At 44.1% G+C, this 144179-nt stretch overlaps 2 protein-coding genes across 4 annotated transcripts; one reads left to right on the forward strand and one right to left on the reverse strand.

Annotated features, from left to right (window-relative positions):
- Positions 1-40664: 40664 nt before the first annotated feature.
- Impbeta11 (importin beta11) lies at positions 40665-90032 on the reverse strand. Of its 2 annotated transcripts, none has more exons than XM_084594046.1 (26): positions 89807-90032; positions 88406-88506; positions 86857-86929; positions 86333-86536; positions 85844-85973; positions 82817-82924; positions 82367-82440; positions 82171-82270; positions 81652-81744; positions 81094-81249; positions 80059-80099; positions 79450-79588; positions 70420-70525; positions 70158-70321; positions 69417-69457; positions 68414-68479; positions 65338-65493; positions 64251-64452; positions 58061-58140; positions 55955-56035; positions 51998-52093; positions 48000-48110; positions 47763-47884; positions 44635-44727; positions 43048-43123; positions 40665-42703 (listed from the first exon to the last, which is right to left on the reverse strand). In XM_084594046.1, exons 1-26 carry the CDS (start codon positions 89939-89941, stop codon positions 42446-42448), a joined length of 3006 nt encoding a protein of 1001 aa, XP_084450172.1. In that variant the 5' UTR covers positions 89942-90032; the 3' UTR covers positions 40665-42445. The 2 variants fall into 2 exon arrangements, with proteins under 2 accessions (XP_084450172.1, XP_084450171.1); XM_084594045.1 differs by having other exon boundaries at positions 48000-48113; positions 89807-90031.
- A 33-nt stretch (positions 90033-90065) lies between these two features.
- Positions 90066-111483, forward strand: LOC146198544 (proton-coupled zinc antiporter SLC30A5-like). 2 transcript variants are annotated; one of them, XM_084594047.1, is made up of 16 exons: positions 90066-90139; positions 90567-90667; positions 90753-90875; positions 91484-91550; positions 93212-93382; positions 97425-97512; positions 98136-98212; positions 98338-98511; positions 98984-99263; positions 101413-101624; positions 103288-103445; positions 104296-104425; positions 107112-107262; positions 108320-108549; positions 109379-109507; positions 111171-111483. In XM_084594047.1, the coding sequence occupies exons 2-16, from the start codon at positions 90597-90599 to the stop codon at positions 111354-111356; spliced, it is 2247 nt and encodes a 748-aa protein (XP_084450173.1). In that variant the 5' UTR covers positions 90066-90139; positions 90567-90596; the 3' UTR covers positions 111357-111483. The 2 variants fall into 2 exon arrangements, with proteins under 2 accessions (XP_084450173.1, XP_084450174.1); XM_084594048.1 differs by having other exon boundaries at positions 90071-90205.
- The last annotated feature ends 32696 nt before the right edge of the window (positions 111484-144179 follow it).

Genomic DNA, 144179 nt, shown 5'->3' on the forward strand with positions numbered 1-144179 from the left:
TTTCGCGTAAATGCACTTTGCTACTCGCTTTGTGTTCTAAAAAATTAATTTGTGCCTCCCTATATTATCTCCCATGTACTCATTAGCACGAAGTCATAAGCTATCACATTTTGTCAGAGACCACCGGAAACAGATACAAAGCCCTCTAAAATCAAGCCGTACAAACCTTCCGGCGTGTCTAACTCGGGATCCGAAGGTTCTTAAGGGTCCGACTCCAATCTCACCCTCCCATCACAAAGGCGAAATCGTCCATGTCATGCGACCTCACGACGTCACACAACCTGACGGCAACGTCACTCGTTCAACCACCAGTTGACTGAACGCCGTGAACGCACAGGCAGGATTTTTTGGAGAATAGGGTCTTTCATTCTATCACGTGAAAATGTGGAGTCAATGTTGTCTACGCAGTCTGCTGCCCGGCACCCACCCGCTTCCATTTCCTTCCTCAACAATGCGAGGCGAATATAGATGCTTGTGAGAGTCCGGTTCGGCAGCCTAGTCATTAAATCATCACCAGTAATCATCACCATCATCATCAGCCTGATTATACCCACTGCAGGGCGAAGGCCTCTCCCATATTTCTCCAATTAACCCGGTTCTGTGCTACCTGCATCCACTTGACCCCTGCGAACTTCTTAATCTCATCCGCCCACCAAACTTTCTGCCGCCCCCTGCTACGCTTTCCTTCCCTTGGAATCCAGTTTGTTACCCTCAACGACCATCGTTTATCCTCTCTTCGCACTACGTGTCCCGCTCATGCCCATTTCTTCTTTTTAATTTTTACTAGAATGTCGGCAACTTGAGTTATTTTGCTGACCCACTCTGAACGCTTTCTATCTCTTAATGTTACCCCTACCATTTTTCGTTCCATAGCCCTCTGGGTTGTCCTCAACTTAAGTAGAACCCTCTTGGTTAGCCTCCACGTTTCAGCCCCATAGGTGAGTACAGGCAAGATGCAACTGTTCTATACTTTCCTCTTGAGCGATACCGGTAAGCTGGTAGTCATAATCTGCGAGTGCTTGTCAAATGCGCTTCATCCCAATCTTATTCTTGTTATTTCCTTCTCATGGTCCGTATCTGCGGTTACTACCTGTCCTAAGTAGACATACTCGCCTACTACTTCCAGTATTTCGCTATCACCAGTAATATATCAAACCAAATAAGCATCATATCTTCGCGATCACCTTGAGGAAGGCTATAAAGACGCTCTCTGATAATTGAAAAGGATGAAGATGAACTCTGGTAATAGAACAAATTCCTGGTAGATGCCCCTTTTTATGCACCATTTAATGTTGAGACAATAAGAACGGCCGTCGCTGAAATATTATGGTCCAGCAAGAATGCCCTGCTGGGCGACGTCCGCATGGTCTACTGATGAAAGAGCATTTACCAGCACTCACTGTGAATACAAATCTATCACCTGCCAGCCCAGGACTCACGCCCAGGACGCACAACCAAATCTGTTCCTTTGGGCACCCCACCCCGATAAAAATAAAAATATAGCTCTGAAATACGACAGCTGCATGTTCGATCTAGCATAACCTGGATACGGTATCGATGCTCTAACCACAAGGCTACCATTTCAAATAAATATTGGAGGCATTCACTCTAATAAATCGACTTTTGGTGTCACTTCACCTCAATCAAACGCCAGCTAACTCTGGGTTTTTCATGTTACAAACTCTTAATAGCAATGTGATGTATTTTTTTTCTTAGTCATACCACTACTTTCCTTATATCTGTTCTTGATAGGCGACTAAACGATCATCAGTCTTTTCTGTCTCCACTGATTTCCCCTTTTCGTGACAGCTTTGCAGGGTTTCGAAAAATATTACTGATGCATTTATTTCCTCGCTGTTTGTTATCCTTTTTGTTACCTGCAAGACCTCTCTAAGAGGTAGATGACAAAGGTTGTGATAGAGCCTTTGTCCACTGTATCCATATACCGACAGTCTGCGTGGTAAGGCGAGTTCAAAGGAAGTAAACGACTAAAAAAACTATATCGCATTCCACGTGTCGAACTTGCCCATAAACAAACTGTTGTGCTTCAAGGTGACGTTCGTGAAGTGGTCAACGATTCGCCGTCGGTCTCACCTATCAGACCTTATTGGTCTTTGTTTTGTGTTGTGATGCTGCATTCTTTCGAGAAGTACTTCAACGGACTCTTATATGGGATCCTGACATCACGAATGTCTATAACGGTAAGTCTCAATGTTCCCTGTGATATCTTTGTGCAGTGGTCTTATATATGCCGTAACCTAAAAAGTCCTTCAATTAAAGACCAAAATTCTTATAGCAAAAGTGCACGCACGCACGCACGCACGCACGCACGCCCATGCGTGCGTGCGCCCGCGAGAAAGGTCAAAATTCGCGAGATTTCGCGGGGTTCTATTTTCTTTTAAGGCTGTCAGTGAAAAACTTTAAGGTGGTAGATTGTAAACGATAATGATAGTTAGTGGTAGTTAGCGATAGTGGCAGTTAGTGATGATGATGATAGTGACAGTAATTATGGCAGTGATAGTGACGTCACCACTGATGATCGACTGTGACGCCATCATCTGGTGACTTCATTAGCCATGACCGGACTTGATATGTCCCATCTGGTCATGTATAATACCGAACCTGACGCCATTATGGCGTCACATCCAGTCATGACCGATTACTTCACCAGACAATTTACACATATATGAAGCTAACCCCGCCAGGCATCCGATCCAGGCGTCCGTACTGCGCCTTTCATTTAGCGCTTCCTCGAACGCCGCACCACTTGGCATACATGAGCGGACTCAGAAAAGCAGGAATCAGTAGCGTTTCAAACAAAGATTTCGCTTCATCGCATTTTAGTGGTGCAATAATAATAATAATAATAATAATAATAATAATAATAATAATAATAATAATAATAATAATAATAATAATAATAATAATAATAATAATAATAATAATAATAATAATAATAATAATAATAATAATATAATAATAATAATAATAATAATAATAATAATAATAATAATAATAATAATAATAATAATAATAATAATAATAATAATAATAATAACAACAATAATAATAATAATAATAATAGGATCACAGGAAATAAAAGGCGCAGTATCTGTCACATATATTCTGTGGATTCGTTTAAAGGAAGGGAAGGGCGCGGTAACTGTCTCACTTGTTTTCTGCGGACACCTCAACCGCGTCGTTGGGGAAGGGAGGAAGGTGGGAGTGAAAGTACAAAGAGAGAAAGAGAAGCCGTAGTGGAGGGCTACGGAGTAATTTCGACCACCTGGGGATCTTTACCGTGCGCTGACATCCCCAGGTGGTCGAAATTCTCCGTAGCCCTCCTGGGGATCTTTCCCATGTGCTGACATCGGAGCTCTCCCCTGATGGGGCTGGGACAGATTGGTCACAGCCGCTTGCGGCGGGGGCTAGCCTGGCACCGAATTTTTATCTGCTGTAGGCCGTCATTGCACACGCCACCGCTGGTGGTGGACGACGGCTGTTGTTGCAGCGCGCGTCTTTCTTTCCCTCTTCTTTTTATTTCTTCTTTTTTATCTTCTGTCTGCACGAGGCAGCGGAGGTGGCTCAGCTACAGGGCCAGTAGCAGGCCCGTGCATTTTCTTTTCCTTCTTCCTACAGCCACAACAACAACGCTGACATCGCACAGCACACGACGCCTCTTCGTTTCGCCTACGCATTCTGTGGACATCTGCACTGCGCCGTAAGTGAGGGAGAGAGACGGGAGTAAAAGCAGAAAGAGGTGCCGTAGTGGAGAGCTACGGAGAACGTTTGACAACCTGGGGATTTTTAACGTGCACTGGCATCGCACAGCACATGGACGCCTCTCCGTCTCGCTTCCATCGAAACGCAGCCGCTGGCGGTCGGGATCGAACTCGGGTGCTCCGCCACAATAGTCGAACATTTTAACCACTGCACCACAGCGGCGGGGAAGGTCCAAAGTGCCCCTAGATATTTTTGTTTCTGGTCATTGTTTCCTGAATCATTGCCAATTTCTAAAAAAGAGAAAACCTTCGCGCTTATTCTTTAAAATCTGTGCAAATATTTCCGGATTGCCATATTTTACTCCTCAAAGTCTCTAAAGAACTGAAAATTCTCCCACAGCAACGTTAATATTTTTCTGCTAATTTGACTTTGTTAAGCCTGTGGTAAAGTAGCGTCGTGGATATACACGTAAAACCGCCACATCCATAGAGGTTTCTCTTCAGAAAGCAGTGAGCTCGACTGGCTACTTGATTGTGGGCTACCCTGACTGCGCTTTTTTGACGCATGCTTGTAACCCAGATGTGCTGGCGGAGTGATAGCGTGATGACGGCGTGTATGACCTGAAAGCCAAATGCGACTGAGTTAAGTCAGGCATGCAGCATTAGTGAAGCAAATATTAATGCGAAAACACGCATATGATCGTCAGAGCCGAGTAACGATCTTGCTATATGCCTGACTCCTGACTGGGACGACAGGTTATGACGTCACAGTCCACCTATCCTGGCGCAGATAACTAAGCAGTGCTTTTATGCGCCATCAGCGGTTTAACGATGTGAAATCCCGGACAGAGCCTCGCAAAATCGTTCAACGCTTGTATGTCCACCTGTAGGGCCTTCGTTAAACACCTAAATAAAAAATAAACACCGGCACAAACCGATGGAAAACAATTTCGTGAAGTACCGAATGGTCTGGGGACAATGGCACATGGGAATTAATATCGGGAAACGAAGCTGCCCTATCTGTGCTGGCAATGTTCGCAATCCTAGCCTCATTCAGTCAAAGACAATGTTTCGAATCTTAACCACATACGGTCGAATATTCTTTTTTTTTTTTTTTTTTTTTTGCTGGATATCAGTTCGGAAGCATTCATCCTCAGGTTCACCGCATTTTCTAGATGGTATTCGCCTGACTTCACTAAGAACGAGAAGCACTGGTGCGCCTGGAGCGGTGCAGTATACATGAGAACGACGAGCAACAAAGGACGTCACAATAAACACTAAAAGCGATGCTCCTCTCATTGCGGCGCCTGACGTTAACGGCTGCATGGTGCTTCGGAGATGCATGCCAGGATTCCAGCCCTCATATTTAGTTTACATAGTTAAAAAGTAATGAATGGCCCCTGAAGGTCCGTTGCGGCTGAGCCAGCTGTCTCGTTTTGGTCGCACACGTTGGTTCAGCAGTGCAACCAGTCTTTCGGCTGGTTCCCCTATTTTGGGAGTAAATAAAGAGGTTATCATCATCATCACAAAGCCGAATGGACGCCTTCATAGTGGTCATAAGACAGTTCACAGCAGTCACACTGTGAACGGCGACCAGGAGTATCACCACTCCGGGCGAAAGCATACAAAACACACGTTTTGTTTTGCAAGTGTTGCACCTATGCCTTAGGGCAAGCCCTCCCTCGTATCGGCTTATCTGCGCGGTCGTCGCACTTTTGACATGAAGGCTCACGTAGAGGCTCCGTGTGTCGATAGGGGCGCGATCGCCATCTTGTCGCCGCTAGCGCGCGCGAGCGGTCATTAGCTTTCATCAGGCATTCCGTCGTGCGGGCGGGCTTCGAGGTGCAAGGGCGTTGCTGCAAGCAGTCGGGGCGCCGGTGCTCGCTGAATAGAAAAGCGGCTCGCACAGACAGCCACCGGGTGCCCAACGGTGAGCAACCTCTACCGGAGTTACGGCGGACACTGTGACGTGCTCGAGAACCAGCCGGAGAGGAGAAGGGATAAGAGGGCAGGGAGGGACCGAAACTGGATGAAAAGCTAGTGCAAAAATCAGCCGCGGGTTGAATTCCTAATATGTAGCGACGAGCCGACGACATAAAAGCTCGATTAGTATGCGCCGTGGCAGTGACTGCGCTTCCAACGTCGAACCGGGTCCGAAGTCACCGGCCGATCCACTATCTGGCGGCGGTTACCGTTTTCCCCCTCGCTCTGTTCGTCGTCGTAATGCGTTGTTCGCATAGAGCAGTTAGCCGGTCTCCACAGTCTCTCGCAGGCAAATGTACTCCGTCGCTGCCGCCGCAACCAAGCAGAGAGTCGAAATTTGTGCAAGCTTCGGTCCCACGCCCAAAAACCAAATCCCGCTCACATCCAGCAGCCACGCCTGATTATTTGCGGCGCGTTGCAAGGGGGTGGCGGTGAGCTATCTTGAATATATCGCAAGTGGCGCCCGCGGCGAGTGACTAAATTCTAACCCAGCGTGAGAGGTAACTGGTACGTCCGACAGGGAAGCCAAAACTGCTGTTAGATCAGGTTTCCCCCTTTTTTTTTTAATTCTTAGTACCACTGGTTGGTGTCGTACTGTTTTGCCTACCACAGCTTGGTTAAGTACTGTCATTGCCATCTGGTGACAGCAAATGTAACGCGTGCAAGAGCGAACTGTATCCACCTTATTCGAAGTCAGACCCAACAGCCAGGATATACTGTGCACGAATATGTGCTTACTTATTTGTTCCGAAGGCAAGCTAAGGAACACACCAGTGAAAATGAAACAGTAAAGAAAATAAAGCAGTCTCATAGCAATACTGCAATTTACATGAACGCTTAAAAAGAAACAGTCTAAGTTCTAACGCTTTAAGAAATTTGCGACAAACTTTCAGCAGGAGCCGCGATTGATCAAAATCGCTGGTCAGCCGTACATAGTCTGCGCTAATCTTGACTGCACGACTTCAAGGCATAAAGGGTAAAGGAATGAGAACGCAGATAGTCTGTACCCTAGGAGCTCTTTGTCTATACACATACGCGCAATCAGATTAAAAAATAAAAACAGAAGGTTAGATCTCATGGCACACTAATTTGACACCATCATAGTCGTCATCATCATGAGCAGAACCATAAACATTGTAGAGCGGAGGTCGCTCCCATTTTCCTCCAATTAACCCTGTACTGTGTTAGCTGCATCCAAGTGACCCTTGAGAATTCCTTTACCTCATCCCCCCACCCAATTTTCTACCGCTCCCTGCTACGCAGATTCGGATCCCAAAAGGGAAACAACTAGGAGAGTAAGACAGAAGGAGCGCAGTTGGAACGTACTCGCACATTACGGCTAGCAGCTTACCGGTGTCGCTCAAGAGGAAAGTATATAACAGTTGCATATTACTGATGCGTATCTGTGGGGCTGAAATGTGGAGGCTAACTAACGAAAAGGTCTGCTTAAGTTGAGGACACTTCAGAGGGCTATGGAATGAAAAATGGTAGGTGTAACGTTAAAAGATAGGAAGCGTGCAGAGTGAATCAGAGAAATAAATCAAGTTAATGATATTGTAATGGAAACCAGTAAGAAGAAATGAGCATGGGCGGGACATATAGTGTGAAGAGAGAACAACCGTTTGTCGATAAGCGTAACCAATTGGATTCCAAGAGACGGAATTTCACACATGTATGGCCAATTATCACAGTTTGCCACTAGAAGCACACGGTTGGAGGAATCAAATTGTAGCTCGGTGCCTGTGCATTACTGCGGGCGGAATGCAGAAACGTGAATGCGTTGTACTGCTGCAACGCGCGTTAAAAGGCCCCAGATGGCACGTAACTAATCCGGTGCTTACCGCTACGAGTTTCCTCGTAACCGACGAGCACTCTCGAGATGTTAAACTCACATGCAATACCAATCTATCTAGTTCTAGTTCAGGCGTTCAGTCGTGTCCGACTCTTCGTGACCCTATGGACCATGTCACGCCACGCTTTCCGGTCTCTCACTATCTTCTTAACATCACATAGCTTCATCTGCAATGCCTCGAGAATGCCATCTAACCATCGCGTTCGCTGCCTACCCCTTCTCCGGCGACCCTCAACCTTTCCCAACAATCTATACCTCACTCAAGTTCATGCGTTTAATTTGCAGAGCACCTTGCTCGCGTGAGGCTTACGTGCGTAATGCCAACATGTACATACTTGTAGCGCTATATTTCTGCCCCACATAGACTCTATACAAAAAAAAAAAAAAACTTGGCGCAAGAATGAAGAATGACTAAGTCTACCTAAGCGATTTTGACGTGAGCGTCACTGTTATAGTCGAAGTGACGAGCGTTTTTCGGCTAATCTAACATCTATGGCCTTCAGCACAGCGGATTTAAGAAAAAAAGAGGCGTGTTTGGGCCCACTAGATTTTAGCGAGCGAAGTCAAGCTGGTGCAAATGTGCAAAAGCTGACGCTCAGAGATGTCGCCATTAAGTTTGACACAGACACCGCAGAAACACACTGGGGAAAAACTTTTGTTTGGACACTTGGAGCCGGCACAGCATCTTTGCTCTCTGTTATCTCTGTATCTCTAGAAACGCTACCATCAGACCTCACCACCGCGGCTCCAATCCTTCTCGGCTCCCGCGACACCGAGCTTAATAATGCAGCGAGAACACAGAAGGCGACATGAGGGGGCAGCAGAACCCGCAAAGTGATTAATAAATAATCAATTGCCAACGCAGCCGTTACCTCCTCCACTTTCCCTCACCCCGATTCCAGCGGCGCTCGCCTTCTTGTAGACATAGCGCGCGCTGGCGCCGGTGGCGACCAGTGGAAGTAGGGCTCCGTCGGGGTCACACCGAGATGACCTCTGCCGAAGCTCCCGGGAAATGCGACGCGGTAACGACCACGGGAAGAGCTGCCGGCGTTAAGTGACTTGGCTGCCTTTGCGTTCGGGAGACAATGACCACGCTCTTCCGGCAGCCACCGCACACTCAGCAGCCTCGTGGCGCTTTCGCGTTCGGGGAATGGACAACACGGGCGTGCTTCGACTAGGGCCACTAACTTGTTACGGTGTGTCGGCAAGCAGTGCTGCCGTGTTCCTCCACTCATGTCCATTGTGAATGAACATCGTTCTTCTAGTAATCTCTTTCATAAAGTCTATTAGTCCTGACGCTTATCGTAGAGTAAGTTGAACACTAATTTCGAATTACAGTAAGGGCAGAAATTACGCTGCTAAAAGCAAAATATACCACCTTCTTGTTCATTATCTTTGATTTAAAACGAAAGACCTAAACGTAATATTCCTTGCGTTATCTTCGCCCCATGAATATTGTATTGATTTTTATTTTTAATGCGAAGGATAGCCAATATACATATGCCTGCTTCAAAAGTGCCCCGAAAGCGCACGAAAAAAAAAAAAGAAAAAAAAGACGAAAAGCCGAAGAATCAGCATTTGCTGACAATTACGGGAAGTTAAACGTTAGTTTGCTCGCCGAGGCATAATACGCAATAACCGGCTTTTTTTTTTTTTTTTTTACTAAACTCCGTTCCTTTCTTGCACATGGGAAAAAGACTACTGCAGGTGTTATCACTGATGTTACCCCTGAGATAAGTGAAAACGACCTCTGCACGCTGATCAAACCTACGACGCGCATTGTGGATGTTCATCGTTTCGGCCGCTCGAAGTGTGTTAAATTAGTCTTTAAAACTGAATTCCTCCCATTCCACGTTAAAGTGAGCTATGTGAGACATCCAGTTCGGACGTATGTTCTAAGGCATGTTCAGTGTCACAAATGCAACAAGATTGGACGTGTGAGTGCCGTTTGTCGAAACGAGGTATCCTTACGTCGATGCGGCGGTACGCACCCTCATAACACATGCCAGACGGAGACTGTCAAGTGTGCTAACTGCTCGGGTGCCCATGCAACGACAGCTATACACTGTCCGAAAATTCAGAACGAAATACATACTAAAGAAGATGGTGCGAGATAATTCGACTCATCAAGAAGCGGCTGCGTCTATTCGTCGCCGCAAGCAACGTTCCCGACGCCGACACAAAGAATCAGAAGGCAAGCCTAGCCTGGATAAGTCAACTTTACAGTTAACGTCAGCTCAGGTGCTACAGCATATTGAGCCCAATCCCGCTAAGAAAACTCTGGTTGCAATGTCACAGGCAAAGGATCAGTCAGAAGCTGTCGTATTGACTGCCTCCTCTGATGTTGAGTGGCCTGCTCTACCATCAAAGGCCATCGCCATGCCTCATCCCAGTTTGATTGCCACACGTGCTGAAAATACCGACAACTCCGACCGCCAGCCGGTGAAAGAAATGCTTAAACAGCTTGTTCGGTCAATGCGGGTGCTGCTGTCTAGTATCAACACGCTATCACCAAAGTTTGCTTTTCAGTTTTTGGATGCATTTGAGCCGCTCTTGGTGGAATTGCAATAATTCACAATGGCGCAACAAACTAACGCCCCCTCTGCGACGATGCACTTGCGTCGCAGTGTAATGATGCAATGGAATGCCCGAGGCCTGCGTGGTCGTCTGGGTGATTTCCGACAGCGGATACAGGCTTACCGCTTTCCTGTGATTGTGATCTGTGAGCCCAACATGCCGCCTGCTTTCCACCTTTCTGGATATATTCTGTTATTGTCTAGAGAAGCAGACGAAACAAGCAATGTGCTGGTGTGTGTACGCCAAGACATCGCGCACGTCCGCCATGCTCTACAGCCCCACAACACTAATCACTACATTTGTTCGACGTTAACCCTGAAAAGACGAGTCTTTTCTGTAATTGGCGCTTATATTCCACCGAGATCTGGCTTGGACTAGTCATCTATTTTCAACAATCCAGTGTTGTGCAGCTCCTCGTATTATCGCGGGTGACTTCAATTCTCACCACCCTCAGTGGGGTAGTGCCATAATGAGCAATCGAGGAAGAGACCTAGCAAATTATATGCATACGCAAAATCTCGTCAATATAAACGACGACTCACCGACGTTTCTACGCAGAACAACCTCAGCAGCTGCTTGGATGTGGCGTTTGTTTCCAGAAGCCTCCATCCCTCTGTTTCTTGGTGTAGTGATGTGGAAACACATGGGAATGATGTACGTATGCATCAAGTGATTCGCACCTACCAATTAGCCTCGTGTGCAATACACAGACTGGCCCGCCTTAGGGCATCTGTGGAGATTTCAAGCGGAGACCTCCAGTCACCATCTCAAATAGAGGGCCTCATTACTCCCTCTCTCAGTGAGAACGCTTTCTATGTTTGTGTGCCGGCGTCAGTGTCCAACATTGACGTGGAATTCGAGTGGCTTCGCACGATCCGTCGGCGGGCTGAAAGGAAGTACAGAAGAACAAAATCCGCGTACGATCTCGCACTTTCTCGCCGAGCTAAACGACAAGTTTTGCGCCACCTGGAGAGGTTATGACGGCAACGTTGGAGACACTTCTGCTCATCACTGGATCCCCGTAAGCCCCTGTCGCGTATCTGGCATGTAGCGAGAAGCTTGCGCACACCTCCTCAAGAAAGGCACCCTTTTCGTGCCCTGACCCTTTATCACCGCCGCAATGAAGTTGACGTAGCTGAATATTTTTGTAAAACGGTTGCGGGCACAAACCAGGCACAGTCACCATATTCAGAGGTTTTTCCGCCTCCTTCGCCGAATGATCAATACGGCTTGCCCTTTTTAATACCTGAATTAGACGCCACTCTTGCTTTTGTCGGCACTTATCTGCACCTGGTCCTGACGGGATTATTTATTCTACCATATCAAACCTAGGGAAGGATGGTTGAACTGCGCTTCTTAATTACTTCAATGATATATGGGCTTGTAGTACTGTTCCTGAATACTGGAAGATTAGCCGCCTGGTTGCTCTTTTGAAGCCTTGAAAGCCCCCTCTGGAACTTGCCTCATACCGGCCAGTTGCCCAAGCAAGCTGTGTTGGAATTTTATGGAACGAATGGTGCTGGCAAGACTGAAGTGGTTTCTAGAAAGTAATGATCTTTATTCGAATATAATGACTGGATTTCACCGAGGACGCTCTTCTATCAACAGCGTCGTGGACCTTATAGCGACAGTACAACATGAAAAGCATCTCCGTCGACTTGTCGCTACTGTCTTTTTAGATATAAAGGGGGCTTACGACAACATCCTCCATGATGCTACTCTTGATGGACTTGACGACGTGGGAGTTGATTGCCGGCTGTAATTGTGGATTGTGAACTATCTCAACGGCCGCTCTGTTTACATGACTACGCCTGATAGAGATACTACCCACTATCAGGTCGGTCGTGGAGTTCCACAGGGAGGAGTCCTCAGCCCAGCTTTATTTAACGTTGCGCTAATTGGCCTGGTGAGTGAACTGCCAACTAACATCCACATCGGTGCATATGCTGACGACATCTGCATCTGGGCTTCTGGCTCGACGCGCCCACAACTACGTGCGAGATTGCAACGAGCTGTGTCATCGACATCGATGTACTTACGGCGTCAAGGTTTGCTTTAAGCAGCAGAAAAGTGTGCAGTAATCGCATTTATGGAAAAATGTGTGAGCCGCTACCTGATTACTCTTCATGGAATCGTAATACCGTATGTCTCTAGGCACAGATTTTTAGGAGCAGTTATTGACCACAGACTATCTTGGTCGAAAAATATTAATATAGTGAAGAAAAGGCTAATCAATTTTCGCCATGTACTTTGTTTCATAGCTGGCATCAAATGGAGTCCAACTGAGAGCTCCTTACTACGGCTTTACGAGACTCTGTTTGTTGGCTACATCCGGTACAGTCTCCCAGTACTCTCTAATATGAACCTTTCCTGCTTGCGGACATTAGAGAGGGTGCAAGCGCAGGCACTGAAAATATGCCTTGGACTGCCCAGATGCCCCTCTAACAAAGGCACAACTGAAGAGGCACATACTTGTCACACGAACCATTTCGTGTGTATTTACGAGCACTTACACAACTCTGTTTTACCCAATAAGCAAGATCCTGGACGAGCGGGCGGACTGCAGTTTTACAAGTGCACTCCACTGCCATCAGTCGCAGATACCAACAGGATATGCCCTACCCTATCGTCCTACCCAACCATCATGGGTGTTGGATAAACCTTTGATGCACATTCGTGTTCCCGGGATACTAAAGAAATCCATTGTGCCACTTAGTGGTCTCAAACAACTTACTCTGGCACATATCTAGTGAGAATATCCTTCTTATATCCACGTATACACCGACGGATCTGTGTCAGCACAGGCATTCGCTGCAGCTGTGGGTATACCAGCTCAGAAAATGACTCTACATTTCCTGTTGCGACATACTTCTACATCAACCGCTGCTGAACTTGTAGCCCTTCGGGAATCTATTAGCTACATATGGGGGAAACCACCTCAAAAATGGTGTATATTCACGGACTCAAAGACTGCATTGCAAATTTTGTAAAATTCCTTACACCCCACTGCCTACCAGTCTCTGGCACTAAACATTATGGAGCTCCTCACACCTGCCGGACTGCAAGGCCACAGGATAATATTTCAATGGATCCCTGTCCACTGCGAGCTCCATGGAAATGAACAGGCCGATGCTGAGGCAAAACGTCCATTCGGCAATGGCCTTCAAACAGCTGTACGTTTTTCAAGAGCAGATACGACGCGTCTTCTTACTAACTTTATGAAGAATGCTACGGCAGTTTACTGGGCCCTGCCAGACTCCCGACATATTCTTCTAAAAAGGCTCGATCGAACATTGAAGTTTTATGTTCCGCGCGGTATTCCGCGTCATCATGCATGCTTACTACATAAACTTCGTTTAAACGCGCTTGCATGCGTAGGTACTTACGTTTAATTGGGCCAGGAGGACTCCCCGGATTGTTCAACTAATGGCATAGCGGAGACTGTGGATCATATATTATTGGTGTGCCCAGTGTATACGGGTGAAATAAATGCGCTAGCCGCTTGCTTGAAGCGTTTGGAAAAGAGGCCTCTGTCGGAGGAACTGCTGCTGGGCGCTTGGCAGGACAAGGAGAAGGCTGCCCAGGCAATGCGGGCTCTTTTCCGTTTTTTTTTTTTTTGTGCACCACTGGACTTGATTCGCGCTTGTAAAGCAAGCTGCCGTGCCTGTATATATATTTAATGTGCCTTCTCTCACTACGTCCCCCATCATGATCTTTCTTCTTCCTTTCGCCTTCCCCAGTGCAGAGCAGCAGGCCAGATTTTAATCATTCCGACCAACCTCTCAGCCTTTCCTTTCAATAAATCCCATCTATCTATCTAACTCACTTTTGCACATTCCACAATTAGTGCTTTTGATCAAAAACAATGGACTACTGGCTGCGGATATAAGACCTACTTGTCGGATTATAAGCGGAAGTATGAAAATTTTGTGATTACACCTCTGTTAAGAGGCGAAATTATTAGCAGAAAAAGAAAGTGAAATATAAGGAAAAAGTACAAAACAAAGTGGAGGGAGAAAGTAGAACTAATCAATCTGCATGTTGCTCTACACAGAACTTTACGTTACTTATTTCAACCATTCGTTCCGCAAACCTGCATCCCGCGACTTCGGGCGTTACGCCGAGCCAGCAGACTACCGACAGCGACGACGTTCCGGGCATGTAGAGACTCGCACACATAGCGCCTGAACGTTCTTCATTGCGCTGTCCACTCCAATTTTCACGCGCGTCTGTCGAGAGATACGAAAGAACAAAGACGTGACAGGAGTTCGCACAAAAAAAAAAAAAAAAAAAAAAACGTACCCTTGGTTACACCGAGGACTGTGTAGACATCCAGACGATTCGGAGGGAACAAACGCCGAAGTTTATATCACCAAGAGAAAGAAAGGAGTGTGTGGCCCCCGAAATGAAGAAAGGAACAAGTAGGGAATGCCTTCTCGCTCGTAACCATAAATATTAAATCCGCAATCTATGACGACGACTGAGTGGTAAAGATCACAATGCAACCGCAGTTCTGAGAGACAGAGACAGAGAGAGGAGAGAATGGTAGAAGCATGAAACCCTTAAAAGAAGAAAAAAGAAGCACGTGTCGTCTTTTCTTCGCCACCACGCCGGCGAAACGCCCAGTCGCGTTATCCTACGCAGCGCGAAACGACAGGAGCCGTCGGCAGCGCTTTCTCTTAGATGCGACTGGGCAGGCTGTCATGCATAAAACACGTGAGCGTTGTGTGCACCACGGGGCAGTGGAAATCAGGTCTGCCCTAATAGGAACAGAAGATCAGATCATAAATACTATTTCGGGATGTGTATTATGGCCTGTGTTCAAATGACAGGGCAGAATTTCTGGTAACCAAGAGTGATTGCGCAGGTTGTCAGCTGGTTAACGTAGCCAAGCCATCTAGATGGCGTGAATTAAAGAGGAGTAAATCGTCCCGTTCAAAAGATACGAGAGATTTGGGCCTTCATTCATCAAACCCACTCGGAAATAAGCGTATAACATTACTTAGCGTGAACAAGACGTTTAATGAGGACCACAAGTGATGTGTCTTCAACGCTACAAAATAGTTCAAAAATTACGATACGCCCAGAGGCGTTGAAGAACAATAAAGAAAGGGATCTAGATGTCCGGCGCTCGTTAATGTAGTCACATCGTCCAGACGTATAAAGCGGCCTATATAGCACGAGTTCATGCGCAGAAAAAGACAAAAAGACTTTGCGTTGCATCCGTAGCAAAAGAGTGAACGCGTGTTTGTAAATGCGGTTGGTTATCTCTGCCGTGTTCTAAGTTTGTTATATTTCTTTTCCACCCTGTGATGGGTTTGGTCCAAATGGGCTGAGTATCCACTGGAAATATGAGTACAAGCTTTCCATATTGCCTAAATACTTTATGCTGTGTCTGCCCTTTCTGCATAAACAAGTCATCACCATAACCTTTTTCATAGTGCACAACAAAGCATTTTGTCACGCATTCACCTCATTCACGTCATTTGCAGTATCTTTTAGTGCTTCATCTCTGGCGTGTCACATGAACGATTGCCGCTACCTTACTTATCAGCTCACTCCGCTTTCGCACCTTGCACGACACTCCTGAGGAGGGCTGACATATTGGACACGAAGAGCTGTTTGCAATAACGACGTATGACCCTAAATCCGCAAAATTTTTATTGTTCTTCAAACTGTGCCCGTGTATAGTTCGTCCAATGCTGTGGTAGTGCTTCTACGTTAAACTAAAGTACAGTCTTTGTCAAAAGTATACGGCCCAAAAGGTTCGCTTCCAAGTAAACGAACGCGGCTGCTAGCAGCAATACTGAAATATGGATGGAAGCTAGAGGAGAATAAGGGCGAGATTTGTCATCTACAAGATTTCTGACGCTAGAGGTGCTTTACGAGCCTAGTTACTGGGGCTTAGAACAAAAATCTTTGGGCCGTACACCTTTGACAAAGACTGTACTTATTTTAAAGACGTCTCCCTATCGATATCCATTCAGTCATCGAGACCTATCTTTTCATGAGTGGAGCTCGTCTTGAACGTACTGCTGTAGCCACTGTTCGAGCTTTTTTTTTTTTTTTCAATTGACCTGTTAAGCCTTTCGGCATAAGCGGGTTATGAGTACATATGCAGATTTGAGACAGCTGTATAACTGCTAACAAGGCCTGAAGATGGGGCCCATTTGCACAAGCTTTTTGTGTATGGTGGCAGGTTACGGCGATAACCCAAGGTGCCGAGGTTTAGCTCAGTCAAAAGTTTAGTTCTCCTAAACTTTTGGCCCAATTCGTTCCCACTTCGAGTTATTGACCAATTCACTCTCACCTTGTTTCCTGTAGCTTGCTCTGCTGGCAGTCCTGGTTAGCTCCGTTGGTAGAGCGACTTCCCCAGACAGGCGGTAGTCTCGAGTCCGAACCCCGAATCAGGAAAACGTTTCCTTTAAGTACGAAGTTTGCGAGGAATCTGCACAGCTTTCCTTTGTTACCATATGGCTGAGCATGTAGGTGGATGAATGAGTAATTACTTCCTGTCTACAAAGTGTAGTTTGCATGTCACCAGAAGTCGGCGGCTAGTTTTCAAAAAAAAAAAAAAAGGTTTATCACCGCCTGCATATCGGGAGCGGGGCAGAAAGGGCACGTCAGAGAAGAGGTCTGCGATGTCCAGATGGCCTTAATAATTTTGTTTTCAACTTTTGTCGCCTGCTTTGTGAAATTAGTGTATTAATTTAGATAAAACCAGACAGATAATTAAGCAATCCAGTATATTTTCATTCCGTTTCATTTCATTTTTGTTTTCTAAAATACCTATTTACATCTCTGGACCCCGTCGTGGTGGCTCAGTGTCGTTAGTGGGGTCGGACTGGGGCTCGGCCCGGCCGCGGCAGCTCAGGTTCGAGGGATGTGAAACGCAAGGCGCCTATGTACTGTGCAATGTGAGAGCACGTTAAATAACCCCTCTGTGGTCGAAATAAATATGAACCCTATGCCATCCCTAACAACCGTTGTCGCTTTCGGATGTTAAACTAGATACAATACATGATATACAATGTAGCATACCATATTTTAAGCTCACGGTGAAACTTTTTGTGCACTCGTACGGTGCCGCCCGTTTGGCTGGCCGCATCTCGTGAGGTCCCATAATCTTAGTTCAGGGATGGGCGCTATGCGTGTGTCAAGCGGCACAAACAATGGAGTACAGCGTCATTACGTCGTGCAACGCGCACTAGCAGATGCAGTGAGCAGAAGATTCTGATAACGCAACAAAATTTCGCTATGCAGTTGCCGAAAACTAGGAAAAAAATCGAGGAATCGTGTCAATATTTTTGCCCTACTTTGGCCTACGCAGTGTAGAGGGCGGGTGAGAGATGCTCAAAGTATATGCTACATAGTCCTCTTTTGCTCATTTGCTGAAAACGGGCACGCTCATGAAGGGATATCAATAAAGTGGTGGCATGGCGGGGTGAGATTCTATCGATAATCAAGAACAGATCATTTGGACACTTAATAAAGCTGAAACTGCAGTGTATTTTTTCAAAACCGTTAAGAATAGCACCGCAATTCCTTTCCTGACAATCCGGTGCCACCAGATTAGTACCAGATCGCGATTATGCGCTTGTGCACATTTGCCCACCTTTGCTGAGAGCGTATGAATTTTTCCATGATTCCATGTGATCTGTGCTTTGAATAACACTTGAAGATTTATCCAGTTCTCATTACCCACGTATTACTAATTGTACAAATCATTAACCGCACTCGTCAGCAGCGCCGGCTAAAAAGGGGAGCCCCAAACACCTCCGTCCCTATAGGAGGCCACTGTCAAACATTGGCACAAAACTGATAACCACCGCAATGGCTCAGTGGTTAGGGCACTCGACTGATGAACCAAAGTACGCAGGATAGAATCGCGGCTTCGGTGGCCGGTTTTCGGTGAACACGAAAAGCCAAGAACCTGTGCGCTGTGCGACGTCGGTGCACGTTAAAAAACACAAGGTGGTCGGTATTTCCGGAGCCCCCCACCATGACATCTCTGATTGTCCGATTCGCTTTGGAACTTTGAACCCTATAAACCAAACCAAACAAAAAACTGGCGGTACTCTTGGAGTGTTTCTCACCTTCAGCTGAAGATCACAGGTAATGTTGCTACTCATGTCGTGTTTGACGTCACTTCCTGTGCACCGGTGCAGAGGCAGGTCATCTAAGCCGAAGACATCCCACAATATATTTAGTATCTCACTAATTGTAATGAGAAGACGAAGGCGCCAACAATGAAAAAGAAAATAAGAAGAAGAAGAACAGACCATAGATCATGATTCAGGCTGCTCTTCTTGGTCATGCGATATTTAAAAAAAAGAATATACAGCGCACAATTTGATATCTACTGTTCACGGGTAATTTAGTCGAGCATAGTGGCAGGGTAGTTGGTGGGACATTGAAGAGAGTAAAAAGCACAAAATGAATGGGAACAGACACAGGGGACGCCACTGTACGGTACTTAAAGCTAACATTTACTAAAGGAACACCGTGCTTTATATGGATCAGTCGTAGGTATAATTTGGTAAACAAGCACAGAGTGAGGGTGAAGACATGCGAAAAATTACTCCATGGCTGAAGTGACAACATTCAGCTCATGAAAGGTGTGACAAAAATATCCGGACAAAGATGACATAATCCGTATGCGCAAAAGCGAAAAAAGGAAAAAAAACTGATTAGTCTCGCGCTCTGTACTAATTCCCTGCCTCTGTCCCATTCTTTTTGCTGTTTTCGATCTTCATAATGTTCACGTGTACCCTATTATATATTCTTCAAGAATATATTTTTTCTCATTTGCCAAAAATAAGAGTCTTTGCTGCTTAATATAAAACTTCTTCATATTTGACAGGTATTTTGAGTTAGGGCGGCAGCTGAAACTCGATGTGCAAACAATATTCCCATATACTGGGCAAGGCGGTCTTCATGACCCTCGGCAGAAGTGCAAAACGAGATCGTGTGGCTTTGAAATAAATAAAAATGGCAATGTGTATGGGCTCCAAATTGCACTCAGTGGTCTGAAAGTTGTGAAAAAGGTTAGTAAAAGAGCGCGCACCTTTTAGTTAACCTTCCTAACACCGCGAAGTAAGATTATGAACGCGGTGACTTCGTCAGTTTCGTTCGTGCCGAATGAATAACTTGCATGATTATAAGCTTCATCCCTGTGCGTCTGCAGTGGGGAGTCTAAGACAAATCGAGCATCACGTGCACTATCGAAACTTAAATGAACTTCAGCACGTGGCGGTGGACATAGCTTCTGCGCTGCGACCTTCGCCACACTGAAAAGAAAAAAAAATGGTTTCTTGGAACTTAAGCTAAGGCTAATAAGAAACGGAGAAGGTTATAGGGAATATGTCCTGACGTCAGCACCAATAATAGGTTCTACGAACTTTTAACTCGATAGCGTTTAGGGCTCTGTTCTCCAGCATATCCGGCCACGGCGTTGTCGCTGCTGTGGGCGAAAAATCACTAGCCTGCATCTGGCAAGCGTTAGCTGTCAAGCGACAAGGCCAAGCACTGGATGGTCCCTGGGAAGCGTGAAGTTACGAGACCTGATGACATGGCAGAATTGGCAGGAGCTGCCAACTCGAGCCGCTCCTTTGAGACCGGCGAGTGAGATGCGAAGGGAGTCCAGGACTCTTAGATCCCGCGTCTGGCCAAACTACCCAAGGCCAAGCAGGCACATTCATTCATACAACTTAGTTAAAGTGGAGCTTTATACCAATGCCGGGTAGTATTTCATATAACGTGGCAGCTGACGACTGTATGATAATGAATATGTGTGATATAATAGATGCACAAATCAAGGGGCCAGTGAATAAGTTGAGCAGTACAGTGCATCTATGCGAAAGAGAACCCGGAAGGAAAGCCTTCAAACGGAGCCATTGACCATGTAGCCTAATGCGCTTAAGTGCCCCCAAATTATTTTTCAGCTCATGAGACTGTGGGGATTTTAAACCAAATGATGCAAAACGTTTATCATTACTACGAAAATATGGCAGCGCATGGCCTCGAATACTATCAGCGCATTCAAACGGATGGATCAGAAACCAGTAGGTAGGTGCATTGTGGTTTGACAAGAGCTGCGCATACCTGCCTATTCCTCGCGGCTCCTTTAGAATGCGATGCCAGCGTGCGAGACCACGCGCTTCCATTTCACGTTACTAAAGATCAAAGGTAGCAAAGAAGCGATCATAGATTAAGCAGCTGAGGACCTCAGCTGCCCTGCGTCCGCATTCACCTTGACTGCACTTTTTATTGTTTCAACTTAGGTGCATGCGCTCTCGGCAAGTGCTCTCTCTCTCTCTTCTCTTTTCTTTTTCTATCCTTCTCCTCCTTTTCCTGTGATGGCCGTGATGTTGCGAAAAAAACACTCCGCACAAGCTTTCGTTTCTTGAGCAGCGCCGAGCTGTTCTGTTTTTGCGTCGAAACTTGCATCCGACAAGCTCCCCGGAGGGCACTGTAAAGGCGCGTATGCAGACGCTTGGTCGCAAATATCCCTCTGTAGATGATTTTTGGCTATTTATTTAAACCAGCGCAAAATTGAAATTCAGTCATTAAGCCTCTTGATTACTAAAGCAACCACTGTATGTAATTAGTCACCAATGGTACCCAGCTAAGTGTAAACATACGCCCGCGTGCTGTGCGAAGTAAGAGCATGTCAAAAGATCCCGCAGCCCTCTATTACGGCGCCTCTCTACATCCTTACTTCATCCCTTTTCTCACAGAACAGTTCAGGAGTCAATCAGTCAACGAAACAGTCATGCGACAAAACAAGCATTTGTATTTTTGAAGGACTTCTTTTTTCTCCGTTTAACCATATCGTTTGCCATTGTTGTAATTATTGAAGCATCTATCAGAACGCTGTTTGAAGTGATCACGTGACCTAATTTTAGCCACTTGACGGCAGCCACAACTGGGTGATGTCGATCACCAAAGTGGGCGTACAAAAGCGTTTTCTTAGCATCCATCTCGTTTCCCTAAAGGTTTTCCTGAAAATGTAGCTTCACCTTTAACTTGCTGGCAAACAACAGAGCACGCTTTACAGGCGACGATTTTACTGATGTAAAGGAAAGCAGGGCGAAAAAATAAAAGGGAGGGGAGAAGCAAGGCAAAAGCAGCACATATATCTCGAAATTTCACAAATATGAAGCTTCCGGCAGGGCTCCTGCAATTAAGCACCGGTCAAAGTGGCTGTAATCAGTAATAAATGGACTTCGGACCTAACTGCTGCTTATTATTGATTCAAGAACCCGACGAATAACCAAATTGCGAGAAAAGGTTTGAGTGCTTCCATGAAACAGTAGGACCGCACCGATGTTCACACCCCTGCTGAACTAAATTGTGACCGCGGTACCTGTCAGCTATTCAGAACTGTATGATTTAATCAATCTGCCGTATCAGGATCGTCTCGTGTCCTGTGCGTGACCCGTTGGTTGGAGGTATGTTTCACTGGTGAAATGTACCACTAGCGTTGCAGATTAGAATACCTCTATTGCTCCAGTAGCTAGACGAAATTGTCACACAGCATTATCTTCAATCAAATGGTTACAACATCATAGCATAGATGTAAAACAAAACAAAAAAAAAGACTGAAACAAAACGTTATAGCCGGCAAAGTAAAAATGAATTTTAGGATCGCGTGATGAAAAATACAGAGTGTTTACGAACGCTGTCAAAACTTTCTAGGAGTAGGAGACGCAGAGTAGAAAAACGATTTCAAAAACAAACTGAGTCGTGGCGGAGTAGGTTACTGCAAAGCTCCTGCAATTACAAAGCTAAATAACTTAAACTCAGAGGATAACTAACACAGCTCGCTAGAAACAGCACGTTCGTAAATGACGCGCTGAAATAAATGAGGGGCGTAATCGAGCTGACTGCTATACAATACTAATTAATGACTTCTCCCCCCCCCCCCACACACACACATTTTTTTTTTTTTTTTTGTCTGCGCGTCACTCCCTAAAAGTAACCACCGCGCATTTCGCAATGGTTATTTTTTTACTTGCACTGAGCGGGGAAGCAAAATATTGTACATGATGTGGCACAGTAAAGCTGCGTCACGCAATAGTCTTGTCAACCGACATCAGGCAGCATATATTATGATATCAATGCGGGAGACACACGCAGCGCATTGCCCGTGACGTCACCACTAGGTTGTATAAATATGACGCACGTGAAATAAAAACTACTCTTCCGGTTTTTTACTCGAAATAAAAAGTTGCAGCGAGGCACGAAATCAAGTAAATATAATTCCATAAATTTTCATAACTTTTTGAAAGTGCTCGCTGAAATAATTGGTATATGCGCTAGCGTGCGAAAGGGATCTTTGGGACGCGCGAAAATCGATCAAGTCGAATAGGTGCCCTGTCCGCCAATTACCGCCTTATCTCACTGCCGCATGTTTCAGCTCTGACTTTCATCTCCATAAGTGAGCTTTCGAGCCGCTGGTTAACGAAAACGATATCGGCATTAGTTGCTGCTGACGAGAACTGGAGACTTTTGTCCTCGGCAGTACAATTCAGTGGCTACAAAATATTTTTTGCACGTTGTCTGTCTAATTTGCACGTCCTGTCACGATCGACGTACAAACGGTGTTTCACACACAAAAAAAGAACTTAACATTTTGATAAGGCATTATTAGTTATATTACCGCTTTCTTCGGCATAGCATTGTAAGCGGTGCTGTCCATCAAACTACAGTTGAGACGTGTTAACTAACAAAGTGGCTAAATAATATTAAAATAGCTATATTCTGAAGGCCATGTCTTCTAGAGTTGGGTTCGTGCGAAATGAAATCTCCAAACGAAAAAAAAAAAAACGACACAAGCACTGGGAATAAAACAGCTGATTTATTCCAGGGCAACACAAACTAATCGAAGGTGCTACATTGTCATTGTAACGAAAGAACTTAATTTCGAGACAATGCGCTCAACTGCGCCTACAGGGCGCATAAAAAGAAGCCTTACAATACGTAGTGCGTCACACTCACAAGCTGTGGGCGAGGAAGCAGGCACTCACGCCGGGTACCGCGACAGGCTCCGTCTCGAGGCTGGCCGCCGGTGCACCTTCGCTGCACAGCCAGGAAGGACGGCAGGGCCCCGACGAGGCTCGCAAACTTCATGATGAACTGCTACGCGCCATCACAACAACAGTTCCCGCCAAAAGCGTGACCGAGTGGCAGCAGCACTCCAATAGAAATCCCCCTGTTATCAGCTTGCTCTGTGTTTATCAAGCTTCGCCGCCGGGATCCATCATATACCACCTGGTCGCTCACTGGACAGGCATGCCCTGCTGTGTCGCATCCGAGTGTACTCGGAAAAAGGAACGGTAACGTGCACGAGAGCGCATAGGCTTGTGTACCGAGGCGTCAATGGGCAGGCCGGGAGGCCCCAGACTTCTTTACTACTAACTACATCCTGTTTTTCTCAGGCTCAGGCTGTAAATAATATTTATATCTGCGTTTCAATTCCTGAAAATTCCATTTTATTCTTCGTTGCAGCATGCGGAAGTTAGCAATAGCACAATGACAAAAAGTGAGACAATGACAAAAGTGAGACACAATGACAAAAGGTCCGTCGTGGAATACAAAGGCAATGGTCTCAACAGGGTACTTCACCACCGATTCAGACATTCAACAGATTCGAGGCTCTCCAATTAGATGACGATGAATGGCCACAGCTATCTGAGACAGAGCCACCGGCAATCTGTGCACCACATGCTTACAGCGCTAATGTGAGTGCACAACGTCGTCACAGAGTACAAACGGGAAGGACATGCCGGAACCTCCGCAGGACGATGTGACAGCAGTTGACGACCAAATTGAAAGGCTTTTAGCGGAGGTCTATAAGCTCCGCAAACATCGTGAACTGCTTGCTCGTCGTAGGCGAGCAACGGAATCTCAGACCGCGAATATCAAGGCTGCCTCGCCAACGATTATGTCCCACACTCCCATGCCGTTCAATGTTTCCCAAAAGTCTTCTGCTGCCCTGCCTGATAACTCTTCGAAATCGTTACTGAGGTTTATGGTCACTCAATTATCTAACCTGACATCTGTGCTTTTGCGACATCTGGACTCATAATCAAGATGGCGACTATAAGATATCGCGGTGTGCTTCAGTGGAACTGTAGAGGGCTCTCCACAAAGGTTGGAGAGCTCAAATCCCGTCTTCGCATGAACAAACTTCATGTATGGGCCATGCTACTGCAGGAGACGAACGCGTTGCCACCCATTCCTGGTTTCAGTGGATACGTGTCTCCTTCCATGCCCGACCGACGTGTGCACACGGATACTCCTCCGGGAAAGGTGGCTGTGTATGTTGACACACGGTTTCCTCAGGTACGCCTTGCTCTGGAAAATTGGTGTACTTCATATCAGGAGGTTGTTGCAGTGGCAGTCAAATTTGGTAAGGCAACTGTTGTAGTTGTGTCAGTCTATGTAAGACCTGGTGGTGGCTCTCCCTCCCGCATAAACCTGGGATGGTTACTGAATGTTAGGCAACAATACCCGGGATGTCCAGTTTTAGTTGGGGGTGACTTCAATGCGCCTCACCCGGACTGGGGATACCCCACCTTAAGTCCTCGCGGCAGGCGAGTGCGAGACGCCTTTACGGATGCGCTGTTTATTCTCCTGAACCATCCAGATACACCAACAAGGACTGTGCTTCATACTAGGAGTGGAACATACGCTCCAGATCTTACGTGGTGGTCAGGAACCGGCACCCCCTCGTGGCACTTAGAGCCGGACTGCTGGGGCAGTGACCATCATCCTATTGTCATCGGTCTCTATCCATCACAGGCCCGACGATTACGCCGCAAGTGTACAGTTGTTCATTGGGACAATTTCCGCGCCATTCTTCAAAACCACTCTGTGGAGTCGGCACCATCGCTTCTAGACCGCATAAAAAGAGGGCAAAGTTTGGTCGACCAACACCGGATGTGCCTCTGCTCAACTTGTGGGCTGCTCGTCGACAAGCGGAATTGACTGCAACCAGAGACCCAACTTCTGCGTATGCACGTACAAGACTAAATTACATTACTGCTAAGGCTCGAAGGTATGAGCGTGATCTCTCACGACGACAATGGTACCTGTGGTGCGAGCAGTTCTCCACACAGTCATCGAATGCCCATCTTTGGCGAACTTTCCATGCCATGGAGCACGGTTGTCGTCGTCCTGATGCAGCGGCCACAGCATGCTTTGCAGCAAACTTGTCTCCGAATGATTTCGCAAGACAAGCAGCACGCAAGTTTTTCCCCAAGTACGACGTGTTGCCTGCGCCAGTTACAAGACCTCACTTGTGGGGCATGCCAGCCCATGTCGATAAGCTGCCATCTGCTGCCGACACCGAGGGAATCGCGAGCCCATTCTCCATGCCCGAATTGCTTGCAGCTATAGATGAAGCCAACCGAAAGACAGCGCCCGGTCCGGACTCCATTACGTACGAGGTTTACAAGAACCTCAGTGGTGATGCACTTCCTCAACTCCTTGACACCATTAACAAGGTATGGCTAGACGGCGATGTACCAGACAGCTGGAAATCGGCTATTGTGATCCCTATTCCAAAGCCGGGGAAAGCCCCAACAGACCTAAGCAACTTTCGACCTATTTCCTTAACGGTAACAATTTGCAAGATTGCTGAGAAAATGCTCGCCACACGAATCTCGTGGTGGCTTGAACATCACGGTTTCTACCACCCGGCCCAGATTGGCTTTCGACCATCTATAGGCACAGAAGACGGATTGGCTGTGTTGGCGTCATCCGTATTATCATCAACACGCAGCCACAATGTACGCACCGTCCTCGCCATGGATGTAGAAAAGGCTTACGATAATATCAGTCATGCTGCCATTCTGGATTCAATTGACATGCTTCATTTACCACTTAGAGTACGCAATTTTGTAAAATCTTTCCTTGAAAGTAGACAATTTGCAATACGCCTCAATAACGAGGCCATAGGATCATTTGTCCCTCTTCGCGGCGTGCCCCAGGGATCGGTGTTGTCACCAACATTATTTAATATTGCCTTTATCTCACTTGCATGGCGGTTACATGAAATTTCTGATGTTAAATTCTTAATATACGCTGATGACATCACGGTGTGGAGCACACACAACGACCTACTGACTCAATCATCGGCCTTGCAATCAGCTTTAGATATTACGTGCACATATGCATCTTCCATTGGCCTTGAACTTTCCGCCAGTAAAACTACGTTCATATCAGTCGCCAACCGCTGGGGCCGCCGTAAACTATCGGCAACTCCTATTCGTCTACATCTATCCGGAACCCCACTTCAGGAAAGTCCAACAGTAAAAATATTGGGCTTAACAATTCATGAGTCAGGAACTGGAACTACATGGCTGTGTGGCGCTAAAAAACAGGCGTTACAGACACTGGGTTTAATTAGACGCATTGCTCCAAAAATGGGCGGCGCTCGCTCAGATGTTGCGAGACAGTTGGTGAGGGCAGTTGTGCAACCGCGCCTTGTTTATCAAGCCCAATTTCAGCATTTGACAAGGGCACAATGGGATCGACTTGAGGCTATAAATCGAGAGGCAATGAGGGTCATCACCTGCCTCCCTCGCATAACACCAGTCGTGGCGCTCCAAGAAAACGCACAACTAAACACAATAGATGAACTGGTGCAACAACGACGTGATGCACGCAAGCTTAAGGCCACACTCTCTCACGCAACGTGCGCTCTGAAGGCTTATGCTTCGAAACATTCAATACTACCACCGCCACTGCCAGTTCTTCCTCCTTGGCGTTTTGTACAGCTGAGCAATAACAAGCCAACTGATTTACGCCGACCAAGAACACAGGAAACGGCGTCGTCACTTCGCGACCGAATTATGGAACAAGACGCCCGCTTGCCGCATGGTTCCATTATAATTTACGTCGACGCAAGCATCAAAGCCTGTGAAGTGATAACAGCAGTTTACTGTCCTAGCAAATCTTCATTGAACAAGACGTCAACATTTCAATTACCGGAACCTCCATCTTCTTTTTGTGCGGAACTGCTTGCAGTGCAAGAGGCGCTTCGCTCTGTGACCGCCATTCCCATGCTTCCCACGGCCCATATTATCATACGTACAGATGCTCTCCAGGTGACAAAGCTACTTAGACGAGTTAGTAGTAGCCCGGAAATCTACCAGAACATACACAGTCTAGCGGCTCGCATACCAAATCCAATTCGTATTGAATGGACCCCAAGTGACCTTTTAAGTGCTCAAAGCCAAGTAGATTCTGCTACCCGCCTTTCAAATTCAACATCGACATCGCCAAACCTGATAAAATTGGACAATGCCACCCTGCTTTTAGCAAGAAAGGAGCACCTCCGGCGCCGTACACGTGCTCTTATACCTCCGTGTACGGTAAGCCTCCCCCGCGGTCTAACCCGTGCAGAGGAGGTGGCGCTTCGGAGGATTCGAGTTGGGGTGGCCCTAACACCAGCAGTGATCCGAAAGTGGCCACAATTTCGGTATTTATATCCACGCCCTGGGTGCCCCATCTGCAAGTTAAGAAATATAGAAGCTGACATCCATCACCTACTGTGTGATTGTCCAGCGTTGAAGCCAACGCGGATCCGGCACCTGGTGGCAGCTGGCCTCTCCCCCCATAATCCGCAGTCATATGCTGTTTGGACACTGGGACCGCATCATCGTTCACTCCTCGATTTCATTGCATCAGCCAACCTTTTTTCATTTATTTGACCACACCCTTCATCCATCATAACATTCCTTTTATGCCCTGAGGCAATAAACTTCGCAAAAAAAAAAAAGTGAGAGGTAATAGTTGGCGTTAAATTTTGTTTTATGCTACAGTTTGGATCGGGTGCTTTCTGAATCCCTGAGATGTGGTTTGTTTAGCGTGTTCTTCACGTTCCAAAGGGACTCAGGCCGTGAAAAACGCCGTAGTAGAGGGCTTCATAAATTTCGACCACCTGGGGTTCTTTAACGTGCACTGACATTGCATGGTACACGGGCGCCTTGCTTTTCGCCTCCATCGAAAAGCAGCCGCCGAGGTCAGGGTTCGATCTCGCTTCCTTGGGCACAGTAGTCGAGAGCTTTAACCACTGCACCATCACGGCGGGACGAACCCACGTGAATTCATCACAAGCATACCTCGTATGCGACGATGTTTAAAACAAAAATGGTTTCACTACATCTGCACCAGCAGCGCCCTCTCTCAGCCACGAAAAGTGGGGGTCTCGTCTCGCTTCATCTCCTTTTGTCATTCTGCCAACAACAACAGTTGTCGCTGTTAGTACATCTGCTGTGAAACCGTTTTAATGATCCGGGATCACGGTGCGGATGGTCAATCAATTTTTTCCGATTGAGGCAAATATCCAACGGAGACTTAGTACAAAAAGAAATTTCCACTAAATACCATCACGGCAAAATTTGAGCTCAATATGGCGTTTTAGCCCTCACTTATTAGATTTTTCTTTTTTCCTAGATACTTCTTCGAATATTTCTTGCATTTTCTCTGTGCGCAGTGACACTAAGTATTTAAGCATCATTCAGCACACATGTCTATAGTACGGCGCGCAATCGAGAACAGCTCAGAGCGCAGAAAGAAAAACGATGATTAATGAGCAGAAGTCGGACATTTCTACAAAACCAACAAGAACAATTTTCACGTTGGTTTCGTTCTTTCAAAAAAAAAAATCATTCAATTAAAAGTACAAATAGTTATCCCCTTGGCAAAATGCTCCACTGAGTTGCTCTCCATCGTCACACTTATTCCTCTTATCTCTTCACCAGAATAGCGAAAACGCACGCACTGAAAACGGCGTGAAAAAAAAAAAAATTCTAATAAAACTAATAAAGAAACTACATGAATAAGCAAGCGTCCGCATCACTGTTGATTATGCGTTATGAATATTAACCGGCTTGTTAACCGAGAAGAGAGAAACGACGAAGACCAGGGCCCAACTTTTTTGTAAAATTGAATTAGCGGTAAACCGGCCTAATGCTGAAGCATCGCGCGTGATTTGCATCGAAGAACTGAGAAGAAAAAAAAAACGAAGTAACAAAAAGAAAGGCAGGGGAGAGGGAGGTGACTGTGCTTGCACAGAGAACCACAAAGACTGTGAAAAGCTCGAAATTGGATTTAGAGAATCAGCAAGTTTTCAGACACGCTGACTGCGAGCAATGGAGCGGCTGCTCAGCATCTTCCCACTAAAGCCGCATATCTGAAGCATCGGCACGAGCCTAAAGAAATTGCCAGGGCATTATCGAAGTTGTTTACATCGTCATTAAAGCGGCGACCCGTGACTCCTATTATAAATCCGAGATACGGTAATCGTGAGCTTATTGAGGGAGGCGGGAATTGTTAGCACGCTTTTCACTGCCCCTGAAAAGGCATCCGACGACGTCGAGCGCGAAGGATTTGTACGTTTTCTCCGCAGAATGCGATGTAGTGACGTCGACAAAGCCGTATCTCGGAGTGTCGAAGGCAGCTCATAGTTTGGAATATTTGTGAAAGCGCACGACGAGGAATATAATAAGCGAGCATTGAAATGATGCTATAGTGCAGGATTTTGTCAGCATAGCATGGGCCGTTTGGTCGTACTGCGGGCGCTACATCACAGAGGTCGTTTACTTTCCACTGCGTCCATTAGACGCTGAGTTTACGTAATAAGCATATGTTCGGCGTTGATACAAATACTATCAATATTTATCGTTTCCCGATAAATCCCTGCGGACACGCAGAGGCCAAGAAGGGCTGAAAACAGCGTACTACGTGGCATACATTATGTAATGAAGTCGAGCAGAACAATGCGTCACTTTCCATTTAATCAAGAAAAACAGCGTGAAGTCACATTCGGCGGGACTTATATGAGGGCGGATTCTCCTCCACAAATCAGTAGGAGTGCGACGGGAGCATCAAGATGCATTAGATTTATATATCAGGTAATACTTAAACGTTCAAAGAAATGCGAAAGCTTTTCTTGATTCATGGATTGCGTAGACAGGATGTGCGACCACAGGATGTGTACATTAGATAACGACGTTAAGAACGACGATAACTAAGAATAACCAGGTAACTGCCAGAAGCCTATTAATGATAATGAGATGTCATTACGACGTTGAGTAAAGATTACAATTTAGTTATTATAGACATTTTATGAAATAAGACAAATAAAACTGATAACGCACCTCATGGAAACTTAGTCACCATTAACAGCAAACATACGACGTCGTCAAACTAGATAGTGATAGTTAATGATGTCATTGGCCAATCATGTGATCGATTCAACTAGTCACACGATTGAGATAGTTGTGATATAGACGATGTCACACTAGCATCGGGCAAACATGCCTACACAAGGAATTGTTATATCAAAGGAGTAGCGCGCACAAGCGACGGACGAGGAAAGGACAGACTCCAAGACGCTTCCATTTTGCACCACACAAAGGTGGAGCAATACGGGAACCGTGAGAACAGAGAGATAGAAAAAATAGAATAGAAAGGATAATCAGCCGATGCCCAGTAGGTTACCCTACACGTGAGGAGGGAAACAAAGGGAGAAAAGGGAAAGAAAGAGCACCAAAGAAAGGAGACTGTCCCATGTCCAGAGATCTATAGTACAAGGGGGTAGATAGCCTACACTAAAAGTCTAGATCTCAACCCCATTCCTTTAAAAACTTAAGAAGCCCTTTCACTGCTTTCCTTTGTGATGAAGGTGTCGTACAAGGGCCTAAAATCTTAGCTTGTGTGAGAGGGCGAGAGTCCAAGCGGCGGGGTGTAGCAGCCATGAAGGCGCGCTCACGCTCAAACTGAGGACATCACAAAGTATATGCGCAATAGTTTCAACACACCCGCACTGCCCACACGTTGGAGATTCTGCCATTCCGATATGATGGGAACAGGCGTTTGTAAACGCCACTCCTATATCCACAGGCGACACAACATTGTAGCATAACACCAGGGGAAGCCGAATGGTACCTGCAGTTAAAGCAATGGGTCAAATTGGTGCGAGAGGGAAGTCCAGCCTCCAGGCGTAGACCATGTTTGTCTAGTCACGTTTCCGGGCGAGCAGTTGAAGATTCCTTGCTGCGTCGGTTCTTGTCAATGATATCTCGACAATGTTGGTTGTATCGTGAGCCGATCGAGCAGCATCGTCACTTAAGTTGTTGCCAATAATTACACTATAGCCTGGTATCCACAGGTAGATTCCTTCATGACCCTCTTGTAATGCTTGGTGGTGTAGATGTCTAACCTTCGCAACAAGTTGCTCATCGTCGCCATGGCTCAAGACCGATTGAAGAAGCCATTTTAGGGCAGGTTTGGAATCACAGAACACAGCCTATTTTCGAGGAGCACGAATTGCGGCCAGATCTGTTCCAGCAGAGGTAGTATTTATGCGAAATTAGATGGTAAATGTTTGCTTGTCTAGCAGGAACGACGAATGCGCATGCAAAACTAGTAGATGTTACAGAGCCGTCTGTATAAACGTGAATATGGTCCCAATATTCATTGTGTAGCACGAACAGTGTCAGTTGCTGAAGAGCTGGCGTTGATAAGTTCGAATGCTTCGATATCCCCGAATAGCAAGGCGCACAAATGGGAGCTGCAGACATCGCAGTGGAGACGGAGGTCGTGCTGCAGGAGTGAATCGTTTTGTGATGGAAGAATGGTGCGTTGCTATGATTTTTGCAAGTGCAGGATGTGGTCTCTGCAGAGACATCTGCGCAAGGCGATGATGTGGAACCCTTTAAATATATTGTATGTGCATTCGCAGAGTCTAGAGCAATATACGTTGAAAGCGGGTTCTTTGGTGAGTGGAATACTTCCCAGTGTTGATGCTCTCCTCAGCTCCTCTAAACCTCTCTGTGATCCCCTTTCCGGTCTGCGTACAGTCGGTTCTCCGGTTGGGACCCAAGTTCGACGTCAAGCCGTCTCTCGGCAGTGGCCGCTAGAAGACCTGTGTTTAGAAAGGCAAAGCAGGACGAGCGTACGAGATGTGTCTCGAAGTGTGTAGATTCGTTCACTGGCCCAGTGAAAAAGAAACAGTCTGTATGTAAGCCGGAACCTGTCGCGTTCCTTTCATCCAAATGCTTGCGACCGGTGGTTGGGTACAAGGAGGGCTTTTTGTGCGTGCGTGCGTGCGTGCGTGCGCGTGTGTGTGTGTGTGTGTGTGTGTGTGTGTGTGTGTGTGTGTGTGTGTGTGTGTGTGTGTGTGTGTGTGTGTGTGTGTGTGTGTGTGTGTGTGTGTGTGTGTGTGTGTGTGTGTGTGTGTGTGTGTGTGTGTGTGTGTGTGTGTGTGTGTGTGTGTGTGTGTGTGTGTGTGTGTGTGTGTGTGTGCGTGCGTGCGTGCGTGCGTGCGTGCGTGAGCGTGTGTGTGCGTGCGTGCGCGCGCGCGCACGCGAGCGTGCATATGCGTGCGTCTTTTTATGCAATAACATTACAAGTCTCATTAAGCAAAAATATGTCCTTAAATAAATCATGAGCGTGCCTCTGGCAGGTGACGTATGGCCAGGTGCCGACTGGCTGGCGGTTTGTATGACGTCACGAGACCACATGCCATGGCCAAATTTGGAGGTACTGCTAGCATGAGCAGCACATTTCAGATAGGAAGTGAACTCACAGGGATTTTGAATACGAAGTCAGCCATGCTGCTGCTCTTGCAGCTTTGTGGTTGGGTTGTACCCTTGCAAAAAGCGCGCAAGCTCACCAGTAGTGCACAAGGATTAAAGGACAATGAATGCAATTAACAAGCGGTGTAATTCATATTCCTTCAAAGAAGTGCAATTTGGAGTTTGAATTCTGGCCCCGGTACGTGAGATTTGTTTAGACTGCTCGTTACAATATATTCGTACATGTTTTTATTTATTTACTGTTCCTCAAAAGCCTATATCGCTTTGAGACGTTACATCCCCATAAAACCAAACCAAACAAATGACCACAATTGGGATAGGCTTACAAGTATTAATGCAGATACAGATGATCGTCGGTGGCAGATTTGAAGTGACTGGTGATGGTGGTCACTTCGGATAGAAGGTCATTGCTGTCATTGGCTGTTCTGATAAAAGGACTGCTGACCTAGCTGTTACAGCGCGAGATTGCTCTGGGTAGACGGCATTAGGATGGGAGTTGCGGGATGTTCGATGAGCGCGTGTGATATTTACGACTTGACAGATATACGACAGTTATGACGTACGTATTACGACATAAACATATATAGCAACATTTCGAATACATCAGAAAGAAAACGTTCAGTTTTAAAGTTCGTAATTATTGACGTATATTAATGCACACAATGCAAAAGTCATTTGTCACAACATTCAGAACACAGCATTAGCAAGTGTACTTTAAACGATAAGCTCATAGCTAGGAGGAAGTCGAACACCATTGCTGTGTGGCTCCCGAGTTTGTCTGCAAACACTTGTGTATTTCAGTAACAAGCGAAGACTCGGTGCCGATCCAGATTTATCTTGTTGATGGTTCTGACCTACAACGCTGTATTGTCTACAAAGTAGACGTTGAGGAAGACCAGGCTGCACTTCAGCGTGAGCTCTACTGCCCTACCTATCGTGTGGTCCAAGCTCGTCGCATGGGAAAGGGACACTCTTGCATCGTCACTTTGCAAGGCCCTCTGACTCCCCCAACTCGCCTATTCCATTATGGCTGCATTCTACGCCCTCGACCATATAAACCGAGTGTTCTTTACTGTTATAGCTGTTTCCGACTTGGCCATACGCATAGGTCCTGCCCTTTTACAACACCGGATGAAGCTACGCGAGAATCCTACCGGTGCGGACTTTGCAAGGCTAATGACCATGAGATTATCTCTCCAACTTGCCCAACAAAACAGCAAGCAACTAAAAAGGTCCGTCGTGTGATACAGAGGCAACGGTCTCAACATGTTAGTTCCCCACCGCTTCAGACATCCAACAGATTCGAGGCTCTGCAGTTGGACGACGATGAACGGCCACAACTATCTGAGACCTAGCCCCCGGCAATCTCTACGCCACATGCTTACAGCGCTTAAGTGAGCACACAACGTCGTCACAGAGTACAAACGTGAAGAACATGACGGAACCTCCGCATGACGATGTAACTGCAGTTGACGATCAAATTGAACGGCTTTTAGCGGAGGTCTATAAGCTTCGCAAGCATCGTGAACTGCTTGCTCGTCGTAGGAGAGCAACGGAATTCCAGACCACCAATAGAAATTCTGCCTCGCCTACGATTAAGTCCCATACTCCTCTGTCGTTCAATGATTCCCACAAGTCTTCTGCTGCCCTGCCTGATAGCTCTTCGACATCATTACTGAGGTTTATGGTCACTCAGTTATCTAACTTGACATCCGTGCTTTTGCGACACTTGGACTTATAATCAAGATGGTGACTACAAGTTATCGCGGTGTGCTTCAGTGGAACTTTAGAGGGCTCTCCACAAAGGTCGGAGGGCTCAAATCCCGTCTCCGCAAGAACAAGGTTCATGTATGGGCCCTGTTACTGCGGGAGACCTACGCGTTGCCAGCCATTCCCGGTTTCAGTGGATACATGTCTCCTTCCATGAGCAACCGACGTGTGCACACGGATACTTCTCCGGAAAAGGTGGCTGCGTATGTTGACACACGGTTTCCTCAGGCCCGCCCTGCTCTGAAAAACTGGTGCTCCATATCAGAAGGTAGTTGCAGTGGCAGTCAAGTTTAGTAAGGCAGCTGTTGTAGTTGTGCCAGTCTATGTCAGATCAGGCGGTGGCTCTCCCTCCCGCATAAACATGGGATGGTTACTGAAGGTTAGACAACAGAGCCCGTGGATGTCCAGTTTTCGTTGGTGTGGTGACTAATGTACCTCACCCTGACTGGGGGTCCTCCATTTTAAGTCCTCGCGGCAGGCGAGTGCGGGACGCCTTTACGGATGCGTTGTTTATTCTCCTGAGCCACCCCACGATGTACGCACCGTCCTCGCCATGGATGTCGAAAAGGCTTATGGTATTATCAGTCATGCTGCCTTTCTGGATTCAATTGACAAGTTCCATTTACCACATATAGTACGCAACTTTGTAAAATCTTTCCTTAAAGGTAGACAATTTGCAATACACCTGAGTGGTGGTGCAATAGGATCATTTGTCCCTCTTCGCGGCGTATCCCGGTGATCAGTGTTGTCACCAACATCATTTATTATTGCATTTATCTCCCTTGCATGGCGGTTACATGAAATTTCTTATGGTAAATTCTTATCCGCTGATGACATTACGGTGTGGAGCACGCACAACGACCTACTGACTCAATCAGCTTTAGATATTGCGTACACATATGCATCGTCCATTGGCCTCGAGCTTTCCGCCAGCAAACCTACGTTCATATCAGTCGCCAACCGCTGGGGGCGCTGTATAGCGGCAAAAAGCGTTGACTCACAATCGAGGAAAAGAACTAGGAAACTAACCAGTAAGTATGCTGGTCACAAGGACGAAGAAATAAAGAGCGTTAAGCAACAAGTGAAAAACACAGAAGGTAAAAATTGGATAAATTCGTTGGAAAAGAAACAGAGTGTGGAATTATACCGAAAGTGGAAAAGGCAGATCAGGAAGGAAGTTTTCTTTGATAACTCAAGAAGCAATGCCCTACTTTTTGAAGCTAGATCAGGGTGCTTTAGAACACGCAGCTACAAAAAGAAATTCAACAATGAAGATGACGCATAAGCAGCATGTGTTAACTGCACTGAAACAATTGACCATATTATACTCGAGTGTAATGGTATCCATCCGGAAGTCGATGCAGGCGCTGTCTCTCTTCCAGAAGCTCTGGGGTTTAAAGATACCAGTGGCCCGGGTGAATAAACCTGCGGTGGAAGCTAGCAAAAAACGACTAGAAGATTGGTGGCTTAAAAAAAGTTACAATGTTTGTAATGTAGAAAAAAAATTCAATAAATAGAATGATGGTATAGTTAAGCAATATAAAATAATAAGTAAGATATAGGGAGGAAAATGAGCATGATAGCAACCCGTTTCAAAGGGGATGCTCCAATAGTCCGTCCGTCCGTCCGTCCGTCCGTCCGTCCGTCCATCCGTCCGTCCGTCCGTCCGTCCGTCCATCCGTCCGTCCGTCCAAGACCTATTCGTCTACATCTGTCCGGAACCCCGCTTCAGGAAAGTTCAACAGTAAACATATTGGGTTTAACTATTCATGAGTCAGGAAGTGGAACTTCATGGCTGTCTCAGGCTAAAGAGCAGGCGTCTGATAGACTCTGGGTCTGATCAGACGCATTGCTCCAAAAACGGGTGGCGCTCGCCCAGATGTTGCAGACAGTTGGTGCGGGCAGTTGTGCAACCGCGCCTTGTTTATCAAGCCAAATTCCAGCATTTGACAAGGGCACAATGGGATCGCCTTGAAGCTATAAACCGAGAGGCAATGAGGGTCATCACCTGCCTCCCTCGCATCACATCAATCGTGGTACTCCAAGAAAACGCGCAGCTAAACACAACAGATGAACTGGTGCAGCAACGAAGTGACACGCAGGCTTAAGGGCACCCTCTCTCACGCAACGCGCGCTCCGAGGGCTTATGTTTCATCACATTCACTTCTACCACCGCCACTGCCAGTTCTTCCTCCTTGGCGTTTTGTACAGCTGAGCGATAAAGCCAACTGATTTACGGCGGCCTAGAACGCAGGAAACGGCGTCGTCACATCGCGAGCGAATTATGGAACAAGACGCCCGCTTACCACAAGGATCCATTATAATTTACGTTGACGCAAGCATCCAAGCCTGCGAAGCGACAGCTGCAGTTCACTGCCCTAGTAAGTCTTCACTGTACAGGACATCAAAGTTTTAATTACCGGAACCTCCATCTTCTTTTTGTGCGGAACTGCTTGCAGTGCAAGAGGCGATTCGATCTGTGACCGTCATTCCAATGCCTCTCACGGCCCGTATTGTCATACGCACTGATGCCCTCCAGGTGACAAAGCTACTTAGGCGCGTTAGGGGTAGCACAGAAATCTGCCAAAACATACACAGTCTAGCGGCGCGCATACCCCAGCCAATTCGTATTGAACGGCCTCCACGTGATCTTTTAAGTGCTCAAAGCCAGGCGGATTCTGCGACCCGCCTTCACCCTCAACCACGCCGAACTTCATAAAATTGGACAATGCTCTACTTCTGACAAAAAAAGGTACACCTCCGACGGTAAGCCTCCCCCCGCGGTCTAACCTGTGAAGAGGAGGTGGTGCTTTGGGGGATTAGAGAACCTAACACCGGCAGTGATCAGAAAGTGGCCTCAATTTCGACATTGGTACCCACACCCTGGGTGCCCCGTTTCCAAATCTAAAAACAGAGAAGCTGACATCCGTCACTTGCTGTGGGAATGTCCAGCGCTGAATCCAACGCGGATCCGGCATCTGCTGGCAGCTGGCCTCTCCCCCCCCCCCCCATAATCCGCAGTCATATGCGGCTTGGACGCAGGGACCACATCATCGTTCACTCCTCGACTTCATTGCATCAGCCAACCTTTATTCATTTATTTAACCACACCCTTCATCGTTCATAGCATTTTTATACCCTGACGCAATAAACATCGCAAAAAAATATATGCATTTAACATTCCATTTTTAGTGTTAACACAAAGTGCCAGTATAACAAGAAATGCTAGTGTAAATTATACAATTTTACTGAATTAGATCTGCTTGGTCTACCTCGGATGAATCGCATTATATGGTCCCTCGCCGGAGCTTTGCAGGTTTACTGATGTGCGCCAGCTGAAAATTTCTACTGCTGAAATTCTAAAAAAATTGCTGAAAATTTCTACTTCTGTCTTCAGAGTTGTACAATTGATTGCTATCTACTTGCATTCTTTGCGTAGACTACAAGTGGCGTGCGCCTTGTTGCGGTGATGCAGGGGTTAGGGCGCTCAACTGCTGAACTTGACGACGCGGGATGGAATCCTGGCCGCGGCGGCCGCTTTTCGATGGAGGCGAAAAACAAGCCGCCCGTGTGCGACGTAGGGTGCCTCGATGCGCGAGCTCTCCGCGCGCATCGAGGTACGCTAGTACGGTGTCAGTGCACACATGAGAAGAGGCAATGGTGCACATTAAAGAACCGCAGGTGGTTGAAATTTCCGGAGTCCTCCACTACGGCGTCTCTCATAGCCCGAATTGCTTTCGGACGTTAAACCCCAGAAACCAAACTAAACAATTGACGTGCTTAATTTTAGCGTGGACTGTTCGCAGATATTCGGGCAAATAGGTTCCATAGCACAACGCACGCTGTGCGCCTTCTGAAGTATGACAGAACTAGCACGCGACCAGCCACGGCGAATCAGTGCTTAGGACGCTCGACTATTGAACCCAAGTACGCGGAATCGAATCCCGACCGCGGTGGCCGCAAGCGCCTCAGGTGGTTGAAATTTCCGGAGCCCTCCACTACGGCATAGCCCGTCGCTTCGGGAAGTTAAACCCTACAGGCACACCATAACAACCACGCGGTGACAGCGTCACTCGAGACCTTGCCCGAGCAGATTTAACGCAATTTTCCCTGAGGCATGATAGATTCTTTTTTTTTTTTCTTCATTCACGGAAAACTTGTCTGCCCACTACACAGCTTCAAGAACGTGGCGTAGCCGAAGCGAAGCGGCTGCAGGATCGCACGCTGCGCGAAACAAGGTGTGCAGCACCGGTTTGACCAGTTAGCATAGCCTGATGATTTGCCCGAGGTAAGTAAGACCTCAGAGGAAGCCGTTCGGTCAGATCTTCAGCCTGCCAGCAAACCGTGCGAGATAAATGTGAGGAGCTCTCCATATTGCTGCCTGCGGTACTCGCGGATGAACGGACTCCCGAATGCCGAGCTACGACCAGAGATCGCACTCGTTCAAACGCCAACACAGACACAACGTGGCTTGGAAAGGAAAGCGCCAGCGCAGCAGCCGTCTGCGGCGCGCTGGGTTCGGGCCACAGCGGAGCCGAGGCCACATGGGAAATAAGGCAAGCTCTCGACAGCGGCCTCCTCTTTCCCGCTTTCTCCTCCTTCACTCGCCCCAGCAGCAGCGAACGGAGGCGTTGAATACAGACTAAGTTTCCTTGACTCAGTTTTCCATCCAGCCTGTGTGTGCGTGCGCGGGGCCGGGAGCAGCAATTGCGGAGGCAGCACACAGCAGCAGACCAGCAGCGGCGGCGGATCATAATACGCCCGGCCTCGACCACTTCTTTGGACGCGAGGGCACAGCAGGGCCCGCCGCGCTGCGAACAAGAGCGGCGGCAAAAATACAATCAGCGGAATAACCCTCTTACTTTGACCCGCCCGCCGCACCGCCCGTTCTGTTCGCAAGACGAAGAGGCCGGAGGCGACGGAAAGAAAAAGGAACCGGCGAACGAGGGCTATCGGCACTCTGTCTCGAGCGGTGTTCGTCTGTGTACGCACTTACCCGCGCGGGTGCTCACTGCGCTGCAGGCGGAAGATTGCGATATTCCTGCAAATGACTGCAAATTTCATTTCCCGCAGAACAAGTGAAGGATCAGAGGGCATGCCCGTGAGTGCGTTTGCCGTTGTTACGATCGAGGCAGTAGAACAGCCCTCACAAGCCACACACCACCTTCAGCCCACCAGGCCTTCCGCATTTACGCGCCTCTTACCTCCCTCCTCGCACCGACCTTGAGAGAGAAGGTGTGTGGATGCCGCCTTCTTTGGCCAGCGCTGCGGAAAAAAAACTAAACACGCAGAAGGTGATGAACAAGCTGGCGTCTGTGCTTTGCTGACGTCATCAAAACAGTGAGCCACACCACGGAAACGATTGAATCAGTCACTTATGTGGCACTAGGCAATTACGGCATCCTGTTATCGAGCCGGAGGTCGCGAACTTGTACCAACCTTGCGAGCTTGTACCCAGGCAAAATGAGTGAAACCATAATGCGCTTCTACTACCTCAAGGAGCATATGTCTTCAGCCTCAGTGTGGTTGAAATAAGGCTTTAAGGGGTGAATGAGAGCATATAAATACTCACAAAGTCAGGTTTCATGGCAGTGGACAAACAGAATGGTATCGCTAGACACCACAGCTGTTGTGGGGAGGAGGAGCTGCTAGAAAATGCTGCTAATAACAATCACTGCTCAACTAGCATCACTATCCTCCCCACAACAGCTGTGGTGTCTAGCGATACCATTGTTTGTCCACTGCCATGAAACCAGACTTTGTGAGTATTTATATGCACTCATTCACCCTTTACACCCCTTAAAGCCTTATTTCAACCACACTGAGGCTGAAGACATGCACTGTCGAAACCACCAATGCCTCTTGCTGTAAACACGGTCACTTTAGCTATGCTTGTGACAGTGTAACGGGGATAAAATCACAACTCAAGGCACTTACACCGCTGCTAGAAAATGCTGCTAATAACAATCACTGCTCAACTAGCATCACTATCACTACCCTGCTGGCTGATATACTCTGATTTATTCCATTTCAGAATGTTTCATAGTCCAGCTGCAGCATCGCTGGTGCTTACACAACAGGCAGAGCTTGCTGTTCAAAGTCACTGGCATTGGGTTCAGAGCCAACGTTAGCAACAGGCAGGTAGCATTGGCATGGGAAACATTTATTAACAGCCTCTGCTTTTATGTAACAAAAACAAGCATCTTTAGCAATATAAACAAGAGCACAAATTAAAAAAAAAGGGAAGGTGCAAGCCTCACTCAGCCACACTAAGGAAAACGTGTTGTAAATGATGAAGACACAATTAAACCAGGGCTAGCAAGTTCATTCTTCACATGAAGCAAAATGTGTCAATTCTGGCTAGTTCTTTTGCAAATGAAGCAGGCTGACAAACAAAGTAAAGTATGAGACATCGCACACCAGTGTAGAATGGCTGCAAGACATGAGATGTAAAACAGGATTTCGAAATGTTCAATTTATATACTTCACATGCTACATATTATAATTCCTGTTTTTTTTTTTTACTACTCTTCACCACATAGAACGGGATGACCCTTCTGCTAAGTCAATCATTTTCAGATCAGACCATTTGCATTCACCCAGGACCAAGTTTAAAAAGAGCTAAAATTTTAGTCACATGCTGGCATTGGATACATTGGTTGCCTCGTAGTACTACAACCAAATTTCATGAAGTACATGTATAATACAATTATGTGCATCTAAAAAAAAAAAAAAAAAAAAAAAGAAACAGCAAAAACTTTTAAACTGGCCTTAAGCCATGCGTTCAACACACATACTATCTTGCACATACATATTTCTGTTCAAGCATCAAGTGTAAACATGCGCACATCCCAAATTTCTACGTATAGCACAGAGAGCATGCCAAGTGTTTTATACAATTAATTAGTTAAACCAGTGCACACCAGCCCGCACCCAAAAAACAAAAAGGAGCAACAGTCAATCATTGATGCAAGCAATGTCTAGAAACGGCATCATTTATGCACATCGCTGGTATCGATTATTGATAACTGCTGACAGCAGCTTGGCAAATTCATGATTTGAAAAATCTGCCAGGTAAACCAAATTCATAGACTTGGTTTTCATCTATTTTCTAGAAAAATGTTCCTGAGCAAAAAAATCATTTTAGAAAAAAAGTGGATTTTGATTTGCAGTGTACTAGGAAGTATTCCCTTCGTCAAAACATGCTAATTTCAAGGCAAGAAAAAATAAAAAGGCCACAATCACGAGAGAGAAGAAGGCCATTTCAGAATTATTACACAAGGGAGTACATCAACAGCATCTCAAACATGAGCAAAAAATTTCGTTTAAGCCGTGCAACTCAATTATATGCCAGAAAGTGCGAGATATGCTTTTGTGTAAAGTGATTACAGTCCCAACACTTGGTCAAGCAACAAAATGACAGCCCCTGGGGTATTATTTACGCAAACGCTCTCGTCAGAGTTGCTGAGAGGGTTGAACCTACCATTTTCAAGCCAACTCAGAAAATAGGCAATCAACTTAAGCTCATTCCGATTATCAGCTAAGAGCAGATAAAAAGAAAAACACATCGAATCAAGTTCTCGACAATGACAAATTCCAGCAAACAACATCAGGATATTGCATGGCCTACGAAAGCACAGCACTTCACAGATGTTGCCGTTTGTTAATAATGTGCCGCACACAATGAAGAAGACAAAATAAAAAAAAGGATACATTTACAGGTGCAGCCCTCTCAAATTACATTCTACCAAAACAAGAGCGAGCCACGGCTTTCAAAAGAAAGCCGGCAGTACGAGATTTTGCTAACAATGCATCCTCCTCAAACGCTACTTTGTTACACAACCGCTTTCTTTGTTTCCATTTCGTCATAGAAAAAATAAGGTGGAGAGTGAGAGTGGTGAAGCTTTGAGGTGGTGAGCTGCGACTCAGGTCGGGTGGGCATTTGCAGTGTGAGGGGGAGCTGTACTGGCCTGGTTAGCCGTTGCCACGGGACCAGCGGCTGTGCCTCCATTGGGTTGGGCGCCCCCTTCTAGGTAGCTCTTCAGCTGCTGCATCGTCTCCACATCAACCTGCCCCATGAGCTCCTCAAAATTCTGCTCGCCCAACGATTCCCTCAGACTTCGCATCTGGGAGCACAGGTAGTCGCGCAAGGCTACTGTGTGCACAGGGTCCTGCCTGGAAAGCTGCGCAAAATGTGTAAAGAACATAAACGCTACGAACTAGGTACACAAGTTACAAACCAGAGACTGCTTACTATTACTGCGATGACAGTGTAAATGCCAACGTCAATCGGCAAGTGCTAGCTCAAACAAATAGAACTTAAGTTGCTTTAAATCGGAGCATATCAGTAATATGATACTGACACTCAACAAGCAAGAATTCTGCTTCCAGCAAACAGCAAAAGGCATACTGGTGAAGGTGACTGAAGCAATGGTTACAGCAGTCCTTAAAAAGACCTGCTTAATGACCAAGATTAAAATAAAGAACTTATAGCACAGTCTGAGGGTTTTGGTGACAGTAGCATTACCTCTATCTTGCGACGATCGTGTTCACTTTCTTCTTCATTTGGAGGAATAGGTTCACTGTCCAGCATAACGAGTGAACTGGAAGCAAAAAAAGAAAAACAAAAATTGAGTTGAAATGATTCCAAAAGGACTGCCAAGTTCAGACCGAAAATACATGTTCATGATGACTTTGTGAGTACAAACTTTATCTGCCTTTGCAAAGTTGGTAACCACTAGGTCATCATGAAAGGCATTCGACACACCCACCCTTCTACTTTGTACAGCAAAAATTTACGACTGCTTCTGCAGAGCGAGAGACGTATCTAAATGAGCTTAATAGGGCCTGCTGAATAGCTGCAGACAACATGCAGTCAGCATGAAATGAAATAAACAAGAAAAATTAAAGGCAAATGACAAAGCAAAACTGCAGGTGACTGGTGCAGTCAATATTAATTCTGAAGGTGTGAAGACAGTTCTTAGGAAGTGCTAACAAACCATACCAGGAGCTAACATTCTTATGTTCGTTTCGTTCAAACCGATGTTGTATATACAGTACAATCCCACTATAGTACTAAACTTGCATATAGCAAAATCATGAATACCGTTAACTAAAACTGCAGCCCCATTAGGCTACCCATAAATGACTGTACTTTCTTTTTTTGCAGTAAAGGCATTCTTTAAATTAAAAAAGAAAAAAAAAACAACAGTAAAACAGGGGCATCCACACGAACTTATCTGAAGTAGAGTGATGACATTGCGGTAAGCACGCAGTCTATGACATCGCAAAGCAACAGAGGTAAAATTGTAAGGCCAACAAGTAATGAGGATAATAAAACTGATTCCTTTATGAGTTCTGGTTCGGTTTGTAGAGTTTAACGTACCAAAGCGACTCAGGCTATGAGAGACGCCTCGGCCACCAGGCTCGTGAGCTAAAGGAGAAACCAACTTTCCAAATACCTTACTGCATAAATCGGCAATAAGTGGGCTCATATCCATTCACTCTGGCTCTCATTAGGGGCATGAGTGAGTGGACGTAAGTGTGGATAAGTAGTTGTGTGAAAGAATATGAGTGGATGTGAGTGTGAATGAGTGGTTGTGTGGACAAGAGTGTGTGAGTGAGTGGCTATGCGCGGATGCGAGATGCGAGCAGATATGATGTGAGTCAGGTACCCCTCATGACACCAACCTATGACGGGACTACAATCTAATGAGCGCCGATCTTCCAGAAAAAAAAAAAAAAAAAACACCCAAAATTACTTGCACGTTAGAATCAAGTACGAAAATGAAACCTAGCCAGCAACACCTTGTTACCATTGACATAAAAAAATGACAGCTTGGTATTTCTTGTGCATCAATATCACCTATGATATCCTCGACATCGCCTATTTAGCCTACTGCAACCATGAAACGGATAGGTCTCGCAAATAAATACCTGAAGTGTCCTTCCAGCAATCTGCTGACCTGGACTTCAACTAGCATAGAAGTGTGTCTAGGTTTCTAGCTTAGTGAAATTTCAAAAAAGGTCAATAATTTCTATTTTAGTCCCATCACACTTCACAGCAACTTGTAACTTCTCCAGTGTCGCGTGACCAAAACATGTGCATACTCACTCCACTTGGGCTCCTAGATTATCACACTTTGTGACATCATTCAAGACTTCTACAATGGACAGGAGGATTCCGCAGATTCGCTCATACACGGCACTAGGTGAACATGAAAGAAAAAGCGTGTGCCGTAAGCACTAAATCATTAGGAACTAACACACAAGCATATATATATGTACAAATACATTTTAAGCAAAACGTCGCAGCTCCTCCCAGTCCCAAAACATTTATTAAAGTTATTGCTGAATCAGCCTGCAAGGTGAGCCCATCACAAATCAACGTTAAGCCAGACACGGAGTTGTTGCTCACGGTTAAACCAATGATTCCAACAAGCAACTTTGTCCTTCAACGTCCCAAAAGGTTCCAGATCACAGATCCCTCAAGTGACACATGGCAAATCTAGCAGGAACGCAACTTTTCCAAGTTGGCAACTGTTCAGCCAATCTTTGCAATGTGCACAATGAAGAAATTCGATAAATCTGGTAACATAACATTTTAACCTCATGCAGGAGAAAACGGATTACAGTCGTGCCCCGTTAATATGACCCCCGTTAATATGGACGACCCGAATTATGGACAGTTTTTCTGGGGACGAAACCTTTTCAATGTATTTATGCCTCGTTAATATGGAAACTCGCTGTCTGGACAATGGACAGGGGAAGAATGAACGCACCCCGCTTGGGCCCATGTATTTTTGTCTCGTTAATATGGACAGTGCTTGAAAAAAAGCAGAGTAGTCGAACGCAAGTTAAAGAAGGGCGCGCCGCCCGCGAACTTACGCGACAGCCGATATGGCGGGATGCCTGAACGAGTCCTGTGGGATTGGAAAGAACCAAAGCCGGCGTGTCGCCGTTTTAAGGAAGGGGGGGGGGGGGGGGGGGGGGGGGAGCGCAAGAGCGGAGAGGAGCGTACACAGCAAACCGAGGACCAGCGTAAGAAAGACCCCGAAAGGGGGAACCAGGAGGCTTCTGGGTGCAGCGGAAGTGCCGCCGCAGTCGGGAAAACAGCAACATGTGGTTGCAATAAATTCTGCTGAACGTGAACAGAGAGGCCGGTAAAAGCGTAAAAAAGAAATGACAGGAAAAAAGACAAGTGCCTACAGTGGCGGTGGGAACTGAAGTTTTCCTTCCGAAAGCGCAATGTGTGTTCCATGAAACTGTTAACGCTTTTCGGTGAGAGTTAAGACACGCTCACAAAGTACATCGACAAAATAGGCGACGTACGAACACGCAACCCGGACCGGGCGTCCCGTCCTGGACGCTCTTCCCTCTCATGCTCCTGGTTTTCGTCCTTGTTGCGCTGTCGAACGGCCAAACTTTGCACACTAGGCGGTCCGTCTGTCGGCTCCGCTTTGAGTCAACGATGCGGCCTTGACAAGGTCTGAGCTCTTCGTAGTCGGCTAGCCGTCGCTCTAAACTGTACTTCAGCTTGCAGTGTTTGTTTTATGGGAACACATAAAAACGGCGCCAAGAAGATGGGATGTTAGATAGCCCTCTGCATAGCAGCTTGCCAGCTTGACTCCTTCGCTTTCTTACAGAAACAGTACAAGGCAAAAAAAAAAAAAAAGGAATCAGAAGAACGGGAAGGCAGAAAGGTTAACTAGGCAAAAAAGTGCACAGCATCAGGAGCCTGTAGCCCTGAACTTGAGTCTGGCGTTTGGCATGGCGGGAGTTAAACGCAAAAGAACAGAGCTGAACGTAGGCGCGAAGAAATCTGTGAATACAAGCGGCAAAAGCCATCTCAGTCAATCCAAGCTGCGAGGGACTAGTATCGACAGCTCAGCTGTTTCCTCGCCTCAGGAGAATCTCAAGCAGCTACTTAGCGGCTACTTAGCTCAGTGAAGAGCACATTTTGGAAGTGGCGGTGAGTAGAGAATCAGACGCTGATTCATCGCCCTGTGGGGAGTTCGTGCTCGAAAGTTCGACCAACACAAAGCCCAACATCACGGGTGTCATGGTAAGCGAGTCTCCTCAGGCTGCACTACAATTTTTCGAAGACAACAATGACAAGGATAATGCACTCAAATGTGCCGGTGTTCTGTGAAATTTTGAGTCCAGTGCACACCGTTATGTACAAAAGCAGTCGTTAATTACAATTCTCTTTTCTCAATAAAATCATTTTTGTTTTTATTCATGACTCGTTATTATGGATGACTCGCTTTATGGACAGTTTTGGTTGGGAACCAAAGTGTCCATATTAACGAGGCACGACTGTATTCACTTTTGAATTTTATGACGCAGACTAAAGAGTGAGAATCACACATATGCAGATTTGCGGCCACAAAAAGATTCAGCAATGCTGATACAGCTTGGAACTAAAATATAGCTCAGCATCAGTTGTGCTAAACCACAACAAAAACAAAACATTCATTCTGAAAATCCTGCCAAAATCTGAGAAAACACTTCTAAGTTAAAGCGGTTGCTACAATAAGACGTCGCTTTGCACAACCTACAGATGCTTGGAACTAAAATGTTCTGTTCGGTAAAGTTTGCACACTAAGTGCTAGCTCACTCTTCACTTTGGTGTTCGTTCAGTTCACTTCTGAAAATACCACAAACACTGCTAGTTAATTTTGAGCCTCCCAGTGGCAAGACACGACAGACTGTGATGGACCAAGCCATGCACAGCGCTTGGGAACCAACTAAAAAATAGAAAAAGAGAACATACTTTCTTTCTGTGGGTTAGAATCTCAATGTCATGAGCACTACATATCTGTATTTCAATTCCCAGGCCAGAATGTACTGTGTACAATATGGTCTTCCAAGCATGCTCACACATCACTGAAGCATGACTGTCAATAGCGTGCTACAAACCACACTGTGAGCAACGGCACGCGGGCATAAATTTCATCCACCCCAGACAGATGTCTGTGAATGCATGGATTTCATTACCTTTGAATGATACAAATTTCAGATGATATACGAATATTTCTTGTGACCACATGAAGTTCACATCATCGAGAGAGTTCTACCACACAAATTATAGCACACGGAGTGCTAATGAATACATATAAACTCTATGCAAATGATTCTATTAATGGTACTATTTCAACAGATGAAATAGGTGAGAACAACACGTAACAAAAATCTCAGTGAAGGAAGGCAGGCTTTACTTAAGACACCACCAAAACTTACTTTGAATTAGATGTTAGTATGGAGGTAAGCGTAAGGGCCAAAAGTTTCTCCCTTTCGATGGGGTTTACAAGAGGCATCTTTTCAATCCACTTGTCCAGCAGGTTCCCAAATACTTCCTCTGCCTGCACATGTGAGATGGACACTCAGAAGTCCAGAATGTGTAAAACAAAAGCAGAGGGAAACAGAGTGAAGAAAAAAGGGAACACAAGAAGGTGAAAGGATGTGGCAAGAACTCACATCACAACCCTTGCCCTGTGCCTCTTCTTGAAGAAGCTTGGTAAAGCAAGACTTGCAGTGTAAAATGACACGAGAAATGATGGACAGGCAGACTGACGTCAGCATGGAAGCCTTCTGGAAAAAAACCCAAGCACCTTGCAGCATGACCAAAACAAGACGAGGAGTTGACAATTAAAAGAAATGCAAGAATAAGAGCACAAACATCAATCTTACACAGGTTCAAGTACTGCCATGCCTTCGCAACTTCGGCTAATTGGTATACAGTTGAATCCAGATATATCGAACCCGGATAATTCGAATTTTAGTTATATCAAACTCACGGAATATCCTCTTGAAAATCCTGTGTAAAAGTATAGAAAAGCTGCGTCGTATATCGAACTTCGCACTACGCATTGGACGGTGCACCTTCCCCAAAGACGATCGCATCACCCTCGGCCGTTTGCTGCATGACGTTTTCAAGCCACGCGCGGAAGGAATGAGAGGGCACAGTTAGGCGACAGCTGGTCTAGAGCAACGCCGAGCCCTTTCCCCAAAGGCGCACGCATCTGCGGTGATCGTTTGCCACGTGACATTTGCAAGCCATGTGTGTGAAGGAACGAGAGGGAACTAATGCAAGGGGAAAAACGTGATAGAGCGAAGTGCAAGGGTGTGCTCACTCTTCTGCCGAACTTTCTCTCTCCCCTTCCTCTCTCTTTCCTGGTCTTCATTCGCAGCAGCACACACTACGCACGAGCGGACAAGCCAGCTCAGCCCGTGGCAGACGCTTCTCCAGAGTGTGTTGTGAACGTTCTGCGCGCGGCGGCTGATGTGCGATGCGTGTCTCGCGTCGTCGTGCTGAACGTGCGTAAGCTACGGCGGCTTCAGAGGTGAGAGTCGTTCATCCTTGCCGTTGTGCTGAATGTGCGATGTAGCGTATGCATTGGTGGCTGCGGATGTTAAGAAGCAGCATTTTGTTTTTTTCTTTTGCGAGAGTCGTTGATTCTTGCATCTATGAATCAACGAAAGCATGCAGTCCGCTGCAATCATGACACCGGCTTTTAGCAATGTTCGCTTCGAACGGCATTTGCAGCTATCACGCTTTTCAATAATTTTATGGCAGTGGACTACGCCCGCCCCAAGCGCGGCGCGATAAACTGAACCAGGCTTCTGCAATCAAGCCATCAAGGGCACTCTGCCAAGTTCACTCCCTGCCATTGCAGAATCTATGAAAAGTAAAGTCAAAAGATAAACATGCTGTGACGCTAACGCTGCGCAGCATCTTGGCACACTGCCAATAAATGAGCTGTGGATGCGACGGTTGAAACGATGAGACGCGGCACCGAACGCCTTTTTAGTTTTTTGTTTTTAATTCTAGGGGGCAAAAGTGGAGAGTAGATTCATTATGCGAGTGGGTTGATTACATGGCAAATACAGTCATTTTTCACGATCGCAAGTGGTGTCTCAAGCCGATTTCTGTATATTGAATTATCACATACCAAACTATTTAGTGATATCCTTTGAGTTCGATAATACGGGTTCGACTATACTACTTCTTTGCTTGTTTCCTAAGCAGCATGAGCACGGTGCAAGGCAGTAACAGGGAACAACACAATTATGTGCTAACCGATGCCAGAAATTTGTGAACACCTCTAACTGTCTTACGAAACCCCTCTATGCACATTTAGTCCACTGACTACAAACTCCTGGATATAATGAACAAATGAAATGTGAAGATCATTTTCGCTATGAGCAGGCTCTACTGCCTGCTCAAAGACAATGCTGCATCATGAAAAATTAGCAATATTGAGATGGACTGTATAAATGAAGGGAAGACAAAAAGAAACCTACAGGATATTCAAAATGCCCTTGCTAACGGGCCCACTGTTTTCCAGATTTCATAATCAAAATAAAAGCTGTCAGCTGTGAAAAAGTGCCAGTGCATACTTTCCTTATTGTTGATGTTTACTTGTATCAGGGTGAAGACTGCAAGTAACCATTTTAAGGTTTTAGAAGAACTTCTAGACGGGCTAGATGGTTTTCGGATTCAGATGGCATTTTTAGCACAATCAAACACGTACAAAGGATACCCAGAAAAACCCGAAACTGGCACTACTGCATCTAGTTTACTGCCGAGGGAAGATCAACAATATATAGCGAAAAACACGCATGCACAGACCAAACAGTGCCCCCTTAGCAGAAACCGTTTAAGATAACCCATCTCTGTCCACAACAGAGCCACAGACGTGTCACTAACACACCCCACCCCCATTTTGTTATAAAATACACTTCAAGCAGTTCGCATGTCTTCTGATCACTGCTTCTACCCAGAAACCGTATCTCGCTTAGCCGTGGCTCAGGGTAGATGTGTCGAGCCAGGGGACAAAGTGGGAGCAAAAGGGGCACAGTGCAGAAGATGATGGCCACACACGGCGAGTATGTTCACGAGCTAGGGTGTCCATCCAGATTTTCTCGGCAATGTCCTCGTAGCCAGGGAGCCGTGGACAGAATTTCCCCAGGATGCGTAGCACTTGTCGTAGGACACGACTGTTTGTATATGTTCAACAGGCGGCTTGAGAGTCGGTCAATATGTGGGCGTGGTTTGAGAGGACGTTGACCAGTCCGTGGAGATCGCTTCAGCGGCGGACGGGTATGGGTATGGGAAGAGGTTGCCAGAAGTGGGGTGTTGAAACTATGGTTGCACAGGTGCACATAGGATGTAATGTTGATGTGGACAGCTATGAAACCTTGTCTGCACTCTCTTCACAGATGCTAGAGCCAGGCTTGCCTCCTAAGCTATTGGACTTAATGCTGCATGTGTCTAGGGACAGCGCTTAGGCGAAGGTGGTTGGGTGAAAATAGTGGACTGAGAGGGCGAGTGTCTGGGTTGCCAAGGGGTCCTCAATGTGCTATAGGGCGGCGGTCCTTCCAGCAGACAAAGAAAGCAAGTATAAGCCTTATGATGAGAGGAGAACCACATCATGGATTTCATTAAAGGCCCTTCCTACAAACCTCCGCCATCTGCGCGCACTCCTCTGCAAAGGCTCCTTTCGCTCTCTGTTCACCTCAGACCCCCTCCCTGCTGCTCTGGGCATCGTGGAGCCCCCTTGTCACGCTGTCGCTGCCATTATGCTGTAGCCCCTTCTCATCTCCTTATGACCCTTCTCCATGTCTCTACATGCCTTTCTTCCTTCGGAGTTGCTAAAACGTTGCACAGCACCTAGCTCTTCTGATCCGACACTGCCTGGCAGCGCTGTCCTGCCTCCTTGGGTGGAGGTTGTGGCGGATGGACCTGGTGCGGTGGGTGACCTCTAGCCTCTTCACGGAGTCTCCCTGGCCCGTTTACTGGCGTCATAGTGTGGTGCTATTTGGTGATGGCACATCATCGCTTCATGGCCAGAGGGGGCTCTCAGTCCCACCCTCGCTGCTGGAGACGGTGGACTTTTTTTTCGCCGCTCCTGCTCCGTCTTTGCTGCCGCCGCAACTTGGTAGTGGCGTCTGTGTGTGCTGTGCCGTGGTGGTTCATGCCCTGCTGGATTAACCTACGTCTCCTTCGATTACCTTTTGCCCTACCAGACTTGTGCCACCCCTGTGGCCATTCTCTCACTGCCAATCCTCTTCGGTGTGGACTGCTTGGCCTGTGTCTACCGTAGTTTCTGTGTTCCCTTGCACCCTTCCCCAACTGCTCCAAGCTGTGCTGACACAAGATGGACCGCAGAAGTCTAGCCTTTCCCCCCAATTTAGTCACAATCATGCACTGTATGACCATTCAAAATGGTAAAGTGCACAAGGGAAGTCCAAGAGCAGTTTTGAAGACAGTATGGGGTGAGGACTTCAGCCTTGTGTCTGTTGGTCTTGGTTAAGTGGAAGTAGAGAAGGCTGCATTGAATGTACCTGATGGCAAGTGCCTTGACAAGTCGGAGAGTGTTAACTTTTGTCCATGGCTGTACATGTGTTACCATAACCAAACAACCATAGCTTCAGCTAACCTTCAGTCTAATTCAGCCAAATGAGAAACTCACCTCCCCTTCTAGGCATTCATCCAAAGCATGAACGAGAAGAGGGTAGAAGAGCTGTGGGCCCTGTTCGGGGAAGACCCTGATCACAAGTTCCACCATCTGGAAAGAAAAAAAAAAAAAAAAGAAAGAAAGATGGCATGCCTCCTTAAGTTCATTGGATTTGTTATGTTGTACATATGCAATGCAAACCAGTTCCTTGAAATGAGATGATTATGCAGGCAAAAGCAGAAAAGGCTCGTGACCCGTTTGTCTGGAAAACAGTTTAAGCAATGGCGTAATAAAGACTTCTCTAGCTCAATTCCTACAGCCCTGCATGTAATATCCGGAGGCAGTTGGTTCAAACACCACTGGTGGCAAAAAGGTTGTTTTTGTTCTGCATTGTGTCAAACTACCTTTCATCAAAAAGAAATTAAAAAATGCGTAGGCAATCATACAATTTCATATGACAAACCTGCATTAACAGTACTGGCTGTACATTTTCGTTGATCACTTGCTCACTGCGTGTGTGGTGGATTTGATTTCACCACTTTTTCGTTCCGTTGTTGCACAAGCTTTCTGGTGGAGTGAGGCATCTGGAGGGAGGAAGCTTGTATGTGGGAGTTGCATTTTTAGCAGTCGATGCCTGAAGGTGCTCCGATCCACTCTGACCTAGACGCCCGAGGAGTAGAGGCTTCGGGACACACTCATTAGCCATGGCTTTTATGCCAGAAGGGATCTATAGATCATTTTACGACCCCAGGAGAAACCGGTTTGACTGGGCTCTTATGGGGGGAAGTCATCAGCACTTTTCTGTGCTACGAAAGCAGCCCAGCTCCCCAGCAAGACAGCACCCTTCACCCCTTTGTAAAATCGTGTATACTGTTAACGCTGTATGAATTTGCATTCTATTATCTTCACATGTTGATAAACGTTGCCTAAAATGACAACATGACAACATTACCTTCTGTTACCCCAGATTTCACCCGATTTCCGGCACAGGACAAGAACGCAATGCCTAGAGATATTCTCCAAAAATTTTCCCAATTCGTTGTCTACCCATGTGGGCAGCCATTCTCAATTGGTGTCTACTTTAAAGAGCACCGTGGCAAAATACGCACTGACATTTAGAATCTATATTCTTAAAACAGCGATAAGTGTATGCTGGTGTTTCTCCGAATCATAAAAGCGTCTCCAGCAGCCCAACATGCTGTCAGTGTGCTCCACTGGTTCATAGTACAGTCGTTGATACTGGACAGCCTAGCTGTCCTACGCAAAAAGGCATGACAGAGTAATGAAAACAAACTATGCACCATTGTAGATGACAGCATAGATGATACCTCATCCATTGCAGTAGCTCGCACCATGCAGACGAAACCCTGGTCACCTCTGCCGCCTGCGCGTGAGCAACCCCGGCGTCTGGGGCATCATCTGCGCTGTCATCTGCAATGGCGCACAGTTTGCTGTGCAACGGTGCACAGGCTGCCCAGCTTCAACGACCATACTATGAACCAGTGGAGCATACGTAACAGCATGTTGGACTGCTGGAGAAGCTTTTGTGACTCAAAGAAACACCAGGCCACACTTATCGCCGTTTTAAAAAGATACATTCTAAATTTCAGTGCATATTTTGCCACAGTGCTATTCTAAGTACACACCAACCATGAAAAAATTGGTGCCTACAGTGAAATATTGTTACTACGAACACCACATTAACAAACTTTTCAAATTAACGAATTTTTTAAGAATCCCCGGCAGATTTGCCATGTTTTCAATGTAAAACTATTTCAGAATTACGAATTTCAAAATAGCGTATATTTCAGAATAACGAACATATTTTATTTCTTGTTCTATAATTTTGGAACATCAGTATTACGAATCTGGCTAAAATTAACAGCACCGCAGCTTGCAACTCTCGCGTGAAACGAAACAGAAACCGCCATTTCTGTGTGTATGGTCTGTGGGCTGTAGCTATCATCATCAGGACATCTAGGACTAGCTCCTAGCGCCACCATGAAGCTATGGTTTATTACGCAGTAGCCAGCAGGCCTAGCTGCCTGCGTTTTTTTTCTTCCTGTGTTGTGTGCCGTACGCGACTCGGTCGTTCCTGCATTCGCGTGTGCGGGACGGTATTTTTTTTTTTTTTGCCGCTGATTAACTTATTGCGAAGTTTGTGAGAGATTGGCGATGATATTAGGCAGCGAAGTGCCAAGAAGATATGAACGCAGTTGCTTTCACTGCAAGAAATCGATGCAGGGAAAAAGCGATTCGGCCTCTACAGACAGCTAGCATTGCCCCATCGACTGCCGCGATCATTATGAAAGACCGAGACAAGATTTTCAAAGCACAGGGAGCATTGAAGATGGGGTCATAAAAAACTCTGATCTTTTTTTTTTTTTTTGCACATGGACAAAATCCGTACTTTCATTGCTCGGTGCAATCACGCACGCGATGAGGTGTTCCGGAAAGCGGAAGGTGTATGTGCTGTAGTGGTGTAATGTAGTGCGCGGTCATGTTTGCTGCATGCGGCAGAAGAAAATAATGGATTTCTTCAAATAAATCAGCTTTGGAGTTAGTGCAACCTTTTCACTTCAGGTTTTGCTTGTCTACACACGTGCCTACTGCCAAGGTACACCATTTTCATACCTAGGTTTGACCACTGGCTTATAATCGCAGATTTTTTCATTACAACGACACTTCAAAATAATGAATGATTTTTCGCGGTCCCGCGGGATTCCTTATATAGAGATTTGACTGTACATGGGTAGACAATGAAACAAAAAAACTGTATGGAAACCGGATGCAGCCGGGAGTAACATAAAGTATTTTCTTTTTTTATTTCATGCACCACAAATAATGTGCTGCCGCTCCTACATTAATGTGCCTTTTGTCAGTTGCTAAATATATCATACCCACAGGAGTTATTATGAATGTACTTGGCAGGAAATGATGCTAAAGGGGGACATGGCTTTTAAGGTTATTTTTCCTAATTATTGTCCAAATTTAATAAAACCTGGTATTCTGATTCAGGTGTTTGCACCAATTTCAAATATGACGAAAAATAAATGACACCGACCAAAAAAAGAAAGATAAAATGACGTTTCGGCTCCCACACGGGAGCCTTGTTCACAATCTAGACTGTGAACAAGGCTCCCGTGTGGGAGCCGAAACGTCATTCCATCTTTCTTTTTTTGGTCGGTGTCATTTATTTTTCGTCATGTCCCATCCCGACCAGACGGGCTTCCGTCAAACTCTTGATTCCAATTTCAAATATATGTAACTATTTTTGCCCTGGCCAATTAGTTCAAAAGATAAATGAAGTTAATTGTTCATAATTTGCGGGAGCAATTAAAAAATAACCGCACTACAAAAAATTTATACGGACACTTTGCAAGGTACTAGAAAGCATGGTACAAGAAAGCATGAATGGTACAAGATTAGGAGCACTTTTTTGATATAACAAATATTAGCGATGTTATAGCAGTTCAAAGTTCACTGTTCCAAATGTGGATGGCCTGTCTGATTTAGAACAAAATTGAAAAACTTTGAACTGCTATAACACTGCTAATATTTGCTATATTAAAAAAGTGCTTCTAACATTGTATTCGCTTTCTAGTATCTAGCAAATGTGCCGTTGTGAATATTTTGTAGTGTGGCTGCAAATTATGAACAATTAACTTCACTACCTCTTGAACTAATTGGTCAATTGGAAAAATAGTTACATATTTTAAATCAGCGCAAAAAACTGAATCAGAATTCCAGGTTTTATTAAATTTGGTCAAAAATTGGAAAAATAACTTTAAGAGCCATGCCTCCTTTAACCAGCAACACACTGACCTGGTGGCAATATCACTCCATGAACCATTTTTAGTGCTAAGAATTTTGGGAACATACAACAGGGAAACTGTGCAAAAAGTGAATATATTACTGAGGTTGGCACAAAATCAAACCCTGCTTTGTTGAGCAACAAAGTGACAAGCTTACCCTCATGACAAAGAGCATGCCTTCGCGGTTCAGGTCATTCACAAGGTCCGTTGTGGCCTTCAGCAGCCTGTCGCCGTAAGTCTAGCAACAGGAGGAAAACAAAAAGGAACAATGGCAAAAAATTCACAGGGGGCTCATTTCACTGCACCCGCTCATACAAAACGAAGAGGCGAGCGCTGACATTTTCCATACTAAAACCTTAACAGGCTTAAACAAAATGTGAACATCACTTGCTCTTAGACTACCTTCTGATTTGATGCATAAGGTTGTGTTCAGATGAGAACGGTAATTAAGGTCTCATGATCAGTTTTTGTTTTCATGGGCAAATGTCTCGACACCAAGTAATGGACTTTATTTTTGCAAGATACGGCGTAGTTTTGTTGGAAAAAATTGTCTACCCCCACAGGTGGAATAGTACTCCGTTTTTGCCATTTCAAAAAGTTGCAAATTTGGAGACCTGTAGCTAGCGCAGTAAAAATTTGTCATCCATTCTTATTTATCCACTAAATCTATGCAGCTTTTACTTTTATGGGAATCATTAAATCCTGTTTTATTGTTGCAGTTGATTTAGTAAAAAATTGTAAACATTGCTCCAGAAGCAACGCGCTACAAAAAAGTGAATTTTCAACCTTACATATGGGCATGATTTGTTATGTTGTTAGCAGTAAATCTTTTTCTGTTAATTTCAAGCAAAATTGGAAGCTCTAGACTGTTAGATGTGTCCTCCACAATGCAACAAATTCGGCCAAATTCGAAAACAGCCAAAAAGGCACAAATTTGATTCTAATTTAAAAAAAAACGAACATTGTCAGCGATATTTATGAAAATCCCTCCCAAGAAGCCTCAGTATCTCAGAAATATTACGGACTAAAAAAGTGCTTGCATTATATTGTCTGAAATTATAAAAATAAGTATAAAACTGAGCACTGGTTTTGAAAATTGTCAAAATTCAGCCCTATATTTTGGCATGGTAAAGTGTTGCCACTGAAACATTTTCTCTGTATTATCCAGGCCTAGTTCTCTACTGGTGCATAAATTGGAAGCTCTAGACTTGTTTGTTCTTTCTCCATATTATTTTGAAATCAACCAAAATTCAAAATAACCAATAAAAAAAAAAAAGAATTCTGACTCGAATCTAGAAAACTACAGCATCTTGTCCTAAACACAATCTTAAGCAGTACTTTATAAGCATCAGGTACTACATTATACATTAACTGAAAATATAGAAATAAATATTATTATTGTATTATTGCATTATTGTATTAACTGAAAATATAGAAATAAATATAAAACTGAACGCATGTTTTCATTCTGTAGAAGTGCTTATGGCTTCCCCTAATGGTGTTGGTGTCAAAAGTATTTCCTGAATTTAGCTGCATTTTAACTTATGTAAATATCCAAAGCCTTCTCAATGCTTATAAAGTCGTTTTCTGCTTGTTGCAGTGTTGATGATTGCTTAAAGTGGAATAAATTCGCTATTTCTAGCAATTCAATTTCATGAGAGAACGCAAGTGACGGTTGAACTTTTTTTCTATTCTGTTTTATTTTTTTTTTTTTTGCGAGGTGCTGCGTTATTCAATCCAGTTCTTAATAATATTATTTCATTTTTCCTTTATGACAAAAATTGACAATACTCGATTTCTGAAGACCATTTCTCAAATGTGCGCAAAATTACAATCACAAGCAAAATGCTTTGCAGCATGATAATTTAGGTGGAATTTTATATTCTTTACAGTAGCAGCACGAATGATCCGAGATGACGAGCATTCTGTCGACAGAGCAATCTAGCCCAGGAAAAAGGCGAGCCAACACGGAGCGAACTCGCCGTCTACCAAACCTGCAATTTAGGTTAAATTTCCTATCAAATCCCTTTCAAATTCCATTTACAAGGAGTCCGGTGAGTTAAGAACAACTGTAATAAGGAAAGAGTGTAAAAATATAGCACAGAACACAAAGAAAACATATTACACATTAGAGAAAAATTTGACAGTTACAAAAGTTAAAGAACATATCTTCAGGCTTTCCTTTATCATAATGTCTAAGAGGTTTAAAATTGTAGCATTGCAAATCTGTCAGATATCACACTAAAGCAACCGACACACAAACCTGCAGGAACTCTTTAGGGAATAGCAGGATGTAGGCTTGGACCACTTGCAAGCACATCTTCATGTTCTCAGAACCAAGCTCTGGAAACAAGAAAAAAGACATTGAAATCACCACCACAAGACAGGAGAAAGAAAAAATTTGGAGGACACTCCCATTTTAACTGTATTATGCGACAGCATTAATAGCTCCTGTTTGTCAGCTCCCCCCGGCGAATCCTTGCTCGCATCCATTCACTTCGCTACTAGCTTTTAATCAGTATTCTTTTACTTTTACTCTCCCTTACTTTCTGAACGGACCGCGCCGCTTACTTTCCATGTTTGTAGACAGCTTTACTTTTTTTCCCCTTACGCGCTGCGTGCGTTCCATCACAGCTCTAAGGCCTTCGTAAAGTATTCTCCTCAATGCTGATAAGCCTGGTGGTAAAGCCACTCAAAAGGACACTCGATGTTGTTTTTCTGTTTTCAAATACAAAAAATATTTTCCTTGCGATTCTAGGCAGTGCGTGGGCGGTGATGTCAAATTGTGGAAGTCGTCGCCGCGACCAGGCACACTTTACTATAACCGATTTTTACTGAAAATGTCTTCACTATAAAGGGGAGAAAAAGTAAAGTTGTCTATGGAAGATGAACTGAGACTTCAGTTTCACTTTACTACTATGTCCAAGTTTTTACTATACCTGGGTTTACTATAGCGGGATTCTACTGTACAGTCTTTCTGCTTGTCGAGCAACAGGCGGTCTATCAACCTTGTTTTGTACACCAACTTGACAGAGTGCATAATGCCTTTGTCTATTGGTTAAAAGTAGGGTGTGGAGTTCGGAGGGAAAAATAACTTTCGTGCTTTTGGTGCTGCAAGAAGCATTGTTCACAAAGAGAAAGACATCAGGATTGTGAGCTTTCATCTTGTGATCAAATTTTAACAGCCAGAAGTTAAAAATGCTGGATGTCATTCATGCATTTTAATTTGCTTCATAGGTGACAGTAATGCAATGCCAGTGGCTGAAACAATGGGGTCGTTTTGACTTCCCAATCAAGGAGAAGCACTCCTTCTCAGTTCCTGACATATACAACAAAAAGGATGCTGATATGGAGCAGAATTTAGCTAAGGGAATCTGAAGTGCATCACGTACGAGTTGGCACACTTCAGTTTCATTGTATGAGCCCACCTGGGTTGTGTCTCTTCTAAATAGTGAAGAATTTACTTTAGGGACCTGAAAAAGTTGTCCTTAGTAAGCGAGTGTCTCTTGTATGCAATGTTGTTAACATGGCAGACAGAGGAAACCAAACAAACCATTTTCAAGAATCACTACCGAGCGTAGAAAAAGCTGCGATAAATGAGCACTATCATATTCCTCGCAATCGCTGTCTGTTGCCTCACAAAGGGTGCGGCTGTATCGTCATCGCCATCGCTGATTGTGTGTCCGGGGAAGATGGCGCTGCCCACATAGAAAGCGCGACAGCTCTCGAGATGAAACAGCAGATTCATCAGGATTTCTGCTAGGGTTTCAGGGTTGGAAGCCTCGTAAAAAAATGCGGGCATTCATGCTTTACGATTTTAACGATCATCAAGGCTGGGAATGCCCTGCAGTTCATCCAGTCACTAATCGGTTTCGTGTACGCAACAAGGACTGCCGCCGGCGTACGCGCTACTGGAAGCGATGCTCACAGCGATTGTCAAGCTTCAGCTCCCGACTTTTTAAAGTATGCTTAGGTTATTTTGTGGTTATTGCTGTATCCTGTAATACTAAAGTGTTTAGTGCTCTTTAGGTTGATTAGTGTTGTTCAACCCGATTTGCGCATTGCTGGTAAGTAGGTGAGCCTACATGCATGGGAAAATACATGGGTGCGTGCTTTTTTCTTTTTTTTTTCATTTCTATTTTTTTTTTTGCTCGTCCAGATATACCGATGATCGGTTATAACGATCGGATTTTTTGGTTTCCTCAATACCGTTATAGGTGGACTGCACTGCAAATGCATTCACACGCATTAACAGGAAATTGTTCAGGAAAGCCTAAAGAAGTTATTCATACTATAGTATGTATTTTTATGAGTGCAGTGTATTCCTTCCCAAATTCTGGAGGTAAAGCACTTCACTTTGCAAGCCTTCCTGTTGCTCTATTACATTTGAAGCATTCTTACATGCTCGCCACCCTCAGAGGTGACACTTTTCCTCTGAAATGTCCTCGTAGTCATCTTCTGTGGAACATGTGCCATTTACTTGCGCGAGTATTGCACAGTCTATAAGCTCTTCGGGAGCACACAAGATCCACATCTGCAGATACTAATTCTTCAAAAGATTCTGGTACCTCAGCAGTCTCTTGGATTCTCACCCAAGCTTCATCTTCTAGGAAGCTTTTCACAGTATGCATATATGGGCCCTCTTATATCATGTCACCACATTTAAAGCCTGCTTGTCTGAAACGGTTTTACGCAGCTTCATTTCTCAGATCATTCTAGACACCTGAAATCACCTGAACAACAAACAATGCATCAATTACTATAGTAAAGTCTTGCTGCCTGTCTAGCAATAGGCGTTCTACCGGCCTTGTTTTGTACAGCAACTTGACAGAGTGCATAATGCCTTTGTCTGTTGGCTGAAGGTAGGGTGTGGAGTTTGGAGGAAGAAATAACTTTGGTGGCTTTGAGCACGAGAACTTTGGTACTTTTGGTGCTGCAAGAAGCATTGTTCACAAAGAGAAAGACATCAGGATTGTGAGCTTTCATCTTGTGATCAAGTTTTAACACTGAGGAGTTAAATATGCTGAATGTTATTCATGCATTTTGATTTGCTTCGTAGGTGACAGTAATGCAATGCCAGTGGCTGGAACAGCAGGGTCGTTTTGAGTTCCCAATCAAGGGGAAACACTCCTTCTCAGCTCCTGACATATACAACAAAAGGATGCTGATATGGAGCAGAATTTAGCTAAGGGAATCTGAAGTGCATCACGTCCGAGTTGGTACACTTCAGTTTCATTGTATAAGCCCACCTGGGTTGTGTCTCTTCTAAATAGTGAAGAATTTACTTTAGGGACCTGAAAAAGTTGTCCTTAGTAAGCGAGTATCTCTTGTATGCAATGTTGTTAACATGGCAGACAGAGGAAACCAAACAAACCATTTTCAAGAATCACTACCGAGCGTCTCTTGTAGCAGTGTCTCTGATAACGAGATTTAACTGTACTGCCAAGAGACACACCATGATGTTTTCACTGCGCAGCACCTTCGCGCTGCCAAGAAATACACTGTGGTGGACAGCGACGGCGCAGCGGAGGGGCACGCTAACGACTAATGTTATTTTTTTTTCAAGCTCTCAGCAGCGAAAGTGGGAGCTGGGCTCTTATGCTAGTAAATATGGTACGAGTACAAGAAGCCTGAGCAAAAGATCGCCGCACCCAATGTAGCCACACCAGCATGGGCGATGCAGAGATACAATTCATCTTGTTCACTATAATTATAGCAATAATCAACACAGAAACCTCGTCGCTGAGATCGCTTAATCTCTTGCATCTGAACGAGCTAGCCTCCTTAACGCTTTTTTTTTTTTTTTTTTCAAATTCTCGGGTGCAAATGTTGAGGGTGGGTTCATTATGCGAGTGAGTTGATTACGCGACAAATACAGTATCGTTTTTTCGCATCGTAAGTGCCGCCCCAAGCCGATTTCTGTATATCGAACTATCGATAAATCAAACTATTTCGCGATCCCCTTCGAGTTCGATATATCCGGGTTCGACTGTACTACAAGCAAGCACAAGTACTATACTGCATACACTATTACAAAAAGCAGTGAGACTACCTAATAAAAGTGAAGAGTGACACAGAAGGCGCTGCCAATCATATGTTCTAAACCATTCTCAGAGGCTTACAGCAGTCATGTGTCGGTGATTTCCCTGCTGAAAATGATAAAGGCAAAATGACAGACAGACGGACGGATGGACGGACGGACAGATAGGTAGATAGATACAGTCGAACCTCGATATATCGAACACGGATATATCGAATTATTGATTATATCGAACACTTTCTATATCACGCGGAAAATCGCATGCATTTTTAATTTTTTATTTCGAACGGCGTCGGTTGCCAAATGAATAAATCGAACTCCTCCACCTCAAACCATGTGCACTCTGTTAACAGGAGGCGATCTTTCCCTCAACGCCCTCGAAGATAGCGGGGGCGCGATGGGCGTTCCCGACTGCTGCGCACGATCACTGCATACATCGGTCGCGCCGATGGCGCCATTTGAACGTAGCGGCGTATGCACGCGGCGGCTTGGCCGGGCTAGGGTGGCTAGCCTGATTTAGTTCGTCAACGACTAACCGCATCTCGGCGCCGCCACTTGTGCTGCGCCAGTCGTTGTTATCGTGTGTGGCCTAGGCAGCCTAGGTGGCCTAGGCCTGTCACGGCGTGGTCGGTGTTGTGATGGCTGCAAACGCGAAGAAGCGGACGACCCTGACATTTGCTGCGAAATTGGAAGTGATCCGCCGCGTTGAAAATGGTGAAAAAAAGTCAAGCGTCGCCGAAGCTTTCAGCATACCGAGGAGCACTTTGAGCACTCTGCTGAAAAACAAGAGTGACATAAAGGCCAAGGCGGAACAAAACCAGCACTCAGGCGCGCGGCGGGTGCGCAAAGCTGCCTTTGAAGACGTTGAGAAGGCGCTGCACAAATGGTTCATCGATGCAAGGGCCCGGAATATTCCTGTATCGGGACCGATGATACAACAGAAGGCCAAGAACTTTGCGTTCATTCTCGGTGCCGAGAACTTCAATGCCAGCAGCGGTTGGCTGCAACGTTTTAAGGCCCGCTTTAACATTGTCGGGAAGACAGTCTCAGGGGAAAGTGAGGACGCCAATGAAGGCGAGATCAAGAAGTGGCTTGAAGAAGAGAGGCCTAAGATTCTCGTCAAGTATGAGCCCAATCAGATATTCAATGCTGACGAGACAGGCCTGTTCTTGCAAATGCTTCTGCGACAAACGCTGGACACGCGCGGAGACAAGTGCCACGGCGGCAAGCAAGGCAAGGCTCGTATTACAGTTCTGTTGGCTGCGAATATGGACGGCAGCACGAAGCTGCGACCACTTGTCATAGGCAAGTTCCAAACCCCGAGATGCATGCGCAACTGCCCCAGTGTTCCGGTGACATACGCATGGAACAAGAAATCGTGGATGACTCGGAGCTGGCGCGTCAAGGCCGGACGGTTTGCCTCATCGTTGACAATTGCACAGCACACCACACTGATGTCCAGCTGAGCAACATTGAAATTAAGTTTTTGCTGCCGAACACGACGTCGAAGCTGCAACCATTGGACCAGGGCACTATTCGCGCTTTCAAATCCATTTATAAACGTCGGCTGATCGACATTTTGCTTCTCAAGCTGCGGATGGGCCAAGAGCTAAAGATAGACCTTTTGGGTGCCATTCAAATGCTGAAAGCCTCGTGGGACAGCGTCAAGCAGTCGACAGTAGTTCACTGCTTTCGGCATGCGGGTTTTGTAAGCCGCATTGAAGAAGCTTCCGAGCAAGCAACTGAAGAATCAGCGTTGGACGACGGCACAGAGGAAGAATGCCAGCTCGAAGAAACCTGGAGCCAGTTGGAGCGCTTTGTCGGTGCTGAGCCACACAGCATGTGCATTGATGACTTCGTTGGCGGTGATGACAGCACCGGAACAGTGGCGGAGTTGACAGATGTAGAGATTGCGGCGGAAGTTACTGCTGAGCGGCCAAACGAAGACGCTGCCGAGGTTGATCCCATAAGCGCTGCCCCGCTCCCGACTGCAACTGAGGCTGTAGCTGCTTTGGACCTTGTACGCCGCTACTGCGGCGCAATAGAAGGCGCTGGACTATCACTTGTGGACCGTTTAGACTACGTTGAGGACGCCGTGGTTAAGCACGCGGTTGCCAATTTGAAGCAAGCTACGCTGCTACAGTACTTTAAGCCAAAGGAATAAATACTTTGTTTGAAACTTCACGTGAGTATTTATTGCGCCACTGTGCCACGATTGGTTCATTGATTGATTTGTACTAGTTTCTGACGCGTTTTCTACGTGATTTTGTATATCGAATTCCGGCTATATCGAACTATTTTGCAATCACCGCGCTGTTCGATATATCGAGGTTCGACTGTATAAACAATGACAGGAGATCTCGAGGGAAGCCAAGAAAAAAAGGAGAGAGAGAGAGAAACAGGATGTGCTCACCAAAAAGAGGAAACAGGTACTGTGCCAGCTGCAGCAGTTCCACGGAAGTGGAGTGAGTGTTTGCCAGGAGCGCCCACCACAAGTCGAGGCAGTCCTCGAGCAGGTACACGTGTGGTGACTGGCGCACGTCCACTCCAAATGCCACGACCGGCAGTAGGAACGGGTGCAGCCGCTCAGATTGCGCACCCAAGCCGTTTACCACCTGCAAGTGAGTGAGTGTATGTACCCAACTGTGAAGGAATGCCAGTCTACTGTGTCAGTGATGGGAGCTTCAGGAAAGATATGCTTGAAGCAGTGAAACAGGGGCCACTTACCTTGACTGCGCAACAAAGCAACATTGCACACAACAAACAGTACTTGCAACACTGCAGCTGCACTGCTCAAGGGATGTTAAAGGGACGCTGAGGACAAGCAGAAGCCGGCCTGAAACTATACGGTACCGCATTCTAACCGTACAGAGGCCACCTTTCACTGAAGACGGACCTTCCACAAGATAAAAAAAAGACTAAAGAAGAATTGATATACAGGCGTTGTGATCACCAGCTGATTTAGGCAGTAAAATACTTGCATCACCTCTGTTTTTCAGATGCAGATCTTTGAAGGAAAGATACACTGCCACTGCTATATTTAAAAACTGCTATAATGCTACACTTAAAATTGTTGCAACCAATACCGTTTAATGTACTTAGATGCCATGAATTTGAACTAAGAGGCAGGAAAATTTTACCTGTGGGAGAGAGAAACAGCTTTATTAAGAAGCAACCTTTCATTTTACAAGAGTGGATTGATGGCCAAAAATATTTCAAGAAATTACAATGACGGTAGTGTGGTGTTGGATTTGTGAAGTGGTGTAAGGCAAGTCACCTTCACGTCATCAGCTGAGTCTGCAGGCATTCACATGCAACTGTGAACAAAGCTGCCCATTATGCGATGTTAGTAGCTCTTCCCTACGAAAACACAAAGGTTAGAAAAAAAAAACTCATTCCAGTAGAGAATGTTGTATTGCCCAGTTCAATAGAGCAAGGCTGCTCAAAGAAAGCAGGCCAAGACTCTTCAGGCAGCATGCCTAGAGAACGACAATACGAACCTGGACGAGGGTGGTGACGATGGCACAACGCAACATGTGATGTTCGCCACAGGTCTCCCACAAAAGGGGAAGATACTGCACCAGTTCGCCGGCGTACGGCATTATTTGACTCCCAACCCGCTCGATGATGAACGATGTCACGTGCAGGATACTGATCTGTGCAAATGAAAAAAAAGAACAGATGAGTGTGTCACAGCACCCAAATGCTGTTGCTCCATCATGTTGATATTCAATTGACAATTATGCGCAGCTGAAGATTCAATGCGGGCACTTATACAACGTTTATTCTTGGGCATATGCTTTATTTCACAGAACGAGAGAACCCTACGCTCGTGTATGCACAAAGAAAACAAAGAAGTTGCCATCTCGAGCTCTGCCCAGAGAGCCTTCTTCCTGCAGTTGGCCCTTCTAATATATTTTTGTTGGCTTCGATTAGAGAGCTCCTGCGGGCTTGCCCAGTCTTGGACAATGGCAGTCCAGAATATTATTCCTTTTCATGCCGATCTGTATCTCTGCTCCTCACTTTAACCCTTTCATTGGCGAGTTTTTCTGGGACTGCTGCACACTCCCTGCCGGGTTATCTTGCACATTAGACGAGATTTTTTTACATGTCAGCTCCATGGAAATTTTAGGCCAGTAGTAATGCACTACGATGCTATTCAGGACATGTTTGTTAAACATTTTTATTATGTTCCGCAGGCTTACACTTGTTGCCCATTTTTACAGGCAGCTGGATCACTTCTTAGCCGTCTTTGTTCGACAAGGTTTCTAGCTCAGCTGCTTCATTGTTGTCACTTTCATTTGCGTAAGAATTCATTGGCATTTTCTCATTTTCTTTGTCTATCAAACTATAGATGCACGTGGCACACTGTTTCGCCATGGATGCGGTGCTGAGAACAAAAAAGTGGTGTGGCGTTGTTGATGGTGATGATGCGGATGGAGAAACATCCGATCCACATGATGTTTCAAATTTAACCTGCAAAAATTATGCATTTATGTGGCTTCTCCTCAGATGGTGCAACATGTCTGCATTACAGCAGAATCTCGTTGATATGTTCCCGGTTTGTCGATTTCCCGTTTCATACGTTCAAAATCGCGAGCCGTAAAACAGCTCCCATAGAGTTACACTATTTTTCTTCCAGTTAATACGTTCCCGGAAAACACGATTTCCCGGTTACTGCGCTAGAAATTTCGGCAAACTATTGTCGTATAATATGTTTACGATCAATCAGACATAACCTAACGAGCGCTCGCGAAGTGAAAAACAGATCAGCGGCGCTCCATCGCCACAGTTGCTTTCTTGCAGTGCACAGGTGCAACGGGGCAAAGCATCAAAGGAAGCCAACGAGCCAACAAACATGAGGCGCCTGTTCCTGCGGAAACATGACTCCATGAGGAGAAACGCGGTGGCTGCTTTTGTGGTGCCTTAGGGGCATAAGGATGAACCATTTGGTAACTACAACTACAATGAAAACTCATTAATTCGAAATGGCGCTATGATCAGTGCGGCGCCCGAGAGTAGGTGTTGGCGGCTGCGATGGCAGCTGCTGTCTGCTCTTCTCTTCTGCGCAACCTCCGAAGCTTAAAGCTAAATACAGCTAGTTAATTCAACCCCTATTATTTCGTAAATACTGTTACGTATTTCTCTCACTGTGGTCGCAGCCAACGCCCATGAAATGAATGGGATTCTAGGTTTCCAAGTTAAAAAAATTACGCGAGAAATTTTTGTTTCCAACCTTTCTTTTTTTGCCACGGTCGTTCACTCTTCCACCCGTAAGTCATCAAAGAAAGCACGGGGTCATTCGCAATCATGACGCTAGCTCTTTTAGCATCATTCACTTCACTTCAAAAGGCATATGCAATATCCTGGGTTCCAGTGACGAAGTGAAAACGAGGCCTGCACAACCAGGCCAGCGCTGGCACACTGCCCCCCGACACACTTTCTTTTTTTTCCCGCTACAGCTAACAAAAGGTAAACACACGGAGATGTTATCGCGGCGCAACACCTTGGCGCAGTGCCAAGAAGTTCGCGGTGAATGCAATGGTGACGGCGCGAAATGTAGCGACGCGCTAACGAACGCTTTTTCTTTTGCCCCCCCCCCCCCCCCCCTTTTTTTTTTTTTCAAATTTCCACTCAAATTCCCAATACATTATGCGAGGGGCATGAGCAAAAAAGCGCCGACTCTAAGTCATGACGATGGCTTCTCCACGTCACTAGTGTAAGGTGGCGAAGCATCCAGAAAACACCAAGGAGGCGATCCCGGCTCGTCATTTGTTCTAGGAATCAGATCTGTTGCTAAATCTCTTCAGTGCTTAGGAAAACGCAAACATGGACTGAATTCTGCGAGAGCTTATACTTCATGTCTACAAATGCTAATCTACACCTTTATGCAGTGAAAGTCTCAATTTTAAATGTCTTTGTACCTCAATCAGCAGTTAATTTTCTTTCTAATATTAGGCAGTTCAGATCATACGTTTCCCTGGATAATACATTTTTCCCAGCATTCTTTAGGAAATGTGTCGAGGTTTTATTGTATTATTGTTATACGAGCAATATCGGAAGTGGCAGTTAAAGGGTTAAACAGCTCACAACTTGACTTTTGTTCAGCAACTTCTTCAACCCCCAGGCTGCACATCCCGTTGAGCAAGAAGCAACACTGCACAACGTGATTATTCGGATAGATGTAGTGTTCAAAGTAAAGCTTTTCAAAATATGGCTATTTTGAAAATATGAGCGTGCTGCCATCACGTTTAGAGTGAAAAAGGATTAAATGATTCTACCTACAAGCTCGCAATCAATAAATAACCAGACGTTCTCTCCTACACACTGTTTTTCTTTTCAGTAACTGGGCACGACAAAAAGTAGCGTGTAGTGATGCATTTTTCATTGTATATAAGTGGCACAGCTGCACAAGATGCTAGAAAGTATGATAAGCATTATGTTCAATAAGGCCCATACCCTTTAAGTCTTGAAACCATACCCCTTAAGCCTTGAAACAATAAAAATTAATTTTGTCTAATGCAACTGCTTAAAAGCACGCAAGATATAGTGTAGTACAAAATTTAAATGTCTTACCTTTGTGTCACACTCTGTCACTTGCTGCAGCAGCTTGTATAAGAGTGACACATAGGACTCCAGGTACTGAAAGATTAGAAATAAGCCTTGTCACATCTCTTCCAGTCAGCCACCTCAATAGAAACTCAGTCATCATGTTTTGAGCATGACTTAAAGCAAGCAGCTATTAAGCTCCTTGCTTCTGTGCACACGTCAAACCAGTCATTCTTACCATTGTTGCCGCTGGTTTCTGTGCAACGTTTATACTGATAGTTTTATGGATTAGCTTCTACCCAGTATACATGAGCACAGCGCAAGAGGATGCAACTAAAAACAAGCCGTTTGTTGTTAGCCATTTAATTATATAGAGGGCATCGGGTAATCTTTTGTATCTTGCACAATTAGGTATTTCAAGGTTGAATAAAATGTGAAATTCCTATCTAAGCAGTTGTAAAACATGGTAGTAACGCTTTTTTCAAGTCCATGCTACTTCACGACTGTGACGCAGCTGTAGGTCATGCTCATGACGCGAACTAAGGTACACGTAGCGCAAAGCTACAACGTAGTTTCGTGGGTAACGACTGTCGCGATGACCGCGACATGAAACTCGCGGGAAAAAAGCAAGTAAAACAGGAAACTTTGCGAATGGCACCTTGCCCCCCCATGCCCCATGGGCAGCGTTGTTGTCAAAGCTGCGGAGGAAGGACAATGCTTTCGTTTTCATTTTCATTCTGAAAAATCAAACTTTTGGACTCCGCAGAGTCCAAAATATTGGCCGCAAAAATGTACATGTTCCTACGAGGCCTATGACGGTTCCTGAATGAAGCCCCAAGTATTGGTCGCCTACTGTATTATGGATCTTCAATAGGCCCTTCAATGAAATGAAACTTCAATGAAACGTGCCCACACTGTGCCACATTGCACCAATGAGTTTCTTCTCAGCAATGCAATGCCAGACAATGGGGTACTACAACATGACAAGGAGGTCAAATCACTGCATGCCAGTGAAGAGTTGCACACTTACAGGAAGAAACTGCTCCGTGTTGAACTCAAAGTCATCAACAGGTGGATATTCAAGTTAAGGCCACAGTCACCCCATGGCAAATAAAAATCATAAGCAATCATGCTTCTATGCAATACCTGCATATGGTTCTCATTATGAAAAATTTGACTGGAATAAAATGTAAGAATGATGAAATACCGTAAAGCATGACAGTCACTGTGGTGGCTAACAATAAGATTTAATATCCTGAAGCTTGGCAGCAGCTGATATATGTGCAATGAAACTACATTAGGACTGAACATTTCCAAATAATTAAAAAAAAAAGTTATACCTGAAATACTGCTACATTACAAACTGGCTACCCTCTGAAGTTAGTTAGAAAAAGCTTGCCAAAAGCGTACAAATCCAGGGAACAAAATAATTAGCCAATTTGTGAAGATGCTACTAGAGAGCAGAAAAATAGCAAGGAACCATATGTACACAAAGCCATATTTCTTTTGCCAGCATACAGAGATAAGTAAGCAGAGGCTGAGAAACCGTTCAGTCACATAGCTTTTAGCAGTTTAATTTTCAACCATTTCTGTCGCAGTTTCAAGAGTAGTAGTTTGATACACAGTTTCCCTTCTAGACTATGATAATCTGTTTCATACTGTCTTTGCATACATACTTCAAGCACAAATTGAATTAACTTGATTTCTGTATGTCTGAGTTAGGCCAACAAAGTTTAAACGGCTATTTCAATAACACAAAAGCAAAGGATATCAGCCTTGACAGCTCCAGCTGCCGTGAGACGAACAACAAGGTCTTCGCAAGGATTGAGGGACTCAATCAAAGTCTTGTACAAGACGGGCCTCAGTTCAGGCGACAATTTTACACCAACCCACTGTCCAATCAGCCATGCCACACGACGACGCACGATACGGTACCTGCAAGTAAACGCATAAGGTAACAGCTGAGCAAAGTGCCGAGCAAGTGCAGTGCTGGAGAGCAAATTCATGACAAAAAAAGTCCTAATAAATCATACCTTGGCTCAGTAACTTTCAACTCAGGAATAAGGACATGAAGGAACCAGTTGTCGAAGTCCAACTCATCATGTAAGTCAAAGGCAGCAAGACCCACGGCCGTATAGACTGCAATATAAAAAGATAATCGTAAGGAAGTGTAGGCAAACCGTTCGCCATTCACAACCATCATGCAGGCAGGTGTTCATCAGATAAAATTACTGTGATGCAAATGGGTTTCAGCAGTCTCTTCAGCCCCATTTGATAAATCGAGCTTTTGGTTATTTCGAACATTTTTTTCTAGTGCCCTGGAAGCCGAATTAATGAGAGTTTACTAAACAATAAGCAATGAAATAACAGTACTTTAGCCATAGTCATGTGCAAGTTGCATGTAAAAAGATTTAGGCTTAACTTGGCCTATTAGGCTTACCTAAGCCTAATATGCTGAATTAGGCTTAGGAAGGCGTAATTAAGCCAATGCGTGTCCAGATGAATTGAGACTTCATTCCCTAATCTGTGCTTGGTTAGGCCTAATTAGCTTTGTCCTTGACTTTTGTTGTGGTCATAGCCACTCATAGCAAGTCCTAGTAAAACCATGTATATGGGAGCTAGATCTGGTTGTTGTCGTAGCAACTCTCGGTTAGGCAGATGGAAATTGGAATCCGCAAATTGACAGAACTCATCACACAAAGGTAGAAGTGCTTTCGTACTAAAAAGCCGAGTACAAGCGATGTCGGAAATTGCTGCTTTAAAAGAAAACTCCATGAGCTTTTACCGATACTTCCGAGTTTACAACGTTACCACATTCCTTATGAGCACTGCTGCCAAAAGAACCGTTCTTCAGAATACAGAATGGGCCCGACAACACTAACATGGAACAGCAGAATTGCAGACAGCACAAGGGCAAGCTTACAACTGTTTTACAGTAAACTCTCGTTATTTCGGCCTTCAAGGAACTAGAAGAAATGTTCAAGCAACCAAAAGTTTGAATTATCGAATGGGCCTGAAAAAAATTCCAAAAGCCTCAAAGCAATTTATATCTAATGAGCAAGTGTATTGTGGCTGTCGACATTTGAGATGAAACCTAAGGGAAAACAAAATTTTTCCCAGTTTCGTTAAGTACTTTGCTTTGAGCACACTATTGGGAACATTAAAATACTCCAAAATCGTAGGCATCTGCTACCCCTTTCGTAGTGCGACACAATAATAGCGGTGCCTCTTCACAAAACAGCCCAGTCGCATATCCACGCGGTGAAGCATTGCGGTGGCAGTTTCAGAGTGTCAGAAGCGGCATGTGGATGCAAGCGAGGGATATATTCGTAGGTGTTAAAACAGTACGACACCCTTCCAAAATAAAAATAAAATAGCAGTAATGCGCCAGTCAGTTCAGTTCAGTCGTTCAGTCGTGTCCGACTCTTCGTGACCCTATGGACCATGTCACGCCACGCTTTCCGGTCTCTCACTATCTTCCTAACATCGCATAACTTCATCTGCAGTGCCTCGAGGATGCCATCTAACCATCGCGTTCGCTGCCTACCCCTTCTCCGGCGACCCTCAACCTTTCCCAACATCAAATCTTTCTCCAGCGACTCCTCTCTTCTCATCAGATGACCAAAGTAGCTGAGCTTTAACTTTAAAATTTGGCCCTCCAATGAGCAGTCAGGGTTTATGGTCGACAATATCGACTGATTTGATCTTCTGGCAGTCCAAGGAACTCTCAAGAGTCTTCGCCAGCACCACAATCCAAACGCGTCAATTTTTCGGTGGTCAGCCTTTTTCACAGTCCAACTCTCGCATCCATACATCACAACTGGAAACACCATAGCACGAATTATACGGATCTTGGTTGGCAGACTAATGTCTCTGCTCTTTACTAGGTGGTCAAGGCTAACCATTGCTCTCTTTCCCAGAAGCAGGCGTCTCCTAATTTCATGGCTGCAGTCTCCTTCCGAGGTAATCTTGGAGCCCAAGAACAAAAAATCTGTCACAGCTTCCACTTCTTGTCCATTGATGCTCCAGGAATGCGCCAAGCAGCATCCAAAACGGTGCCCAGTTGTAGCCACGGGATTGGGGCAAATCAAAAGCGAAACCAAAACTATGTGACTAAGCTTGATTTTGGAAATTGGCAACTTCCAATCGTCGTCGTACCTGCCAATGGTGCCCATGAAGTGCGTGGGCAACACTGTTCCATACAACTGAAGCTCACAGATGTCTCTTTCGGTAATTACTAGCTGCGTGGGTTGCACACCAATGCGATCTCCAATTATAGACTGAGCTTGCTCATGTCCAAATTAATGAGTGTCTTATGACACAGACATATATATGCTAGATATTTTTAATTTTCTGTCCTTTTCTTTTCAGTGATTAGATATTCAATATTAGATTCGATATTCAAAGGATTTTTTCCCCATGTCTATATTCATTTTGCATGAGAAAAAGTTTAGTATTCACACACCCTAATGATAATACAAACCTTAAAATTTGTTAGTGAAGCACCCCGCAGGTACTGTATTTACTTAAATGTAACAGGACCGCAAATGTAATGTGAGGGGTGACTTCACATATTGCCCAATAAGAAAGAATAAAACAAAGAATGCAACATTACACCAGTGTTTGAAAATATTGTCTTCAAAGTAAGTGCAGTCTCATTAAAAACGCTCACTCATTGTCGTCAACATTTTCGGAGGCCAAATTCTCGGAAATAGTCTTCCTCTTCACTGTCATCTGCACAGATGACGTCATCCCTTGTACCATTGGGGTGGTTAAATATCGAGCACTCCATAAACGAGCGAGCTACCATGCCGTACAGCAGGCTGCACCAAGCGGCAGAAATCCACTCAGTGATCTGGGACACGCACGGTCGCTTGATTGGCCCCGACAGGGTCAGGGCCTGATCCTTCCAGATACAGTCAGTATACAGTTGAACCTCAATATAACGAAGTCCTACTTGCAGCCAAAAATTTTGTTTAATAGCAAATTTCGTTATGTTGAGGTTCCTATGTTTTAGCTGCCCAAATGAAGCAACAGGTTCGTGGAACACAATTGAGAACTTGTAAATTATGAATTCAGGAAATAAACAAGAAAATCTGGCAATAATAGTGCTAAAAAAGGGTACCGGATGTTATTTTGTATATCAGGAGCACATAATGAGCGACAGTATACAGGCGCGAACTGATCATTTTTCTCCGAGTGCGAAGAGCAAGCACAGTGCCTAATACTCAAAGCTGCCACCACAGGTCGCCACTGATATCATCATCATCACTTTAACGGGGACGCTATCGTAATATAGTGAACTAGATTAGTCAATGTCTGCATCGCCCATGTCAGCGCGGCTACCTTGGGCGCGGCAATCTTTTGCTCAGCTTTCACATATGTGTACCATATTTACTTGCATAAGAGCCCACCTTCCACTTTTACTACTGAGAACGAGAAAAAAAAAAGCTAGTTGTTAGCAGGTCTCTCCTTTCACGCGGGCCATCGCAGTCCAATGTATTTCTTGGCAGCTCGCCAAGCTGCTCCACAGCGAACATCATGGTGTGTCTGTTGGCATTAAAAAAGGGGGGAGGGGGGTGGAGGGACTTGGTAGAGTGCCAGAGGGCCTTGAGGTGTCTTGCTTGGCTGGTCCCGTTGTGCAAGTGTGCAAGCCTGGTTTTTGGTACGTTTGGTACGTTCACTTTATCATGCAGCCATTGGGGTGGGTGTCTTTTGAAGCCAATGATGCTGAAAGCCGGTGTTATGATCGCAGTTGACTGTGTGCTTTCTTTAATGATTGATGGCTGGGATAGACAACTCCTTCACCAAAAAAAGAATCTAAACTTTTCCCCACATGTTGAATCCTCCCCAAACTCCTCAAACTCGCGCCGATTTTTCTTTAAAAAAAAAAAAATTTGAAGTGGTTTCATTACTTGAGTAAATACGGTAATCGCGGTTAGCACTTCGTCGTTCTGACTGCCCAGTGAAGTCATGACATGACGCGTCCTAAAACTTCTACACCGCATGTATAGCATGCAAGCGATGGATGGCCGGATGGTGCGGCGGTACACCCTGCCATCATTTTGGTTCGCTCGCAGATGCGACTGCTGGCAAAATTGGCACGTAAAAGGGCAGATTTAAAATGCGGTGTGTCAGGGTTGAAGTTTTAGTTCTTATCCAATTGTCACGGTGGCTGATGGTGCATGGATGTGATGCAGGAAGACTTTGTTCAATCCAAAGTGCGGCATAAAATTAGTTCGTTAAATCGCAAAAAAAAAATGCACGGCTTTCAATGAGGCAGACATTGGGAAATTAAAAAAATTTGTTACATAATAAATTTCATTACACTGAGGTTCGTTATATTGAGGTTTGACTGTAGAGCTTTCACACCATGTCCTTGAATGGTTTCTTGAGACAGCCATCCAATGGCTGCAGTATAGACGTCACGCCTCCAGGAATAACGACACGGAGCGTTTTCGTGGCCTCCAGCTTCTTCTTCACCTCAGGCATCAGGTGTCTGCGAATGGAATCCAACACTAGGATTGATGCTGGGTGAAGAAAAGCGCCTGATCAATGGCACCACACGGTTTTTAATCCAGTGGACTACTAGCGATGTCGCCATCTACCCCTTCTCCTGGCAGCTGAAGATAACAATATTTGGAAACATCGCCTTCAGTAGTATCTTGCATCAAAAAATGATGTATGGTGGCAGCTTGTAGCCACCTGCCAGACACGCCAACGTCACCGTCAGTCTTGGCTTTTTGTTGCCAGTTGTCCTAATGCGGACTTCAGGAACACCTACAACGTGTACAGTCGTGGCCATCGGCATGTCCAGGTACGTCGCTGTTTGGTGCCGCTGCCCCAATGACATATTTGGCAAACGGCGCAGATTGATGACATAGCACTGAAGTTCTAACAGCTTTTCTTCAAAGTCGGCCGGTAATTTCTGTTTTACCGAAGTCATTCACCGCAGAGAGAAGTTGTCCCGCCTCATAAATCTTTGGAACCATCCTCGAGATGCTTTAAAGCTCGCTGAGGGTATTCCTCTCTACTGAGCAATGTCACTGGCCTTCCAAAAGATTACATCGATGCTGGCGACCCCAATGAGAAGGTTGCGCTGCTCAATTATGAAGTACGCCATCTTTTTTACGAGTTTGACGTGATGGCAGCGATGAGGCCTACGGAGGCCTACGGAAGCCTTTGCAGCCAGGTTCACATTTAAGGTTCAACTTCATGAGCCCGCGCGCTTGGCTACGCGTGCGTCGGCTAGAGAAAATCTGCGCATACGCGACGCGCCTCCTAATTCCGGTGTGCAAGCATCGACCAACCAGCGAGCGCTCTGCGTCTGTGTCTTCCGGGGAGAGTCTGGTGGGCCTTCCAAGTATGTTTTGAGCAAAATGGCGGATTTCCATCTCAGTGGAAACGTGTCGTCCTGCACTGGCAGCCAAATAAATGAAGTCAACAACGAGCTGCTCATCGCCGCCATAAAACGATGGCAGCTGCTATGGCTTGCGAGCCATGCGTTTCATAAGAAAGAGCTGGTGACGGCGCCTCTATGGATAGCGGTGGCTGCGGAACTTGTGCCGGAGTTCCCGCGCGAAGGTAAGATGCTGAGCCTGTTCGTTATTCATGCGTGTATGTTCATTATTCATCTCGTGTATATCAAACATTTCATGTATATGTTGGGAAGTCTTCGCGACAAGTTCTGCTGATTTACATAGCGCACGACTGAGCGCGTACCGCGCCATGCGCTTGGAGTTGTGAACCTTTTTTTTTTTGCGCGCAGGCGTGCACGACGCCCTATTTCTTCTGCTACCAGTGTAGCTTTTTTTTAAGCGAGTGTCATACTGTTCACACGGTGCGTTGCCATTAAGCAAAATGTGACAACTGAAGCAACCCCCCACACCAACCCACCAACTCACTGAAAAAGATGTGGCAAGCGCAGGAAAATGGTGATAACGGGACACCGAGCACAAAGCGTAACATTTTGACTTTGGATGGAGTGGGACTTGGCTGAACTGGCTTGGCTGATACCCACATTGTCAACGTCATAAAATTGCAGAAGCCAAAACCGAGTGGTCATGACTTCAATATGGGTGCACGGCAGCGCTACTTTAGGCCTACCGAATCGCTGTATTTGATTATAACATAGGAGTAAATATGGTATTAATGTGTTAGGAATGTTTCAGATGTCTAAAATAGTGAGTTGCCCATACAAATCATCCCAAGTGAATCCATGATAATGGTAAACTTTAAAATTGATTTGCGCAGGAATGTCAGTTTCTCCTGACTTTGCCAAACTTTGTGAATGTAATCAGGAACACGAAAAAAAATCTATGCCGTAAGTTTCATTAGAATACAGTCACCTGATAAAAAGCCCATGAAGCAGGGCAACTTCAGCATTTGTTTCATCCTCTGCGAATTTTACTGAAACTTCCACAGTACGCTCACCTCAGTTTTCTAAATATTTGTGCCAAATACTAAAGCAGTTCAATGGTTTTCTTGCACCATGAATTCAAAATTTTCTAATTTCGTGACCTCGATTAGGGAAACTGCTATGGGCAACCTTGGGTGCATGACCTCAATGGATGCATGGATGCCAATATTATCTTCGTGTTTGCTACAGCACAAAATTTTGAGTTTGCTTTTGGTCATCACAATTACGTAAAGGGTGATCATAGCTGTCACAGCCGCCACCTTAGATAACCAACGCTCACGTGAGAAGTCATGCGGCCGTACTCATGCCATCATAGGAAGTCGCGATCTCAAAGGTAGTTTGAAATCTGCTCTCATTTTTATGTATTTATTAGTTGTTGCTTTCTTAAAATATTGTTAAATCTCGTTACAAGAGACACCCGGTTATAAGAGACATTTGAAAATGGTTTGGTTGGTTTTCCTATGTCTGCCATGTTAACAAAATTGCATATAAAAGACATGGTTGCAAGAGACACTCGGTTACTAAGGACAACTTTTTCAGGTCCCTGGAGTAAATTCTTCACTATTTAAAAGAGACACAACCCAGGTGGGCACATGCAATGCAGCTGAAGCGTACCAACTCATACGTGATGCACTTCAGACTCCCTTAGCTAAATTCTGTTCCATATCAGCATCCTTTTTGTTGTATACGTCAGGAGCTGAGAAGGAGTGTTTCCCCTTGATTGGGAAGTCAAAACGACCCTGCTGTTCCAGCCACTGGCATTGCATTACTGTCACCTACGAAGCAAATCAAAATGCATGAATAACATCCAGCATATTTAACTCCTCAGTGTTAAAACTTGATCACAAGATGAAAGCTCACAATCTTGATGTCATTCTCTTTGTGAACAATGCTTCTTGCAGCACCAAAAGTACCAAAGTTCTCGTGCTCAAAGCCACCAAAGTTATTTCTTCCTCCAAACTCCACACCCTACCTTCAGCCAACAGACAAAGGCAGTATGCACTCTGTCAAGTTGCTGTACAAAACAAGGCCGGTAGAACGCCTATTGCTAGACAGGCAGCAAGACTTTACTATAGTAATTGATGCATTGTTTGCTGTTCAAGTGATTTCAGGTGTCTAGAATGATCTGAGAAATGAAGCTGTGTAAAACCATTTCAGACAAGCAGGCTTTAAATGTGGTGACATGATATAACAGGGCCCATATATGGATACTGTGAAAAGCTTCCTAGAAGATGAAGCTTGGGCGAGAATCCAAGAGACTGCTGAGGTACCAGAATCTTTTGAAGAATTAGTATCTGCAGATGTGGATCTTGTGTGCTCCCGAAGAGCTTACAGACTGTGCAATACTCGGGCAAGTAAATGGCACATGCTCCACAGAAGATGACTACGAGGACATTTCAGAAGAAAAGTGTCACCTCTGAGGGTGGCGAGCATGTAAGAGTGCTTCAAATGTAATAGAGCAACAGGAAGGCTTGCAAAGTGAAGTGCTTTACCTCCAGAATTTGGGAAGGAATACACTGCACTCATAAAAATACATACTATAGTATGAATAACTTCTTTAGGCTTTCCTGAACAATTTCCTGTTAATGCGTGTGAATGCATTTACAGTGCAGTCCACCTATAACGGTATTGAGGAAACCAAAAAATCCGATCGTTATAACCGATCATCGGTATATCTGGACCAGCAAAAAAAAAAAAAAAAAAAAAAAGCACGCACCCTCGTATTTTCCCACGCATGTAGGCTCGCCTACTTACCAGCAATGCGCAAATCGGGTTGAGCAACACTAATCAACCTAAAGAGCACTAAACACTTTATTACAGGATACATCAATAACCACAAAATAACCTAAGCATACTTTAAAAAGTCAGGAGCTGAAGCTTGACAATCGCTGTGAGCATCGCTTCCAGTAGCGCGTACGCCGGCGGCAGTCCTTGTTGCGTACACGAAACCGATTAGTGACTGGATGAACTGCAGGGCATTCCCAGCCTTGATGATCGTTAAAATCGTAAAGCACGAATGCCCGCATTTTTTTACGAGGCTTCCAACCTTGAAACCCTACCAGAAATCCTGATGAATCTGCTGTTTCATCTCGAGAGCTGTCGCACTTTCTATGTGGGCAGCGCCATCTTCCCCGGACACACAATCAGTGATGGCGATGACGATACAGCCGCACCCTTTGTGAGGCAACAGACAGCGATTGCGAGGATGATGATAGTGCTCATTTATCGCAGCTTTCTCTACGACAGTCCATTTTTACCGCATATGTCGAGTTTTCCCATCATTCTCTTCTTAGTATTTTATTTTTAATAAACATTTAGACAAATTTTCGTGGTAAACATCTACCGGGCGGCGATAAAACTTATTGTGTCCGATTTACCGCCGATGATCGATTGTTATATCTGGTTTATTTTTACACTAGGCCATTGGAAAAACCTCATGTAACGAGGTTTTACTGCTTCCACTTTGCATTTTGAAAAACGTTTTCTTGTTCCAGAGAGCGGGAACTAATGCAATCTGGACCAAAAAAAATGTTCTAAACACCTGTAGAGTTGCCCATGAGGGCCTTGCCTAGCTTTCCTTCTACTCCAATGTTACATTGGAGCCCAACTGCATGGCTCAGCCCCAATGTGTGTGACCCCTCACCTGCATCCCTGTTGAGCATCGCCTGGAAACTGATGGTGCCATCGGCTGGCTGGATGCCCTGAACCATTTCAAGCAACAGGGGAGCCAACGTTTCCCGAAATTCATGGAAGACCGTCAGGAAAAGAACTTCACTGCATTGCTGCAAGGAAAACAATAAACATGGGAGCTTGCCCATTTGAAACTAACAGTTCATAAAGAGGCTGCGTCAATTACCTCAATTGCAAAGCGAGATTCAATGCATTGAAGCCTGCACAAGACCGACGGTAAGAATAAATCATAGAATCTACACAGTTTCACTACACTTGCATAACTGAACTAATTTTCTTACAGCTGAAACTGAAGGGCAGGCTTCTGACAGATTTAACTTGTAACAGGGATAAGAAGAATAACCACTCTCCCCAGGGTCGAGACTGTTTATAATGATCCCTTAAAAAGAACCACTTTCTTTAAGGACTGGCGACGCAACTGTGAGAACCAACGTTACTGCAACCGGTGCTCGGTCACAGTATGCTCTTGAAATGCTTAGCTTATGTCTACACATGCACAGGGTCCCCTCATGTTAGGGGCAAAAACTTTCGCAGTATCATGCAAAAAGATTTGTATTCCTACCCTCAGGCAAAATTTCCACGCTTCTCCACCTCCATCCGATGCTGAAATTAAAATCCGAAAAACAGAGAGGTCAGTTTTGAAAACAGTACACAAGGCAAGAAGCAGCCTTGCAGACTAAGAGGTGATTATAACATGACAGGAACACGAGTGAATGAGTGAATAAAATGCGAGCAGATATATGTAGCAAAACCTCGATAATTTTATATTCGTGAAGCCAACATTCTGGATAACTCACAGCATTTATGCACCCCCATAATTTGCCAATACGGTGAGGGGCACTCGGTGGAGTGTGCATGAGTTCACCACACTCAGGAACACCCACGTTCAATCAGTAAAATGGCATCGTGCCACTCGTAGCATGCATGTACGTTGTTTAACCTGACTCTTGGATTCTTCGCACATCATTATGCAGACAGCGGCAAATCTTCAGCTTGGTCATGTCATGCTAGCTCTGCGAGTCGGTCACGCCTAAGTGCCATTCAGCCCTATCGATGGCAACCGTTACTGAAACACTGATGAAGATAAGTCTAATCGAGCTTATTGTAAGAGGAGTTACTCACTAAGCGTCGGCTGCTGCTCTGTTCAGTGCCATAGTAGCAACTCAAAGTGGCGCAAGCAGTTCAACTATGTCTCGAAGAGTCGGACACGACTGAACGACTAAACTGAACTGAATTGAATAACCAGCTTAATCTCAATATCTTACATGGTCCAACAGGCTTCAAGTTTACAAGTTATTTAACAACAACACAACGCGTATCCCTAAACTCAATTTTGTTTCATTGACTCAATAGCTCCCACCCTTTACAGCAGAGGAGAATATACACATACAAAGTAGCTTATAAGCAAATATAGCTTTACAACTGTCACAGCGCTAAAAACAAAACAACAGTCATGTACCTCACAGGAAGGCCTACATAACCTCCTTTTTTTTTTTGCCCAACACATCTCAATGCTCTTTAAGCCACTCCGGCCTTCCCAAGAAGGAAATGGTATTCCTGGGAGATGCAAGGGTGGCCCCCTATTCCCGCCACTTACCAAATCCTTCAGGATCAGTGTCCCACGTGGCCAATTCCTCCTCGGTGAGCAGGAAATAATGCAGCACCAGGCGCCGGCACATTTCCGTCACCGTAGAGTATGTGAAGAAAGTCATTTTCACTTGTGCTGCCTCCAATGTGGCTGGGTCTTGCACATCTGCCAGAGGCATGAAAGCAGGAATCAATCTCACAATAGACAGGGCACCCTGCTTGCCAGGGAAAAGAACTCTTAAAGCCTCTGCACACAGTTCAGCTGCGTGAAGAAAGCTGAAAATGCAACAGCATTACCACACCCGGATTAGGTTAATGATATACAAGAAAAAAACCCACAGCTCGACAATTCGAATGAGAGTGCAGTCTGCAGGAATGAAATAGGTTCGTGGTCTAGGGGCTAGCGATGCGTCTTCTTGGAGAGATGAAGCGCAGTACTACTAACCTTAGAAACTTCGCCCACAGAAAAGACATTCGGCCAAATTCTTCGTTTTGTATACTAATGGCAATGTAACATACAATATGTGTTGCACTCGTTAAACAAGGAAAAAGTATCTCGGTTACTCACCATCTGGGAGCTTTGAAGGGCAGTACTCAGCACACGAAACAATGGCCTTGATTAAGTTGAGGAACTGAACGATAAACCTTTCAAAAAGAAGCCCTATAACAAAACAAACATAAAACCTTGAAACTTCAACTTTCTGTATTAATTTAGTACCAAATGAGGTACACTTCTAGCTTCAAATTGCAACAGTACCAAACACTGAACGCTGGGCAAGTTAGTTTGCATAAACAAAGCCCTAAAAGTACTTTTGGTAAGAACACAGACTACAATCTATATACGACCATCTTTTCCACTTCTCCAGAAGGTCTGGCAATGCCAGGCCATTACAGTGAATGCAAGTGGTGAGAATTTAATAAACCAGAGACCTGGGAGAAAAATAATCTACCGGTAGTAACATGAATGTGCAGCTCAAAGTACTATGTGCAATCATAAATGGTGAACAGCAACAGCACAGGTGTTAACCATGCACTATAGAATGAAAAAATACTGCCAGTCGACATGCAGTGCTGCAGGCAGACATACCTTCTCCAGCCTCTGTGAAGCAGAGAGAAACTGCGGCCTCCAAGGAAGGCTTGATGAATGGGATGTACGAGAAAGGATGCAGCTCCAAAACATCATGAAGCTGTGCAAAAAATTAAACAAGAAACATAACCACCCATAACCGAGGACAAGGTATGCAATCCCTGCACACTTTACCAACTGCACTCAACTAACTTACCACTTTTGTAAACAGCACAACATACTTCTCGGAAATCTGCCGGAGGTTGGGATTCACACACTTCAGGGTTTTTCCTGAAATTCAAAATAGAGCAATGGCAGGTGCAATTCACACAGTGAAATCCACTTACACTGACACCACAAACAATAGTAGCACCAAATCTAGTAGAACACCTTTATAGTAAAGTCACTCGGACCAGCAGAAATCTTTACTATATCAGGGTCTTTACTAAAACAGTTGTTGGTGATGACATGGCCCTGAAGATGCTGTCTGGTAATTACATGGCTACTTTTTCATCACCAAAAATATTTTTGGTGATGCTCACCATACCCAGCAATGAAATAGTACATCTAGAATGGAGTGGTGCACATCAGTTCTCTTTGGCCGGAAAATGATGTCATGCTTGTGGTACAGTAAAGAAACTTAAAAAAGAGACAGAGAGAGACTTACTGCATTGAAGCATGGGCTTCATCCATTGAAATATAAGGGAGAGGAACATTGTTGCTTCAGGAACTCGTGCTGGCTCCTTGAAGCCATGGACCACCAATTTTCGGAGAACTGAAAAGGGTTGCCATAAATCAAACACGCAAAGTATCAAACACAAGCATTTCCTATAACAGAAGTCTTAAAATCATGTTGTTGTGCCAGCCACACTGACAGACTTTTACCTCCAACGGCCTAGTCACTCGAATGGAACAAGTAAGAAAAAGAACAGGCAAAGAAATAAAAAAGCAAGAATTCCTGGCTTTTTTCTTTTCAGTTGTACTTGAAGATTAATGACAGGGCAATGATGAATAGCAATTTTGGGCTATAAGTAATGAGGTGATAATAAAACTGTGGTGTCTAACGACTTCCTGAGCAAAGGATACTTTATTAGGGTCAGCAGACTACACGACAAATGCTCTGGGGGAGGGCGTGTGCTTGCAACCAGCCCTGCCTTCAGACAGGCTGCATTAGTGTGCGTTGTCTCACAAGCTGGAGGGAAGTATTGATGAAGTATCACTAACATATCTTGATTAGAACTGACCATCATCGATGTGAAGCTATACTAAGTTCTAATGTAAAAGTCTTTTTCCACTCAAGTGCACACTAGTTAGCAAATGGACCATGTTTTCTCACATATAACTTGCATCAAAAACAGAAAAAGTGTAATCTAATGTAGGGGTGCTGGTTTTTAACACGGTGCCTGCAATCTCCACTGTCACTGATGCATGCTAGGAGAACAGGGTAGGCTAAAATTATTAAATTAAATTTTATTTTCTTACAAAATATAAAATCTCTTTTCCTGAGCAAGATTCATTGCCTCATTTATATATACAAACAAAATATCTTACACAAAAAAATTACATTTATAGAAATGTAGCTGGCGACTGTGACCGACCAAGCCCTGTTTTATGCTTGTGTGCAATATATAACCCTCCTATGTTAAAGAAAAAATAAGCTAATAAAACAGGTGCCCTGATTTTCTGCAGGCTTAGAGCTAAAAAGCTTCAGAGCATGTTTTTTTTTTTTTTAGCCAAATCTAGCTCTAAGAGTGTGCGTGTTAGCGTTAGCTTGAGGCAAGACGGCACTCCATCTTTATTTTTAATACAAATGTTATTTTTACCCAGTAAAACAAGGGAGAGTCTGTGGAACCAGAATTACAGAAATTAATGCAAGGAATTATGTTTTGCAGATTTATATTATCCGATCCATTTCAGCTTGATAACTAGGAAGTTCCAGTAATTAAACAAGCAGAAATAAATATTTATTACACAATATTCCTGTGCAGTACAGGAGAAAGAAAAAGACTATTATCCACTAGAGTTACAGCAATCACACTGGTGTCAACTATAATAATCTAATTGACCCCAGTGTGATTGCCGTAACTCTAGTAGATAATAAGAAAAGGGTCTCAAACAGCATATAAAATACATAGGAGTTAAAGGGTCTACCCTATTCCCTTGAAGAGGCCGAACACCGACCCCTTGTCAAGAGATTATAATGGTAAGAAAAAAGTCTCGTCTCATGGAGCATAAATTGAGCACTGCATTATCCAAGAAACGAGGATTTATAATTTTAGTTTGGAACTGAAAATCACATAAAACAAACTAAAAGTGACCTCTTGCAGTGAAACGCTGTCACTACCACTGTAATATGCCATGTGCCCCATCTCGAAAATATCACTGATTTTTTTAGTGCGCATTGTTCTTTTAACCTACACATTTTATTATATTTCATGCTCCCTCCAGTGTGCCCCTAAAAAAAATTTTTGATATTTACTCTCATTAGAGTTCTTTGTGCAGGATGATTTGTGTGCGTGACTTGTTGAGCACAAATTAAAGTGCGGCAGCTGTTTATTACACCTTCTATACCTTCTTTAGCTGCGTCCTTGTTGCCTTGGCGTTGACACTCTGTTGCCGCGGCTTCTCATCTATACAGCGCGCTGCAGTACGCTTGGCCTCGAAGCATCATTATGGCAGCTCTCCCCAGACTTAAGGGGATCCGTCAGATGAGATCAATATGTGCGCACTGCTTCATTTCCTCTTTACTTGCCAACCCCCCCTCCTCTTACAAAAAAAAGTCTGAGCCAAAGTGAGACTTTTTGGGGCCCTCTGAGGGACAATAACGGTCGCCAACAGAATTTAACCTAATAGGCTAGCAATGCTTTATATGCTTTTAACATATGTTCATTTGTCACTAGATGACAGTACAGTGTTTCATATTTCTTGGATGAAATGGCAGCCATGGTTCACTAAAACTTTGCTAAGGAGGTGAACAGTCCAGTGCCATAACAGCCTTTCGTGTGAGAATTGAAATTGTCGCTACTCTGGACTAAAGATGACTATTTATTGCCTGGCAGGCGAGACTTCCATTACTTTTAGGTAAATCCCTTTCGCCAATGGCTAATCATCGTAGCCACTGCTCATGGTCTCTAGCCTCAGCGTACGTAAAAATAGCCCAATGCACCGACAGAAAATTCCCGGTAATGTTTTTTTTTTGTTTTTTTTTGCAGCATTTTAACAGAACCTTTACGGGATCAACTACTTAAGACAGCAAGCTTTCCATTGAGGAAAAAAAAATTGGGTGTCTAATCTCTAGCGTTTGGAGTTTTTAAATTAGTGAGAGCAGTAACTGAATCGGGTAAACTAAGCATAGCGGCCAAGTTCTCGAAATAGTGACAACAGATAATCAATGTCTGCACAGTTATAAAAGTGCCTAGTCGAGCTTTTTCTTTAGGTAAGTGTGGAGGCTAGACGAGGAAACATTATTTTTCTATTTTGGATGTCGAAATTAGGGGTGCGAGTTATATTTGCAAAAATCTAGCATGTGATAGGGCCCCTACTCATGCCAACACTAATGCTATATTAAGCTAAGAACTATGCCAATCAGCCTGTTTTAGCCATGTACTGGCCTTTTAAAATCATGAAACGTTAGTGCACAAAATGAAGGGAAGAAGTAAGGTGAACTAGCATCCGAGCCATGAACAGCCCTTACCTTTGAGGCAGAGGTATGACTTCTCAAGTGTAATTCCCACGTTGTTCTGGTTGCCAGCCATTTGGCTAAGAAAGGCTTCTGTCTGGTTTGTCCATAGTTGCAAGATAAATCCAAAGATGTTGCTAGCAAGCTAGAAAATAAAAGCATGCATGCAATCTTTTCAAATGATGCTCTTCTGCTAGTGACTAATAATACCTAGCCCTGTTTTACAAACAAATTCCTTTTCTTTTTTTTTGTGAAAGCTTCCATGTCACGACCTTTCATAAGTGAGTGATAATTCGTACCTGCTAACCCACCAAGCGCCAGTATGTCTTAGCCAAGGGTAAAGCGTTGGGCTTGCAAACGGTAGAAACATGCATGAAAATTGTAACAACCGAGCCGTCCACTCCGATGCATTGCAACGCTTTGTCTCATTACATGCTAATTTCCATTAGTTGTTCTGATGGCAATTTACTTTGTTTTATACATGACACAGGTCATGGATGTTACCTCTTGAAAGACTCGACGGTCTCCAGCAAGTCTTTTGGATGCCAGCGATTTTGTGACATGATGTAGAACAAGTAGACTTCTCTGTTGCGGAAGATCTTCTGGGTTTCGGACAACTTGTAGCAACGTTGGCACCAATTCAGGCCACTCGGATGGGCAGTCGAAACGAGCAACTTTCGACACCAGCACAGCAAGCTGTAAGGCAAGCTGCACAAAAACAAAAAAACTGCATTTCCATCTTGCTAAATGAAACGTCCAAGTAAATAAAAACAAAAAATGGAGGTACTTCAATAAAAGCAGATCTGGGAAGTGAAGAAAGGATGATACGACTTAAGAAAAAGAGAGAAAAGTCTGCCACGATAATGACAAACTGATACTGCAAATGCTGACAGATATCCAGCTTACAGAACCACTGAAAGTACACACAGTAAACTGTGTCAAAAAAAGAAAGAAAAAATGCATTAATGGTGTCTGCAGGTGACTGCAGCTACTCGTAAGTCAGTATAAGGCACTCCAATCGAACTTGCCTGGTTGACTGGCTCATAAAAATTGGATATCATCTTTTGCCTGAGCACTTTCTTCTCATCTTCAGATATTGCACTGTAAGAAAGAGAGAACACATAATATTAAGGGTTTTCAGTAAAGCGCTATGACACCACTTGTGGAAGCGGAGATGCGATTACAAATCCGGGACTGTATTTCAACTTTATTACTGCAAGGGGTGACTGTCAGCAGTGGGCTCCTGTCCTCTGGAATTAGCGCCCTAAAACCTGTCCTTACCTTACCGCAGTCTGCTTTCAAAAATGGCTGGCAGTGGCACTACAGGTATTTCTTTCTTTCTTTTTTTTTTTTCTTTTTCCAGGTTATCAAACTGTCATTTTTCAGTACAAGTGGCCTTTTCGTGGTTCCAACATGGTAATCCATAGATGCAGCAAACTTAAATTTTCCCTCCGTGTCTACTTGAGCTGAAGTCACTCAGCCAGCTGTCAAGGGGCAGGGTCCAAGCCACTAGTAAGACACATTTATCCAGACAAGTTGTATTGCTTGTTGTGGGGTCTCCAAGAAAATAGCAAGGGCAGCAGCCACTTGCCAATCTTGCAGATATGCCCTCCTTGGGAGAATCGCTTATTTACAGAGCTTATAGAAAGTGGTATATTCCCAGATATGATTTATCAGAACACGACCTTTAGTGTTTGAGTCAGTCATGCTTTTAATTAAAAAAAAAAGTGATTTATCGGTTTACACAACTGCACAATACTCTAGCATTCTTCGAATAAACAGAAACAAGCTCAGACTGTTCGGCAGCTTCTTTTTTTGTCACTGCTTCCAATGCTGCACCAAATAGAGCATGCTTCCATGAGTCAATTCCCTTCAGCGATTGAAATCAAAATATGGCCACGGATTGAGCACTGACTTCTTTGTTGACACTTTTGAAATTGCCTTTTGCTCCCAATTTTCATCTAGCTACTTCAGCACTCCACCTAATATCAGTTCCAAAGCACAAGAGCAGAGTTACAACATGCTGAAACAGTTATGAATGCCATTGGCCTTTGTGTTAGAAGAAGCAACATTTTTGACTCGACAATTTAGCAGCTTCTCACTTTTTATTGACTCTTTCTCTGTCACACCTCCCAAAGATATAAAATTTATTGCACACAATTTTTTTTTCACACATGAAGCACCAACAGACGCACCATCTTTTGCTGCCTTTTTTTTTCTTTCTCGCTATATTAGGAACAGGTCCTGCTACTTGGGTTTTTATTTACAGCTACACTAGTGGTGGCTAAGAAGAAATTAAATTCAGTGTAATCAACCAGATTGAGATAACACTGGCTATCCCCCCTTTTCAAAAAGCAAGTTCTCTTTGCCATGGCAAGCCCTTATAAACTGGATTAAACTTTACTACCAGGGCCAACAGCACAGACACTTTTAATTTTATTCTAATCACAATTTATGTACTAATAATGGGAAAGGTGACAAGCACTCACTTCTCTAATAATATCACCTGTAAGCAGCACTTACACTTCATATGCTTCTAAACTGAACATCAATTGCGAATAAGTATTATGTACTCACTTAGTTGCTGTTTTCCTCCAGTACCTTTCAATCCCATTCTTTATGTACAGCACTGCTAACCACCGCACATTAACTTCTACAGTGTGGTCTGAAAAGATGGACTGAAGAAAATTGACAAAGATCAACAGCAGCTTAAAGGACCTGCTCAAAAGTAGCACAAGAGTCCGTAGTGCGAGTTTTTGTTGTTTTCAGAAGTGTCGTTATCCTCGTGTCACCTTAATGGTGGAAACACTGAAACCGCATGCTAATACCACTTCCTTGTTTTGGCGTTTCCACCAATCAGAAGACTTGAAGTCAGAGTGATAACAACACTTCTGAATATGACGCAAACTCAGAATACGGACTCAGTACTCAATAGGCAGCAAGAAACCATTATTACCTGCCTTTTAAACGATTTTTCAAAGCTAGCATGGTCAATCCCAAAACAGAATCCTAATTTTGGCAGCGATCTATCGATTGATTGAATCCTCTTATTACAATAAGGGTGGCCTTGCGGTCTAGTGTTTTATTGCAGCTTATCTCAAACAACTACTAGAATTGCATGCATGCATGCAGTTGCACAATGACGGTATGCCATCAATACTACGATATATACCATTCAGACACTAGTAAACTCTCGAAGCATGAGATGGCATAAGAAATGACAATTCAGAAGAAATTCCCATACGAGTGTTTGTACGTTACTGTTCTGTCAATCTGTAAGCATGCACCACACCTGTCATACTCTAATCATCAATTATTCATTGAAAATCACATTTTGCACTGAGAAGTTCAAGAAAACCCAGTTTCCTAATTTTAAAAAGAAAAATGAACTTATGATACATTCAGCGACATTTATATAACGCCCAAAATTTTATACACTGTCACATTACATTTCAGAAGCCATGCATGTGCAATTTTTTGTACGTCCAAGAGACCAGAAACAGTTCATAATAAGTTCATGAAGATCGTTCGCGTAGTGTTTTGCGTTTCCAAAGCCAAGTTTCTGCGCAACGCTGCATGAAGTTTTTCTACAAGCAACTGATGGAAATGGGGCGAGGCGAGACCAAATGAACGGCCGCGTTCAAGACTGACCGCGCACTAAACTAAAAGTACATTTCCACGTATATTCACAGATAATGCCACGAATGATCATATGGGCGAGTCAATAAATACTAATCCGTAGTGACACTTTCATATGATTGTAACAAGAGAGAGAACCACGCCGCATTGCGCACTGATCGTCAACCGCCTGCGGCATGATCAACCTCGGCAGCGGTGCGCTCGCAAACATCTAGAAGTCACAGCTGCACTCCATGGTCTTTAACATTGAAAGATCATTTTTAGCATAAAATTCAAGCCTCATGAAGAAAATTTCGGTTGCATAACTGATAGGAAAGTTAAAAAGCATCGGCAGCTCACCAACAAAGCCGAGTAAAACCATTTTTCAGTTTCCCAACATTTGAGCTGCTGTTCGGCAGGCTTTAGCTGCTCGGCATTTTGACTGGTTGCCTTGCGGAGTGTCTCTAAAACAACGGCACAGTTCTCCTCATTCATGCTGTCACTCGACAATTTCGTTCACTATTTACATGAAGTCCGTACTCGTGCAGGCCGCCATTACAACTACAACCCATCAAAACGAGATGCGGAAATAGATGAAAAATATCGTTTCCGGTATTTCCGGTTCCGTCCTCGCAATGGCGACGGCCACGGCATCCGATTGTTGAGTTGAAAATCCTCAAGCATGCGTGTAAGGTTCGTGCTTCTGCTGTTCGGCTCGGGTTGAAATTGTTGCCGAATGAACTCAAGAAGCAGACTCAGGCAAGTGTCAGTTCACGAGAACGGACTGCATTGTCTACCGTTGACGAGGGTGCCGTCGAAAAAATGATATCCATCTGTCGAGTGCTTTGCGATTAGCCGCTTTCGGTCAGCTTGAAGCAGCCGTTTTAAACATATCAGCATGTTTTGCCATCGTACTGCGATTTCTGTATATTTAGTTTAACTTGTGTTCTCCGTAACGTAGGCGATCGGTTCTTTTCTAGCGCTATGAACATGATGTGACCCATCGTACGAAGGGTTTGGGTGGGAATGACGCGCATAGGTGTTTCGCTAACTTTGTATTTCTACAACTACTGAATGGAACATGGAACTACTGAAAGGAATGACACATCCTTATGTACAGGTGCCATGCGCCCGGCTGTATAGGTTAACTATGGACAGGTTACCAACGCACTACGGCCGCCAGGGACAGCCGCGATCCCAAGTTATATATCATTCACCGAGGTAAGTCCATGTCACTTTGTCACTTTGCAGCGGCACTCGCTTTTAGATTTCATCTCAAGAACTTTTTTTTTTTTTTTTTTTGCAGGTTCAAAGGATACGTGGCAAGCCTTGTTCTTTGTAAATGCATTCTGGCCTACGCATACTTCCTTTCCTACAATGTTTTAAATTATCTCCACGTTGTACAGTTCCTCTTCATCGCGCGTCTTGTGTAAGTACAGTTTTTTTTTTAACAAATTTTTGTCTGAGTGCTATAAGTGGTCTGTCATAGCGGCATGAAAGGGCTGCAGAGAAAACAGAACGTCGCCTTGAGAACTGGGAAAGGTAATCAAGATAGATGGTGGTGGTATTGATACCACGACGGTACAGGCTCCGCCACAGTCAGAACTTGCCTTTTTATTGTCCACCCGTTCAACCGTTACCCGTCAACCAATCCAATCCAATTATAGCTTTTAGACATGCCATGGTTTAGGTCGGAAAGTCAAAATTTCTGCAGAGGAATGTTTTCCAATCCAATCTGCAGAGGATAGGAGAGAGACAGTGTACGTTCTAATATCAGGCCAAAGGGATACAGAATATGAATCTTCGGATACAAAATATGTTCGTAAATGCCATTTCATCATTTGAACATAGCCAGTGACAGATTTACAACTACAGACTTCCACACCCAATACCGACACTTAGTTTGCAGTAACTTGGTTATCCGGATAGTTCTGCAAACACATGAGGTTATCTGGAAGCACGTTTCATTGATAGTCGTGCTGTAGGTATATTTGCATTAAATCATCAGTGTGTAAAATGTTGCTTTTTGTTTTACAGGGCTTCAGCTGCTCTTATAATTATACAGAAGCCTTTCTCAAGCGGATCAAAACTCAGCCGCTCGCAAGTAGGTTCTCGTTATTTTTCGCTAATTTTTATGGTCTTATTGTAGATGAGCATCATTAGCTTGTGTGTCAGTTGCCAATATGCACCCAGCAACATCTTACGTGTGGCCAAATGCCTTACTGGGGCAATAATCTTACTGACTTATAAGTCGTTAGAGGCAATACAGGGCCATTAGAGCAGCTTTTATACAATTATGAAGCAATCAGCGACTCCTTATTCAGCATTGAATTTATTGTTAAAATTTTTATACTAGAGCTCTCAAACACGTGGCCTTCCGGATCAAAAAATTTCAACCTTTGTTGCGAAAGCATGGGCCAACTTCAGGACTCAGCTTTACTACCAAACTCATTTTTCAAAAGTAACTGAAAGGCATCATTCCTAAATGGTGCATGTTCTTTGCGGACATGATAAGAGGCGGCTCCATAATCTGTATGAACTTTGGATGGATGTCAGCTGTTTCCAAGAGCAAGGTGCTAGACAGCCTGCCCTGTTTTCATCTTCAAGTTTACATTATTATTATTTTTTTTATAAGTGCCTGTGGTACTTTTTAACCCTTGTACCCTTTCAGTACCTCTCTCCAAGCCATCCTGAAGTGGTGCCTATTTGCGGTTTAGGTTGAACCGAGCATGCACTTTCTTCTATTCTACAAAAAAGATGAAAGGGTGGGATCCGGAACAGCACATCTAGGATTATTTTTATTTACTTTTTTATTTAGTTTCCTAACTTTATTAATAATTTTATTTATTTTTCTATTGCTATTTTTGTTATTTTTCAGCTTTTGACTCGCAAGGGGTGACATTTTCGCAATGCAGCCCGTTTATAGTATGGGTTTTAGACCCCCTATTCTATATTGCCACAAACCATTAAAATCTTTCTTTTTTGTTTTTCAGCATACGCTGGCATGTGGCCTTGTCACTGTCGTGGCTTACGGGCTGAGTTTGTGCTCTTTGTTCATGCTTGGTATCGCAAAACGCACCTTTGGCGCTTTCTTTGTAATGCGAGATGCACAGAGATTAGTCTGGAATGATTGCAGGCAAATACAACTGTTTTCATACTATTCTGGACTTTTCCAATATCCCTTGGCTGGTTTATCTGGACATTTCTGCGCCTGCTTTAAATTGAGCACTGCTGAATGCAACAGCATTTGTAGTCCATTGACCGACGAGCACACTTGCTTTTATCGGTGCTACCGAATAGCTTAGTGCTTTTGCATTTTTACGGGTGCAAGTCAGCCCAATAAAGTGTTCATTCAGCCCAATGCTAGTCTCTTCGTTTGCTAGTTTCGGCTTCGTCACCAACACATGACAATTTGGTGATGCAGCTCTAGGCCATAAAACATGCCAAAGGTAATGATTTCTAATCAGTTTCGACAACCTGAGTTATCTAATGTGCACCAAAGTGACAATGCACCGGTGTCGTTGCAATTCACCTTCATTGCAGCCTAACACAAGGGCTGTTAACCCACTATAGCAACTTTAGCTGAAAACATTGTTAACTTAGATCTACTGTCAGCACGGAATGAAATGTAAGCAAGTAAGTTGAAACCGGAACAGCAGATAGAGGAGATTTTTATTAAGGGCACATTTTATTCCTCCTTCATTCTTTTCTGTTTTTTTTTTTTTGTTTTTTAACAATTTTGCTTCTTTTTTGCTTGTTTTGCAGTGGTTGCGAGTCCTTCGCCATTCTGTGATCAGTTGTTCCCTCACCCTCCTGGAGCTCTTTGGCCTCACCCTCTGTGGACCACTGCGGACAGTCCTACTCACCCAGCACAAGGATCTTGTGGTTGTGGTTGGTATAAAAGCGCTCTTCACCAGTGCTGGCGGACACTCCAAGGTGAGTGATCACACTTGTGGTCAAGGTCCTTAGCAGGGGAAGTGTCACTCAGACAGTTCTGCTTCATGGTTTGCTGCAGTGGCCATACAACTGCTTGAGAACAAGTTTAGAGGCTAAGATCTTCAAGTAAAAAATTGGCGGTATGCAAATTAATCAAACTTTCGAATACGAATCAAATATGAATATAGGAAAAATGCTTTCAAATATCGAGTTGAATACCTGATCACTGAAGAAATAATAGTGAAGATTCATTTTGTTTATTTCAAAATTCACATGGTATTTGCAAATGGAATTAAACTACAACTTTACAGATGTGTATACCCTACTGAAATATCTAGTATAAATTTCATACCGGATTTCCTATGCCAGTTTTCTCTACTGGAAGGATTTGCATGAAATTGAGTGGCATTGTCTGCATGCAGTGCTGAATGCAGTAAAATCTCACTAACTTGGCCTTAGGGACTAGCAGAAATGACGGAGTTAACTGTAAGCTCGAATTATTGAATGGGTCTGAAAAACGGCCAAAAACCGTTTTCATCAGTAAATTTATATCACGAGCACGTGTAGAATGGATGTCTGCATTTGAAATGCAACCAAAGTAAGAATTATGCTTTTTTTTATGGTGATGGTGATGGCGATGCCGCAGCGTTTTCTGTTCTTTGTCTTCTTTACATATATATTTTCCCCGGCTTTGTGTGAAATGCGTCCTTCTGTGCATACTGTTGGGAAGGCCCTGTTCACAGAAGGAAAGGTCTCTCTTCGCAAAATGGTCCCGTCACATATTGAGGATGCCTCACTGCACATCCAACGTAAGCGCAGTAAAGCGTTGCGATGAAGCACGCAGTGTGGGGAATCTGTTGTGAATTTTTGGTGTATTCTGTAATATTAGAATATATTCTGGAATTGTAAATATCAGTTTAAGGAATACGAATATGAATTGAATGACAAACATATTCGATTCTTATTCAAAATTTCAGATATTCGTACACCCCTTAAAAAAATGCAACTAAAGAAGTTCACTTCTTGGTGACTTTCAAAAATATACTTAAAACAGATGCTTCAGCTGTCATAGGAGTAGTGCTTCCTTTCTTCTATTGCTCATAAGCAGCTAGGTTGTCATGTTAGATGGAATTATTAAGGTGAAAGCCTTACTAGCCTGACTTAATGAAGTTCGTTTAGTGACCATCGAGGCTGCGAGACGATCTTTTAAAAATGGCTCGTCAAATACATTATCAAGTGGCCGTATGACGCAAAAGCTGTGACTTCATAATCTCGTGACAGACCATCCATGGCTTAGGGTACTGCCACTTTAGGCAATCTATACATGTCATTGGTCTATATAGTATATTCGGCACTGTGCACATCCATGTGGTAAATTTTCCTGACCTTTGTATCAAAATTGTGACACAACCATTTATCGTACAGCATTTCAAATTGTGCCATACAATTTCTCGTTGCTATAACATACATCTGCTGGTCAAGTTGAGGGTTAGTTCACGACAGGGATTTGGACCAACGATATAGGTACCTCCACTTTTCTGCATTCCCTGACATTTGCACCAAAACTGTGACGCAGCAGTTTGTCACACAACAACAAAGATTCGAACTGATGACGTATATAGCTTTAAGTATATGCCTTCACCTGACTTTCGGTTCACAATTGTGACACAGCTGTTGACTGCACAGGATTGTTGGTGGTGTCATGATTTCTCGTTGCACATAGCATACAGCTGCAAGTCAAGTTTGGGCTAGCTCGCGACAGGGATTCCAACTAACGACGTATAAACTCTCGATGAGACATTTGTGCTTTCGCCTGCACAGCACGTAAGCGCAGTCTAGCTTACCCTTCATAATTTTTTAGTAAAGATTGGTTTCTTGATTGGTTCCGGCCGATGTGTTGTTGCCTTAGTTTCTGCAAAAGACAGAGCCAGCACTGAGATTCCATAACAAGATGAGATGTACTGTGCTTCACCATAGTTTTGGTTACTAGTACTAACTTCTTCTGGCGTTCCGTATTTCTCTGGAAGGTTTTATGCATTTCATTATAATTGTACTGTTTCATGAGAAAACTGGGTAGTTCTTAAAAAAATCCTTTTGTCATTTATTTTGTTTGCTTGGTATAATGAGTCGGCATTAAAACTCTACTAAATTGCAGTTTCATATGGTGTCACTGATCATCTAAATTTGAAGTATTGAGATTTGAATGTGCAGCTGCATGAAGCCTAAGAATTTATCCATTTTGCTCCTTGTATATCCCGAGTTTTAAAATTGGGCTTCTGCTTCATTATTGGATTAAAAATTAACTTGGCGGTTGGTCTAGCAACTGTGCAATTGAATATATTAGTGCAGTTGAATTGATTGGACATGCTGGCAGTAGCTCGTATAATTAGGGATGGTGCTCGAAATGCCACTTGTTCTTACCAACCTTAGGATTTGGCTCGCAGTTTGTTATGAACATGTCCCTTGCAGGTTCTCTAAAGGTGTGTTCCCATCTGATTTCTCTGATTTTATAGCAGGGATAATTGGCCGCAGCATCTCGTTTGGTTGAGTTTTCTGGCTGAACTAGGAGGACCCCTTCTGTTAGCTACACCAGCATAGCCGTCTGGGGCCAAGCAGTTGGCTTTTATCATGTTGTGGCTGGTAAATAACAGTGTGTTTTGTGGAATCTTGGCTTGGGGGATACAAATGACAGCACAAAAAGGGAAATCTTTTTAGAATGAAATGCACCTAAATACGCAAAAGAAACAAATACTAAGCATGGTCTAGAAGCTGTGCATTTTGACTTTTGGCAGCGAATATGTGGTCTTGTCCACATTTGGTTTCAGTTGTGGCTATTTTAATCTTTTTTTTTTTTTTCGCTTTGGCTGGATCACTTTATCACACAGGTATAATTATAGAGGATATGAATGTCAAGATGAATGTCAGGAATGTGCATAACTTTGGGTGGTCCGAACATTTTTCTATGCCACTACGAATGGTACAAATGCCCAGTCTGCAACTTCACCCTCGACCACTAAGGGTTGCTTGCAATTTAGAGGCACACAATCGTTTATCGCATGGTACCCATTATGAGCAGCGGGAAACTTTCATGTGGCTTGAACATTGTGGTCATCATTCATGCAATACCCACTGCAAATAATGAGTGGTAGCACATATCAGTAAATAATTCTCATGAGCTGGAAACAGGCTATGCTTTTGTGTCTGGACCTTGTTTGTTTTGAATTATATTAACTTTTTCATGACCCTGTGAAATTTGCATTCAACAGAGGTGGTCTTTTCCGCACCAGACAAGTTGGAAAAGTTGTGCAGAATAATAACCTTCCTAGGAAGGAATGTCAGTGGGTGTAAAAAGAAACACAAAGCCCCTGCGGTTGCATGTGAAAAAACAGTTGTATATAGGATTCCGTTGACATGTGAAAGGGCATACGTTAGTCAAACGGTCAAACGGGGCTCTGTTTAAATGATAGGATCCGTGAGCACAAGAACAATTCAGAGCAGAAAAGGGATGGGAATCTTGTTGACCATTGCCAGGACTGCAAGTGTGAACCGCGCTTTCAAAAGACAGAAGTAATAGACCAAAACCGAGACCAAAGAGCAAGAGAAATTATTGAGGCAGTAAACATAGCAGATGGTAAAGAAACATGTGTGAGTAGCAAGCACTTCCCTAATACTTCGTACAAAAGAAAGGGCTTTTTTTGGAAAGGAGAAGGTGACATTTTATGTCACCCGACGAATTTGGTTGTTCATTTTCTATCACTCTATGTGTATATAAAGACGTGCTTCATGAATAAAACCTCAGTTGTCAGTTCAGCGCAATGTGTGTTTGTCTTCCTATCTGTCAGTGTTTCTAGCGCTGTTTTAACATAGCCTAGATATTCTAGATTTTCTACTGTATTGAGATTTTGCTCAAGCTGACTATTCCATCTTTTTCTTTTTTTCATTTTTAGTTCACTGATGTTATATTTGACAGGTTAGGTTTCTTTTTTTTTTTTTTTTTTTCTCATCGTGCTTATTGTGCCTTTCTTTCTCTTGTCTATTGCAGTTCAGGGGAGCAGTATGTTTTATACTGGCTGTGTTATCATTGCTGTTTCTGGACTTTGACGACAATGAAGCCTTGCCAACTGAGCACCGTATCCTCATGTGGCATTCTTATAATTTCACTTCACTGAAAGGGAAGACTTAGTAATTTTTTACCAAAGTAGTGATTTGGTATAGGGCCTGGCGCTTGTAGTTGCAACAGGGCAACCTAAAAGAACCTCGTTTAAGGACGTTCAAACAATATTTAAGCTTCATAATCTGATGGAATTCGAGGGTACACTACAGGAGAATTAATTTCCTCTTCTCTGGCTTCTGCTTTTTCATATTTTTTTTACATGACAACTTGATGCATTTCTTTTTTCTTTTTTCTTCAGAAAACAAAAGGGATTGACAAAGAGGTTCTGCAAGGGCCTTTTGAATTTGGTTCATATAGCATTCAAGTTCTTCTTGTGCATGGTTCAACATTGCAAAATTTAGCATATTTTTATTTTATTGACTTATCGTAAATTGCTTGTTGTGACTTGTCGGTTCAGAGCAGGAGCTTAGTCATTGATTCAGTGAAACTGCATTAAAGTTTATATTTTTTTAGTCTTGGCAAACATGGGACAAGCACTTCGTCATTTTATTACGCTGAATGGAACCTGGGGTGGTTCTGAACTTGTATGTAGCTTACTTCATACAGCAAGGAAATGGCCAATTCTTGACTGAGGCTCAGCTGAGGGATACCAACACCATGGATTGAGCCATGTCTTTTATTACCTGGCTTCATTCCTTGGGCTTCCGGATCACAAGGTGAGATATAAATTCCTTTTGCCAGACAAATCTATTGTTAGTATTTACTGTAGGTTGGACAAACTATCAACTTTATAATAAGCTAGATTAATTATATGATGACAGCAACATACTCTACCTTTCAGGGTGGTGTGCTGCTTCTTGTGCTGACTTTGTGCCTTCAGACGGGTTTTCGAACCCTGTCTCGCACATTAGCCGTTGACATTGGTGGAGCCAAACGTCTAAACGCCCTATCGAGTGTTACGTCCGTTGTGATTCTTGCCCCCCTCCTGCTGTTTGTAAAAGTGCCATCTTCTATGGTGAGTATTTTCGTTCTTGCATGATACTTTAGTTGTTACACGGAGTTTGCAACACTTTATAGCAGATGTTTCGTAGGAGTAGGTTACATCACACAATTCAAAAACAATAAAAACAGTAGTACACAAAAATGATATAGACAGGTGTTGTTCTTGCGTCCTGTCTCTCATGTGTTTTGTATATAAGCTGATATGGGACACAACTAACCTAACGATGCACCTCATTATATGTATTTCACAGGATTCTTAAATGCTATGCTTTCTCATACTACGTGATGTTCAGCTTCCACAGCCCTAATGTGGCGTTTTTCTTTGCATTCCCGACTTATCAAAAACCGTAGATTGAATTGTTATTAATTGGAAATTTAGAGAAACATTGTTCTCTTTCGTCGTAAAGTGTATTAGTTAAGGCATTTTGCCAGTTGTCACACGATTTTGATAGCATTTTGTGCCTTTTTCTGCTGGTCTGTTGCAGAAGGAAGAATTTTCGCAGATGCCCTTTTTCCTGTTGCCCCTATTCTTCTTTGGTGTGGCCATTTTTGTGCTGGACTATTACGTGGAGTCTGTGTGCACTCTTCGCCTCGACTCGTGCATCACGGCCAGACTGGGTTCACTGACCGTGTTTGTGGCTTCCCTGCTTCTTGCCTGCTCGTGGGGTACGAGCAAACATGCGGGCGGCTCGTGGACAAGTTTGGCTTCGGGGCAGCATTCTCTCTCGGGTGGCCTCATCTTTGCATGGATCATGTTCATATTTGGTGAGATCTTGGTGAATGACCACATAGAGCGCTTCAGGAATTGTGGCGGCATGTAAGGAAATAAGGGAGAACCAGTCAGTTTAGTTACCAAGAGTAACAGAATAACAGAAAACATGAGATTACTTTGGCAGCCCCTGCTGTGGGCATATGCAGACGAGTCTCGATAAGCATAGTCCAACGAGGACTGAACATCTTTGAGAATTATGCAAACAGAAGGGATATCAGCTCTTTACCGTGCAGTGTTGCGAATCTATGACGTACCCTTTCTGGGCCATGGCCTCGTTACTACATGTAGCTTGCATAGAAAATTTGATGTTGATACGTTCTCAGCAGCCGGGGCTTTCTGGTCAGAATGTTTGGAATCAGTTTGAGTAAGCTATGTGGAGAAAGAAAGGGAAGGTGTGCTACTTTCAGCCAACATTCAGCAGCTCATCCTCTCTCATTTTCTGACAATTTTTGCAGGAAAAAATAAGAACAAACCAGTTTAATTGAAAATTGCCTCAGGGCCTGCATTTGGCCTTTCACACTACCTGCTTAGCCTTTACGGGCAAAATGGACCAAATGTTAAATGTTAGTAATATCGCCATAATGATGGCTTCTCAAATTTTAGCCATACTAAAGTCATGTTAACAAAATTTTGACATTATTATAGCTTTTTAATGGGGCTGGGGTTAAATAGCATGGTGGAAAGGAAATATTTTTTTTCTTGCTTTCTTCATAATTTGGGCATTGAAGGGTTAAAGAGGACCATTTGGCCTCTCTTTAATGTGTTCATTACTTCATGAGTAATTAGCAGGTATTGTGTATGCGAGCATTACGGCCACATATTTTGAATCATGCAATGAAGTTATGGGATATGGAAATTGCTAAGAACACACAAGAAGCTTACATTCGGAAATTGCTAAGAACACACAAGAAGCTTACATTCATAGTCACTGTAGCAGTTTGTCGGGAACTCAGAGAATAGTTGGAGGGGCCACGATGCACAGAAATTAGGGCTATAAGAACCTCTGTTACTCTGTTAGTATACATGATACTAATGAGGCCAAAGCTTCTGTTTAAAGAAACTAAGTATTTGAGTTAAGCAAGCTCAAATCCGCAGTATTCTTCGGTGTTGAATTTTGTGCATAAATTCTCTTCAGTTTTGCTAAATTCATTTCGTAGAAACCGTTAGAGGCTCTTGTTGGGCATCTTTTGCCTGCAAAACACTGTAAATAGATGGTAAGGCATTTTGGCATACACCTTTCTGGTACTGTGGTGCTGTGTCCTAAAACATACGCAAAGTTGCTTAGCTTTATATTAAACATGAGAGGTGGCCTCTCTTAATTCACATCGTTCTGTAGTTAGTAAATAAACCATTATTTTAGAACGCAGACTCTTGCACAGTTTTAACCCGGAATAAGGCATTAATGGCTCGATAACCTTACGGTCTACACCTGACACCGACCAATGTCTTTGGGGCAAAGACCAAATATTAGCCAAAAGGAAGGATGTACTTCAATAATGGCTGATAAACTTATGCCATGTTAGATGCATCTAATTTTAAGGTCACTTAATGACCTTAAAATTGATTGTACACTTTGAAAGTGCGTACTTTGCATACAGGGAAATAAGTGAACTTGGCATCTTAAATGAAGCTTCTTTATTGCTGAACAGTTTTTTCTTCCTTAAATGGCTTGATTGGTGATATTTACAGTATTCTGGTAAATTTGCTTGCTTCCATTATTGGGTTACAGGGTTCTGGGAATGGAAATTTTAGTATTTTCATCCTGTGCAAGATCAAGCGATGTCTTCTCAGATATTGAGGGCTTATATCAATATAGTGCTTTGGTCAGTTGCAACAGCTTTTAATGCAAGAAAATTTCACTAAACTATTCCTGTGGATGCTAAGAAAGCCCATTCCTCTGCATTGGTGTCTTTTACAGGTAGGAATGGCCAAGCCCAAGCTTGCCTCTACGGCAAAGCGCCCTAAATATGTCTGACCTGTCACAAAAGAGCAGCCTGTCCGGATTAATATTTCATCTTATCACATCATGATATCTAGTGCTATTTCATTTTTCATACTTCGTGCTGGTATGCTGTCATGGATTGTAGCAACTTGCACACGACGTCATCAGGAAGCCAATGTCATGTTTTGGTTTCTCAACAGCCACTCTGATTTTGAGCGCACCTGATCTGAAAGGCACCAAGGGTACCCTGGTGGGCTACTCCAGTGGTGGTGATCCTCTCTATCACTTCAATGGAGATGCATTTCACCTGGGATCCGGCTACTCCGTGCTCTCTGTGCTCAGGTCGGGCCTTACGCAGATAATGAAGGAGTCTGATTCAAGGCGGATATTCTACTTCCTCTGCATCAATCTGGTGGGCATCAATTTTAAGTCGAAAGCCTTTAATGGCTCATGCTGTCGTCTACAAAATGTGTCCCGCTTTTGTGGCGACTCTGATTGGCCGAGGCAGGATGACGTCATAGAGGTCTCAACCAATCACAGAGCACCACCACAGTATACACCAATGCGTGCCTTATATGGCCATATATCAATCAATGATCAATTACCAATTAATGATAAATAAGTACAAATTGATGACTAGGTAAATAATTCATTAATCAAAGACTGATTAATTGGTTGATTAAGTAATTAATTGCATACCTAATGGCTAATTAAATAACTAGTTAACTGATTACTATTTAATTAATTACTATAGTGCCAGTCGCTTAGCAGAATTCGGCATTCAGGCATTCACCTTTTACTCTTTTAGTCGCTGAAGTCCCTCGTAATTTTTTTTTTCCTCTGGTAAACCTTCCAAGCGAAAGTAGTGTCAGGTTGGCAAAAAGACTGTTCATGGGGTGCTCATGCTCTGTGGTGTAGCACAGCATCCTCTGCATATTTCTTTGTAGTTTCCTTGCTTTGCGTCCCTGTGTTTGTAGCAGTTCGTTTTCGGGCAGTTACCAATAATTCAGCTGTAATCTGGTACCACTCTCCAGATTTCTCCGCATGAGCTTTTGTAGATGTATTACAACACTGCTCAGGTGGAACAACTTTCTTTTTGACTGTTGCATTCTGCAGAACAGAGAAAATTATTTTTTAAATGAATTCTAAAATCTGGTTTTTGCAGCTTCTAATAAATAGTAGCTGTTAACTGCAATATGTAGTAGAACTCTAATTATTTGAAGTCCTTTCATGTACATTCATGCTAATGATAGTTGTGGCGCACTTGGAGTAAGGTGCATGCTTGATATGCAGGTATCAGGATGCACTTTGTAATTAAACTAATTCAATCACACTCAAATGATAGTTGTGTTGCACTTAGATTAAACAGGCACAGGCCATGCAGTGATGGTTTCAGTGTGTTGTTCTTGTCTGCATGTATCTGCTGAATGTCACCATCCCTTGATAAGTCACCTTGGCTGGTTTCTTGAATCCTGTCAGGTGTGCTCAGCTGGCACTGCATTTTATTATTGCGAAAGCATTTCTTGTCTCACGAGTAGCCTGACAGGGATCTGTGACCAGGATGTGTGAACAGAAAGGGTCCACCAAACTGATTATAGAATAAGAATAAAAGAAAATTGTGGTCTATATTAGAATCAAAACGTAGGCCACTATCGTGCGAGTTGAGGATGCTCGCTTTGACGTTTGAAACTGCTTAAAGAAGCATCTAATGAATGCACAGTTATCTTGAAAACGTATTTTCGACATATGTACCAAGCTGTACATGAGTAACAGTGATCATGTTTGCAGTCATAGTTATGATAGTTATGGTTAGTTGTATAACAGCTCAGTGTAGGCGGCGCCCCTGCATGCCCAGACATTTGTGAATATGCCAGGCTTTGGCGGAACTCTGTGTACAACGCAACGGATTATAACTGTGCACACAGGTGCATGACGAGATTGGCAACAGGAGTGAAATACTTTCACATTGCTGCACAAAAGGAGGTTTTAAATGCCCCCCCCCCACCCCCCCTTGGAGCTTTTTCTCAACTGCGTATCTTTTTTGTTTTCTTTTTTGTATCTTCATCTCATCTTAGATGTTCACAGGGGTGGAGCTGCTGTACGGCATGTGGACAAACTCCCTAGGTCTCATCTCAGATGGATTCCACATGCTGTTTGACTGCTCTGCCCTAGTTATGGGTCTCGCTGCCGCCCTGCTGGCAAGGCGTAGCGCTACACGGACATTCCCTTTTGGGTGAGAATTTCTTGGCATTTGCTCATTTCGTTTCTGCTCCTGACCTTTAGGGCAGGTGTTTGGCCCTAAAAGTAAGCACCCCCTCTCTGTTGTGCAAGGATGCCTATTGAGTACTTTTCTTTTCACAGAATAAAAAAATTGCAGCCTGTCTCGTTGAGTAAAGTAGCTGCAAGCATGAAACACTTTGCAGTACTGGCATAACGCCATCCGTGGCTTCTGTAACAGTGCCAACCTGGTCTCTGGCACGGTTGCACAACCTTCTTTGGAGATCTGCACAAGGCAATTCCACTCACAGTTCACTGGTTCCTTTCACATATGCAAAAATGTGTACCATTCAGCTGGAAGGTTTCATAAAATTCTCTTCACGTTCGCTCTCCTGTTTCACATCATGTTCACGTCTCAGGTTTTCCACAGTTCCTGGACTATGTTCACTTTAATCTGCAGAGAACATTGGCTAAGAGCATTTCGTGCCTAATAACACGTTCAGCATGCTAAAGTTGATAAATGGGGTTGGGCTTTGTTACTACCTGTGCTCTTCTTCTAGATGCTTATTGTCTTTACCGTGACTTGCATCTTTATTGTCCTGACAGCTCTGCACCTCCATTCTGGTCAGAGTTAGTGTGATAACAGATCAACATTGTAGCCACTATAAATGCTTTCATCTCAGCTTTCAGAATAGGAGACAGTTGTCTTTTATCTCTTATTGGCATCATTTTCATGACTCTCGTCTATTAAGCTCTTGTATCAATGCCTCTGTAATGTGCCTGATGTTGCCAAGCTAGCACCAATGTTTCCAGTGAACATTTCTTTCCAACAGGTGCCACAATTTGTTTTCATTTCGTACTTTCAGATATGGCCGCGTGGAGGTTTTGTCTGGTTTCATGAATGGCCTTTTTCTTGTGGTCATTGCCTTCATGGTCTTCAGTGAAGCTGTCACAAGACTGTTTGACCCTCCACAAGTCAAGACGGAGCGTCTGCTGGTATGCTGCCAAGTTTGCTACATTTAGCAGATTTCCTTCATATATTCATCATCATTACTGGCATCAGTGATGTACACGCCACATGAGCACAGCTAGTGAGGTCAGCTTCTAGTGCTTGATGGGGCAGTCACGTTTTAGGGTTTGTATCAATTACAGAGGAGCGGGATAGTGTTCGAAACATCAAAATTCTTTTGCATTGTTCACAGTGCACTTCAGCCGAGAAGTTTTATAAATTTGTGTCATGCCGAAGTTTGCATCACACTTGATCCTATCATCGGGATTCTATTATATATAATCTCCAGCTTAACCATTACAGCTACATATCCATCTTGTCCCCACAAATTTCCTAACGTTATCTGCGCTGTCTGTCTAGTACTATCTCCTACTGTGTCTACCTTCTCTTGCAATCCACTCCTTTGCTCTAAGGACCAATGTTTGCCTGTTACCTGCATTATGTCTCGATATACACACTTTTTTCTCTTTCAAACACTAGTAAGTCCAAATAAGCAGAGCAGCTGCATTGTAATATATTCTTACTGATGGCCGTCACCATGTTCTTGAAATGAAGCGTTCTTCTGCTAAAAGGTCATGTTTGGTCCAGAATAAAAAGTTGAGAAAAACACTTGAAAGTTATAAAAAGGTTGTGAAAATGTTCTGTTTTCACCTTGAAATGTAAAATATATATATATATATATATATATATATATTCTTACTTCCTCGGAGTGCGTAGTGGCAAAGCCATACTTTGGGAGAAAGTGCGTAGGCCTCCCGGCACAATTTGAAACATCACGCTCTTAAAAAAGGGTCAGCTCTGCACGTCGCAGCCAGCGCAGATGCTTTAACCGAGTTTTTGATTATTTCCTAATCATTTCTTGGCCCGACATTTTTTATATGTGAAAAGGGGCAAACCATCAGTATTACTTAGACAGTAAGAAAAAAAAAATCTCCCTTTTTAATTGAAAGTTGCTTTTCTATTCTATTTTTTGGTCCGCAAGACCCGTGTCCCACCTTAAGCTGAACAAGCCTGCGTGCTCCTCCTCAGCGTTTTCCCTCCTCAGTATGTCACCAAATGGTCTCTTTCAAATGACATAATCATTGCTGGCCACTCGCTACCAGTCACTGCTTATTCACATGTCCATGTCATTCATTCACTATGGCTAGAGATATTGCTTGCATTACAGTGCAGTCCACTTATAGCGATATTGAAAATACCTGAAAATCTGATTGTTATAAATGATTATCGTTATATCTGGACCGGTAAAAAAAAAGCACACCCACATATTTTTTCATGCATGTAGGCTTGCCTACTTACGATGAGTAAACCGGGTTGAACAACGCTAATCATCGTAAAGAGCACTAAACAGTTTATTACAGGATATATCAATAGCCATAAAATAACTTAAGCATACTTTAAAAAGTTGGGAATTCATGCTTGGTTGAGCAGCAGCTGAAGCTTGACAGTCGCTGTGAGCATCGCTTCCAGTAGCTTGTAAGCTGGCGGCAGTCTTTTTTGCGTGCACGAAACTGATTAGCTACTGGATGAACTGAAGGACATACCCAGCCTTGATGTTCGTTAAAATTGTGCAGTGGGAATGTCCGTATTTTTTCACGAGGCTTCCAACCTTGAAACCCTGCCAAAAATCCCGATAAATTTTCCGTTTCATCTCGTGTATCACACCGTCCGTCAATGTGGTCGCCGCCATCTTCCACGGACGCAGAATCGGCGATGGCAATGACAATGCAGCCGCAGCAGCACCGTTTGCGCGACAGCGATTGTAATGATGATAGTGCTCATTTGCTTCTGTTTTCGCCGCACATGTCGAGTTTTCACGTCATTGTCTTCTTAATATTTTATCTTGTATTGAATATTCAATCAAGCTTTCGTGGTAAACACCTACCGGGCGGCGATAAAGCTATCGTTGTATCCGATGTACCGCCGATAATCGATGGTTATATCTGGTTTATTTTTACATAGGGGCAAGAGGAAAAATTATAAATCTCAAGAATTTGATCATTATAAGCGATATATCGCTATATCTGGTATTATTATAAGTGGACTGCACTGTATTTCCAATCATTAAATTTGTTGGGAACACAGTTTGGCTAGAACATTTTTAATATTCTTTTATTTGTATCATTCGAAAACACTGGTTAACCATAGTCTGTCATTAAGTATCTGCTGATTCTGCACTCGCTGAATCTTTCTTCTGAAGAATTTATTTCTACTTAGGGGCCATGAATGTTTTTGAGATGTTATACCATTTGGCATGAAACATTAAATATGTATGACAATTGTTTACATATTTATGTTGCTTGCATATAACGTGTAAGAGCAATTCTTTATAGAAAATTGTGCGACCATGGAACAGCGAAATAGAGTGGCATATGTGTGCTGTGTGATGTCAGTGCATGTTGAAGAATCCTGTGGTCAAAATTTCCGCAACCCTCCACTACGGCGTCTCTCATGGACTGAGTCGTTTTGGGACGTTAAGCCCTACAAACCAAACCAATGAATGGGCCCAGCGGGGATCATGGCAATTACCATGGTCAGCCCTGTTAACGTTGGCATGTATGTTGCAAAAAGAGCTGTTGCCGGTGTTTCTCTTTCATATAGCATATGGTGATGATTCTAGTTAATGAGAAGAAAAAAACTGCACTGAGGTTTTTTTTGTTTTTTCTATTTCAGGCTGTCTCCGTCATTGGCCTGCTTGTAAACCTTGTAGGAATCTTCGCTTTTCGTCATACTCATTCACACAGCCATGGGGCCAGCCACAACCATCATAGTCATGCGCACAATCATGGCCACAGTCATGCAGCTGCCAATGCTAATCTGCAAGGTGAGCTACGTTGGGCCATGGAAGGTTTCAAGTCTTCACGGCTACAGCTCCGAGTTTGAGTTCACGCAACTGTTCACAGTGAATAATTGTCATTGCATGCCACAGCTTATAAAATTGAAATGGCACTTTGGAGGAACCATGGTTGGGTGTCGTACCAACAGTGGCATTCTCTCACATTGAGCTCGCTGTGGTAGCTCAATGGTTGTTGACATTTAGGGGCCGATCCTGAGGTTGCAGGTTCAATCCTGGCCACGGCGGCCATATTTAAATGTATATACAGTCGAACCTCGATATATAAAAAAGCGCGGTGATCGCAAAATAGTTCGATATAGGCAGAATTCGTAAATAAAATTATGTAGAAAACGCGTCAAAAACTAGTACAAATTAATCAATTAACTAATCGTGGCGCAATAGATACTCACTTGAAGCTTCAAAGTATTTTATTTATTTGGCTGAAAGTACTGTAGCAGCGTAGCCTGCTTCAAGTTGGAAACTGCGTGCTTCACCACGGCGTCCTCAACATAGTCTAGACGATCAATCAGCGATAGTCCGGTGCCTTTTATTACGCCGCAGTAGCGCCGTACAAGGGCCAACGCTATCAGCTATCGTGTTGCGCACGATAGCGCACGATAACTGCTCACATCGATTGCGCCGAGGGCACCATTTCAACTGCCGTCATCGAATGCGCACTTAAGAGGCAGACAACAATCACCGACTTTTCTTCTTAATAACTTTTCTTTTTCATTGATGTCGATTTTTTTGTGAGCGGCCCACATATCACGAACTTCTGTACATAACGAACGAATTGCGTGTGATGCTCAGGTTCATTATAAGCAGGCTCACCTGTAGTACTAGCATTGATTCCCAAATGCTTCCGTAGCATTCGGGACAAGGGAGTAATAGATCAACATAGGGGGCAAGTACCAGACTTTCTGTTCTTTGTGTTTAATGTGAGCAGCACTTAAAATTTCAGGGCAGATCAGCTTACTAGCAAAAGCCAGCAGTATAAGATCCATTTTCTTAATGTCTTCACATTGCTCTCTCATCTCTCTTTCAGGTGTGTTCCTCCATATCCTGGCAGACACATTAGGCAGCGTCGGTGTGATCGTGTCTTCCTTGCTGATTGACCAGTTTGGACTGCTCGTGGCAGATCCCCTGTGCTCTGTTTTTATAGCTGTGCTAATTTTTGTGAGCGTGCTTCCTCTGCTGAAGCATTCCTCCATGATCTTGGTGCTTAGAACACCCTGTCAAATTGAAGGCAAGAGGCTGTCTTCAGTGTTCAGCAAGGTAAGGAGAAAACACTGAGCTTTGCTGCTTGCGCTGTGCATTGAGTATGAATGCTGATTAGCAAACTCGGTGACATTAGCTGCAGACCTCTCAGTGGAACTCAAAATTTTTCTCCTCTTAGACATATGGGTATTTTGCTTGGAAAGCTCTTTCCAAACTGGCCATCTTGATGTAAAGTAAAACCTTTTCGACAAGTTTTCTTTGGAGAGTACTTGAAAAAACCTTACCTTAGAAAATGTATGATTCGAACTGCCAGATTTAAAAAAAAAAACTGCTAAATGAGGTACAACGGCATTTGGAAGAGAGAATTTCACTACAGAAAAGCATTTATCGACACCAATATGCACAACACCTCTTTTAGCTCTTGCAAAACTCTGTCTGTATTTGCATTGTCCTAAATGCTGAAGAAATTTATTAACAAATCCGGTTCGTAGAAGGAACGAAAATGTGTGAAATGAAATTTGTTGGAAGCATGCGCTCATATGGTTTGTTCCTATTTTGTGTCCTCATATTCTGCTGTACTACAGTTGGGTTTGAGAACACTTTTGTGAGCCTCGTATGATGTGCTTGTGTGGCGTGTCTTACTCATCACCCAAAAGTGGTCCTGGAAGGTTCAATTCTCATCTCATTATGTCACATAACTAGCCAACCAACCATTTCCCATCCACATCACCTGCCGTAGCCATGCTCCTGGTTTATTGCTCGCAACACTGAGAATGCTAGTCTGCAATACGGGGCCTCTAATGCTGTCTTGTCAAAAACAGTTCATTAGCAGTGAATATGTACCAACCGGCTCAACTTATGATGTTAACGTTTTTTTGTTCCCTAGGTCCTGAAAATTGAAGGTGTGCTGTCGTATCGAAATGAGCATTTCTGGTACCACACTAGTGATGTGCTGGCTGGGTCCCTCCACGTGCACATCACCAAGGATGCCAACTCCCAGAAAGTGCTCAGTCAGGTACAGTAAATGTCTTATCTTCTTTGGATTACTAGTGTTACTTGTAGATCTCAAAGCAGTGATACAGCAGTTTCGTTCGAGACCACTGTTCTTTAGAAGCAGCTGGGGCTAGTGTAGATAAAATGCGGTCTAGCCCAGGTGTGACTCCCAACTGGTACGACTGTCCTTCATGGCACATTCAGCAGATGACATAAAATGCATACAAAGCTTTCTTAAACACCCATGCTACAAAGTTCCAGCATGTCTTGTAAAAAAGCATATACACAGTCTGTAGCGTTGTGGTGGTGGTGACATTATGTGACTGTGCCTGAAATTAGTGTTGCACGCTTTCCATGTGGCACACATGTATGCTCGTGAAAACTTGGTTGTTCCGGCGGTTTGTTGCAATGTGTTGTGACCTGCCACACTTATGAGTAGATATCTGAATTCTGCAAGCACATTCAGACATTCTGCTCAAAAATGCTTATCAACTTTACTGTGGAGTTGAATCATCAGTAATTGCCTGTGTACGTTAGTTTAGGGGTGTGCAAATATAGAAATTTTCAAAGACGAATATAGGAGAAAAATTGCTTAATGTATCAATTTAAATATCGAATATATATATATCCGACCAGTGAAAAAAAAAAAAAAGAAAGAAAGAAAATCGAAGCTCAAATTGCTTGCATTGCAGGGAAACCTGTTTGTGAGGGCTAAAGAGGCTTTTGTATTTACAGGATCACAAGTCTGTGATCATATAAATTCTGGGAGAGCCAAAGAGCAAACACAAAATTATTACCAACACCTTTATTGGCAGTGCCATGCTTTGGTTTCGATTTTAAGTCGACCCCCCCCTCCTCTCTGGCTTAGATGTTTTCTTTTTAAGATATAAATGTGGGTAAATTTAATATCTTGTGCATATGGTACATCTCATTGGTATTTGCCACTTGCTGCAAGATTCTACAGCTATTTATTTGTGTTCAAGTTACCGTGAGGGAGCATAGAAGGGTTCATCCCTCTTGCACTGTAGCCTAGGCAGCCGTTGTTCAATGGTTTCATGAATGATGTTGCTTTTTTTCAGCCAGCATTTTACAAATGCAACATGGCAACATTCAACACACAACAAGGGCAGCTTAGAACACTTCATGAGAACATTCAGTTAAACTTCATATCAGTCATTATTACTGGGCACATTTATGTTGTTTAATGAATTCTGCCCAAGCTTATAGTCTACAAAATAAATATTATTGCCAATACATGATTCCCCTTCCTCCTTTTCTGCCTTATTTGATGCCTGGATGGCCTTTTGGGTGTAAAAATTGAGGTCACATTAAGATAATGGGGAGCAGAATAAAATTTCCTTTCTCCACTTTGTGTTGTGATAAAGCACTTTTCTTTTTATTTAAATAATGCCTGTATTCACTATTTCTGTTAACGTTATGTTCAAAACTTCAGTTTTGATTCACAACCAGCTTTATTCTTGTCATATTCGAAGCTAAAATTGTATATTTACGCACCCTTACTTACTGCCTACTATTATTCTTCTGAGATGATATGATGGGCCAGGCATACCCTTCTGGAATTGCTTAATTAACAGAAATGCTTTTCTACTAGCTGTTGTATACACTTCAGGACTCACAGCTGTTTATTTACAGAAGCTCCTTTGTGTAACTTACATTTTCTGCAGGTTACATCCCTGTTCAAGGAACTTGGCATGCAACACTTTACAGTTCAAGTGGAAAAGGAAGAGTTCTTCCAACACATGTCGGGTCTTCGTGCTAGTACAAACTATTATAGCAATGCATTGCTGAGATCAGCATCTCATCAGGCTTCTAATGGCGCCTTGTCCCTGTGTATTGTGAAATCGGTATGATTCCAGCGAAGAACATTCGCAGCAGCTCTACTGTACGTATGTTTGTGTGTGTGCCCGATGGACCCTGCAATTTTGTACAGCGCAAATTGTGCATAATATACCGAAATAAAGTTATGTTGTGATAAAAGGGCTGCTTCTAAAATGCCAGTTGGAGTTTCGAAGCTGCATGAGTGTACCGCATTGTTAGAAACCTCATTCTGGAGTTTTAAACAGGCTTTGTTCTCTCAGCATTCTGCAAGGACCAAGACCTGTATTATCTCATTAAGTGAACATCTCTTCCAGTGCAGTTTCTTTGTATGTATGGAGCTTACGACAGGGGAAAGGTTTGACTGTATGTCTGATTTAAAATTCAAGTTCATTGGTGTTCTTCAATGGAGCAAAGCCCCAGGAGATACGTCGTGAAAAAAAAAAAAGACGCTGTGAAGCAAAATAGTGCAGGCAAATAACACGTGGTTCTAAAATTGCAGGTACTAATTGCTTCAAGAAAAGTGGCAAGTTATTATTTGGCATACACTGGTTTCTTTTTTTCTTGCAAAGCAAAGCCAAATAGTTCAAGGAACAAAACTAGATTGTTGAAGAATAAGATGGCTGCACCACGTCTAATTGGTGAAGTAAAATGTAATTTTGCTCTAGCAACACTTTAGTACTGATGTGGTACTGGCTCCAGTGAGGGACTGCTGTCAATGAAGGTTCCTGATTATGGGTGGTACTGGCGGGGGTGATAGCATGTACATACTGGCTGTCAGGAAGCCACGGATGGCCAGGTACTTGTACATTTTTACAGCATTGGTAATTGTACAACATTTTAAGTCAAAAGCCATTAATGCCTCATCATTGTCCACAGAAGGTTGTCAGCAGAGGTGTCACGCTTTTGAGAGCGAGAGTTAAAAATAAATCAATAAACCTTGTCTCCACCGGGAATTGAACCTCCATCCCTTGGATCCCCAGCCCAGCATTTTACCAACTGTGCCATGCCCCGGATCGTGAAACGCTCTTCATAATTCCCCTTGTCTACCGTGAGGATGATAGCGGGATACCATGAGTGACAGATACTGCACCTTTCCTTTCCTAGAAACGAATTGCAGAATGCCAGTGAACTTTGATGCGTTCAGTGAAATGCTGGTTGTGTTCGACAAGGGGCGTGCGATGTACCGTCACGACAGGTCATGATGTCACCAGGCGATTCATGCATATAATAAAGCTGACTCCGCCGGGCGTCCGATCCAGGCGTCCATGCGGCACCTTTCATTTTCCGCTTCCCCGAACACCGCACCACACAGCAAACAGAAGCAGGCCCAGATGTCTAGGAGGCATCAGTACAGCAGGCATCAGCGGCGTTTGAAATTGATTTACAGGATAGAAAAGGTGCAGTATCGGTCACAGTTCCTCACGGGCACATATACCACGTCATAAAGGAAGGGAGGAAGGGGGCAGTGAAAGAAGAGAGGGAGATAGAGGTGCCATAGTGGAGGGCTATGATCCATCATGCTTTAATGGCTTTCGCCTCATCACGCCTTAGTGGTCCAAAGTGCCCTCTAGAATTTTTTTTATGAAGTGGTGGCATAGGATCTGAGGATTCTGGTTGCATATACGGATACTAGGCCAATTCTATGGTTTCAGCATGCAGCATGAGTGTTTATGATACGTATATTAGTTTGTGGGGGGGGCGGGAGGTGAGGCTGGAGGCAGTGTCTTGTGTCAACACTCCTTTCTCTGCTTCCCAGGTGGTAGTGGATGTGATAGATGCTGTCGCTGTTGTAGGCAGTAGCCACATACAGTGGCTAGGCCTATTAGCTTGGCTACGCTGTTGCATGCTCACGCGATGCTCACTATGGCTGGCACACTGTCTTGTGCTCGTACCAGTGTTCGCCTGGGATGAACCGGTCCTGTTGGCATCTCAACAGTCGCAAACATATCTTGTGCTTTTGAATCAGTGTAGTGAGCTACATTTGCGTAGCGGACTTGTGTTTTTAATTTGGTGTTGATATGACACATGCCTTAGCTCATGTCTAGAGTCATAGACAAGGGGCATGTTTCTGGGAAGGAATCAAAGTTGTAGGCGGCCCTTGACAACTGATGAGAGTTGTGATGGCCTGTTAATAGAGGATAACCAAGGCTCTGCAGTAGGTGACATCGAGTGGTGCTTTGGGTCAAGCTGTCACTTTGGCTCGCAAGATGGACTTTCTAGTTCTAGGCCATATTACAGTGCCCAGGGGGAGAACTTCTAAGTAGATATGAATGGCATTAAGTCAAGTGCTTGCTTATAGGCCTCGCAATACAGAATGTCAACCTGCTTTCACGGCCAGCACCTGAACCACAAATCTACAGATGGTGGGTCCTATAGAGCTACTTTACTTAGCTCTTTGGCCATTGTGGGCGCTCGTTGATGTGTTTGATTGCTGTCATCATTTCATCATCATCATAGATCATTATATTGTGCTTACAGTTCAAGTGCAGCCTTTTTACTTACAGGACAGGAGGTTTGCTTCTGAGCCACATGGTGTGGCTGATAGTAATGCATTTCCATTGTTCCAAATCTCCTGAAGGTCAGAATGGTCGAGGAAATTTTTCCTAGTCCTTCCAGTGAAAAGGACCTTCATGAATGCTAAAAGTGCGCCACTATACGACTTTGAAGCAGTCTTTGACAAAGCCTACATTTGCTCACAAGGTTTCATCTCTGAAAATTTTGGCCATGAAAACTGTCTTAAGGACAACTGGTTTGCTCTATGACAGAAAAAGAAAGCATCATCTGGTCATCTGTTCTGTCCCCTTGCTTTTTGTCTACTCTTGAATGGATAAATAATAACCAATATGTTTTTTAAATAAAGTAACAGAAGAGGCAGTTTGTCACAAATATATTAGTGTTACTTAGCATGTATTGTTTCTATCCCGGTGGCTAAAGGCATGATCTAGGACATGCACGCTGGAGCAGTGCAGATCTGATCCAGCTAGGTATCAGTCTCATAGAGCCCCTGATGTTCTGCAGTCACCTTTTCTTTTTTTAAACACTGTGAGGTTTCTAGCAGGGCTTGGGGCTCTGTTCTCAGAGCCAAATTCCACTCGGCAAGGTCGGACTACACCTGTGGCTGTGGAAAACAACACACCAAAAAATAGCACACAGACAAATGTCCTATCGGGATCTCCCAATAGAGCCTGGGTTTCTATGGTCGCACGCACAGGCAGCACATAAGACGGCTGGGGAAGTCACGTGGGGCTACCCAGATAGCGCCAAAACATTACAGTAACAATACACTTTTGTTTCACTCCTTCCAGTGAAAAGGACCTTCATGAATGCTAAAAGTGCGCCACTATACGACTTTGAAGCAGTCTTTGACAAAGCCTACATTTGCTCACAAGGTTTCATCTCTGAAAATTTTGGCCATGAAAACTGTCTTAAGGACAACTGGTTTGCTCTATGACAGAAAAAGAAAGCATCATCTGGTCATCTGTTCTGTCCCCTTGCTTTTTGTCTACTCTTGAATGGATAAATAATAACCAATATGTTTTTTAAATAAAGTAACAGAAGAGGCAGTTCATGTTCATTTTTTCTACCTGTAGTGTTCGTGTCGTCAATGTACAAAAAACATACGCGGTACTGTTAACTTTGTTTATTAACCAGACAAAAGGGTGCGACCAGAGTCGGCCGAGGCGAAAGCCGAACTGGCCGGCCGAAGAATGGAGGGAACGCACGTTCACGTTAGGACGTGCTTCCCTGAACAACAGGAGGGTGAGAAAGCCCGCCATGGGGGGTGTCCTGCTGGGCGCAGACAGGGGGCAAGTTCTCGCGGCGACGCGCGGAGAAGGGTGCCAGGGTCCGTCCATTAATGCGCACTGCCCTAGTCACAGAACGGACGTGGACACAACACTATCATTTTAGCAATGTTAGAAATAAACGTCAGAATAATGTTTCCATATGCATTCAATATTATGTATCTATGTAACATAAATGCAACATTCCTAAAAATGATGAAGTAAGCCTGCACTAGCATGTAGGCCGAACACTTGTAATGGTACACAACTTGAACTCTTTGCAAGGACCAGGATTGAGGGCGGCACTTGAGCCCCACAATACAGCATAACTCCTGCACTCACCTCTGAACAAACAGCAGAGTCAAGTTTTCATATCCATCACTGAATGGTGTTTGATAAGTTAAAGTAAGCAAAGCTTTTCAACAAAATAATAGGGCTGTGCGTGCACTTTATGACAGGCATCGTCTCAAAAATTTGGTTACAAAAAAGTTGGGTAAAAACATGCTTAATGAAATAAAAAAAGCAAAAGTGCTGGGGCTCAGTGTTTGATATATATATATATATAAACAGTCACCAGTCGATATCAAAGTTAAGTGTTGGTGTCATCACGCATATAATGTTTTATTTTCCGTGTTGTTTTATATCAATGATGGGGACATTACTGACATTACTTTAATGTGAAGTGTATATTAAAGCAATGTTCCCTTGTAATATTAATGTTTATCATACAAGATAAACATTGTGTAACGTTGCAGGAATATTAAAATGTGAACAACATAGCATAATGTTTCTTTTGAATGTTCTGCTAACGTTTTTTATTTCACACGAACATTAACCAACACAACACTTTTATAACATATTTTTTTATTCTAATCTTTGGTGTACCTGGGTAGCACTCGTCTGTCTGCTCCGGGCAGTCTTCTCACACTCCACTCTGCTTCACTACTCTGCTCCAACTGTCACCGCCGTCAGTCAGAATGGGAAAGAGAAAAAAGAAGGGCTACCTTCGAGATGTCGTCACAGCCAAAGTAAGCCCCTCCTTCATCGGTGGTGCGGTTGTGCTGCAGGCTGACCAAGGGGAAAATGGCAATGGCGGCTGATGGAAAGGGCCGACAATACCAACAAGGAAGTCAGCCACTCTTGGTGGGCCCAAAGAGTGACGCTCCCATACAACTTTCACTGAAGACAAATTGGAGATAGTCTGTATCAATAGATCACCACATTCTAAAGACAAGGATAGCCTTTACATAAAACAGTGCTTATTTATGATAGAAAATGTCAAAATTAAATACCAGTGTTGCTGTCACCAGTCGATATCAAAGTTAAGTGTTGGTGTCATCACGCATATAATGTTTTATTTTCCGTCGGCGACCTTGAGGTGACATCAAGGCAAGATCCGGGCACCAATTTCTTGTCATTCGGGTGGCAAGACTTGATTATCCGGGTATTGAACGAGATTTAACGAGATGAGTTCTCTGCCTCCTCCCCAAGATTAGCGCCACAGTGCCACACATATGTAATAGTGGTAACAAAACTGTTTAACGAGATTTAACGAGATGAGATCTCTGCACCCTACCCAAGGATAGCGCCACGGTACCATACACACACTTAATGGGGGTGACAAAAATGTTTATTGAACAATGTTGGTACTTTGGCCTACGTGGATGCCGGTGGTCAAGAGGCAACCATTCGAAGTGGGTTCGGGCATTTGGAATCAAATCTTTCACTGTGATGTGACATCAGTGCATGGTGGTTCCTCCTTTAGGACATGGATGTGTATACACGCTAAGGAATCACGCACTGCTTCCTGTATTCTTGACAGGCCTGTGTCGCATCGTGGTCACATGCATTTTTTCACCTTTCTGGATTTCATTGCCATCACAGCTGCCTAAGCCGAACAATACAGCCTGATGAAAAGAATGGAATGCGTCTTGTGAAAAGCGGTCACTTTGCAAGTTGTACGCCACAGCGGAAGTCTGCTCGCCCCTGCCGACAATTTGCAATGCCTGTAAACATTTCATGCTTACACCTCTCGATTATAGGAGCAGTAATTTTTCACATGTATCGCCAAGGCTACGCAGTGCCATTAATTTTCAGACTTCAGATAATGAAGTCACCGTTGTCACCAAGTCTGAATCAAGGGGCTGGAAAATCAATAAATGTCTTGCCGCCGAATATGCACCAGCATATCCAGGAAGAGATGCATAAATGGTTTGCTGAGAACGAAAATTGGAGGCTTCCTTCGTGTTTCTTTAAACGAGTATAAACACTTCATTTTTGAGTCCGTATTTTATCTTCTGTAATGATGCGTAAGACATTACTGTACATGAATCGCATCATAATATTCACCTATGACCGCTGAATATGTTATAATCAAATTTCTTTTCTCACCAGTTTCGGTTTCAACAATTCAGTGATGGCTGTGACGTCAAAGTCAAGTCTAGGTCACGTGAGGGGTGAATAAAACAGCGATATTTATTTATTTAGAAATACTGCAGAGTCGCTTGACTCCAGGCAGAGGTGGACACAAAAAAAAAACTACATCACAAGAATACATCAACAAAGGCAATCACTATCAAATACAGAAAGTCAAAGCATGAAACATCAAAAAACAACAAAAAAAACAATGCAGAAATACAAGTACAACTTGACCCAAGCATTTTCAAATTTGCGACGGACTGTTCGGCACTGGGACTGTTCATAATATAATCGTTTCTGCATCATTTTGATTCACCAGAGCATAAAGACAGCCTGCCTCAATGTCAAAAGTTGCATAAGGTGAAGAGTCAGCGATTATGTCGCTGTTTTTTCACTCCACTCGTGACCTAGACTTGATTGTCGCATTACAGCCATCTCTCGGCTGTTGAAACCGAAACTGGCAAGAAAAGAAAATTGAATTAAAAATTACTTAGCAGTCGTAGACAAAAACAGCGTGGTGATCCTTATACAGGAATGTATTACGTATCATTATCAAAAAGAAAAATGCCAACAAAATTTGGTGTCTGTAGTCCTTTCAAGGTGTGGACAACACTGCTGTAGCGTCGGTATGCAATTAGGGTGTCTAATGCAATTTCGTTTACAGGCAACTTAATTTTTAATTGGCCTGTGGCCACCTATTATTGGGATCCATTTGAGATGGACACCCATTTTCCATTTCATTTGGCATGATGGTAGCATGGAACAAATGCAGTGAGCAGCTGAAATCGCGAGGTAGTGGGTCTCTCGTTAACAACAGCCATCGCTACTCGCCGCACACATGGACTGACTGACTGCCGGCTGTGTCAAGGTCAACATTACTAGCTGGACTGTGATTGCCGCTTTGTCACCCAACGAGAGGGGCCAATGCCTGAAAACCAAATGGAATGAGAATGTGTAATGTATCCTTATAGACAAGCCGCCTCCAGCCTGACTGCTGGAGCCTTTTATTGACTGACTGTGCAACATGTGAAATATAGTTGCCCCTGGCCAAAAAGAATGTTAGATGCTGGAAATGCAAATGCAATTGACTGTCTGTAGGGTTCGCATCTCTTGGCATAGTAAATGTTACGATGTAGCAACCACGAAAGTGCAGCAACCTGAAACCTATCAGCAAGGTCCTACAATCAAGTCGTTCCAAAATCAATGAAGAAAGTTTAAACCTGGTTACGCCTAATATTGAGCGATAACTGTACGATTATATATATTTTCGAATTCTCATAAAAACCTTTTCAATGATATATGACGATGTAGCATAAAATTTATTATTTAATCGCAGTTAACAATAATTAGCTGACCTTTAGTATGTGTAGTGCGACCATACTTGATATAAGCTGCCCAAGATATATGAAGATTCCGTTGCATAAAGTTTGATTTTTAATCAACAGTAATTAGAATGCAATCAATCCAAGGCAATCATACTCGACAAGCTGTCCAGTGAAGTTTCAAGCTGTAGCTTAAAGTTCTATTCACAATTAACTAATTAACAGTAATTAAATCCAACTATAGGTTCAGTGCAATATACTTCACATAAGCTATTTGATGATGTATAACTTGATGCTGAAGTTTAAAGTGCAATCTTTAATCACAATTAACGTTTTTTGCTAATTACGATGGGTGTAATTAATAAAGCGGTTAGTTAGTCATGTCATAAATGGCCAGTTTAAGTCTTGGCCACGCACCACTAGTACGTTCTAGTGAGTGATAATGTTGCTAAGCGAGCTAAGTCCGTTTGACTTTGGCTGGGCTTGGAAGACCATCAAAAAACACCGACACCCGACATAGCCCTGGGGTTTGTATTTGATGTAGTAGAGCTACAGCATTTAAGACTGAGCTGCATGTGAGCGAAAAAGTGAGCGACGCGACAAGATGGTGCGGCGAAAGTGATCATATATGATTCCCTCCGTCACGTGGGGAAGCGACTACGCGAACCGAGCGAAACGGCGACGATCTGTGTAGACTGTTGCTGGCATAGTGGTGTACACCGCAAAACTATTGGCAAATGCAGCAGCAGTCATAACGATTGCAAGAATTGAAGTTATTTTGAGACATGGGGGCAAAGTAAAATCAAGTAAAATCGAGTGTTAATTTGGACTGTACGATCGAGTAGTCACGTTTCGGTTGTAATTAGACGTTCTTTGAATCCTTGGCCATTCACCATGGTTCGTACAAAGCAAAAGTATACGTGGTAACGCACAATCTCGATGAGACACTGCAAAAGAGAGAAAGCGTGCGAAATGAGCGGCAGTGACGTACGCTTCGCGTTGGCTGATCGCGCATGCACTTCCGGGCGAACGAGCGAAATTTTCTATTTAAAGTTAAATTAAAGTTAAATTGGTTCACAGGAAGGGAAAAGCGCAGGAACTGTCACACTTGCTCTGTGGACACCCGAACCAGGTTCGAGCGACACATGCGCGACGTGTGCCGCCTTCGCGATCGCGTGAGATTTTCGCGTACACGTAAACCTTTAAAGGCCCACTGTCCACCCTCCGGTCGAAAATATTTTCTTCCCTGGTGACTGTGAGACTTCGCCCCCAGAACGCAAGGCCGCAAAATATTTTTGAAAAGAGTAACTAATAACTCAGATACAGCCACCGCAATCACCCGATTCTGTCGTGTTTCTCTCCTTCCGTTCCCTCGCAAAGGTTTTTCACTCTCCTGCCCGGTCGTCTAGCCTGCGATAGGCAAATTCCCCTTCCTCCTCCGCGTTTGGCGGGAGGTGGGGCGTGGCACACCGCTTGCGCGAAAAAAAAAAATAAAAAATAAAAAACGGGCGAGGGAGCGCGCGCCGCATGGATTCAGTCTGGCCGTGGCAAGGGAAAAGCGCGCAGCGAGCGGTAGACACCCATCCTTCACCCTCAGACAACGAGACGGACCAATGGACGTCCTTCCCGAGAAATACGTCATTGCTGCGGCTCGACGGGCCAGCGCAGGGAACGGAAAAGCTGGCTTCCCGAAGGAGAGCATGAGAGAGCTTTGATTTGTATTTTCGTTGTTTTGCGGCGCGCGTATCACTGTAGCATTTTGCACAGACTATCTCCGGTACCTGATCGAAACACTGGGCTCCTTCGCTTGAAAGGTCCTTCCCTGGACAGTGGCCCTTTAAATGTGTCGTTTAGGCATTCTTTCGCTACAGCCTGATGTACACCTAGGCAAGCACGTATACGTCTAATCTGATTGTGAACACGCGAGCACATTGCCGGACTCTGAAGCGCTGGTGCGCCTGATCTGGGACTGCCTCCTCAACCTCCGCAATGACGTCAGTGGCAGTGGCCGTTGCGCCGGGACATGGCAGACATATTTGTTTGCGCTTGTCTAACGAAAGTAGATACGCATAAGGGGCGGGAGGGGGCTGCAGGTGTGTAGTAAAGTTATTTCAACATTTCTCTTCGGTGTTTTCGGTGCTGCAATAACCGGGGCTGTGGACGCATGTGCATCTTGATGCTGCTGAGGTCGGTAGGTGTGACGCCGGCGGAGACGCACAAGAGTTACTGCAGCAATTTCGTGACCTCTTCGGGTGGCGGACAACTGAATTATAACAGCGTCTGCGAAACACGCCATTGATATAACTGTGGGGCCATTGTAAAACGCCACGGGGTACGAGCAGCACCGCGCGCCATGGAGCGCTGTGACGAGCGTGCGCCAAGGAGTGGAAATTTTCGCAATGTGGCAAGAGTAGGCCTGGCCATTTCTTCCTCTCCACACATCTGACGTAAGATGCGGTCGACTTCTCTGTTGCGGTAGTTGAGGCTCGATCATGAGCCGAACTTGTAACTCTTGCAGTTGGGTATCGTGTCTGAGAAGCTAAAATAGCAGTTTGTTTAATCTTTAAATGCCAAATGCCTTCACAGTTACTCGTCACAGCTCTAAAAATGCTACTGCGTTTGTTCTGCCCCCAGATGCGGAAGAAGGACGCTGTCGCTGGTTTACTCGTCCTTGACTCTCGCCGACCACAAAAGAATTTTCCTGGCACATTATTCCCGGCGCGCTCAATAATATTAAATGGTTGAACGGCGTCGGAAAAAATCAAGCGGCTGCATTTTTATCAGGCGGATCAATCTGACAACCACAAAATGAAGACATCCGTAGTGGTCAAACAGCGCTGCGGGATGCTAACAAAAGCGGGAACAAAGGATGGAATAGGGGTTAATATTTGAGAGTTTGTTGGAATCATCATTGATAAATGTACGCCAGCATACATGCAAAAAAGCATAGGAAAACAAAAATGCGGCAACGATGTATACATTGACAATCACGCATGCCACCAATTAAGTTGAAGTAAAAACAAAAATGCTTCCTTGATCCCAGATAGGCATTGGCGCTCTAACAGAGATATCTGCTTAGCAATGAGCCTCTTATGAAATAAAATGTTTGCCTTTTTAGGCACACAAAGATAATCGAAAGGCTCTGAAGCTTCTACGTATATACGGTGCTGGCTTCCAAAAATATCAAGCGCTGCTCTCAGTAAACCGCTACAGAAAGTTATTTCCCGGCTGGTGTCACCTGTTAATAATTATGCGTTATTAACGATGCGCCATTAATGGTGCGCACACTCCCAAACACCCTTAGAGTGAGTGAGGGTAGCTGTTCCGGTCTCAAAGGAGATGCCCTCGACTTGTGTGGCAAGCTCAGTCGGAAGTCAACTACCTTGTAGTGACCGAAGGGGGTGGCCGTCTGGTGCCCAGCTTTCGCCGGTTCAAGCCAGGGTAAGGATCGGAGTAAAAAGTAAACAAAAGCAAACTTTATACACAGGAAGAGACGATATAGAGAAATTAACGCGAGCACTTAAAATGCACACAGAAAAGCAACGCTAAGTATGCGACTAAAGAGGAATTCAGTAACACAGAGGCTTTACAACACAGAACAATACACGAGAAAGTCAAATAAACAAACACCAAATTGTTCACCGGGCACTGTTGCAGACCGACGCCTGGAGAGTCACGATGTGGCCGCCATGTAAGAGTGCCGCTCCCTCGCAGATCTGTGGGCTTGCCAGCAGCGGGTGAACACCGGGAGCCGAGCAGTGTCACGAACTCGCCACAATAGTAGCTCAAACACTGGCTGACTCACACAAGCGACGCCGACGTTACTAGAATTAGTAACGTTGAAGCGACGCAAGCTCAATAAATAGGGCGCGCCGCGTCTGTCCGTGGCGCCAAAGCGGGCGCGCACATACACATCCCTCATGTAAGCGGCCTCTCTTGTCACGCATCGTCATTAATTAGCGCGGCCGAAACTTCGAGAGAAGACGAGCACCTTCCAGCCGAGTGAGTCACTGTATATCACCCATAGAGAAAGTGATCTCCGAGTGATGAGAAGGAGGGCAAAACCAATGCGTACAAGGCCACGCGCTCTCCGGGGAAGGCCGTTCGCCGCGCTGGCTTAAATGTGTGCCGATTTCTGGACAGTTGGTACTTGTAACCACACATTTCACCAGCTGCTTTTGTGCTGCTATGTTCAACCACCTGCGCTCACGAGGTCTACGTATCAGGGACCTTTACTGCAAAATCTAAAGTAAGGAATCAGTTCATGCATGTCTCCTATTTCAAACGTAATTTGCGGCATCACACAGAACTATTAAAATTCGGCACGCTGTGCCGTGTTTGTAAATAATTCAAAAAGTGCGCCTACATGCAAAGCTATGCAGCTATACTGATGCGTGACAATGAACTTAAATTAGGATGCAGGTACAATCGTTTCGCGGGGCTAATATAATTATAAGGCTTTCTCAGTGTTGTTTCAAGGAAGCACTATATTAACAACAAATAATGCATTAGCTATTGGCACTTTATATGTCGCCTTCACAGATATGCCTACTGGAAGAGGCGTGCAAAACGAAAGAAAAGATTAAAAACAAATGCTCGGAAACTATACTGCAATGAAAACTGCGTCCATATTCCGAGTTTGCGTCGAAACAAGTGTGACAGATACTGCGCCTTTCCCTTTCTGTGAACCAATTATTATTATTTTTCAGAAGTGTCGTTATCTCCTTGAACTCCAGTAATCTGACTGATGAAAACACCAAAACCAGATGTCACCACCGCTTCCGGTTTACTCGTTTCCACCGGTCAGGTGATTTGCGATCAAGGAGATGACACTTCTGAAAACGACATGAACTCGGGCCTTGATGTGTACTCAACATCAGCGTTACTCGGACTACAAACGAATAAATGCGAGCAATTTTTGTCACGTACCGTTTAAAGAACAAATAAAAATATAAAAAGCTATTCACAACTTTTTACACTTGTGAGAGAAAAGTTTACTCACTGGTCTCGCATATATCACACAGTACATGGCAATGCCCGTCAACGGAATGCCGTCATCGCGTAGGTAAAGAATATCCCAGGGTGATTTCGAAGCTCCAAGCACTACACATAATGCACATTAAAATAGACTGTACCTAAAAAATTCACAGCAAGAAGCTCATTGATTCTCTCAATAATTCGGAAAGTTATATAGCACGCACGCACGCACGCACGCACGCACGCACGCACGCACGCACGCACGCACACACACACACACACACACACACACACACACACACACACACACACACACACACACACACACACACACACACACACACACACACACACACACACACACACACACACACACACATATATATATATATATATATATATAAATGAATACCACTTGCCGAAAGTGACGCGCATTTGTCCTCATTAGGGAGGCGGCTCTTTAGCCGAAGCACATTTTTTTTTATGCAAACTTGCTATAGGGCATATTATAAAAAGCCATGTAAATTATTTTCCGTAAGGAACCGGAGAAGGTTCCTGCTCTTAACCCGTCGGTAACATGCTGATGGGAATCTCAAGAAGACTTCGGACCCACCCCATGCCCGAAGTGTTCCACACCAGCTGCAGAAATGGATGTTCGCCACCTGTTGTGGACTTGTGCAGAGACAAGAGCATCAAGGACGCAGATTCTGAAGGAAGTGGGACTAACCGCAACAAGGGAAGAGGACTTCTCCAAATGGCTCAGCGACAATGAAGCACACATTCATTTTCGTTTTTTCGCTTTAGTTGCACTTACTGTACGCAGCCTAACATTGTCTATACTGTCGGCGTGAATTAGACCTAAAGCCACCGTTGCTTCGTAGCTTGCGAAGAGGAAACGAGGACCGAAATTTCCAAGTAGGTAATCCTGAGAGATGCACTGGACACTCGTCCATCCATTATGACCAGTTTATCGGGGTCAAAAGTATGTGGACCACGCAGACTGCAACCTAAACACATATAACTTTAGTTTTGGCCACTAATCTCGGACCATACTTTCGATGTGATAGTTGGACTTCAGTTCTTTCATGTGTGATGGACAAATAAGGCCATAATTCGTATACCATCGTGCTTCTAGTCCAAAATCACTAAACGTATGCAGTCCAGACTTGTCGCCGATAGTACAGTCGTACAGTTTCGTAGGGTAAAGCTTTCCGGCGTAAAAAAGCACTTGACAAGAGCGTACGAGCACGAAACGACACTGTCTACAGCGCAAAGATGCTAACAAGCTATATCGCTAGATCGTGAGGTTATTCCCTAGATGCGGCTTCCGACCATTCGCATTTCACCACCGATGTAGAGACCTCGCCCGCCTCGTCTTCTTAGCTAGGTGGTAATACGCACCAGCCTTAGCTGCCTTGGCCTCGATCAAAGGACTTTTGTGGACTTCTAGGGTCTCGTATACCGCGCGCGCCGACACAACACTCTCCGTCCATTCCGTCTGTAAATATGTAAACGAAAATCCTTCTTTGTTCTTTTTCCTGAAAAGAGTCTTCGAAGCGTCATCATCATCGTCATAGAAACTTTAAAACTTCATAGAATTGGAAAATTTGGGGCTCGCAGGCCCCACCAGGAACATGGAATTCCAGAAGCCTGGAATTTGCTCCTCGAGGCAGACCATGACATGTCAGCACGACCACTACAGCGCTTGTCCTTGGAGTTGTATACAGTCATCCGGTCATGGGGAAGGGCTGCTCGTAGACATGCCGACAGCCAGCTCATGTGCTCTTTCGTTCACTTCTATTGTGTGGTGACAGCTGGTTCATTACGCCAGAAGGACGAGCAGTACATGTTTGGGTGCTGGTGAAGGTAGGTACCGCTCGGTGTGAAAAGTTCCGGAAGGATGTTGATAACCAAGTCATGGAAGGCTTTCTGCTGCCTGTGCGCATTGTGATGCCGTTATTGTTTGGTGAGGGGGATGAAGAATCACTTCATTGACTTGTATTTCAGCTTAATTAGGACCAAAAGCGTCGGTGGGATGACGGACTTCTCGACGGTGGGGGCCTGCAACTGCAGTTGTAGGGAGTCAGCGAAGCTTGCATGGCTTGCATGGCTTGCATATGTGTAGAGGCATATATATATCATGGGATATGGGCTCTTGAAGTGACCTCAGGCTCTGGGTCCATGTTGCGGGGTGTGTAAAGCAAGCAAGATGGTGACGCGGAGTAGATGGTCCCATAGCGGTCGAAATTCGAGGGTTAGTGGTAAGGTCGACGCGCACGTGATCAAGTGTTTTCGGTAGACGGCACGGTCTTGACGGGAGGTGGTCAGCGATATGCTGCTGAAATCATGATGCGTGGTGCAAGGTCTATTTCGCTATTGTGTTGTGCAAAACGGTACGTAGAATAAAATTACTAGCTGCGCATTCTGGGGCTCATAGCTTGGTACGTAAGCATGTGCGGAGGGCTGTTTCAGTTTCGTTAAGTTGAGGCTTCATTACGTTGAGGTATTGGTAAGGATACATGACTCGTTAGCGTTACATATGGATGGATGGAGGGTTGAATGGAATATAGGAGCGTTTCCTTTGAAACGGGAGGGGGGGGGGGTAGCAGTTGCTATCATGCTCATTTCACCCAATATATAATAATTATTGTTTTGTATTGGTTAACTATACCATAATTCAATTTATTGAATTTTTGTTTCTACATTACTAACATTATTTCACTTTTCTGCTTTTAAGCCACCAATCTTCTAGTCGTTTTTTTTGCTAGCTTCCACCGCAGGTTTATTCACCCGGCCACCGGTATCTCTAAACCCCAGAGCTTCAGGAAGAGTGACTGCGCCTGCATCAACTTTAGTATGAATACCATTACATTCGAGTACAACATGGTCAACTGTTTCAGTGGAATTACCACACACTGCACATGTGTCATCTTCATTGTTAAATTTCTTTTTGTAGTTGCGTGCTCTAAGGCACCCTGATCTAGCTTCAAAACGTAGGGCACTGCCTCTTGAGTTATCAAAGAAAGCTTCCTTTCTTATCTGCCTTTTGGTATAGCTCCACACTCTGTTTCTTTTCAATCGAATTTCTTCAATTTTTACCTTTTGTGTGTTTCACCTGCTGCTAAACGCTCTTTATTTCTTCGTCCTTGTGACCAGCATACTTACTGGTTACTTCCCTAGTTGTTTTCCTCCATTGTGAGTCAACGCTTTTTAGGTATATGTATTTAAATACTTTAGCTGCCCATCTGTTACTGTCCAATTTCCTTAGGCGTTCCTCATATAACATTTTACTCCGAGCCTCCCGTACTTTGAAAGATGCCCAGCCCATATCTCCCTGTACCGCCTCATTTGTGGCTTTGCCGTAAGCACTCAATGCTAATCGTCCGACGGCTCTGTGATTTATTCCTAATGTCGACTGTATCTCTGATTTTAGGCACAAAACCGCATTTCCGAAAGTAAGCCCGGGCAACATAATTCCTTTCCAAATACCCCTCAAAACCTAATACTTGTTGTATCGCCACAATGCCCTATGCTTCATAATCCTGGCATTTCTTCACCCTTTTGCCTTAAGTGATTGCTCATGCTTTTCAATGTATGCCAATCCTTCGTTTACCCATATCCCGAGATATTTATATTCTGCCACTCTGGGTATTTCATAGCCTTGTATTTTATGATCCTGATCAGTTGAGCCGTTGAAAATCATCAGACCAGACTTAACTGCGCTAAAACTGAAGCCTAGAGCATCCCCTTCGTCTCCGCAATACTTAACTAGAGTTTGCAACTCTTCCACACTCTCAGCTAGCAGCACAATATCGTCTGCATACATCAAACCGGGGAGGCGCTGCTCTACCGCCGTTCCGCCTAATCTATATGATAGGTTAAAACCTAGGTTACTTTCTTGTATTCTCCGTTCCAGGTTTATTATATAAATCATGAACAGCAGCGGTGATAGCGGACAACCTTGTCTTAATATTTGCATACCTTGACAGTTTCCGTACTTCTTATTCCTTCCCATGTAATTTCTACTTTGTTATCCCGGTATATTTCCTGTAGGAACTCTGTTATCTCATAACCGATACCTTCTTCTTTTAATATGTTCCACAGGAGGTCCCTGTTTACGTTGTCGTACGCCCCGTTTATGTCCAGGAAAGCCAAATACAAAGGTCTATTTTCCACTATAGATATTTCGATGTATTGGGTAAGCACGAACAGGCTATCATCTAAGCGCCTACCATTTCTAAAGCCGTTCTGAAGTTCTCCGAGTATCTTGTTACTTTCTACCCATGCTTGCACCTTTAATTTCACCGCCTGCATGGCCAACCTGTACATAACAGATGTTAGGGTAATCGGCCTGTAGGATCTTATGTGCATCCTTTCTCCTTTCCCTTTATAAATCAAATTCATTTTACTCTGCCACCAGCTGTCTGGAATTTGCTTATTCGTTATGACTGTTTCCAGAGCTTTCAACAACGTTTCCTTACTTTTTGGACCATGACATTCTATGTCCACATAAAATGTTGCGAAGAGCGGCAGAAGCGAAAACTATTGCAGAGACGGTTAGGGAACTAGGTCTTGCTCCTTGGTAAAAGGTAGCTAACCTTTTGTTGGGAAGCGGCTGTTGCAATGAACGAAGTCAAAAACTTGCCTTTTTATGGTAATTGGTGTAACATCTACTCAAGTGCAAGTTTTTGCGCCGGGAAAATTTTCACTTATGTGTGGCGCAGATGTGTCGTCAATTCAGTCTGCTTTAAGAGGGGGCGTGATTCAGTGCCCAGCAATTAGTGAATAAAAAATTCGTTCACCTCTCAATAGCTGCAATATACACGTTCCGATATGGAGTGTGGGATAGAGATGGCGTCTCTCAGGACAGCCTCAAATATATTGTGTTGACTTAGGCCCCAGTAAGTGATTACATAACAATGTAACCTAGAAGACAGGAAAGCGAGGTTCCGAGATGGCAATTATAAACAAACGGTGCTTGAAATGATGTGCCGGTAGTGTGACAGGCATGGATGAAGGGTACAGTAATTCCTCTAAAAGATGGTGGTCGTAATTGTTTTGCATGTTCGCGCAAGCAGAATTGAAACGGAATCAATGACACATTCAAGGACAAAAACACATTTACCGCTGGTGAGGAGAATGCTGCAAGTGCGGGCATCCTCGACAAGCGAGTGCAGCAGAGAAGTGGAAATTTCTTTGTTTTGGAGAATGGCTCTTTTGTGTGGCTGGACGGCGGGTTCTAAGATGCAAATTATGAACGCGTCGTTCAATAAAGGCTTTACTCTAGGAAAGATTGGATACGGCGAGATTATTCTGGATGCAGCGCGCGCGGAAAACGTCATTAATGATTATATATTTGCAGACAGTAGCGGCTCCGATCGATGAGTAATTATCGCGGAGTGTCGTGATGAAGGATAACACCTTGGAGGAAAAAGCCCAGCGTCGGTTGCGCAACTTGGGTGTGATTGCCCACATAAAAAACATATAGCCCAAGTGGTTTGCTTATAACCTGTTTAGCGAGGCTCCCTAGCACATCTGGCAATCAGGAGTTTGAGATTGAGGACCGCGGACCTGCTTTCGAGATATTATGGTCGATGAGGATACAAGTCCTTGGGCTGAATACTTTTAGGAAAGAGTGTACGGGGGGGGGGGGGGGGGGTATCTTGTCACACTATCAGTCATTGTGGCAGTCCTTTCATTGCCCGAGCTGCGCGTCGAGGAAGGACCGTGCAGGTCGAGAACTATGCGATAAAGGATTTCGAGGGAATTTATTAGTTTGATTTGGAGAAGCAGGCAATGTAGAGGTTTGTTTTTAATTATCCAGCATCAGAACGTTAATTAACACAAAACGCGTCAGCATTGTCGCGTGAAGCCTTGACAGAGAATAGGCAAGATTGAAAGGGAGAAAACCGCTCTCTACTTTCAAGTGAGAAGAGGGAGGGAAGGAGAAGAAGAAGAAGGCGGGAGAGGGGGAGATCGATGGCCCAACAGGGATACCGCGACCGCCAATCTAAGGCGAGGGGTGGGGAGAGGGTACGGCGTGTCAGGGGGCAGAGCGTGTCACACAGCAATTTGCGAGGCCTGGATCACGCGCTCCTACAATCTGAACATTTCAGCGGAAGCGGTTTCCCTGTTCGGTGGGAATACTGTAGTGCTAACGCATACTCTGCAGCATGAATCGCATTAATTGCCTGCGAGCTTTCTTACGAATGTTGACAAAAGTCTCTGGGGGCTACGTATAGAGCAAAACTGTCCAGGAAAAGGAACAAATTGCCCCCCCCCCCCCAAAAAAAAAAAAAAAAAAAAAAAAAAAAAACAAATGGCGGCACAACTGGGCATAAAGGCACTACACACCCATGCGGTGAATGACGGTGAGCAAGTGACGGGCTGCTTCAGGACGGCTAAACGAATTCGATGGTGTAAGCAGGAACTAAAGTTCAGCAAACGGAGCATCGCGGCGACAGAGAGTGCCACCAGGGAGAAGAAATACGCGGACGCCCTTGCAGGCGCATAAAGCGCTAGCAAAGCCGGTCAGCGGGTTCTTTTAACGCAGAAAACCAGCGAAAAGCATAGCGGTTTGTCACAACTACGAGATGGCGGCCAACCATATGTAAGGGGTAATTTTGCTAACTCTCGGCTCAGTAATGGAGTAATTTTGTTAGGCTGTGGTGAAAAGGCGACTTGAATAAGCAAAGTGCGTTCATAGTCATGCAGCTGTTGGGCTTAGACAGCACCTATACCGTCTCTGCTGGTATCATACTAAACTTAGGTAAATGCTGATGCGTAAAGATGGGCTAAATTTAGGGCACGTGTTCTACAGTGGCATGATCAATGAAAATGTTGCCATGCGGGCACGTCTCATATTATAGGCACATTGTTATCGAGGGGTTTTTAGGACGCCGTATGCCGGAAGAATGTCAAAGGAAATTTCAGAAATACGAAGACCAATAAATCAAGCTCCGGATATCGTTTGTTGACTGGGGAATAAGCAAGTATATTTGGTGGCGTAAACTTTGCCCGGGTACGGTGAAAGACTAGGCTTTGACCAGGCGGTTAGAACTGGCAAGTTGGTGGCTGTGAAAGCGACGCTGCGCGGAACAGAGCGTAAAACTATGCTGATGTAAAACGGCTGCAGCAGTGGACTGTTATTTAATAGATTTGCAGATTGCATAGTGAAGACCACAACATCGCAGAGGTAGCAAAGACAAGTGGATAACTTAAATAAGAAGAAAAAGTGTTCTTCATTCGCTCCAATGCATGCAGGGAGAACATTATTTATGCGATACGGTACGAAATTATAGTGGCAGAAAAAAATACGTGTAACTAATGCAATTTTTTTTTCAGTAACTTTCATCCACGCGACCTGCCATTAGCATGAGAAGAGGCAGATTGATGAAATAGCACAGAAATGTGTCAAAGTTAAAAATTTTATCTCGGCAAAAAGGCAACATTAACATAAGTGGCTCATATTTTCTTGAAAAGGATGAATAATGATATCGCTAGCGCTTTGTAGGAAAGCTTAATTTCTGCTTTACCAATGTGCAATCTTACTGTAGGCGGCTCTCGGGAACATTAAGTACGGATATAAATAAGCGTAAAAATTCTCTATTTGTAAATCACTTGCAAATAAAAAACGAGACCGTTGGGATCTCCGCCTGCAATATTCGAAACATTGGGGCATTGTGCGGCAAGAGCAGCTTCGCAAGCCTTTTCACTTCCCCCTACTTGGTTTTATTTGTTTCATTTTTGAAAGATGTGCATTTTTGTTTGTTTGTTGAATCCGTTTCAGTCTTCATGTTTCAGTAAATGATTCCTTGTGCCCACTCCCTCTGTAAAGCCAACAGACGTTGAGTATATAAAAATTATTGGTGTATACTTAGCATAAAGCGATAAGGCAAAATATTTTGGAGCAGATTCTGCTGTAGTGTTTAATCGACAGAACCTCGCCGATCACACAGTGTAGGACAGTGGATTCTTCCTTGCCGGAGACGAGGTGAGTAGCTCCACTTGGAGGCGATGGCGATGTGCCGCTTGGTCTTCATAGCTGGTGGCTACGCGTCATGCTCCCTCTTGGAGACCGGGGTAAAGGCGTCGTCGTCGCATCCCTAAGTTGCCATGGAGACGTTAGGTTGCAATGGAGACGTAAGTTAGACAAAGAGAACTAAGATACGTTTCTCACGTGCCCGCCGTGACGTAGCTGGTTTAACGTGCTCGGCTGGTGGTCAGATTAGATGAGTTGGATACCCGGTGGAGGACGATTTTTTTTTTTTAAGGCTAGACAGCACGCCTCCGAAATAAATAAATAAATAAATAAATAAATAAATAAATAAATAAATAAATAAATAAATAAATAAATAAATAAATAAATAAATAAATAAATAAATAAATAAATAAATAAATAAATAGGTAACACATATATGTTACCTATTCTGTTTTTCATTTCTATGCGCCCCACCCCTTATGTAATACCCTCTAATGAGGGTCTTCAAGGTATTAAAGTGAAGTGAAGTGAAATCATGGTGTCATATACCAGGGCCCGCATTTCATGTTTGCGTCGATATCGCCCTCATTTCGAGTCACCTGACTGATGGAAACATCAAAAGAGGGTGTTAATTTGGTGACGACCATTTCTGGTTCCAATGTTTTCCCCAACGAGATGAGGGTGGAAACGGCAAAAACGACGCTTCTGAAAACGAGCAAACTCAGCATACGGGTTCATGCTGATCCTAGAAACTGTCTTCCATTCATCCATAGGTAGGAGTGCGGCGCGCTTCTTGGGTAATGAAAATCGCCAGAGTTTGCACAAGTGCAATTAGCTGGCCATGGGAGGAAGCTGCTTTACTAAGGGAAAGGAATGAAACGCGGACAAGTTGGTTGGAACACGAACAACATAATGATAAGATCTTAGCCCGGGAGCCTCAGTACAGCAGAGTCACAAAGAGTTCCCTTCATAGAAACATTAATCAAACTTCTTTGTATTTCGTCCCCAAGAGCAATGATGTGCATGTTTTTGTGCTCACATTTCACTTTTATTCGTGTTTTGTACATATTGCTGATAGCCCGTCGAATTAACTCCTGCGCCTTTGATATTTGCATGAGGCTGAAATTAATTATACGCCGTCTTGGCTTGACGTGTGTATAGGCATGTACAAAAAACCTCAGTTTTCTGCACTAATAGATTAATTGGAGTACCATTAAAAATCTACATGTGCTGGTTCAACACTCAGGTCACCATATTGGCCTAGGCACTTCAGATCTATTGTTGAGCTCGAAATCCATATTTACTTTAAGCAGCTTTATACTGTGAGAAAAGAAAAATGATAGCAATCTTCACTTGCATGTTGCAACCATAAAAAAATGTAAACGTTAAAACTAAAGTAACGCCACCTTGCTTTAGGTACAGAGTGAATCCGCCGTCTGTTCCTGTTTTCTGTCGTATCAGTGAAATCATTTCTGCAAACACGTGCCTGTTATCGACGACGAAGAGCTCAAGAGCAAATACTCCGAGTCTACCGAAGCAGGCGCGAAGGGGCGAAAGGGAACGGCAGAATTTGATTTATCAGGAGGGAAACGAAGCGTTAATTGGGACTTCCTGATAGAATTTGCATACTGTGCCGCCAGAAAATGCAGAAAAGTACGCTGCGATGGTACCAAATGCCAGCGGAAATAAAAAAGAATAGGGAATGACAGTGAACTGATGCGCACTCGTGCGTTAAAGCCTTCAAAAGCTGATAGCCACCGAGGAAATCCCCCTTCATGAACGCGCGCGCACGCACGCACGCACGCACGCACGCACGCACGCACGCACGCACGCACACACACACACACACACACACACACACACATACACACACACACATACACACACACACACACACACGATAACGTAAGCACGCCCTTACACCCAAAAATATATAGCTGTATTCCTATCTGAATAGTGATCGCGGTCTCAACCATTTTTCATTTCCAAGATTTGTTTTGCGCAAATATGTCAGCATAAAGGAATGACCCTTAGTTTTTCAAACAAGGGGGGGGGGGGGGGGGGGGGGTTCTGATAAGTTTCTAGTTCTGTACAAAAATAATCTAGGCAGGGTTGAAAGTGAACATGTATTCAAAATATTGTCCCTTCTGATTCATGCACTCTATAAATTGCTCAAGTTTCTTTATAGTCTATTTACAAAAACGTGTGTTAGGTCGTCACACAGGTTCTCAGCACCAAGTTTGATGCCGCAGTCTTGCCAAAATGATGATACGTCAGGTGTTTCATCAAGTTAAGAAGCGGAAGGTAGTCAGAAGGGGCCAGTTCACGGGAATAGGGGTTGTGGTGCAGCAATTGTAATGTAAACTCGTGACCTCTAATATGACAGCCAGAACTTTGTACGCGTGCGGACGTGCATTTTACTGCAACAAAAGGATACTATTTGGTCAACTTTGATCGGCGTTTCATCTTAACTCTTTTATCTAGAAAATAGGCGAGGATACATGGCTTAACAATCGATGGGTTTGTTAGCAAAAATGGACGCCATGACTTGTTTATCAACCTCAGGATGCGGAGCTTCTTCGGTCGAGGAGACGCAGTGTGACGCCATTTTAATATGTTGCTAACACACAGCTCATAAATGTAGAGCCATGTCTTATCCACAGTCTCTAAACCATCCAAAAAGTCATTTGCAGCACAAAAAGCCAAAAGAACGCCGGATACCTTAATGGTCATTTTCTTCGGCCCATTTTTCAGACATTTCGGCACCAACTTCACTGAAAATTTGTCCATGTCTTGGTAATAATGAAACCAATAGACCCTCTAGAGATGTCCTGTATGTGGGCTATCTTTCTTCCATATATTCGCCGAAGCTCAAGAGCTAGCTTATGAACAGCCTCACTTGTTACTGGGTATTTTGTGGTTGTGCAGAGTAATGGCCAGACTTGAAACGAGGAAGGCAGTATTTGACAGAGCTTTAGGAGGGACACTTCTCTTCTTGTGTTTTTTAGATATCACAATGAATGTCCTTAGCAGACGTTTTCTGGAGAAACAAAGATGTAATTACGTCCTGTAGTTCCAGGGACACGAAACCTACTTATTCCTTTTCATTTCAGGTGCTATGAAGTTGAAATAGTTATAAGAACCGCAATTTATAATTACAAAAATTAGAAGGATTTGATACTTGCAAATTAAATAGCAGGACATTGAGCTTTTATACGGTATGTAAGGCCGCAGTGGTCCCTTTTGAAAACTTAGGTGTGCCCGCCAGAGAAAGCGGCTCATGTGGAGCCATCGAGAAGCTCCGCGAAGGAAGCACGGCCGATTACTCGCTCTCAACCAAACCTCCTAGAATTTCTCAACCTCCACCGCACCTCCTCGTTCCCGTCAAGACGGGTGGCATGGGCGCCAGGCCGTCCGGTGACAGACTAGGGTGGAGGCCGCGACGAACTGGCGAGAAAGCATTGTCGTCAACGCCTGCGTTGCCTGCCTCCCACTGCCCGTACCGGCTTCACCTCTTATGGCTGGTGCGGCTAGCCGGCTCACGCTGACTCAAGTTCGTGAAAGTTCGAGAACACACTAGCAGATCGAGAAGGAGCACAGCTTCGCGAGTGCTGCTGTGTTTGCGCTTTCTCTCTGCGCCCCTTTCTCCTTCCGGAAAATTCAGACACGGTTTTTTAGTAGCGTGCTGTGCTTCGACGGCCAGTTCTGGATGAGGCTCCGACAGTGGTAGCAGGGGGGCCCCGGCTTTAGTAGGAGGTCGTTATAGGAGAGCTATCATCTCTAGTGTCAACGTGCCAGCTCGTGGAGCTGCACGTAGTTTTGAGCAAGTGTTTGCTATAGAAGTACACGTAACAGTCTCTTTTTTGTGAATACGTCTTGTACATGTTTATTACAGTGGTGGCAATATTTTCATCTGTTGCTTGAGTTCGTCGTACTTCGTGCCTCTCCGAGTGAACTACACGTCACCTGGTAAATTGACAGACACATCGAAAAGTTTAGGTGCAGGAGAGAAGAAAGAAGGCCATTTTGATACGATTTAACGTGGTACCTAATTAATTTTGTAATTTTAGTGATATATATCCCAATAGGTAAAAAAAAAACGCGTTTTTGCCTTTTTGTGAAATTCAAAGTTTGGATATGCTTCATGCGCACTAAAACTTTGTCGTACATAATCCCCATCTTATTAATCTATGCAGCTTGTATTCTTAGAAACGTCACAAAACACTTTTTGAAATTTTTTTTTTTCGATGCGGAAATCGAAACATTCGTAATGGAGCTACGCGCTGCTTAGAAAGCAAATTTTCAGGCCCTACCTTCTGGCAAGGTTTCCCGAGTTATTGCTGCTGAATCTTTTTCACAGCATTTTACAGTTATTTTTCTTCATTTGGTCCAGAAATGATAGTTCTCGACCAGTAGGTTGTTTTTCTGTACAGATTTTCAAATTCTGATTAAAAGTAAATAAGTAAAGAATTGATTTGGACTAAAACTGTTCTTTCAAATTGTACTAAAATCTTCCTGAAAAACCCTCAGCACTATGAGGCTCTAGAAAAGTGCTGATTTATATTGTGTAATCTAATAAAGATAAGATAAATTCGAACCAGAGATTTGTTTTATTCTTTGGAATTGCTTAGTTCTGTCTCTTAGACGGGAAAAAAAAATCAGAAGCTGATTTTAGTACGGAGTGAATGGGGTTGTATTATAAAGCATGCTAATATCGAGATCATGTGTAATATTTCAGTTTGTTTTTCTCATAATATAGTATAGTATAGTATAGTATAGTATAGTATAGTATAGTATAGTATAGTATAGTATAGTATAGTATAGTATAGTATAGTATAGTATAGTATAATATAATATAATATAATATAATATAATATAATATAATATAATATAATATAATATAATATAATATAATATAATATAATATAATATAATATAATATAATATAATATAATATAATATAATATAATATAATATAATATAATATACGGATTAAAGCTCGTACTTTCTTCGTTTACAAATGCAACACTGACACGTATTTCAGTTTCGGCATGTGTTATTTGTCATGTCATTCGTTCCATGACATATCAGAAAAGAGCTCAATATGGCAATTGCTACTCTGCTCCCGTTCTAGGGCAGAGCCATGCTGCTTCCGTCCCAGGGCAGAGCCATGCTTTGCAGCCGCTCTGTAGCTAAATGACGCCTGATGAGGTCCCGAATTTCACAGAACCATATGCGTTGCCTCCGCCGGGAGACTTCCACTCCCTCTGCCATCTCTTTCCGATATCAAGACACTTTTTTCCTGAACGCTCGAAGTTTTGCCTGAGCTATGAATTTCTATCCAGCCAGTGAAAACGTAGCAGCGTGCGGAAGTTCTCAAATCTCGAGTTGTCGCATGTTGTTCTTCAAGCTTTGTAGGCCCCTTAGCCATTCCTCGCGTTCGCACAGTTCTAGAAAACTCCCTTGACAAGGATGATAGAAACATTCGCTTATACATGCCGTCGCCGGCATTAAAAAAAGTTTGAGACCTACAAAAAAAGAAAAAAGAAAAAGCCTCTTACAAACCTTTCTTCGACAGAAAAATACGAAAAGTCTAACATAACAATAGCGCAGAGTTTTGTTTGTAAGGAAGCAAAGATTTTTATTATTGCACCAAGGGGAAGATATTCGCGCACCTTTTTCGACGCTGAGGTTCGAGTGCATTTGAACAAGTATTTGCTCGCCTTCTCCTGCAAGCCGATTGCATATTCTCACACGCGCATTGCCGAACTGCGACGAGCTGCTTTGACGTGATGCAGACGATGAAGGGATTCGGAGCAACGGACCTGCGGCTGACTTCGGCGGGTCGTTGATATACGAAGGACGTCTATTTCTGTAGGCAGCTCCAGATTCTTAGCAGAGGGCTAAACAGAGATTTTTCATCAAATTTTAAGGTGTCTAGTAAGATGACACTGTTCCAGGATTCAGGTTAGAAAAATATGCTGTTTGCTTTCTTGTGCTGGCGGAGTACAAAGCCGAGTAAAGATTTCTTTAATGCGATGGCGTTGAAGGCCCCGTTCTCCGAAATCTTGGGCGTCGGCGTTCCCGACATCGTGAAAGAAAAATGAGGTGGTAGTTGGCAGGTGGCATGGACGTGCAGTGGCTGGCCGTCATGTTGTGTGAGGTAACGAGACAGTAGTTCAGCCAACGTAGGCTTCTCCTATAAGATGAGATGGTGAGATCAGCGTCCATACCTCCAGGACCCTTAGATCACTAGTTAAGCACTCTGCCCCTAGACTGGCAGGCACGTTCTTGCGGCTTGGTTAAAAAGGGGGAATCATATCTTGCGGTAACTGTAGCTTACGAATGTGTGCTAATGAGTACAAATGGGATAATAGATGCTGAAATTAAAAGACAGTGATTAGGCGAGTAGCGAAGAGCACGTAGCCGAATTGGGATCTGCAATGAGAGCCGACGAACGGGAGAATTAAAGCTGACGCGTCATACCCTTAAGTAAGGAGCCTTAAGTGTCCCCATAATTCTTTATATCAACCCGGTCAAAAAAAAAAAATAAAAAATCTGCAGAACATTTTTTGTTGTCACAACAAAATTTCTGTGCAATGTTTGACAGTGAACCTGTTGAGAGAACGGAAATTTCTGTAGTTATGACAGAATAGTACTACGGAAGTACAGACTGTAGAAAAGTACGACAGAAAGAAATGCAGATCTATAGAAAAATATTATAAAACTACAGAACATTTTTGACGTTTACTACAGAACTACAGAATATTTTTCGTATTGTTGACACAGTTTTGTGACCGGTAATTTATATTTTTGTTTCATCTAAAATATGTAGCCGAAAAGAGGCTTCAGGATGTTCAGACTGTGAAAAGGTTTGGTGCATTTCTTCTGAATCCCATCTTTCTTTTCGGAAAAGCAGATTTAGGCCCAGTTTCTATCAACTGCCCATTTAAAGGTGTACCTGGAGAAGACAACTTATGTAAGTGGCGGCTCTCCTGCTCGTTTCAGGTATAAATGCCAGATTTGTGAGCTACAATACAATGAATCTGTAGAGACGAAATGAGTTTTTTCGAATATATATACATGGCGTGGCAAAAATGCTTGTTACGGCGTTACACAAGAAAGCGCGGCTTGGGAAAGTCTGAATGTGAGGCCACACATACTGCCAGCAGCTGCGTAGCGCAGTAGAAGAAAAATGCTGATGAATACCAGCATTGGGATTCCTTTAGAAAACTGCAGAGTATTTTGCAAAACCTAAATTCACTGCTTTGTTTCATATTGGTGTTTCAGTTATATTTTTTTATTAAAAAAAAAGCCCTCCTGTGACTTTTATTACTGTCCTTATCTGAACATAGCCATTTAGATATGTGCTGGGTGTTGTTTGAGACGGCCAATAATTTTGATGAAGTGAGAACTTGGTTTAGGTTTGGTTGAGCCCTATGACTGCATTGAGTGCTACGGCGAACACTAAACAAGGGCCTTATTTCATTTGGTAAATAACTAAATGTGTTAAATATCTTTAAATATCTTTGCTTCTTTTTGTTTTTCAGACATGTCGTATTTGTTGAATGGCAGCTCATCCCTCCTGAGAGTAAAGCAAAAAATATTTAAAAAAAAGTAGAGCGCTTTACGAAATACAGAGACATCAATAACCATGTTAGGCGGCTTCAGACACAGTGCATATCTGGTGTAGATCCTTCAGCTTCTGCTTGTATTGCGGCGGATTGGGAGCGAAATGACTGCGCGCATTGGGTATCAACGCGGCGACAAGCAGAGAGGCCCCGGTCGAAACAATTATTTTTAGCGCATCTCTACGCCAAGGGAAGGCTTCAACGTGAAGAAAATTTAGCATGCTCTAAAGGACGTACGGCGATAGCATTCGAACGATCAATAGGACACCAGAATTGATAAAAGTATGCGCTAAGAAGAGCTAAGGCGGGTATTATCAATACCACAGTGAGTAAGATAATTACTGTAGCCGAGCCGATCTGCACTGATCTATGCAGTAAGTAAAGTAATCAGAATGGTAACGGGAATGGCAGTGCAAAGATTAATCGTGTCGGTGACGACGAACGAAAAAACAAAATATTAGACGCAATGAAAATGAAAAAAAAAAAAAAATAATCTGGGTGGGATCTGGTAATTGCCGATATGAAGGAGGGTGGTGGGAAGATCACGCTAAAGAATCTGGCCACCCTGCATAGAGTATTCTTCATGACCTCGTAGTGTGCCGGAATCATGAAAAAAAAAAAAAAGAAACGATAATAATATGCTATTTCATACGAAAGGGGATGTCAAAGACTTGAAAAATTACAGACAACCTCTCTGTTCCTACAAGGTATCTACTGAGGTAATCGCTAATAGAATCAGGACAACCTTATACTTCAATCAACTGAAGGATAGGCTTGTTTTGTGAAGGCTACTCTACAACAGGCCATATCCGCACTGCGCTGAATATTGCCGGCCTCTATGTAGGAAAGTGCTACTTTTATGCTTTAAGAGGCCTATATAGTTTTCCAGAAATGCAGAGCCCCTTTTTTGTGGTCTTGATACCCTTGAGTCAGTGAACAGTTCGCTATTTATTCCGTGAACACAGCAGGAGCCATATACCGCTCTGGTTCAGTCAAACTAGTATATTGCATTTTGCACTGTATAAGGTGCATTGTACGTTCTAGAGGGCACAACAGATTGAGCCTGGGCTCCTTCTGTGCTTCTCTAGAGCTACAGACGCCAAACGCAGAGCTCCTGCCATTCTCTTGATGCTCAGGAGCCTGCTGGGACTGCCTTCTTGATCGCCGTAAATACAACTGGAGTCCTGCACCATCCTGTTCCGTTTCCACGAGAAGTTTCTGGGAAGTTTCTAAAAGCACTGTACATGTTCTCTGCATCACTGTTTTTGCTCTATTCGACCAATCTCGCAGCCTGCCCGCCATTGTTTGTCGGAGGCCAACTTTACCGCAGACCGCACAGGCACACACACAGACCAAGCGGAACAGTGCTCGACAGCAACAGCAACAGACCACCTCAAGTACGGAGGTCTCGTCCGACTGTGTTGCCGCTTGGGAGACAAATCGACGCCGCCGCGCTGCTGTTTAGTCCGGCCCACTGAGCCACCCTGCACTTGCCCGACGATGCGAGCGCGCTCTCTAGTGTTTGTTTGTCGTGTACGTGTGTGTACAGAAACAATCGCCGCGGGGCCGTGCTTCGGAAGCTCAATGAGGGGAGGAGGGAAGGAGTCTCGCCTTCGCCCCAATATACGGTACTGCGTTCCGGGACAATCAGTTGCGCCCGCCGACAGCAGCAGCAGCGCGGAGGCGGCGGCGGGAGCTCGACTCGAACCGAATAAAGAACGCCCCAACCCGACGTGCTAAGTAAATGCTCCGCTCTTCCGAACGGTAGGAAAGCCACCACGGGGGAGCTGCGTACTCAATGGCGTAAGAGACAAAAAAATAAAGCGAAAAAGAACAAATAAAAAAAAAGTAATCTGCAGACGAGGTGGGGGAGGTTGAGAGGGCACCCCGGTGGCTGGCTTTTGTGCGCAGTCACTCACCAAGGTCTCTGGGAAATTATCAGCCGACGCCATACGTCAGGGGCGTGCAGGTTGGGGAGAGGCACGCATTTCTCTGCTCGTTCCACAGGAGAGTAGGGATGGAGCAGAAGCGGGAGGCAGCTAGCGACCACGCGGCTGCCGCCGGCTGAACCCACGGGCGTGTAGCAGCGCGAGTGAGAAGCAGAGAGGGTGAGCCACCGACACACACGACGTCCTGGTCATTTATCAACTTGCCACGGAGGGTATACGTAAGAGAAAATCCACGATACACGATGCCTCTGTTACTTATTCTTTCTTTTTTACTTTTTTTTGTTGCGACCTGCATGGAAGCTTGGCATCCATGTAACTTTCTCCCCCTCACTGCGCCTCTCTCCGTCTATCCAGCTCTCTCCTGCCCCACATTCGAGGGTACCCCTCCTGCGTAGCGATGGAAAGTGACGACAGACAGATCAAGGGGTTTTCCTCGGCCCAACGAACCGTGAGGGATTTCGCCGCGGAGATTAGGAGATTGTAAGTTGCGGATCCCCGTGTAAACGTCAACGTTTGCAGGCGGACTGGAGTGACAGGCGCTTAATGCTTCCGTAGGCGTGCGTGACCGGATCATAGAAGAGCGCAAAGAACCCCGAGCCTCGGAGTTGCAGATAAGGCTATCCCACGAAAGTGCATACGTGCACCAGAAATCGCTTCCTAATGCCGATGAATGCTAGCATGAGGCAGTGTCTAGATTAGTTTTTTTTTGCCATGGGTACAAAGTTCTCCAGCTTTTATTGCGCTGGTTTTTGCATGAAAATACGCGTAAATAAGAGCGGACTGGTGCGGACATAGTGTGGTCATGGAGCCTCTTGGGCTTGTCATATATAAGGCTCTCGAGCGCACTGTCGAGTCTGATCAGTTACGCACTGTCGGAACTGAAGATGCTAGTCGGTTCTTCGTGACTCGGAGGAGCGCAAACTTTAGGGGGCTTCTTTATTTCTATTTTTCATGCCACTATCGCATTGAATAGTGACAGTAAATAAATGAACCAGTAGCTGCGTAATCCTCGCTGAGGGCTACGAGCAAATTGAAATGTGTGGGAAAGAACGATGACTCCAAAGCAAAAAAAAAAAAAAAAAAGAGAAATCGAGTCATGTCGGCTATGAGGACCTTTAAAAGTAGTATAGAGGTTGCTGCACTCATAACAGTTGATTGCCTCCCGAGGATGCGAGCTCACATTGATAGGTCAATCGGTCTAGACGTAGACAATCACTTGCAGTTTTCAGAATCCCGTCTGCGTCGTCAAGCCGCGTGTATCGCCATATATGGCCGGTCGCTCGGCAAGGTGACGCTATTGGTGACGCCGTCCGAAAAATCGAGACCCAATTCTTTGAATTGATCACAACGTCGCGAATAATCATTGCGCACCAGCAGTTACGCTGTATCCTTCTGTGGGGAAACGGCTATGGGCAGTTGATAACATTATACAATAGCTCGAAAAGTGAGAACAGGGACTGAAAGTTAGAATGAATTGCTTCTTCAGATGATGGTTTGATTGCAAATTATTGCCTTCGCATGCGTTGAGACGCCTACATGAATATCATGTGTGTGTTCGAAGAGTTTGGCTTGTTTAGATCCCGCATTTCTGCGTAAAGTGAACTGTTGGGGAATATATTTTATAGCATGTCCCGCGTGACTCCAAGAATGTTAAGTTCCCGCATTACGCCGGGTAAATAAAAAACAACAACAGTATTATGGGCGTTAACATCCTTTAGTGTAGATTTTACCTACTCTTCAATGTAGGAAGTACATTCCTTGTTAAATTATCTGGTTCGCGAGATAAATTTATTATAAGAAAAAATGGGGGACACTTAAGCTCCGTCTTTAATGACATGGTGCGATATAGCAGGCTACGACCCCATATATGTATGTATACTAGCGCAAAACAGCAAGACACACGACTAGCCCCGCCGGGGTGGCGCAGTGGTTACGACGCTCGACTACTGTTCCCAAGGATGCGGGATCAAATCCCGGCCTCGGGGACTCCACTACGGCGTCTCTCATAGCCTGAGCCGCTTTGGAACGTTAAACCCAACAAACGAACAAACAAACGAACAAACGAACAAACAAACGAACAAACAAACGAACAAACAAACGAACAAACAAACGAACAAACGAACGAACAAACGAACGAACGAACGAACGAACGAACGAACGAACGAACGAACGAACGAACGAACGAACGAACGAACGAACGAACGAACGAACGAACGAACGAACAAACGAACGAACGAACGAACAAACGAACAAACGAACGAACGAACAAACGAACAAACGAACAAACGAACAAACGAACAAACGAACGAACGAACGAACAAACGAACAAACGAACGAACGAACGAACAAACGAACGAACAAACGAACGAACGAACAAACGAACGAACAAACGAACGAACAAACGAACGAACAAACGAACGAACAAACGAACGAACAAACGAACGAACAAACGAACGAACAAACGAACGAACAAACGAACAAACGAACGAACGAACGAACGAACGAACAAACGAACAAACGAACGAACGAACGAACAAACAAACGAACGAACAAACGAACGAACAAACGAACGAACGAACAAACGAACGAACAAACGAACAAACGAACAAACGAACGAACAAACGAACAAACGAACGAACAAACGAACAAACGAACGAACGAACAAACGAACGAACGAACGAACAAACAAACGAACAAACAAACGAACAAACGAACGAACAAACGAACAAACAAACGAACGAACGAACAAACAAACGAACAAACAAGACACACGACTAAGAACAAGGACACACAAG

This window comes from Amblyomma maculatum, chromosome 2 (assembly GCF_055883805.1).
Source record: "Amblyomma maculatum isolate TAMU_Amacu chromosome 2, ASM5588380v1, whole genome shotgun sequence".
Taxonomy (NCBI): Eukaryota; Metazoa; Arthropoda; class Arachnida; order Ixodida; family Ixodidae; genus Amblyomma; species Amblyomma maculatum.

Bases quoted from the DNA above. Each gene is read 5' to 3' on its own strand.
- Impbeta11 (XM_084594045.1), bottom strand. From the start codon at position 89,941: ATGAATGAGGAGAACTGTGCCGTTGTTTTAGAGACACTCCGCAAGGCA. The intron at 52,094-55,954 runs GTAAGCTTGTCA...TTTTCTTTCCAG, and splicing joins GCATGCTCTTTGTCATGAGG to ATGGTGGAACTTGTGATCAG. The intron at 44,728-47,762 runs GTAAGTTTTGGT...ATGTTCACCTAG, and splicing joins ATACTAACATCTAATTCAAA to TGCCGTGTATGAGCGAATCT.
- LOC146198544 (XM_084594047.1), top strand. From the start codon at position 90,597: ATGGACAGGTTACCAACGCACTACGGCCGCCAGGGACAGCCGCGATCC. The intron at 98,213-98,337 runs GTGAGATATAAA...TCTACCTTTCAG, and splicing joins TTGGGCTTCCGGATCACAAG to GGTGGTGTGCTGCTTCTTGT. The intron at 103,446-104,295 runs GTGAGAATTTCT...TCGTACTTTCAG, and splicing joins ACACGGACATTCCCTTTTGG to ATATGGCCGCGTGGAGGTTT.